The sequence below is a fragment of the Triturus cristatus genome, chromosome 7 (assembly GCF_964204655.1).
Source record: "Triturus cristatus chromosome 7, aTriCri1.1, whole genome shotgun sequence".
Lineage (NCBI taxonomy): Eukaryota > Metazoa > Chordata > Amphibia > Caudata > Salamandridae > Triturus > Triturus cristatus.
Genome location: NC_140590.1, coordinates 1258052284 through 1258196462, shown reverse-complemented (window position 1 = coordinate 1258196462; position 144179 = coordinate 1258052284). Strand labels below are relative to the sequence as shown.

Here is a 144179-nt window from a genome sequence, read left to right as displayed (position 1 = left end):
TGTCGCGGACGGGCGCAGACGGGCAGGTCTTTGGCTTGTCTTTGGCGCCCCTCTGCGCGCAACCGCTGCGCGGTAGGGCCGACGAGTGGCTAAATAGCCCCATGAGGAGTGATGCTAGAGCGCTAACCGCTCGACTGTCCCGGGGTTGCTGGGCGTGTCTTGCTCTTGTCTACCCCGCCCTCCGCTCAACGGTATTGGATACCGAGTCGGACCAGGGCGGGTAGGCTGGAACACTGAACAAAGACCGACACTGACCCCTAAAGTCCCTAACAGTTCGGGAAAATTGTCAGTGCAATTTCAATGATTGTATTACATTAGGCAGTCAATTAAAACAACACACCATGAGTTGAAGGAAAACGGGTGAGAGTTTAAAAAACGCCGCCAGTGATTTTAAAAGTATCGAGTCAGATCCTCAATGTCACAATTTGATCACCTGAGGTTCTTATGGACCACGGCTATTCGGGTTTTCAGTTCTAGCGACTCAGTTTGAGATCTTCCGATGAACCTTGAGTAGTGTGCTGACCGCGGAGCCTCGATCAACATGGCCGATGCCCGGTGGAGCTGTTTAGGCAGCTATAGAGGAGATTGGATCTGGCTCTCCCCCTCAGCCGTCACCTACCCAGCTCGGACATTGGACATGGTTTGTCTTTGTCTCTCCACTGTGTTTTTCTCTCCTCCCCCGCCTTCCGACGAGTTGCCGTGGATCTGCTGGTGGCGGAGCCATTTCAGCAGCCGATGACCGGTGGGGTATGCCTGGGTGCCTGGGGAGGGAATTGGCTGGGGATCTTCCCTACTGGCCGTCTCCCACCCTGTGGGTTTTGCTCTGTCCTCTTGCACCGCCTCCCTAGTGATGACGGAGATGCAGGATTCTTGCTTCTCCTGGCGGGGCTTCCGCGGCGGTGAGTACTGCAGTGCTGGTGACCAGTGTACCCAAGCTTGTTTTGCTTCTTGAGATTTGGGGAGGCGCGCCCTCCTGGTCTCCGCTGCTGCCTCCACCACTCCTGGGCTGTTGCCTGGTGCCCGAATCTGACTTTCCTCTGTCATTGCGGCATTCTGAATGGCGATGCTGCTGCCCTTGGAGCCCCGGGTGTTTGTACATGGATGACCCACTTTGAGATCGGCGGTGTTCTGCCCTCCTCCCTCCGTGGTCATGTGGCTACCTGCCCCATCTGACCCTGCCTGAAGCCTTCGAGTCTGCTGCCTTGTGGTTTTCGTGTTGGATTTTTGTGCATTCCACCATTTTGGGTTGATGCTGTTGGTTCCCTTGGCCTGGGTCCTCCATCTTGGTGGTTTCGACCTATCCTAATTGTTGCTGGACTGCTCCTTGTTCACCTGACTGTTTTTTCCCTCAAGTCACCCTCCCCTTTGGTCTCCTACTCCCCTCCCATTTTATACTATCAACGATTCATGGGATATTTATGTTTGTTGGTCCCCAGACGGTTTGTATGCCTTTTACTGTGAATGTTTTGTAAGTACTTTCCCTCTTGCCGGTCTGCCCGACCCTATTATGCATTCCTTACCCCTTTTTATCATTCCCCCCTACCTTCCATGCCCCATTTGACGTGTGTCTTGGCTATGCTATGAGCTAATAACCCATGTTATTGTGTATTCACTGTTTTTCTCCTATTTTATACTTGGCTCCTGTAACTGATGTAATTTTGTAACTTGTAACTCGCTGATCCTCATGTAAAGTGCTCTGATACCTCTGTGTCTAGCCAGCGCTATATAAAACTCTGCCAATAATAAACATATAGCTCCCGTTGGGGTTCAGATAGGGGAACATCGGTCAGGTCTCCTTGTCCCTTCCTCGGTATGGAAAATACAATCATGCACGTCTATTTCCTCACTTTCAGAAGGGAGGTGTAGTAGCGTGGCTGAGTTCAGAGTGGCACATCATTTGATGGTGACGTGTGGTGCAAATAGAGTCAGCTCATAGCCAGTCAGACGCACACTGGTAAGGTGCTGAGTCTTTGTTCTCTTCAAAAGTATGTCCACAGCATGCGGTACCAGGACTGTGAGATCGGTATCAAGGACGAGCCCTGCCGATTGTCAAATACAGACGGCCACGGCCACGACCGCTCTTAGACATCTCAGGAGGGCTCTTACAACGTTATCAAGAAGCTCAGAAAAATAAGCACATGGCCTCTGCTTACCGCCAAAGGCTTGTGTTAAGACAGAGAGTGCGCAACCAGCTGTCTCGTGTACATACAACACGAACGGCTTCTGATACTCGTGCGTGCCAAGCCCAGGTGCAGAGCAAAGCGCGACATTTAGTTGCTCGAAAGCTTGTTGACATTCATGCGCCCAAGGCACGGGTTCATGCACATCTTTAGTGGTTAGTTGCAACAGGGGCTTCGTTAGTAGGGACTAGTTAGGGATCCAGTGGCGACAATACGAAGTGATGCCTATAAAAGCACCCACATCCCTTTGAGTCTTAGGGATGGGCATTTTGACAATAGCACTAATGAGTTCAGGTGTTAGTCTCCTTCCCTCCATCGACTGTAGGTGACCTCAGTAGGTGACCTCCTGTCGACAATAATGGAATTTTGAAAGGGACACTTTATGTCCGTGATGAGTTAAATGTAGCAACAATTTAATCATCGCGGCTTTGCACCCGTCTTCAGTGTCAGAAGCAATCAAGAGATCGTCCACATACTGCAACAATACATTACCTGGGGGAAGTATGAGGGAATCCAATTGGCCTTTCAAAGCTTGACTATAGATACTGGGGCTCTCAGTATAGCCCTGAGGAGCACAACAGAATCTAAAGCTTCTGCCGGCGAGGGCAAATCCAAACAGATACCTACTATCTGGGATGTATTGGAATGTTAAAGAATGCACTTTTCAAATCGATGACAGAAAGGCATTTGGCAGAGGAAGGAATCATAGTCAGAAGGGCAGTGATGTCGAGGACAACTGAGAACTGAGGGACCACAATCTTATTAACCTAACGCAAATCAATCACAAACCGATAGACATCTGGATGATCATCAGAGGAAACTGAGGGTGTCCTCTTAAGAATGGGAAGAATAGGGCTATTACACACATTCGCAGTCATCTCTTCAACAACTTCTGACTTAATCAAATCCTGTATAATCTGCAGTAGTGCTCGCGCCCCTGCTTGCGGTATTTTATACTGAAGGATACGAGGGAGATCAGCGCTGTCCTTGACTCTAATAGAAACCGGGGGCATATGCAATAGCTCCACATCCGTATCACCTGTAGCCCATAACATTGTAGGCACATCCTTGAACTCAGCGGGAAGGGACTCATACTTTGACAAACATTGCTTGGAACTCACTACATTGGGTCCTATTGTCATATAGACACCATCCGAGGAACAAGAAATTGTCACGTGCAACTTCTTTAACAAGTCCAACCCCATCAAATTTTCTCCACAGTTGAATGTCAGTGGAAATTGCGAGTCTACGGTAAAAGGACCAATAGTCATGGCAACTGGCTCGGAAATGGGGATCACAACCGGTATACCAGAAAAGCCTACCAAAACATTATTTTGGCCAGATAGGGCTGTCCCAGGGACCAGTGAATGAGAAACAGAGCTATCCCTTGTGCCTGTATGCACCAAGAATATTTTTGCTGAGCCCTGCAAATCAGCAGTAACATAAGGTCTGCACTGATCCACAAGGATCCAAACTGATCCCTCACCCTGCCCCTGGCTGTCCTAACCATGAATTAACCCAGTCACTTCATCCAAATCATAGTCATCATGATAATACTGTCGCCCCGAGGGTCATCAAAATAGTTCTGATCAGAGTGACCTGGTTGTTCCTCACTTCCCTGACCTCCATCACGGCTATCTGCTCCACAACCCCGTCCACGAGAACCCCGTCCTCTAGGGACCCCAACCTTTTGCAACAACATCCAGCACTCACTACACCAGTGTCCCTCCTCCTTACAATATGCACACTGGTTCGGCCCCACAGGAGGGACATTTCTGCTAGTGAAGGGCAGCTGTCAAGCCGAACCAATGCCCCGTCCTCTACTGTTCCCCCTGGACACCTGCTGCATCCACACCTTCGTTTTCAACTCCTTATTTTTCTTCTCTACCTCATCCTTGTCTTCGTTCTCTCTATGTTCATAGTACCGTGCCATGCTTATTATCCTGATGGGAAGGAGGTAGTCCAAGTGCTCACCGAAGCCTGCAACCGAGTTGCAATCTCTGGAAGCAAATTCGTAACAAATCTGTTAACAAACAATCGGACACCTCCCTCCATCGACAAGTCCTGTCCACTGAAATCGCAAAACACACCTTCAAACCTTGTAAACAAATCAGATACACTTTTGTCTTTATTCTGGCAACATGCTGTTAACTTGTCCCAATATATTCTTCTATGTGGAATCAGGGAGTGCATGTAAGTAATAATTCAGCCCGGCAAAGCTAGTATCTCAGCCTTAGGCTTCTCATCAGGCTTCCTCTCTTTATGCCATGCCCCGATCTCAATCCAAGTGCCACCCAACTCCACTACGTGGTCCTTTATATGCACCTGCCGCCAGATATCAACTGGCACCAACAAACCGAAAAACATCTCAATGTCTGCCAAGGTCATCACCGTCGACGACGCAGCTTCTGTCAATTCTTTCTAATATGTAGTTGGGTTTTTTCTAGGGTCGGGTAACTGAGTATTAAGAGACAAAACCTCACTCCTTTTCCAAGGAGTATAAACCCACTGCTCTTGGAAACGGGCCTCTACTCTCTGTGTGATGACAGCCTCATGCTGATCACGCAGCTCTGGTATCTAAGGGTAAAAAATAGGATGTACTTCTCTCATCGGAAACTGGGACACTGTTGTCGGGCTCTTCCGGTGCAACCTGCCTCGGTATCCAACCAATGTTTTAGCATTAATAAAAATGTCATAAGGGGCCATGTCAGCAGCATACACGCGATCCCGGATATCAGAAATAATTTAGGGTGCAACACCTTTAAAGCACTGTTACCACAAACCAGTCAAAGTAGCCGACATATGTTTGAGAGTATGCAGCTGTACAAACGGCTCATACTCTTTCAGTAAGCACCACACATCCTCCACAATGTAAATCGGACTCTGGGCCCACTGGGCGGCCTGGTCAGCTGCCATCTTCTTCTCTGCATTCCCCACATCAGGCAGAATCAGCACAAACCCCATTTGTTCCTTTGCAGCCGCCCAATCCCCATCATCCAGTCCACGCACCAATGCTCAATGAGGTCGGGGAGAGGAAACGTGGGCAGGGCACACTAGTTGTGGGAGCAGGCACCAGAGTCATTAATGACTGACTGTGTTGTAGGTGTAAGCGAAGGGGAGAGAGAAGTTAGAACAATAGGAGTAGCAGAAAGACCTGCAGTCACTGCAGGCTTGACAGGTGAAGCTGAAGAAGAAACAGGAGGCGCTGCAGCCGAAGCTGCCAAGTCAATAGCAGAAGAACCAGAGGCAGGAGCAAGAGAGACAGAAGGCTGGGGCTGTGGAACAGCTGGATATATTTTCTGCGTAGCATATGGAGGTGGGGTCATGTATCTAACAGATCCTCTACAAAGGGGTCACCTTCTTCTCGGGCTTCATAGGATTTATCATATTGCAACCTAAACTTCCGGTCAGCACACTCTGTACCCTGCGCTATTTTCTCTCTATCATACGCTACTGCCTTATGTGTTATTGTCTGATCTTTCCTCTTCAAACTTCCTTTTCTGCTCTCATTCGTCTCTGTTTAGCTTCCTTTAGCCATACCTGGAGATAACCAGACATCGACTGCCTACTCCGTTTAGCAAACAATTTATCCTGCAGGAAATTTCAATTTCTGTTCATCAAAGGTACCTGTTAACGGCCACTGCAACTCGGCACTCTCCCTCATGCCATAATGTACTAAATATAATAGAGCCAAGGCGGTGCTTAACGTACATGTCATAATTTGGAGTGCCTTCCGGAGGCGCAGGTTGCCTCTCCTCCAATCGGGCATCAGCAGAACAGCAACGGCACCTCAACCAGCACAACTTACTAAAACATGGTATCTTGAAAGGGGAAACAGATTCGCTATTGTACCAGATGAATGACTTTCCAATCAACATCTTTCCGAAGGTCAGTCCTCGGACCGTATGAAGCAAAGAAAAATCGAAAGTCAGTCCTCAGAGTGCCCCAAATTACAAATCAGAACCAACAGCACAAGAGCCAAAAACTAGTCAAACCCCAGGCATTTTCAAAAGTAAACCAAATCCATTACTTTGCCTGGCAAGATGTCCGTAGACACCTTGTATCCAGAATTGGCCAGCACACCTACAAAGCACAACCCAAAAGTGGTCCTCTGACCACACCAAAAATCATTCAAAATGGTGCCATATTCACAAAGAACCAAAGCAAACTCACCTGGTGCACACAGGTCGAACAAATCTATTCTCCACTGCCGACTCTTTAGACCAAACGGTCAGATCCAAGGGTTTTGCCTTTCAGGACCCCAGCCGGGATGACCACTGGGCGAGGCACCGCTTGGTCGGATGGGTGGGGCAGCTGCGAGTACTTAGCTCTTCCGGGATCCCCCATCCGCCCCGATGTGGCCCCGTCCTCTACACCCGTCTGCAGGCAAAGATGGGTCACCTGATGGAGTCCCTATTCGGGCGCCAACTGAAGAAAGTGGCCTGATTAGGGTCACCTGTGTCACTCACGACTACCTCTCGGCCTTCCAAACAAATGAAGAGTCGGTGTCAGGAACCATGTAAATTCCCTCATCATGCTACCCAATAAACAAAGCAAAACCCCGAGGAAAAGGTTGAGGTTGGTGGTGAGACCGCAGTGGGTTGGTGTGTGGAAAGACATTTAGTTTCTCCATAGAAACACATTACAAGATGGCCGCCCTGTTTTCTCCACTTAGTCAGCTTTATTACCCTCGCGAGATTTGAGACGTTAAACAGGGTGCGCGCGCTGTTTGCTGCGCACTTCAATTTACCGAAGAATCAGAGAGCATGAATTCCTCAGGCTCTGTTTATCGGAGCGCTATTTTCAGGGAGAGTCTTCTCCATTTCCGTTTATAGAACTAGTTGTTGGTGAAGAGCGAGTGGACCAGCGATACAAGGTCCATATTCAGTTGTTCTTCATTTGGAACCACAGAAGGCTTCCTCCGGACCGTCAGTGCAGAGAAGTCAGTCAGCTTGTGTCGAGTACTCGAGAGTCAGTCAACTCGACGTTCAAGTAAGCTCTGGGTATTAGCTTCCAAGAGACTCAGTCATCTCATCGAAGAACGAACCATTTCCCTCCTGGAATCATTCACTTCCTCCCTTGCGTCTTTCCTATCTTTTCCTCCCTTACTTCTCCGCCCTTTATTCCTTTTTGCGCGCTTCAGTTTGAAAGCATAACTTCAAGTTGTGAGAGAACAGAGTCAGCGAAATCCTGCAGTAGATATTCCAGGCGTTACAAGACTCTACTGAGAAACAAACTGATTGTATATATTATTTCAATTCCAAGTAAGCTGATGTAACTTGACCAAGTCTAGTTCCTTCGTTAAAACTACGTACTATCCTAACAGGTAGGGGAAGAGACAAAGACATTAATACATATCCAAGATAGTCGCTTGATAGAAGAAAATTAGTTAATGTACTGTTCTTTCTTCCCATTGTACATAGGAATACTCTACAAGAGAGAGAGAGTGTCCAACAGATAGTACTGTAAGAAGAGAAGCTAGGCTCCAGTTTTAGCGGGTAGGAAGGCCCGGGGTAAATAGAATCTGAGGGAACAATAGGTAGAGTAGGAGGTACTTAACCCTATTTATCTACTCTGTGCATTAGGTCCTCAACAATCAGGAGCAGAACGCAATAGCAGACAAGGGCTTCCTGAGTGAAAGTGGAGAACCTGCTGAGCTGGAGTTTCTCTTCTCTGTCCAATTCCCCTTTCCCCCTTGCTGGTGCATTCGTGGGAACAATTCCCTTAGCGGAGGCACTGGTAGGAGGGCGTTGGGACCATTCAGCCATTCTGTTTCCGTGAAGACCAGGGACTTGACAGATTGAAGTGCCCACGATTCTTCTTCCCCCAAGCAGAATGGCGGAAGGGTTGACATTGAAGGATTTGGGTGAAATGTTGAAAGGCATTCAACAAGAGTTAGGGGAAATTAGGGAAGAAAATAAAAATCTAAAACGAGATATAATTGCCTCCCGTCAGGAAACCATATCACTGTCACAAAAGGTTAATGGGCTGACCACAGGGGGACCTTCAGTTTCTCAGTCCCCACAAATTGGCTCTGCCCCAGAACCTAACTCGAGTATGGTGACTCAGGTTATTCATTCTGTTTCTCCTCTGATTCCTTTAGCTCCACCGGAAAGATTTAGTGGGGACCCCCAAAAGGCTCAACTTTTTCTTACACAATGTTCCCTGCATTTCATGTGTCGCTCCACTCTATTTCCTGATGCTCAGTCTAGGGTGGCCTTTATTCTATCCTATTTGACTGGGGATGCTGCAAATTGGGCCATGCCCTTAGTATCCAGAGATGACCCTTTTCTGTATGATTTCGAGCGATTTAAAACAGAGTTTCTCAGGATATTTGATCGAAGAAAGATCTCCCAGGCCACCGATAACGAGTTACTTGAGCTCCGCCAAGGTACTAAGGACTTAGTTACGTACCTGACCCAATTCAATAAATTAATTGTGGAAACCAATTGGCCAGAAGAAAAGAGAGCGGCACTTTTCTATCGCGGACTACGTGATGAGTTAAAAGACACCCTAGCTCAGATTCCTAATAGACCCACTGAATTATCTGCTCTGGTGGATTTGGTGCTGGAAATTGATTTTCGTTGGGCAGAACGAAGAGGGCAAAAGAAGAAAGATTTTCGGATAAATATACCTCGTTTTGATCGAGTGAAGTCTGATGTGGGAAGATCGAGTGGAACCTCTTCGGAAGCAGAACCAATGCAGATTGGAACAGTGCGAGGTCCTTTGAGTAAAGAAGAGAAAGAACAGCGACGCATTCAGAAATTGTGCTTATATTGTGGAACTTCAGGGCATTTCGTGAAGGAGTGTCCCAAAAGACCCAAGTTCTCGGTTAAGGGAAACGCTCAAAACCCTCAGTAGACGGGGTCGTTCTGATGGCGCAAGAAGAAAAACCGATCCCAAGCTCTCATCAACTTATTAATACCCTTCAGACGTTAGCTCCTCACTTAATCCTACACATGACGATCAAGTTTCGTGACCAGGAAATCCTAGGAGGGGCCATCATGATAGATTCTGGAGCCACGGGCAATTTTTGCGATATACGATTTGCTCAACGCCTTGGAATAAAAGCCTTGCCTAAAGAACGAAGTGAGTCTGTTCGAGCAGTTGATGGGACAAACCTTTCCTCTGGTCCCATCACAAGTCATACTGAACCGCTGGAGTTAATTCAGACTGATGGACATCGAGAAATTCTTCAATTTAATCTTATTGATGCACCACAATTTCAACTGACTTTGGGTCTTCCGTGGTTGTCTGTGCATAATCCTACCATTAATTGGGAAGATCGGACAGTGGAGATGAAATCTGCATTCTGTGCTGCACACTGTTACCACCCTCCAGATTGGAATGCTGAACCTTCACAAGCTTCGTTGCTGTCCTTCGGAGGAGAAGCTATTGGAGTAATTGATTCCACCGACATTCCTGTTGAATATCAAGAATTTGAAGAAGTGTTTAGTGAACAAGAAGCAGAGAAATTACCTCCGCATCGCCCATACGACTGTACCATCGATTTGGAGCCAGGAGCAGTCCTTCCATGTAGTAGGATTTATGCCTTGACGGAAGCAGAAAATCATTATCTAAAAGAATATTTGGACCGATACCTTGCAAATGGATTTATCCGACCTTCCCAGTCCCCCGTCTCATCTCCGTTGTTCTTCATTCCGAAGAAAGAAGGAACCTTGAGAACATGCATAGACTATCGTGCCTTGAACCGAATCACTGTAAAGAATCACAATCCTTTACCTTTGATTTCGGTTCTTTTGGATCAGATTAAGAATGCAAAGATCTTCACAAAGTTAGATCTGCGTGGAGCCTATCACCTCATTCGTATGAAAGAAGGCCACGAATGGAAGACTGCATTCCGGACAAAATATGGATTGTTTGAGTATCAAGTAATGCCTTTTGGCCTCTGTAATGCGCCTGCCGCCTTTCAGCACTTCATAAATGATATCATGGGAGATTTGATTGACAAGGTGGCAGTGGTCTATTTGGATGATATACTGATTTTTTCTCAAGACCCACAAGAACATTCAGTGCATGTCAAGATGATCCTTGATCGGCTTCGCCATCATCGACTCTATGTTAAGTTGGAGAAATGTGTTTTCAGTACACAGACTGTAGAATTTTTAGGATTTGTGCTGTCTCCTGCTGGAATCACTATGGATCCGAAGAAGGTGCAAGCAGTAATCAATTGGCCTGCACCAAAAGATGTTAAGGAGATCCAAAGATTTCTTGGTTTTGCCAACTTCTATAGGCGATTCATCCAAGGCTTTTCTCAAAAAATTGTGCCCATTACACGCCTTCTCAAGAAAGGAGTGAAGTTCCTCTGGTCAGAGGAAGCGGAACAAGCGTTTGAATTTTTAAAGAACAGCTTCACCTCGGCTCCGATTCTGTTGCATGCGGACCCGGCAGAACCTTTCTATCTGGAAGCAGATGCTTCTGATCAGGCGATTGGTGGAGTACTGTCACAGCGTCATCCTAACACCGGTCAGTTGCAACCGGTAGCCTTTCGATCTAGAAAATTGAACCCAGCCGAGATTAATTACACTATTGCCGAGAAGGAACTACTAGCCATAAAGGATGCTTTTGAAGAGTGGAGGCACTATCTGCTGGGGGCCAGACACACGGTAACGGTGTTTTCGGACCATAAGAATTTACAGTTTCTAAAGACAGCCAAGACTTTATCTCCCCGGCAGCTCCGTTGGTCTCTTTATTTTGCTGATTTTGATTTTGTAATCACCTACCGTCCAGGTACTAAAAATGGTAAAGCTGATGCGTTATCGAGAATTCAAACTGAGACACAGGAACATATCGTAGCTCCTCAACCAATCATTCCAGAAGCCAAGATTGTTTGTACTATTTCTTTTGAAAACTTTCAAGAAGATGTTCGGAAGAGTATGACTTTTGAGGAAATGTCAAACTGGATCTCTCAAGGAGAAGAGAGGAAGATACGAGATCAGTTACCTTACTACAAAGAGATGTTGTACTTACCTACCAAGGCCCTTCAAGAAAGAGCATTGCATGAATGTCATGACCAGCCTTTAGCTGGTCATAAGGGTCATGTAAAGACTTTGGATCAGGCTCAGCGTTATTTCTGGTGGCCTGGGATGAATTCCCACATTAAGCAATACGTGGAAACTTGTGAACTCTGTGCTCGAGGGAAGGCTTCCAGACAACCTCCACAGGGGCTATTACATCCTTTGCCCACCCCTTCACACCCTTGGCATCAGGTCACCATGGATCTGATAGTGGAGCTCCCTCTAAGTCATGGGTTCAACACCATTTTAGTGTTTGTAGATACCTTTACTAAAATGGGTCATTTTGTCCCTTTAACCGGGGTTCCCTCTGCAAGGGAGTTGGCCAGACAATTTAGTGAGCACATAGTAAAGATTCATGGAGTTCCAAAGATAGTAATCTCTGACAGAGGTTCTCAATTTGTGTCCCATTTTTGGAAGGCTTTCATGCAGGGGTTGGGGGTAGAGGTCAGGCATTCCACTAGCTACCACCCGGAGACAGATGGGCAGACTGAGAGGGCGAATCAAGAATTAGAACAATATCTCAGATTGTTTCTATTGGATCGAGGAGGTGAATGGTCTGAGATGCTGTGGATGGCAGAATTTGCGTTTAATAACGCTAAGAATCTGTCCACAGGATTTTCGCCATTCTTTTTGAATTATGGACGTCACCCTAATCCTTTTCTCACACATGAAAATTTAGAGGTGCCTGCTGTAGGGAGTTTAATGAAGAAATTAACTCTTATTCATAAATCTGCAGAATCCAACTTAGTAAAGGCTAAAATCAGTTACAAAAAACCGGCTGATAAACATCGAAAACTAGCACCCGTATATCAGGTGGGAGATCGAGTTTGGTTGTCCTCTCGCCATCTACATTTACGAGGGAACAGGAAATTCCAACCCCGTTTTGTGGGTCCTTATTCCATTGAGAAGGTCTTGAGTCCCGTCACTGTTAAGTTGAAATTACCTCAAACCTCAGGGGTTCATCCCATTTTTCATGTTTCCTTGCTCAAGAAGGCTGCACCACATACACGCATCTCTAAGCCACCTGCCCCTCTGTTGGTAGAAGGTCATCCTGAATTTGTGGTAAAGGAAATTCTGGACTCTAAAAGAGTTAGAGGAAGATATTATTATCTGATTGACTGGAAGGGTTATGGCCCCGAGGATAGATCATGGGAACCAGTGGAAAATGTTCATGCCCCTCAACTATTAAAACGATTTCATGCACGTTATCCATTAAAGCCAGGACCGATGACTGGGTCTTTGAGAGGGGGTACTGTCAGGAACCATGTAAATTCCCTCATCATGCTACCCAATAAACAAAGCAAAACCCCAAGGAAAAGGTTGAGGTTGGTGGTGAGACCGCAGTGGGTTGGTGTGTGGAAAGACATTTAGTTTCTCCATAGAAACACATTACAAGATGGCCGCCCTGTTTTCTCCACTTAGTCAGCTTTATTACCCTCGCGAGATTTGAGACGTTAAACAGGGTGCGCGCGCTGTTTGCTGCGCACTTCAATTTACCGAAGAATCAGAGAGCACGAATTCCTCAGGCTCTGTTTATCGGAGCGCTATTTTCAGGGAGAGTCTTCTCCATTTCCATTTATAGAACTAGTCGTTGGTGAAGAGCGAGTGGACCAGCGATACAAGGTCCATATTCAGTTGTTCTTCATTTGGAACCACAGAAGGCTTCCTCCGGACCGTCAGTGCAGAGAAGTCAGTCAGTTTGTGTCGAGTACTCGAGAGTCAGTCAACTCGACGTTCAAGTAAGCTCTGGGTATTAGCTTCCAAGAGACTCAGTCATCTCATCGAAGAACGAACCATTTCCCTCCTGGAATCATTCACTTCCTCCCTTGCGTCTTTCCTATCTTTTCCTCCCTTACTTCTCCGCTCCTTATTCCTTTTTGCGCGCTTCAGTTTGAAAGCATAACTTCAAGTTGTGAGAGAACAGAGTCAGAGAAATCCTGCAGTAGAAATTCCAGGCGTTACAAGACTCTACTGAGAAACAAACTGATTGAATATATTATTTCAATTCCAAGTAAGCTGATGTAACTTGACCAAGTCTAGTTCCTTCGTTAAAACTACGTACTATCCTAACAGGTAGGGGAAGAGACAAAGACATTAATACATATCCAAGATAGTCGCTTGATAGAAGAAAATTAGTTAATGTACTGTTCTTTCTTCCCATTGTACATAGGAATACTCTACAAGAGAGAGAGAGTGTCCAACAGATAGTACTGTAAGAAGAGAAGCTAGGCTCCAGTTGTAGCGGGTAGGAAGGCCCGGGGTAAATAGAATCTGAGGGAACAATAGGTAGAGTAGGAGGTACTTAACCCTATTTATCTACTCTGTGCATTAGGTCCTCAACAATCAGGAGCAGAACGCAATAGCAGACAAGGGCTTCCTGAGTGAAAGTGGAGAACCTGCTGAGCTGGAGTGTCTCTTCTCTGTCCAATTCCCCTTTCCCCCTTGCTGGTGCATTCGTGGGAACAATTCCCTTAGCGGAGGCACTGGTAGGAGGGCGTTGGGACCATTCAGCCATTCTGTTTCCGTGAAGACCAGGGACTTGACAGACGGTCAGACAGTAGAGAATACAAACCAAGTTATTTATTCGTATTGCGCTGCAGCGGAGCCCAGCCTGATCAATCTCCTAAGATGACTGCCAAGGGACTGACTCGTCCCAACATGATATCAGGTATTATACATTTCCAATTCCCCAAGTACACGCCCAGATTGGAAAATTCTGGTCCGTGCAACAGCAAAACAAAGGAGGCAAACAAGGATGAGCTGTGGTCCTGGGGCCAGGTACACACTATCTCTGCCCCAAGGTTGCTCAGCCCATGCCTGCCATTTTAGAAGGTGGGAACGGGTCTAGCTAACAGCAAAGGTATGTTACAATAGAGAGTACATTCATTAGTGCAGCGAAGCTTGGCCTTGGAGAGATATCAGCTAAGGAGACATCAAGGCAGTTTTCTGCTGGGACAAGTGATGTGGGACAGAAGCTCAGCTTCGATAATGGGATAAAAATGGTGGCTAAAAATAAAAATGGCGTAATGAATGCTAACTTAATGCAGAACGAAGTTTGAGCAACAAGACAATTACATTTTCAATTCTAACACATGGCAGGACCATCTACCGTACCAAGGACAGGTGTTGGCTAGGATACAGGAGGCAAAGCAAGGCAACCAAGTGACAGATGGGGCAACACCCCGTCACCTACCTGGGACATTCACCTGTTGGATGACAAGACACAGTCTTTGATGGAGTGGGCAGTGCCTACTATTACCCAGAATGTAGTGAGGGACTTTAGCACTCAAAGGATATTACAGGCAATTTGTGTCTAGTTGCACCATTGATTCCTTTGATCTTCAAGAAGCAGCCCACAAAGTGACTTGGACTGAAGAGTGACAAAAGGCATTTGAGGAACTAAATATTGCAGTTTGCATTGCACCTGTACTGAGAGCACTTGACTACAGTCAGACTTTTATTGTACAGATGGATACGTCTAACAAAGGAGTTATACCTGTATTAGCTCAACTGGATGACAAAGGTAGAGAGCGTTTGGTGGCCTTTATTAGTTGAAGGTAACTACCCAGGGAACAGACCTGGGCAGAAACATAGGAGTGTTTTCAGATAGTGTGAGCCTTGGAAAAAATCTGCATGTACTTGTTTGCCACAAGGATTCTAGTGCAAATGGATCATAAGCAATTGAGGTGGTTTATGGCTATGAAGGAAGAACATTCCAAGCTGTTGAGATGGCCTGTTTCTCTGGAAGTGTAAGATTTTGTAGTGGAGCAAAGAGCCGGACTGAGTCACGGGAATGCAGATGGACATTTCCGCCAGTTTTGCCTATCTGATGACTCAACCTCTCCAGGTCAGTAATTGGTTCAGGGTAGTGCAATTATATCTGGACCCCTAGTGCTGAGCTTTTGTCGTGGTCAAACACAGATCATTCATATGTGCCACAACCTAGACCTGCCTCATGGTAATGCAGTCTTTTTAGATTGGGATTGGCACCCCAAGTGCTACCCTTGTAGTGGTAAAAGGTTACTGCCCTTGCCTGAAGTTAAGTAACATGACTGCAGTGGTGAAGAATACCAGTTTTGTCTTTCATAAGGTTCAGTAGTGTGAACAGCCCTTTTTAGGTCAGGCCTAGAGCCAGCACACATGCGCTGCTCTGCGAGACTTACTGTAGAGGAGTAGGTGAATAGAAGCTCCATCCACTCTCCGCCCACTCTCCGCCCATATTTGCCATTGGCTTGTGTCTGTCCTAAATGCTGGCTTCTGATTCGTCTATAGACTTTTTAGTCCCTCCTTAGTACCGCCTCCTCTCATTTGCCATCTCCCATGGCAACGGACCCATTTACTTTGGCTGTTCCATGGTACGTGATATTTTTAACTCTGAGCACTATTATCTTTAATGAGGTTATCCTACTGCAGTCATGATGGACTTTGGTGCTTTTTTCCACCCCCCTCCCTCCCTCCCGTTGTCTGTACCTTTTCCCCCTCCCTCCCATTGTCCGTGTCTTGTTTTCCACCCCCGCCCTCCCTCCCATTGTCCATGCCTTCTTCTCCCCCCTGCCCTCTTGTTGTCCTTGCCTTCTCCCTCCTCCCCGTCCTCTCCCTCCCATTGTCCGTGCCTTCTCCCCCCTCCCCCGCCCTCCCTCCCATTGTATGTGCCTTCTCCCCCCACCCGGACCTCCCTCCCTTTGTCCATGATGCCTGCCATTTGCAGTGCAATAGGTCTTGCGTAAATGCAAGACCTACTGCATTGCAAATGCTTTTGTTTTGTTACATCTGGGTGATGCCTAGAGGATCAGTTTCTGCTGGCCTCGGGTGAGTTGTGGAGTACGGGCTGCTGCCCCCCGGGGTCAGCCATGGAGAGGTGAATAGTGAAGCAGGTTGGTGCTTGTTCCGACAGGGCACGTCTCCACCCTTCAAGGAGTCCTGCCTGCTACGCCGTGAATGCCCCCTTTACCCATATGTGCCCCTTGCCCCATCCGGAGTAGCACACCTCCCACATGCAGTCCCATCTCTGCATGGGCTCACAGTCCCATTTCCTGAATATTCCAGGGCCTCCTCCCAGGGTCGTCCCGGTGCTTCCTGCTCTCTCCCCCCCAGGGCCTGGCCCTCCTGGCTGGGACAGGAGTGCACATGAGGCGTAACAATTGCCTATTGGGCCTCCTCAGGCTTGTCACACAGCGGGGTTAGATATTCCTCAATGGGAGAAAAACAGAACAATGAAACAGTGCCAAAGTAAGTGAGTCTCCCATCCCACTTAAACAGACAGTTTCCAGCTGCGAAGGATGAGAGACCCTCTGGTGTAACACTAAACTTTTGCAACATGCAGTCTCAGTTGGGTAATGCACACACTGCAGTGGTCTGTTTTTTTTTGTTCCTAGGTTGGAATCTCGGTGGGGACATCCAGTCGTTCATCCTTATGAAGTTAATAAAATGTATGTTTTGTATATATGTTGGCTCGTGCCACTAAATCCTCCGGGTAAATCTGCACTTTACAAAAGGCATGTGTGGCCACATATTCACATTTACAACCCCATGGTGCACCTCACGTCCCTGCACCCGGAAGTTGAAGGGGGCCCGAGTACCGCGGATGAAAGTCCCTTATGGCCTAGCGATCTCCCTCTTTCCCTTCCTTGTAAGTGGATCATAGCTTTCGTCTCACCCCTAAAAGCTGACTTTCATTAAGGTCTACTGGCAGTGCTCCTCCTCTCCTGCATTTATTGAAGCTTCCCTGCGTGTTTGCATTAATCCGCACAGCAGGCCCAAGCCCCTGTTAGGGTGACCAACTGTCCGTAAATTTCACGGACTGCCCGTTATTTGTGCCTCCTGTCCGTTGTCTGTACGGATTTTTTTCACGGATGCCTTTTGTCCGTAATTCTGCAAAGTGGTGTGAGCTGTCCCCCTGCAAGCAACCTGTGAGTTCTCTAACTCTCACTGCAGGGACCAGCTCGGCTCCTGCTGTGCTAAATAGCCTGCAGCAGCCCCTCCTTGACCTGGCGCTGATTGCTATCGGCCCATTATCATTCTGTATATCGGGGCTAATTATCAAGCCTGGGCGTAGTGGGCGTAGTGGGGCTACGTGGAGCAGCGCGTAGTGTGGCAAAATCTACGCACACTCGCGCGCTCCGCGTAGCCCCACTACGCGCTGCCCGCCTCCCGCCTGCCCTAATTTTAAAATAATTAAAAGAAGGTTAAAAGTAAATATAAACCTCCTTACCTTCAGCGCGGCGTCCCGGGGCTCCCTCTTCTTGCTGACGGTAACTTCTTCATGCAAATGCGCATGAGCGGACGCCCGCGCATGCGCATTTCTTGCGAGAAATGCGCATGCGCGGGCGTCCGCACATGCGCATTTGCATGAAGAAGTTACCGTCAGCAAGAAGAGGGAGCCCCCGGACACCGCGCTGAAGGTAAGGTAGTTTATTTACCTTTAACCTTCTTTAAATTATTTTAAAATTAGGGCGGGAGGGAGGCGGGTGGCGGGCAGCTCTGCTTTGCTACGGTGTGTGCATAGCGCTGCCTGCTTCGCCTACTTCGTAAACGGCGAAGCAGGCAGCGCTACGTGCACTCTGTGGGCGAAGCGGAGCACGACGCCCAGGGTTACTAATTATCATAAACAGAATGATAATGGGCCTCTCTGTGCAGTCACAGGCTGACCTCTTTTTGCTAGTAAGTTCACTCAACATGATGCCGTGTGCAGACTCCAGCATGCAGGAAGTATTTGATGCTTGATTTTCTTCCCACAACAATCAGAATATTTTAAAGGAGTCAATATCTGACTGTGAGTCAGAGAGTAACCTCTCAAAACAATGTTCAATAATCAAAGACAGTATTTGCCCTGCTTGTCTCTCATCTGTAAGATGGGACAACCCAGTGGAGTAACAAAGTAAATAAATTATGATGATGTGAAATACCACAAAAATACCTGCACGGTTGCTGAAAGCTGCATGCATACCCAATGAATGCAAAGTCAACGATTGTCGCAACCTAATTTTTACTTGTACTTATGTTGGTTGTCTATTTACATTGCGTGACCTCCTCTGATATGTCTGTAAAATGTCCCTTTTGTACTGAATTTTTGTCCTGAATTTTGACCTTCTGTCCTGAATTTTGACCCTTTGTCCTGAATTTTCACACTCATCATCCTGAATGTGCATCCATGCCAGTTGGTCACCCTAGCCCCCATGAGGGCATCCGGCTTTAGTTGGAAACATGGCGGGGGGGACGCTTAACTCCCTGAATTCCAGCTCAAGGGCTTCTCGGCGTCAAGCGGACCATAAACGTGCATGTTATTACCTCCCAGAATGTTCACTGTTTCAGTTTTAGTTGATGTAATTGTATTTTGGTGGGGGTGGGGGCCTGCAAAAATCTTTAACCTTTCGACCACATACCTACAAGCCATTTCCTCCTCCTCTTCTAGTGAAACCTTGTTGCTTCATTATTTGTGATTTGTTTTCGGTTCTGAATTTATCTCTTCATTAATCTGCCCTGCCGGGGACTGCGCTGGTATTCATTGTTTGCTTTTGTCCAGGAGTTGAATTCTTGTGGTTTTAGCAGGAATAATGTTTCCGGTGTTTGCTGAACATGAACCTTTCTGTGTCGTCATCCCCATCCCCCCAAACAAGGTGTGCCATAGCTGCTCCCCCCACCCTCTGCTGTTGCTGCAGCTCCCATACCACCCACTGCTGTGGCTAAAACCCTCCATCCCACTGTCTGTTTGGGGTATATCCCTCCCTATCCTGCCTGTTTTGGATAGATCCTCCCCCATTCCAACAATACCATGTGTGGGCTTTCTGCTTGTATGCTACTCGTTACTTCTGTGCCAGGTGCTTGCCAGTTTCCTTTTGTGCTGTGTGACTTTGAGCCATCTGGGTCCTTGCAGTGTGTGGTTGTTTGGCACTCTGTCTCTATACATTGTGCCTGTTTGCTACCCTTTGTCTCGTCCTTTGGGGATTACTGCTAGACCACTCCTGTGCATCACTCAGCGCTAACTCAGCACCAGAATCTCCTCAGCATCACTCAACACCACCACAGCACCCTCTCAGCATCACTCGGCACCACCTGAGTACCATCACAACATTACTGTGCCAGGTGCTGTGTACTTAACTCTTCCCTTGGCCTATATGATAACTTTTCGTAGTGCTGGGCAGTGCATGATGCGAAAAACTCGAAACGCCACTGCAGCACCTGGATCTCTTTTTTTCTTCTTTCCTTTTTATTGAGCTGAATTAAAAAGGCAACTGCAGCACCTGGATCTCTTTTTTTCTTTTTTTTTCTTTTTATTGAGCTGAATTAAAAAGGACATACAAGAAGTCAATTAAAGATAAAAGATCAATATACTAATACAATTCATACTATACCATCCTTTTCATTAGAGAAGTAAACATCACTAATATTTATGTGATAGCAAGAGATCATAGCATATAAACTAAAGTGCACATGCTAAAGTGCCATCGATTCAACAGATATGTTTCCTCTGGAGATCCTTTTCCATTTAATCAAAATAAAGTACATACTAAGCACTCAGTCAGTCAGTCAGTATTTCTTTATTCGATGATTAAAAAACATCATAAAAGCACACATATACAGACAGTTAAAAAAACTATTAAATCATTATCCAGAATCCTGACTACTACTACACATAAGTAAAAAAGAAACTAAACCACACATTTCATTTAAAAAGGACAATCAGGTTGGTTCTCTAGTTGCCCTTAATCGTACCGCAACTCTAATAAAATTCATAATACTACAAAGTGTCAGGGGGTCGGTCGCTTTTTGCAGAAAAATTAGTGCATCTTTAGCGTGTGCTACTTTAGTTTGCTTTAAAATTCCTACTAGGAATCTGCGCCTAGGCATTGAATAAAAAGGACACAAAAGTACAAAATGAAGGGTGTCCTGCGGAGACCTATTGTCGCAGCCGCAGGCACCCTTCTGCTCAATCAATGATATAAAACCTGGTGGATCGGCCAGTAAGTCAGGTAAAAGATTGAGCCTAAAACGCGCCATTAAAAACCTATCCTGGGCATTATGCATAAGGTACAAATACGGCTCCATCCCCTCCCTAGTTTTTTACCAGGCTATGGGCGTTCACGGTACGTTTAATCCCTTCAGCCTCTGCTCTGCTTTTAGTTCTCTGGGCCAGGAATAATCTCTTTATAACCAACTTGTCCTGTGACACAATTCTCGATGGGTTTAAGAAAAGATCCTGGCGGCCAAGGTTTTCCAGACTGGTCAATACATACTAAGCACTCCTATTAATAAAAAAAGAAATATAAACATCAGAAATATTATATAATTGAAAAAAGGTAATTGCATATTTAACTAAAGTGCAAGTGCTAAAGTACGATAGAGCCAACGGATATGTTACCCCTATAAATCCTTTTTCATTAAAACAAAATTCAAATCATGCTATACAATAGTTCTCTTTAAAAAGGAGATATAATCATCACTAATATTATGTATAAGAGAAAGAACATTTCGTACAAAATAAAGTGCAGGTGCTAAAGCTGGCATTGATCGAGCAGGCATAATATCCCTGGAAATCCTTTTTCATTATATCTAGAATATAATTCATACAAAACAGTCCTTTTACTTAAAAGGTTATTGCATATTTAACTAAAGTGCAAGTGCTAAAGTACAATGGAGCCAACGGATATGTTACCCCTATCAATTCTTTTTGGATTAGAACAAAATTCAATTCATGCTATACAATAGTTCTCTTTAAAGAGGAGATATAATCATCACTAACTAATATATAAAAGATAAAGAACATTTCGTACGAACTAAAGTGCAGGTTCTAAAGCTGGCATCGATCGAGCATGCATAATATCCCTGGAAATCCTTTTTCATTATATCTAAACTATAATTCATACAAAACAGTCCTTTTAATAAGAAAATGTAAACATCCCAAATATTATGTGATTGAAAAAAGATAATTTCCTATCAACTAAAGTGCAACTGCTAAAGTGCAATAAAACCAACGGATATATTACCCCTAGACCTCCTTTACCATTTGATCGATATTCAGATCATACTAAATAATTCATCCCAAACAATCCTTTTCTAAAAAGAGAAAAGAAAATCTTCACAAATGATATATGTGAGTAACAGATCATACCATATAGACTAATGTGCCCCTTGCCCCATCCGAAGTAGCACGCCTCCCACATGCCCCACATGCATTCCCATCCCTGCACGGGCTCACAGTCCCATTTCCTGAATATGCCTGGACCTCCTCCCAGGGTCGTCCCGGTGCTTCCTCACCCCCCCCCCCCCACCCCCCCCTCCGAGCCTGGCTCTCCTGGCTGGGACGGGAGTGCACATGAGACGTAACAATTGCCTTTTGGGCCTCCTCAGGCTTGTCACACAGCGGTGTTAGATATTCCTTAGTGGGAGGTAAACGGAACAATGAAACACTGCCAAAGTAAGTGAGTCTCCCATCCCACTTAAACAGACAGTTTCCAGCTGTGAAGGATGAGAGACCCTCTAGTGTAACGCTACATTTTTGCAACATGCAGTCTTTGTGAGGTGGGCAGGGGGTGCGCCTCACTCCAGAGCAGTCTGTCCCTGGGACTCTGCACGCCAAAGCCGCCTTTCACTCATGTGAAGCCAGGTCTGACTTCTCAGTTGGCTAATGCACACACTGCAGTGGTCTGTTTTTTTTGTTGTTCCTAGGTTGGAATCTTGGTGGGGACACCCAGTCGTTCATCCTTATGAAGTTAATAAAATGTATGTTTTGTATATATGTTGGCTCGTGCCACTAAATCCTCTGAGTAAATCTGCACTTTACAAAAGGCACGTGTGGCCACATATTCACATTTACAACCCCATGGTGCACCTCACGTCCCTGCACCCTGTAGTGAGGCGCTTGGGGGAAAATAGAGGCGGACGCGGTACGTTGGGTAAACGTTTTTATTTCAAGTATTGTTATCGCGGAGCGCCGGGAACAGCCTCGCTCGCCACCAGATATATCGCGCTTCTCGCGATATTGCCGCGCTCCCAGTGTTCACTGCCACGTCACGGCAGGAACAGAGCACTACACTACATATCTACCCCCTTTATAAACACTGCAACAACAACAAACCAAAACTCTGCAGTGTCCAAAATCGTTCCTGCACCATGTGATCTTATCTTCATGTCAAACTCTTTATACCTTTTGGGAAGCACTACTGTCCTGCCAGCACGAGTGTGTCTCTGGTATCTCCGCCACTGCTGGGTAGGGTGTGATATTTTGTGTCTTGTGATTGGTCTTCCCTTGCCCTAGCACTTTCTCCTTGGACTTCTCGTGGCGCCCTCATACTTTTGTCCTACGCAGTCCTTGGTGTACTATTGGTATTTTTTTCCTCCCCGTTGGTGCACTTCAGGTTGCTGTTGGTTGTTTCCCTTTCTGTGGTAACTTCTTCCCCCTCCAGGTTCTCCTCAATTTCTCTTTCTGGTTGCGTGTCTCCTACTCTGGTCCAATTGAACACCTTGTTGCACCGGGCCATTCTGTCCAACGACCATATTTTTCTGTAGCTTAAACGGACTGATCTTGGGTATACTTCCTGTACTTGCAACGGTGTGCTATACTTGCTGTCGCCCTTCCTTCTCAGCTGAGCCAATTTTACTCTGACCCATTCCCCCTTTTCCAGTGAGGTCTCCTGGACGTTATGTCGCTTGTTGTAGTTGTCCGTGTAGATCCTGTGCGCCCTCTCCAAATTACTCTGCACCACCGCTGGGGACCATTTGCCCTGCACCGTTCGTCGCTTCCATGCTACATTGTCTCTTGTGAAGGAATCCCGTCCTCTTAGTATTTTGAACGGGCTGTATCCTGTCTTGGTGGGGGTGATTAGGTACACCCAGACTGTACTTTTGAGTTTAGCTTCCCAGTTCTTCCCAGCATTGATCGCTGCCTGTACCGACCCCATAATAACTCGGTTATATCTTTCAGCTAGACCGTTCCCAGCCAGATGATATACCGGGGTGTGCTTGATCCGTATCCCGTTCCTCTCCATGAATGCATTCCATTTGTCTGATGTAAATTGAGGCCCATTGTCACAGGTTATGATTCTTTGTATCCCTTCTCTCAGGAACGTGGCCGTGAGGAATGCCAGTACCACTTCTGTGTCCACAGTTTCACACACCTCTACCTCCGGCCACTTTGAGTACCTGTCTACCAGTACAATAGCATATTTGGGCACACTCTGTTCATCCAGAATGGGGCCTAGTATGTCCATGGCTAACTCTTCCCAAGGATTCACCGGATTGGCAAATTTCCCCAGTGGAGGTCGCAGAGTGGTCTGCGTCTTGTCTGCATTGCTGCACCGGACACACTCCCTGACGTAGTTCTCCACTTGGTTGTCTAGAGCCGGCCACCAATACGCTTGCTTAGCTCTCTGCTTGGTTTTTAATATGCCCAGATGTCCCTCATGCAGGATTGTGAGCAATCGTTTCACCAACTGACTGGGTGGCACCACTTTGTCTCCTCTCAGTATGAATACACTGTTGTCCCCGATTGACAGTTCCTCCCGAACTTCATAGAATTTGCGGTGTTCTGTTCCCAATTTTTTCTTCTCTGGCCATCCCGCATTTATCAACCTTTTGAGGTTGGTGAGGACTGCGTCGTTGTCATATGCCTCCTTCCACTCTTGTGCGCTTATGACCACTTCCTGGTCATCTGTGAAGGCTATGGTGTAATCATCCTGGTTCGTAGGTGTCGGCGCCTCTTCCTTAGCCACAGCCCGACTAATGTAATCCGCCACCTTACTCTTGGAACCCGGGATGTATTCGACATTGTACACGTAGTCCAGAAACCTCAGCGTCATTTTCACTATGCGGGGCGTGGCATTCGCGTGTCCACTGGACGTGAGGACCTTCACTAGGGGCTTGTGATCTGTCCTAAGTAGGAACTTGGATCCCCAAAGAAATTGGCGGAAGCGTTCCATTTCCCAGATCGCCGCCAGCATCTTTTTTTCTATTACGCTAAACTTTTCTTCGTTAGGGCTTAAGGAACGAGACGCAAAGCTGACCGTCGACATTTCGCCCTCTTCCGACTGCTGCATCAATACCGGTCCTAACCCTCTGTCACTCGCGTCTGTGGTGAGGATGGACAGAGCTTGTTGATCGAAACCATGTAGAGGCATCGTGTCACAGATGTCATTCTTGATCTGTCGGAATTCTTCTTCAGATGCTTCTGACCATGCGAAAGTAGACTTTTCCTTCAGTAGTTGTCGCATGTTGTGCGTTTTTGTGGCAAAGTGAGGCACGAATTTGCTATAAAATTCTGCCATTCCAAGGAAGGAGCGGACATCATCCTTGCTCCTCGGCGTGGAAGCCTCCTTTATTGCTGTGGAATTCGCTTGTTTGGGTGTGACTCCTTTGTCGCTAATCTCATGGCCCAGGTATGTGACTGATGTCACTCCGAACCTGCACTTGTCCCATTCCGCTGTGAGCCCATTCCTAGCCAGAATGTGCAGGACCTTGTTTAGCTTGGCATCATGGTCTGATTTGGTTTTCCCCATGACCAGGATGTCATCTTGGAAATATTGTACTCCTTCCACGCCCTTGAAAAGTTTGTGCATCAACTTTTGGAATACCGCCGCCGCGGACGCCAGACCAAAGGGCATGTGTCGGAATCGGTAGCACCCAAACGGCGTGATGAACGATGTTAGTTTCTTGCACGTGGGGTGTAGTGCAATTTGGTGGTAGGCTGAGGTCAACTCTATGGTGGAAAACGATTTGACGCCTTTCGTGAGGGCCAACATTTCGTTTATCCTGGGCAGAGGGAACTTATCAATTATTATGTTCTTGTTGAGCTCCCTCAAGTCTATACATAGATGCACCTTCCCATTAGGTTTCCGGGCTACGACCAGAGGAGCCAGCCATTCCGCGCTCTCTATGAGTTCAATCACCCCATTGTCCTCCAAGCGCTGCAGTTCTTGTTGCACAGCCTCCCTACAGTTGAATGGTATATTCCGCACTTTGGGCCTTATGTAGGTGGGCTTGCATTTACCACTTCATAAATACCGAATCATACCGATTCGGTATTTATGAAGTGGTAAATGCAATGTAGGTAATGAGTCGGTAAATATTACCGATTCGGTAAAATTCGGTAATTACCGAATCGGTATTTACCGATTCGGTAATGAGGCATACCTTCCCATTGATGGGAAGGTATGCCTCATTACCGAATCGGTAAATACCGATTCGGTAATGGGGGGAACACATGCAAGGGTGGCAGGGTGTCACATTGACACCCTGTTGCACCCCTGATTCGGCCATGTGTGCACATGTGGCACACATACATGCCCTAAGGGCATGTATGTCTGCCACATTGCACACTTCTAAGTGCTATAAAATGCTTTTACACATCCATTCTTTATTTACCACCAACTATTAGTTGGTGGTAAATACCGACTCCAAACAACACCCACACACTCCCCCTACATCTCATTTCTGTATTCGGAATTTACCGAATCGGTAAAATTACCGATTCGGTAATTTTACCGATTCGGTAAATTACCGAATACAGAAATGATCCCCCTACATAGCAAAAGCCTAAATACCGGTCGGTAACGGTATAATTACCGAAAATCGGCCGTTACCGACCGGTATTAGGCTACCTACATGAGGCCCTTTGTGGCTTACTGGCTGGACACCCTCCTTGAGGCACATTCTGTGAGTGAACTTTGTCAGCTTGCCGATGGTGCCTCCAAAGACCATTGGGAAACTTGTCTTCCACTTGTCGCTTTCATTCATCCGTGGGTGGTCTGTCATCAACACTTGCGTTATGCCTCCTGGGTTGAGTTGGATCCCTAGTTCTCCTTGATCTACCCACCCTAACACTGAGGGTCCCTTCTCCGCCACGTATAGTTTTCCATCTGTTAAGCGCCCTTTGAATTCGAACTGTAGCTGGCAATACCCCACCACGGGGATAGGTTCTCCTGTGAAGGTGACGGGATGAATGTTCGGAGGAAGAAGGTGTGTGTCTATGATCTTCGCGAAGTCTCTGTCCCAAATGCTGCGTTGTATGATGTTGTATGGGGACCCCGAGTCAGCGACCATGGAGACCTGAACGCCTCCAATGGACAGCTCACAGACCGATTTGCGTGCCCTAACACAGTCTATACCTAAGACTTGGTCATTGATGCAGAGCACATTGTCTTCATCCTCTTCGCCCCCACCTTCCTCTGTCTCTGAGTCTTGTGCCACGTACTTGACAGCCGTCTTCCGGGGTTTGCGCTTACACACTTTCTCGAAGTGCCCCATTACTCCACAGTATAGACACTTGGCTCTAAAGGCTGGACACCCTTTGTTGTTAGCAACATGTGCCCAGCTTCCGCACCTGTAGCAACTTTTCTTGTCTTCTCCTTAGGTTCTTTGGTTTGTGGCCGTTCTTGTGGTGTTTTTCTAGGGCTGTTTAGATACTCCCTGCGTCGGCTGCCTACGCTCTTGGGCGCCGGTGTCTGTCACCTTGCTTACGGTAGCTCGACTGGTGCTGTCCTTTTTAGCGGCCTCCGCGCACCGCTTTGAAAGTTCTGCTTTTTTGACCATCGCTACCATCTCCTTGAGTGGTGCGTCGCCGCTGACCCACAACTTCTCCTGTATGGACGTATTCACCGTGTGCATGATGATTTGGTCTCTTATCAGGTCATCATAGAGTCCCCCAAACTTACACGTGGTCGCCAACTTCTTCAGTGCCGCTACATAATCATCTACCGATTCACCCGCGTTCTGTTTCCGCTGGTAGAAGTTGTATCGATCAATCACTGTACACACCACTGTTTGACAGTGGCTATCCAGGTCTTCTATGGCATGTTGAAATACGTCGTCGTCGTCTGCAGGTCTCGTCTTTTTTACTAGGTTCATGTACACCCTGATGCCTTCTAGGCCTAAATTGTGTAGCAGGATCTTCTTTTTCCTCTTGCTCGGAAAGACTTCGTCCCCTTCGTCTTCCAGCGCTGACAGGTAGTTCAGGAAGTATTCTTTCCAGTCTTCCCATCTCATGGCTGGTTCTCCTGGTTTCGGTAAAAAGGGAACCGGATTCGTGAGGGAGAAGGTTTGGGCGCACATGGCTGCCTGCCGTCCCTGTGGCACCTCGTCCGTACGGGGTGGCGGACTCCCGGGTGCACTCAGCTCGCTCGAGCTCGCCGCCCTCGCCGGAGACGCAAGATCCTCTTCACCCTTGGCTTGTCCTTGGTGCTCCAGGATCACTCTTCCCCTTAGGCGCGCAGCTCCTCCAGTCGCCAGCTCGTGTGGTGCTACGAGAGGTGCGTGTGGCACCCTGTGTAGGGGCTCTGGGGGAGTTCCGGATTTACTGGTGCGAAGATGCTGATCGCAGTGCTCCCTGTATCCTCTTGGAGTTGTACGCGCAGCACCCTGCCCTGCTCAGGTCCCCTCTTGGTGCTTTAGTGCAGGGTTGGCTCTGTAGGGCTCAGGAGCAGTGGGTACTGGGGCTGGGGCGCTCTGTGAGGTGGTGGAATGATGAGGACCAATCTGTGGGCTCTCCACCCCTTGCTGACCCTCCTTGTTCTTAGTGCTCCTGCCTGCCCTCTCCCTCGTGTGAACCCAGTCCTGCACTGGAGGGGGGAGGGGCGCTGCTGCACTCACTGCTCTGGCTGTCGTCCTCTCAGCTGGTGGGTGCACTGCCTCTGCTAGCCTCTTCCAGTGCTGGTGTTCTGCGCTGTCGTCGTGCCGGGTTCGGTGGGCGGGGTCCCGCGGCCGCTCCTCTGCCTCGCTCCCGCGATGTACACTAATGCGGTCCGCTAGACAACGGACGGCGAAACAGGAGTCAACACCTCCGTGATCGCCTCCCCCAGCCTCGTCGCCAATTTGTAGTGAGGCGCTTGGGGGAAAATAGAGGCGGACTCGGTACGTTGGGCAAACGTTTTTATTTCAAGTATTGTTATCGCGGAGCGCCGGGAACAGCCTCGCTCGCCACCAGGTATATCGCGCTTCTCGCAATATCGCCGCGCTCCCAGTGTTCTCTGCCACGTCACAGCAGGAACACTAGAGCGCTACACTACACACCCGGAAGTTGAAGGGGGCCCGAGTACCGTGGCTGAAAGTCCCTTAGGGCCTAGCGATCTCCCTCTTTCCCTTCCTTGTAAGTGGATCATAGCTTTCGTCTCACCCCTAAAAGCTGACTTTCATTAAGGTCTACTGGTGATGCTCCTCCTCTCCTGCATTTATTGAAGCTGCCCTGCGTGTTTGCATTAATCCGCACAGCAAGCCCAAGCCCCTGTTAGGGTGACAAACTGTCCGTAAATTTCACGGACTGCCCGTTATTTGGGCCTCATGTCCGTTGTCTGTACGTATTTCTTAGACAGACGCCTTTTGTCCTTAATTCTGCAAAGTGGTGTGAGCTGTCCCCCTGCAAGCAACCTGAGAGTTCTCTAACTCTCACTGCAGGGGCCAGCTCGGCTCTTGCTGTGCTAAATAGCCTGCAGCAGCCCCGCCTTGACCTGGCGCTGATTGCTATTGGCCCATTATCATTCCATATGTCGGGGCTAATTATCAAGCCTAGGCATAGTGGGCGTAGTGGGGCTACGTGGAGCAGCGCGTAGTGTGGCAAAATCTACGCACACTTGCGCGCTCTGCGTAGCCCCACTACGCGTTGCCCGCCTCCCGCCCGCCCTAATTTTAAAATAATTAAAAGAAGATTAAAAGTAAATATAAACCTCCTTACCTTCAGCGCGGCGTCCCGGGGCTCCCTCTTCTTGCTGACGGTAACTTCTTCACGCAAATGCGCATGCGCGGACGCCCGCGCATTTCTCTCAAGTACTGTGAGCTGTCCCCCTGCAAGCAACCTGAGAGTTCTCTAACTCTCACTGCAGGGGCCAGCTCGGCTCTTGCTGTGCTAAATAGCCTGCAGCAGCCCCTCCTTGACCTGGCGCAGATTGCTATCAGCCCATTATCATTCTGTATGTCGGGCTAATTATCATAAACAGAATGATAATGGGCCTCTCTGTGCAGTCACGGGCTGACCTCTTTTTACTAGTAAGTTCACTCAACATGATGCCGTGTGCGGACTCCAGCATGCAGGAAGTATTTGATGCTTGATTTTCTTCCCACAACAATCAGAATATTTTAAAGGAGTCAATATCTGACTGTGAGTCAGAGAGTAACCTCTCAAAACAATGTTCAATAATCAAAGACAGTATTTGCCCTGCTTGTCTCTCATCTGTAAGATGGGACAACCCAGTGGAGTAACAAAATAAATAAATTATGATGATGTGAAATATCACAAAAATACCTGCACGGTTGCTGAAAGCTGCATGCATACCCAATAAACGCAAAGTCAACGATTGTCGCAACCTAATTTAAACAAATTTTTACTTGTACTTATGTTGGTTGTCTATTTACATTGCGTGACCTCCTCTGATATGTCTGTAAAATGTCCCTTTTGTACTGAATTTTTGTCCTGAATTTTGACCTTCTGTTCTGAATTTTGACCCTTTGTCCTGAATTTTCACACTCATCATCCTGAATGTGCACCCATGCCAGTTGGTCACCCTAGCCCCCGTGAGGGCATCCGACTTTAATTGGAAACATGGCGGGGGGGACGCTTAACTCCCTGAATTCCAGCTCAAGGGCTTCTCGGCATCAAGCGGACCATAAACGTGCATGTTATTACCTCCCAGAATGTTCACTGTTTCAGTTTTAGTTGATGTAATTGTATCTTGGTGGGGGTGGGGGCCTGCAAAAATCTTTAACCTTTCGCCCACAAACCTACAAGCCATTTCCTCCTCCTCTTCTAGTGAAACCTTGTTGCTTCATTATTTGTGATTTGTTTTCGGTTCTGAATTTATCTCTTCATTAATCTGCCCTGCTGAGACTGCGCTGTTATTCATTGTTTGCTTTTGTCCAGGAGTTGAATTCTTGTGGTTTTAGCAGGAATAATGTTTCCGATGTTTGCTGAACATGAACCTTTCTGTGTCGCCATCCCCAGCCCCCCAAACAAGGTGTGCCATAGCTGCTCCCCCCACCCTCTGCTGTTGCTGCAGCTCCCATCCCACTCACTGCTGTGGCTAAAACCCTCCATCCCACTGTCTGTTTGGGGTATATCCCTCCCCCATCCTGCCTGTTTTGGATATATCCTCCCCCATTCCAACAATACCATGTGTGGGCTTTCTGCTTGTATGCCACTCGTTACTTCTGTGCCAGGTGCTTGCCAGTTTCCTTTTGTGCTGTGTGACTTTGAGCCATCTGGGTCCTTGCAGTGTGTGGTTGTTTGGCACTCTGTCTCTATACATTGTGCCTGTTTGCTACCCTTTGTCTCGTCCTATGGGGATTACTGCTAGACCACTCCTGTGCATCACTCAGCGCTAACTCAGCACCAGAATCTCCTCAGCATCACTCAACACCACCACAGCACCCTCTCAGCATCACTCGGCACCACCTGAGTACCATCACAGCATTACCAAAGCACCACCAAAGCATCACTCAGACCCACCTCAGCATCACTGAACAACACCTCAGTATCGCTCAGCACCACTGGAGCACCACCACCGCACCCTCTCAGCATCACTCGGCACCATCTGAGTACCATCACAACATTACCAAAGCACCACCAAAGTATCACTCAGACCCACCTCAGCATCACTGAATAACACCTCAGTATCGCTCAGCACCACTGGAGCACCACCTCCGCACAAGCACACCCCCGTAGCACTACGTCAGTTTAACTCAGCACTGACTCTTTGTATATATATATATTTCAGCGTCTTGAGGGCTGTTGCACGGCTGTGCATAGGTATTATCTAATGTGGCCCTTTGTAAATCTGCTGCTACGGAACTTTGGATGTTTTTTCCTGTTTCTCATGTACTGAATACATATTGCACTTTTATGGTCGCAATGGCCGAAATAAAGTTTTTGACTGACTGACTAGTAATAGTGAAATAGGACTGTGAGTTACAAGTCCTCCCCTCATTGTTTAACTATGGTTGCCATACTGTAGTGTTCCCGTGAGTGAATAAAACTTACTGTAACCAACTCAATGGTTTATAAGACTGTCTTTATGTAATCCAGTGTATTGGTTAACATATGATTCTATAAAATGCATCACAATGTTGTGTACTAATTCTTTGATTAGCCGGATTTCTTTATAGGTATCCCGTCATAGACATATAATAGTATATGTGACCTGTTTGTTATATAATTTTCATTCTGTGTCCCACCCTTGTAAGTAAATATACCCTATGGAGTGATTTCATTTTAGAGGCAGCAAAAGGTAAAACATTTGGGGCCTCATGTAGGTAGCCAAATACCGGTCGGTAACGGCCGATTTTCGGTAAATATGCCGTTACCGACCGGTATTCAGACAAGTGAGATGTAGGAGTCCAAAAACGACTTTTCGGTAAATATGAGGCGGTAAATACCGAATCATATTTACCGAATTCTAAAATACCGAATCAGATTTACCGAATACATACTTAACGAATCGGTAAATATGAAGTGGTAAATATGAAGTGGTAAAAATTAAAATGACATGTAGGAGCACTCGGTAATTAAGAAATCCAAGAAAATCGGTAAATAAGAGTCGGTAATTAACACGGATTGAAAGCAGGTGGTAACCATCAACAGTGCATATAAGCAATCCCAAAATGCAACAGCGTGGACAACATGGCCGCTATGTATGTCATTGCAAGGCGCCTACGTCTACAGGCAGCAGGACTGAGGGTTTGGCGACGGGAGGAACGCATCTACAGACAGCGCATCACACTATTCCAGCTGACTGATGCAGAGATACATGAGAGGTACAGGCTACACCCCGAAACCATCATGGACTTAATCAGGGACCTTCACCCACTCCTGGACCAGCCAATAAGAAGGGCGCACGCCATACCCCCACATGTGCAGGTGCTCTGCAGCCTACATCTGCTGGCATCCGGCAGTTATCAGGTGGTGATAGCTGCGGTGGGTGGTGTATCCCAGAGTTGCCTGTCACGTTTCTTCAGGAAGTTCCTGGATGCCATGATGCAGAGAATGCACCACTACATCAGCTTCCCCAACACACAGGCTGCACTGCAGAAAACAAAAACAGACTTTTATCACATGGCACAGTTCCCCCATGTCATCGGCTGTATTGATGGTACACACATCCCAATCTGTCCACCAGCTGACACAGAGCACATCTACAGGAACAGGAAGTCCACCCACTCCATCAATGTGCAGGTGATCTGTGATGCAGGGAACATCATCACAGATATTGTTGCAAAGTTTCCTGGGAGCACCCACGACTCGTACATCTTCCAGAATAGTGGGATCTACACACGACTGAGTGCCGGAGAATTTGGAGAGGGATACCTGCTAGGTGAGTAACAGTGACGCCCCTTGCAACCTGCAAATCATAGTGTAAAGAAGCATGTGACTGATGTTTCCCTTTAACTCATCTAGGCGACAGTGCATATGCATGCCGGTCATTCATCCTCACTCCCTACCTACACCCAGCAACCCAGAGTGAGAGACGATACAACGTGGCACACAAAACAACACGCAATGTGGTGGAGCGCACGTTTGGACTACTGAAGAGCAGGTTCCGCTGCCTCCACAAGAGCGGAGGCGCACGCCAGTACACACCCATCACCTGCTGCAAGATTATTGCCACTTGTGCAATGCTGCACAACCTTGCCACGAAAAAAGGTACAGATGTGGAACTAACATATTTTGAGGACAACGAGGATGAGTCAGGCCAGCCACAGGGCAACGCAGCTAGAGTGCCAACTGCAATCGATGGGAGAGAGAGACGGACAGAGATCACATGCAACTATTTCTGAGTAAGTAAGGGGACACAGCCAGTTGTGATTAGTCATGACGTAGTTTTAATGTGGCACCACGCCATGAACACATGAACAAGCCAATCTGGCAATATACCATCTATACAAGGAGCATGTCCAGGGTTACGTCACCCATTGGGAAGTGGCTAAGCAGGGCCACATCAATGTTTGCGCATACGCGCTGCAGTGGTGGATGGCACGGCCTGTGCATCCTCACTAGAGCCAACCCCAAGCCGCCTGCTGCTCCTGTGTCCTTCTGGGACGGGGGGTGTGATGCTGCTCCTGCTGCTGGTGTCGATGCTCTCCGCAGCATCCCCTGCAGCAGTTGTCGACGCCTGACTAGTAAATAGCACCCCTAGTGCACTTGTCACCTGCACCATCCCCCGAGACAGGTCGCTGCAGCAGTGTGTTAGGCCCTCCTGCATCGTCACAGAGCGCCGGCACAGTAGAGAAGTCGCAGTTGCCAGACGGTTGAGTGCCCTGTTGGTAGTGTCCCTTCTCTGCCGTTCCCGGCGCCGTGCCTCGATGTCAGCATCTAATTTGCTGCACAACTGCTGGATTGACTGGGACATGTCCCGAATGCCCGCAGCCATGCCGCTGATGTTATTGTCCATGTTGACTAATGTAGTTTTCATCACCCGCATGTGCCTCTGGACTGTCATGACTGCCTTTGTTTGCAGGCGCTGTTGTTTCAACATTTGGCCCTCGAGACCCAAGAAGACACCATGGCCGTCAATGGGTGCTGGTGGACTCTGGACACGCGACCTGCGGCGCCCTCTTGCTCCCGTCTGTGCTGCCTGTGAGGTGTGGGGCACAGTGGCATGGCTCCCTTCCTGGGGCCTGGTGAGTTCTTCAGGGCCCATGCTGTCGTCTGACGAGGTGTCTATGGCTCGTAGCCTGGCTGCTGGACGCCTCCTCATTCCCACACCTGCAAGCGGAGATGTGGCCGGTGATTCAAACATGAGTGGCGATGCTGGCTCTGGGCGAGGTGATGCTGGCTCTGGGTGAGGTGATGCTGGCTCTGGGTGAGGTGATGCTGGCTCTGGCTGCGGCGAGGCTGCCTGTGTTGGTGGTGCGGCTGCCAGTGGGCCTGCTCCCTGGTCTGAACTTGTGCTGGCTGGAGGTGATATTTGTGGCCGGTGTGCCGTCTCTCCTGCAGCATGCCCTGTCCTGCATGATGTCACATCTGTGGACAGAAATACAACATTGGCTCAGTGTCCCCGAAGGGCTGCATTGAAAGCGTCACAATAAATAATTTCACATTCCAAAATGTCCTCTGTCTCCTTGTGCCTCGAGTGCGTGACATGCCTTGTTGCCCTGTAACATTTACGTCATGGTTGGTGTTTCCCTGACTACATCTCCCGGAATGCATTGCCTGTCTGCACTGACACGTGTGGACTGCAGTGTGATTCTCGTTTCACAATGGGGGATGTGGGATAGGGATAGGGGGTGCTACATTGCTGTGCTTTCGTCTTACCTTGTTGTGTGGCGGCTCTGGCAGAGCTGTCGGCGTCCCCAAGACCCACGACGCTCTCTTGCTCGATTGTGGCCCCCACCAGCTCCTCCAGTTCGGTGAGGGCAGGTGCCCTGTTGGTTCCACCTCCAGTCTGGCTGGCCTCCTTCTGGATGTCGCCCATCTTCCTCTTGGTTACAATCCTCAGGTCATACCAGCGCTTCTTTAGGACCTCTATGTCCCTGTGGGTCACTCCCACAGCATTCACATGGGCCTGGATGGCCAGCCATATGTTGCGCTTTTCAGCCTCAGGCACTTGCAGGGATTGCCTTCCAAACAGCTTCTGGTGCTGCTTCACCACCTCCTCCACCAGCACCTGGAGTTCCTTGGGGCTAAATTTCAGCTTCCTCCTCCTTTCCCCTCCGTCTCTCTGTGTTCTCTGGCTGGACATGATGTTCGTTTTCCCGCTCGCACAGGCACCGGCTCCCTGCCTCTCCTCTGCACTCCAAGCCTCTCCAGGGTCGGCTAATTATGTACACCTGCCTGGGTGTGGCCACTTCCTGGTTGGGTGGGCTGTGGTTGCACAGGATTAGCTGTTTCGTCAAGTCATGTGATTTTATTTACCGATTCCGTACATACCGATTCGGTATTTTCCGATTCGGTAAATACCACCTCGGTATTTTCCGATTCGGTAAATACCACCTCGGTATTTACCGATTCGGTGAATTCCGATTCGTGATTACCGAATGTTACCGAATCGGTAACTGTTACCGAATTTTTACCTACATATAACTTACCGATTCTAATTTACCGATTCGGTACGGCTCGGTATTTAAGAAACGGTAAAATTTATTTACCTACATGAGGGCCTTGGTGTTGCACAATTGTGTTTTCAATAAAGTTATATATTTGTAGTATAAATCTCATTATGTTATCTATTGCCCCCAAGCTTGTTGTAAGAGGTGTATCAGTATGTCTTTTACGTATATCAGATGCATTTCAATACAATATGTCAGATCAACATACATTCCTCTTATTGCAGGCCCTATGCTAAATACACATTAGTTATTATTGTACTGTCCAACATCTCACAATCCCTCAAGAAGTACTACGATTTGTGGTCTGTGTTGAGCCCAGTTTCTACGCACCTAAATTGCAAAATACACATAGCTACTCTTCTCCGTAAGGTTAACTCCCTATTTCCCTCTCTAGGGTCCCTAGGTATTTGTTCAATCCCAAAGAATCCTGTCAAACAAGGGGACACAAGATACCCCAAAGCCACACACATAGCAGAAGGTACATCACAGGACAGACACAGAACATTTTTTTTCTTTGGCATTGAACAAATACAGTACAATATTAAATAATGTGCATATAGCATAGGGGCTGTAATAAGAGGAATGAATGCTGATTTTGCATATTTTATTAAAATGCATCTGATATACATGAAATATATACTGATACTTGTCAGTTAGTGGGCATTCAAAAACTACTCAATGATCCAGTACCACCCTAAAAATATGTGGAGATTTACTCACAGAAAGGGTTGGAGTGTTTTGGGATATAGGGTGGAAAGGGGGAATGGAGAAACCCAAACTAATCCCTAGAATAGCCAGTTCTATAATCTATACTGGGGCTGGGCTGCTGCCACATTTACAGGAACTGATCATATTCCTGCACATATAAATGAAGAAACTTCTGTTTGCCACTTGAGACCTCGCCATAGTTAATGGTGTTCTTGCAACATTGTGGGTCATCCCAGACAAGAAGATACGGACTGGCTACAGCAGGTAAATACTAAAAACATATGTTGTTTCCAGGACACATGGGCTTCTAGGTAAGTTTCATTGGATGACGTTTCTTTTCACCCTCCATAAACCCATGGGATCTATGGTCAATCCGCTTTTTATTTGTTTATAGGTTTACTTTTTACACTGAGTGGGAAACATTAAGAAGGTTATCTGGTCCTGAAGAATCTGCTGTAATAAGTAGGATGGCCTTTTCCTAATGAAGGGCTTGACATGTGCATAGCATTATTTAAATCATATGCAATGTGAAATGGAAATAAATTGATCTATCTACATCAGTGGAAACATATTTTTTGGTTGACTCATGAGGATACTAGCACAATTTCCCCCCAGGGGACTGATGAAAATGATATGGGATTTGCCGCCAGACTAGCAGTAAGAATCAAAAAGAGTTACTACTGGTATAGTGTTTTTGGAGTTAAGGAGCACTTAAACTGGCAATATAAACCCACTGTATGCAACACTAGACTGGTTACAAGCAGGCCAGCTTATGGACTTTCTGGGCCAGCCTGACCATCCCATGCGGAAGGATACACCAACAATGAATGGCCTGAAGACTTATAAATCACAGTAACAACAGCCCGATTTGCTAGCTCCTGTGATGTGGCTCCTCCCTATTTTAATCTTATGAGGAGAAACATCGCTTGTGATTCTATTTCGAAGCAACAGAGGAAGATACTAGCAACAATGCACTAGCCAGTCAGTACCACACATGAAACTAGATGAAGTCCGAACTATGGAAGCAATCAATTAACCTTTGAGGGTTGTTTAGGTCTCGCCTACGCAGCGCGCATGCGCTGATTAGTAAAGAGACCTTTAGTAATCGGCACAGCTTTCCCGTCAAAAACGTGCACGCGTTGCATTGCTTCCAATGGCAACACGTGCACGTCTGGCGATTCACTTGCGGGAGCGAGCAGCTGGTGCCATATGTTATCAATTATCGTGCCTTGCTGCTCGCTCCCGCAAGGGAATCGCGCAGGCCCCTTCCTCTCTCCCCTCCCCCTGCTGCCACGCGAGGCGCGCGCTTGTGCTTGTTTAATTTGGTCCTGCTCTCTCTGTCGGTCTCGATCATTCTCTCTCTTTGTCCTTATCTGGATTTCCTCATTTCTGTCCCTGATTTTATTTCTTTCTATATCTCTCTCTCTCTCTTCCAGGCACCCAGCCCTGGGTGTTCTTAATGTCCCGGACAAACTACAAATGTTCGGTGCTAAGTGTTATTTTTGTAGTGCACGTTTAGTGAAAAACTTCTGACATGAACTGGTGTGAATGACATGGGCAGAGCTTTTAGTGCTTAATTTTTGTGTTACTTCCAAACTGGAAAGCTTTGGTTGTGACAATCACTCGTTTAAAAAAAAAATCCTTTTTTGAATTTTGTGTTGCGTGCTTCTAAAGCATTCTGCTGGATCTGCAGGGATAAGATTGTTTTTCGGGTTACTTCTTTCCCCACACCCGCATGGATAGTATTAATTTTGTTGGCAAAAGTGCAGGCACAGAAGCTTGGGAACACTTCTGTAGTCAAATGGGTTTAGCAGGTGGTGATGGTTTCACATTCTGAAGAAAGGCCAACTTTGAAAGAAGGTACTTGAGTTAGTCACACCTCATCAAAGTTATGTGTTGAATGACACTTGTGTGTTCTTCCTTTCTCCGTAATTCCCTTGAGTGGCATAATTGGGGGGGGGGGGGTTTAGATATTGACTGTACACAAGTTTTGGGTCATGCTATGAAGATTAACATTACTTAATTTGCTCAACAAGGATAAACACCCAGACTCTTCTGGAAAGGCATGCAACATCAGTAAATATCCAAAATGTATATCACTCATACTGTTAGTATTCAGCTTGCTTTAACGAGATCACAGTTTAGATGGATACAGAAACAGACAGAAACATATCAAGCAGTATTCCAAGAGTCTCAGAGCTTTGTGAGTTTTCAGTGATGAACAAGGACTTCACATTGAAACCCTTCACCCCCCCACCCCAGCCGACAAGGTAAACAAATTAGTGGATGTACGACAAATACTCCGATATTGGAGCCAGTGAATACCTTTCCCCTGAGAGAAAGATGTGCAGATGCATTTACAATGACAAAAGGACACTTTGCAATTCTGCTTTCTATGAGTGATCAAAGCAGTTTGGGAGGTATATTTTTGGATGCATGACCATAAACCGACGTGTGTTTTATTATGCTACCCTAGATTGAAAGACCACGTGCTCTTGCATCCTAGTAGGCTGCACTGGGACGCAAATCACAATGGAGCAAAGCAGCTTGTTTGTAGGAGTCGCATGCTTGCAAGAGGCTACTGATGCTCTGACCAAATGCTGAGGTCTGACATTGCTTCTAGGATTCCCTATGTGCCGCATTTTTCAATGTTCATGTACAGTGTGTTCAACATAGTCCCAAGTTGCGCATTTCCTTCCCCGTGACTGCTAAATGCCAAATCCCAAAGTGACTTTCGGGGCGCACTAAAGCGCAGCAAATTATAAAACTGGCAAAAGTGTACTTCAGGTGGTATTATCAAACTCATTCCTTAGCACACAATAAGCTGTATATACTACATAAGGTACAACCTATAAATATTAACACGCCTCCAACTGTCCCACGCAAAAAAAAAAAAGGCACGGAGTAACTTTTAATGTTGTATAAATATTTATTAAAAAAAAGCAAATCTCACAAAATACATTCGCAAAGCAGTACCTTACTTTTATAACATACATCTTTAAGCCCTTTCACTGCACTCCATAATTTTAATACACTAGCTAATACATCTTTAGCTAACTACAAACTTCCATATAGCAGACACATGCCCTGCAGCACTGTTTACTGTTTGCTGTCTGCGAGAAACATTCCTTTTTCTAATCTATCACACCATCTATATCTCTGTACCCTCCTCTATACCCCCCTCTCTTCCTTAGCTCTCTGTGGCTCTCCCTCCACCACGCATTATGTTACCACCTCCTCTGTGTTTATCCGAATTTATTCCTATCTCGCTCTCTAGCCTTCTCTGCCTGTGTGCCCTGCTCTTTACACCAACACACTTTTACGCCCCATCATGCTCCCCTTTTTTACAGCCTACACCTGTCCGGTTTCCTATTGTCGCACTCCCTCCTTTGCCTGCATTCTCTCTCCTCCTTTCACACAAACCTTCTCCAGCAGTTTCACATCCATATTCTCTCATTTCCACCTCTTTTCTCGGTTTGATTTCCCTTTACATCTTCAATTAATGACCCCATATGCCTTCCCCTCACTCCCCCTGCCCACTCATGTTAACTCAGTCTTTACTTCCGGCCACAAATTCATACCTCGGCCCTGCCTTTCCTCTCTTGACCCATCTCGGCTTCCCTACAACCTCCTAAGGTCTCTCTCACCCCCACAGCCATAGATTCTTTCCTCGCCCACTTCACAACCCTTAACTTCCCCGAAACTGCTCCGCACTACCCATTTATCCCTCACCCTGAAAATGTATTCTAACCCTCTTCCATATCTTCCCTCCCACACCCCCTTTCGCTGCCCTCCCGTACTCATTTGTCTCCGACACCAACATTCTTTGAGTCCTAGCTTGCCTTCATAGCCCTCAGTGGGTCCCCATCTCACTTCCACGCCCTCATACGCTCCTGCCCTCGTGCATTCATGCCCTCCTTTTACTACACGCCCCATCCTCACCGTGATACTTTGCCTCCCTCATTCCTCCTCTCCTCCTTTACCACCTCACCACATCCTTCGTAGCCATGCCCATTCCTTCCTTCACTCACCTTCACCCCCTTTACTCTTCATTCCTTGTTCCTTCCACTGCATTCGCAGAACGAGCATGAAAATGCTCATACAAAAAAAAAACATAAGTGGACAAGGATGTATCAGTTTGCTAATGTCCACATTTATGGAATAAATGTATCCCACAATTTACAGCGTAAGCTACACTTTTTTTCTCACGACTATTGTCACACTTCGAGCGGTGTGAAGATAGTAAAATATTTAAATAGTATTTGCAGACAAAGGAGTGGAAAGTAGGTGGAAAATGAGCAAAACCTGTTCCACTTGATGTTGTTGCACCAAGGATATTGTGCTGGATAACTTCAGCACAATATCGTTTCTGCAATAACATCAACTGTTGCATGGCTAAACACTTATAAGGTACAAGGTTTAGCCAGGCAACAGCTGATGTTGTTGCACCAAAGATATTGTGCTGCAAAACTAAATACTTATAAGGTCCCAAAAGCGAGACCTATTGGCTATGCCAATGCTTGTTTTTTTTTAAGTAACTACTGGTGTGGGTGGAGGCATTCCCAACCCGTTAATGCCTCTTGACTCCTCTGAGCATGATAAAACCAAATGAAAGCCAAAGATTGATACAGAACGCTAGGCAAAGGTACTGAGGAGTTCTCATTACACACAGCTGTACGACAAGAGTGTACTTGCCTCACTTTTATTCTGTTTATTCCTGAACAATGTTGGAGTTTGCTTGACAAACTTATGTTTGGACATCCCGAAGATGAGTAGGGAGGAAGCTCACTCTCCTTCTTATGGAAGACACTGGTTTACTTTTGCATTCTGAATTATTCATGCACAATCTCCTTAAACGTTTAGAAACCACTAGTCATTAATCCCTTGATAACAGAATTTATTAAGTGGAATCGGGGAAATCCCCCTATAGGGGAACATTTCCTCCTAATGTTGTACCAATTGAAAGTTCTCTTGTTTTGGTTATGGGGGGGGGGGGAAAGGAATCACTGGAATAGATACACAAAGATGTGAAAATACCTTTTTGACATCCTTACACCAATATCATCAACAAGCTCTGGAAATGCTCCCTATACCTTAAGCCTAGTAATGTATTGGGACAAACTGCATATTAATCTCCATGCTTAAATGTCATTATTTCAACAACTCAGGTCTTTAGTATCTATCAAATGATGGTCGAAATGTGTTGAAAGCATTCTGAGTAGACTACAAGGAGTTCTGGGGTAGCCCATTACTAATACATTTTAATACACGGGGTGATCAAGGAAAATTATTTGGGTGATAAGCAACTGAAATTGTTCCAAGATACTAAATGTGTTTCACTACTTTCTCGACACCTGGTCATCCAAACACTTGAAGGTTAAAAACCCCACTTGCATTGGATGAATACAGAAATGCAATAGTACATATTTGTCATGTAATTGTAACATATGTAATAACCTATTTCAAACGGAAAAAAGAATTTAACAATAAATGTTACAAGACTTTTCACATTATATTTCAATTGAAAATAGGTTAATAAAGATATATGTCCTTTTGTCCTGACACACCTTTAGACTATGTACAAATACACATTGATCTGTACAAATTTGTACGAAAACTACAATTATTTAAAGTACATACCTTACAGAAAAAGGACACCCTTTATGCAACCATAAGCCGAGACAGAGGGCTTTGTCAATTGAAGACATTGAAACATTAAGACTGTAACATGATATGAGTGATCAGCTACAAGGCTGCACTACTGACACTACACTTGATCCTTTGACCCAGTATATCTCAGACCACTACCAGAAACATTTGGCATTGACACTGGTGTAGCCAGTGAGACTAAGTTCAGGGCAGCTTTCAAATATATACCACAGCAGCTAAAGACAACATAGATATATTCTATGAAGATGTGACCCATGACATACTAAAACTTATACATAAGGTACAAAAAAGAAAGAACATTACAAAAGATCAATGGGAAGCGATCACCGCTTTACAAAACGATGAAAATCTTATCATCAAACCATTCGACAAAGGCAGGAATATTGTCTTAATGAGCAAATACATACACGAAGCACATAGGCAGCTGAACACCACTACCTGCTATGAGAGGGTTGGCAGGACATACCTGACAGAGCTAAAAAGGAGATATGTTGATATTTTACAGGGGTGGTACGACAACCAAATTTTAAGTTGGGATGAACTACAGTTCCTCAAAAATGAGACACCCATGTCACCTTCTACCTACTTCCCAAAGTACATAAAAACATGACGGATCCATCCAGACGCCCCATTGAGTCCTCTAAAAGCATCCTATTAGAGAATACATCGATTTATGTTGATCACTTTTTATTTCCATATGCCAAAGACCTGAACTCGAGACACAAAAGATTTCTTACAGAAGACACAAAACCTACACTGGGGGCATGAACAATGAATGATGTGCGTAGATGTAGAGAGTCTTTATACCAGCATAAGACACACAGGTGGCATGAGGGTGTGTAAACATTTCCTCAAAACACGTAACATACACCTGCTCGAACATACACATATGATCCTCTAAATGATCGAGATCTGCCTCACAGGGAATGTGTTTATGTTTAGCAATGTGTGGTATAAGCAAGTACAGGGAACTTCCATGGGCACCTGCTTTACTCCCAGCTACGTCAATCTAATTGTTGGCTGGTGGGAAAAGCAGGTGCTTTGAAGTGAAGAAATGGAACAGTGGACCACAGGGTCAACTTATGGCTAATTATACATTGATGACATGCTCTTTGTATGGAAGGCAATGAACGTGATCTGAAATCGTTTTTCGCTAAACTAAACAGTAATGAAATGAACCTTAGGTTTACCATGCAATACAGTCAAGAAACCATAGACTTTCTCAACCTCAGACTCGCAGTGCACAATGGAAAGCTAACCACTGAGCTGTATAGAAAACTGACAGCAGGCAATTCAATCCTTCATGCTGCCACCTCTCACCCACTGAGTTTTGGTGGAGCATTCCCTATGGAAGAAATTGCAGCTGAGAAGAAACCTATAAGGAAACGAATAGAGAGATGATCAAAAGGCTCAAGGATAAGGGGTACCCTCAAAAAGCCCTACACCAAGCTGTTAGGAAGACAGTTAACATCAAAAGAGAGGAATCCCTCTTTCTATCCCCAAAGCCTAAACAATGGATAGAACACAAGGAAGGCCCCATAAGATTTATTACCAGATTTAACTCCCAGTCAGGATACCTGAGACTGATTCTAAGGAAAAGATGGGATATCTTAAACTAGGATCCCATTTTGAGTGAAAAACTGGGAAGGACGCCCTCCGTCACATATCACAAAATGTGTCCCTTAAGGATATGATAGTCTATAGTCACCTGGCACCCCGCAAAACTAACTGGTTAGACCAAGGCGGAGGCTTCCGCAAGTGTGGGAAGTGCAAGGCCTGCAGCCACAGTGAGCGCATCAAGGAGGTAACATTACAGAGAGTGAACAGTCAATGGAGGATCCCCAGAGTAATAAACTGCGGGACCGACTTCTGCCCATGCAGAAAATGGTATGTTAGGCCCGCTACCTTCCTTGTAAAAATCCATATCCTTGAACACTGGAGAGCTATAACCAAAAGAGATTTTAGTTACAGCACAGCCAGGCATTTGCATGAAGTACACAACAGAGACTGGACACTAGCCAAATATTTTGGTTTGGACACAGTCCCCAAACACCCGAGAGGGGGGAACCGCCTCTCGGCATTACGCAGATTGGAATCACAATTTATTCTACAAGCTGGTACCATTTTTCCCATTGGAATGAATAATGATGAAGAGTTAAATTCAAACCTATGAATAGCCAGCTGTCCTCCCTAAGCCCAACTCCACAAGTTCTTTTGAGTTTTTAGAATTTAGTGTTTAATAATTGTCTTCACATAATTTTCTTTGTCTGTTTTGTTCACTTGTTATAATATTGTTTGAAATATATTCAGTCTTAGAGAATTGTTAGAATGTTTAACTTATCAAAGATGTCATTGTTCTCATGAGGACGGAATAGAATGCATGATTCTAATTTAATACCGATTAGGATATAGAGAAGCCTGCGGTTAACCGGGAATGTTTCATTTCCTTAACAGGATGATTATGGTGACACTGACGTAATCAAAGGTTAGCCACTTCTAGAGAGTTAAGAGCACTGGAGGAATGGGGATGTTCTGTGTAGAATTACCTGCAGTGGTAGGATGCCATTTTAAGACTACTATATTTGCTAAATTTGAGCTACTTGAGCATTATTCTCCCACAATGGCACGCCCATGACCAAACTATTTGTCTCTTGCTATGTGCGTTTCCTTAATATTAGGATGTCACGAAACAAAAACAAAATACAATGTAGTCCGGGGTACTAAACCCATATGTAAGTCTCCCTGGTCAGTCTGCTCTATACACAAGAATACGTGTAACTGGAGCCATATACTTCGTAAATAATCAAAATGACAGGCACAGTATGTATCCAGCTATGAATGTATTCACTCTCTAGCAGGGAACGATGTGCCCACCGCAATTGTGTCATCAACATACATCATTGCATTGAAATCATGATGACTGTAAATTCCTGCTTCTCTGAAATCTGATCATGAAGTGCCTTTTAGCTGGGTGGCGGAGCTTGCCTTGTCTCAAGATACCCGTGTCCTAGTTGGGCTCCGCAAGCCATTGTAACTAACCGTCAGTAATCCGGCAACATCCAAGCAGCAAATTGCATGCCCGCTACCACCCTGTAGAGCACTCAAGAAGCACTGCCCATCGTTGTGACCATTGTGCCTGTCCGAGATGCTGGTGGACGGGGAAGTGGCGTGGCCTGCGTGGAGCCTTGCAAGGACGAGTGCGGCGGCCTTTTACCGGCAGTGACACCTCTTGAGACCTGTGGCCTGTACCGACCTCCGCTGGTGAGCTGAGCAAACATCTAGCCCTGCAAGCGGACTGTGGAGCTTGTGACGTCTGGCTTCTTGCTGACACGGCTGGGTGTGGATGAGCAGCCCATGCAACGCGGTGCGGCCTTGCCTGGCTCGTGAGCGGTGGCCTCGAAGCCCTGAGTTGGGAACCTTTTCGTCTGAAAGGGGCGGAGGCAAGTTCAGTGCCCAGACCGTGAACAGCGGAGAGCGCTGGGTCCCAATCAACAGTGGCTTGACGAGATCCAGGAAAACCGACCGGAGGGTGTGGTGCGGCCTGACCCTGATCGAGCGCGCTGCCGCTGGCAGCCTTGGAGCTGACATTTAGCTGCCGGCGGCAGGAGTCCAGCCGCCCCTCCCACGGCCATTGAGGAGATATCGACCGGGCCCTGTAGCATCGCTCCCATCCCAGTTTGGCAGCTGATTGCGAGGTGAGGCGGTATGTGACAGCTGGGGACTGGTGAGTGTGGACATTACTTGTTGTCCGGCAGACAAGGGCACATTTAAATGGTACAGCTGCACGGAGGGAATTGTTACTCAACAGCCTGATACCAGACTATAGACTGGGGGACTCCCATGCCCATTATTTGTTCCGCTATAAGTTGCTGTGACCTACTAGCGACCTAGGGGTTGCCAACTCCCCCTGTTGTATTTTTCTGTTGGAATTCCTGCTGTGCTAACCCTGCAGACTTCTACTAAGCAGGGGATCCCCACCTGGCCATGAGGGTTGAGCTGTGTGACGTGAGGATCGATTTGAGGCCCCTTGCTAACGTGGGCTGGGAGTTTCGCGACTGGGTCTCATGTGACAGCTACGGTGGGAACTGGACTTATAAAGACCATGAGCAAGGTAGAAAAATCACAGCCCAAGCTGCAGTTTGAGCAGCGCAAGTCGAGACAGAAAGAGATAGGTGCTGATAAGTCTCCCAAAGGGCAGAATGATACCTCTGAGGAGTCTGAAGGTGATATTCGCCAAATTTTGACAGCAATGCAGAAAAGCTTGACTACCATAGATGGCAAGATTGACTCTCTGGGCTACTGGATAGACCGCATGTCTGAGCAGCTGGATAAGCAGGCCGAGCGCCTAGACATTGCAGAGAGGCGGGTGTCCGAAGTTGAAGAAGCTCAGATGGAAACAGGTAATGCCCAGAAACAGATGGGGAAGCTTCTTAGTGCCCTGCAGGACAAGGCAGAAGATTTGGAGGCTAGATAGAGGAGATGTAATATCTGTATCACGGGCCTTCCTGAATCTACAGCTATGGGCAATATGGAAGTGTTTGTTGAGCAGCTATTGGTAACACTCCTGGGCCGTGACACATTTTCTGACATGTTTGTCGTTGATCGTGCCCAGTGCTCCCTTGTTCCCAGGCCCCTGCCTTGTGCTCCCCCGCATCCTGTAATTGCCAAATTGTTGAACTACAGGGACAGGGATGCTGCATTGACGCAAGCTAGAGAGAGACGTGATCTACAGTTTGAGGATTCCTTAATCTCACTTTTCCCTGACTTCACCATAAGGGTGCAAGAGGCGAGGCGACAGTTTGCTCCCTTGAAGGGTCGCCTACGGGAGCACAGCTTGGAGTATGCAATGTTGTACCCAGCCAGATTGAGGGTCATCATGGATAGCAAATCAAAGATCTTTACTGATCCCAAATCACTGCAGAAAGTCCTCAAGGAGTACATCAAGACTGACGAGCGGAGAAGAGAGACTGTGGAGTTGGCCAGGGCGATTGACGGCAGCCTGGAGGAGAAAGACTAACAGGGGTGCACTTTGGTTTTCTTACATTTCTTTGAACAGGTATGTTGAATAGGGACTGTTGTTTGAAGTGCACCGGAGGTGATACATGGATGCCTACTGCCCGAAGTACGCCGGGATAACCTTAATGCTTGTTTGGGGCTGAGGTCAGCACGAATTGGGACAGATATTGAGACTTTAGATCTGCCGCTGCTTGCTATTGGCCCACTCCGGCCTGGCGGCAAGGCCTCTGAGGTGGTGGTGGTGAGACTACCTCATCTTCTTTTGGGTCCAGTTAACTGTTGCTTGATGGATGTATAAACAGTGTTCAGATGGCTATGTCTTATGTCTGACATTGTGGGATTCTAAGTGGTGAGCTGGTTACATCCACCCCAGGTCATGGATATCCTACATCATCATGGCCTTCTTGTTAGAGTCATGTCCTACGGGTTTGGGGTGAGGCGTCAATATTTGTACATAGCAGGCACAACAGGCAGGAAGGCATTGTATGCACAGACAACATGTTAAAATGATGGCGACCAGGAAGATCAGAATCTTCCAACCCCAGGACGTGAATAGGCCCGAAAAACCACCCAGTGAGAGACCATGCACCATTCTCTTGGTGTATGTCGGAGGCAAGCCTGTGAAACTTCGGTATGTATACACAGCAGCTACTGCCAACGACGCGGCAGGCCCCACCCGTATCAGCAAGGATGACATCTAACACCATCCGGTTTTGAAGGGCAACGAGTCTCGTAGCCTGGAGCTCAGCTGTAATATTAGTCAGAATACCAACAGTTGTATTTATTACCCCTTCCACCACCCTGGAGAGTCTACGAATATTGAGACTATTGGAAATGGGGCCCGAAAAGGGGGAAATACCTTTCATAGCATCAGTGAACTGCTGCAATGTGGTGTCTGTCTGATCTATGTCTGTGGTGTCAATAATATGTCTAACACGAGGCAGATGAACACTCCTGCGTTTTAGTTGGTGATCCCTGGGATAATTGGATGGTGCTATGTACACTGAGGGGAAGAGAAAGGAGAGATTACATATTCCAGACCATCCCAAGAAAGCCAAACATAGGCCTGGGACCCACAAACAAAGTAAACATTATGAGGGGGGAGCAGAGATGGGCTATTGACAGTGATCAGTACATATGTGTAATTGCAATTACTCACCCCCACCCGGACCTTTCCTTTCCCTTTAACACATCAACTCGCTGTCGCATTAACCGCAGGCACTGGCATTACCACATCATGAGTAATAGTACGTATTTGAAAGGACATGAAATATTCAGTGACACTAAAACCCCTGAAATCCGACATTTCATTTAGAAGCCATGTCACATGTTGTTTTCTGTCGTACACATTCATGCAAGCTGTCGGTACAATATATACGATGTCCCTTGTTCATCTGGGGTAAACCCTTGATGTACACGGCATACTCTAAAACAGTTTCATAGTTAGCTAATGTCATATTCATAGTATCATAATGATAATGAGTGTATACCATAGTAAAGAGCTGGAATCATGCTTCACAGCTCCCAAGGTAAGAAAAAGGCATGGACAGTAACACGTCATTTTTGTGCCTTTCAGAAGGGAGTATCCCGCAAATCCATCAATTTGTGACATTAGACGTACCGTGGGCCTGATGCAACACTTGGAGGAACACGTTATCTACATTAAGCCTGGGCGAAGCACTACGCTATGCTCACGTAGTTTGCGAAGTTCACGCTACTTTGCACTACGCAAACTGCACGTAGCACAGTGCGAACACGCGTAGCGTAGTGCTGCGGTCATTTTTTGCTTCCTCGCGGTCCTCAACGTCAAGTTGGCGACTGCGAGCAAGCAAAATGACATCCCGGCGAGACTTTTTCCTTGTTCGCGATCAGCAACATCAAATTGGCGATCGCGAGCATGGAAAATAAACCTCCCGGCGAGATTCCCAACGTGAGGAGGTTAGGTTTCTCATTGCGAGGGGTCGCGTATGCTCGCGACCGCTCGCGATGAGAAACTACCAGTTTGAGTTGAGAAAGCTGCTGCTCAAGTAAAAATCTACTCGAGCAACAGAAAACTACAGCTCGCACTGTGCAAGATGCCATTTTCAATGATTGCACAGTGCCGGTTGCATGTCCGCACTGTGCAATCATTGAAAACAACATCTTGCACAGTGCGAACATGTTACTACGCAGTTCGCGAAGTGCTACGCGTAGCTCGCGTAGTGCGAACTTCACTTTGCGTAGCTTCGCGAAGTGCTACTTCGCGAACTACGCACACCCTTAATCTACATATGTCGTCAAGTGTTCACCTTTGTGAGGAGCCAGGGTGACAAACATGTGTTCAGGGGGGACAGGTGTTGTTCCAATCAAAGAGTGCACAGGGTATTTTTCTTCCAGAAACCACATTATTCCTAGTTTTGCTATTAGGGAAATCAGGGCAATCACTATAAAAACTATTTTTCCCCTTTTTGTCCAACTGGACCAACCAATCCCATCCTTCTCTGAACGTGGTGCTGCAAAAGGCTGTTCCTCCTCAACAATCAGGCGACCTAAAGGATACATTGTTATTAGAGGGGAAGTAATACAATGCAATGGGGTTGGTGGCAAGAAAACAAGAGGATGGGCAACATTTTCTCAGCGTCCGTTAAAAGCCTCGCTGGCAGACTACTAGTGCAACAAGTGAATGGGCAAATATTCCCAGCGTCCGTCAGAGACTCGCTGGCAGACTCCTATTGTTCATCCACGGTGGTGCTATTGACACTTCGGTGGGGCAGCGCGTATGCGGCCCTTTGAAAATCCCACGTTATTCAGGATAGGGCACCTTCCTTCCGGGAAGGCACCCTCAGCTTATCCTGACCAGTGTCTCGGACAATGCACCAATCTCCCTTTCCCTAAACTATCATTGGTACCACAGACAGGGTACATGCACCCTATTCTTCATTCTTGCAGTCCATCCCAACTAATATGACTTCTCCTTTGTTGCAATGCCACTGCGTTGGGGGCACAGATTGTACCTAGCCACTCCTGGCACAGAGTGATCAGTAAACAGGGGCTCAAATTCAGAGGGGCCAAGGGACTGGGGCTCAAAGACTTGTGGGTCAGTTGAAGGAGAATCCTGAATGGCCTGTATTTCCGGGGGCACTGCTTCGTTTAACACTGCGTCATTCTCATCCTCTGTTTGCGCCCACGTCAGTCGGGCATCAGAAAAAGGGATGAAGCGTGGCACCTATTCCGTCTCGTGGTCACCAATGCCATTGATCACCCACCGATCATAGGGGAGAGGCAAGGGTACCTTGCAACAGTGATTGGTGTGGATCCAGTTCTTCCGACCGGTCACCTTCACAGCACTTCTGATGGCGAGGAGTACCTGCAGTGGCCCCTTCCAGCGGGGCTTCAAACTTCCTTTCCTCTGGAAATGCCGCACAAGGATAAAATCACCAGGTCAGATATCAGGCCCGGGCCCCTCTATTTGCAGTGACAAGGTTTTCTGGATCGGTTGATGAAAGAACGCACATTTTTTGTCAACAGAGGATACTCAATGTCAGAAAAACATTTTGGTTGCAGGACGCCCCAAACATTTGCTGGGCAGCCAAACACGACCTCATACGGTGACAATCCTGTCCTAGTGTGAGCTGTAGCTCTATTTGACAAAAGAGCTAACGGTAAATCATCTGGCCATTTCAATCCTGTGCTTTCCCGAATTTTTGCCATTTTCAGTTTGAGAGTACCATTGTACTTCTCAACCAAACCTGCTGACTGGGGGTGGTGTGCAGCATGGAACTTCTGCCTGATGTGTAGGCCATCACACACCAGCTGGATGACCTTTGAATTGAAGTGACTGTCGTTGTCACTCCAGATCAAACGACGGAGTAAACCGATGTGAGGGGAAAACTCCTTTGGGAGGGCTTTCACCGTCGCTAAGGCTGTGTTCCATTTACTGAATGCGTAAACAACCACTTACACATATTTCAAATTGTTGGACCGTTCCATCTCAATGTAGTCTATCTGAAGGACTTCAGAAGGAAAGGAAGGAGGTGTAAAATTACCAGGGGGTGTAGGAGTGTCTTTTCCAGGATTATACATCATGCATACCATACAATATTTTACCAAGTGAGCAGCTGTCTTGGGAATGTTGTCGTTCTGCCACACGGGGTCTAGTATTTTGCATATGCCCTTGACGCTAATGTGAGCTGGCCCGTGCGCCATAGTGACTACAGGGAGGACATAGACTTCCGGCAGCATCCTCCTTTGCTTTCCTGACTTATACATCTAACCCCCATCCTCGTCTAAATGTGCTGTGCTTTCCTGCCATATTGTTAACTCCTCGATTGGTGCCTCACTCTGTATCTCTTTCACACTATCCAGTGTATCCTCAAAAATAGTAACTTCGGTTACCCATCTAGCAGGACTTGCCACAAACATCTTTTTCATCTTCGTTCAAGCCGTCTCATTAGCTGTTTGATCTGCAAATGCATTTCTCCTTCCCACATCATCAGTAATTGCCTTGTGGGCGCTGCACTTCACTATCGCTAACTTCTAGGGGAGTGTCAGAGATGACAAAAGCCTATCTATCAATGAACCATTCTGGATCTTCAACCCGTGTGAAGTCAGGAATCCCCTCTCTGCCCAGAGCCGCCCAAAATTGTGGCCAACTCCGCAGGCGTACTGGCTGTCAGTATAAATATTGATAGTCAGTCCCTCACTTAGCTCACAAGCTCGAAGAAGGGCAACTAACTCTGCAGCTTTGGCTGACTGATAGGGAACTCGTGATGTCTCGACTACTGTGTGTAAGGTAGTGATCGCGTATGCCGCAGTTGTTGTGCCATCTGGTAATTTGAAACAAGAGTCATCGACAAATAGCTCCCCTTGGGGATCAGATCGGGGAACATCAGTCAGGTCTACCCGTGCCTTCGTCTCTTTCTCTGTCCGAAAAATGCAACCATGTATGTCTATTTCCTCACTTTCAGAAGGAAAGGGTAGTAACGTGGCTAGGTTCAGGGTGGCACATATTTTGATTGTGAGGTGTGGTGCAAAGAGAGTCAGCTCATAACCAGTCAGACATGCACTGGTGAGGTGCTGTGTCTTCGTCTTGTTCAAAAGTTTATCCACAGCATGAGGTACCATGACTGTGAGATCGATATCAAATATGAGCCCTGCCAATTGTCGGATAGAGATGGCCATGGCCGAGACCACTCTAAAACAGCTTGGAAAGGCTCTTGCGACGTTGCCAAGCAAAGCAGAAAAATAAGCACACGGCCTCTGCTTACCTCCAAAGGCTTGTGTTAAGACAGAAAGCGCGAACAACCAGCCGTCTCGTGTACATACATCACGAAAGGCTTAGCATAGTCTGGCGTACCAAGCACAGGCGCAGAGCAAAGCACAATTTTTAATTGCTCAAAAGCTTGTTGACATTCAAGCGTCCAGGGCAAGGGTCCATGCACATCTTTAGTGGTTAGCTGCAGCAGCAGCTTTGTTAGTGAGGAAAAGTTAGGAATCCAATTCCGACAGTACGAAGTAATGCCAATGAAAGCTCGCACATCCCTCTGAGTCTTAGGGATGGGCATTTTAACAATACCACTAATACGTTCAGGTGTTAGTCTCCTTCCCTCCTTTGACAGTAGGTGGCGTAGGTAGGTGACCTCCTGTCGACAATATTGTAATTTTGAAAGGGACACTTTATGTCTGTGAAGGGTCAAATGTAGCAATAATTTAACCGTTGCATCTTTGCAACCTTCTTCAGTGTCAGAAGCAATCAAGAGATCGTCCACATACTGCAGTAATGCATTACCTGTGGGGAGTGTAAGGGAATCCAATTGGCCTTTTAAAGCTTTACTATATATGCTAGGACTTTCAGTATAGCCCTGAGGAGCCCGACATAATCTAAAACTTCTGCCGGCTAGTGCAAATCAAAATAGATGTCTGCTATCTAGATGAATCGGATTGCTAAAGAATGCATTTTTCAAATTGATAACAGAAAAGAATTTGGCAGATGAAAGAATCATTGTCAGAAATGCAGTGATGTCGGGTACCACTTGGAACTGAGGGACCACAATCTTATTAACCTTGTGCAAATCAATCACAAAACGATAGACATCAGAATGGTCATCTGAAGAACCTGGGAGTGCCCTCTTAAGAATGGGAAGGATAGAGCTATTACACATGCTCGTAGTCGTCTCTTCAACAACCCCTGACTTAATCAAGTCCTGTATAATCTGCAATAGAGCTCACTCTCCTGCTTGCGGTATTTTGTACTGAGGAATACAAGGCAAAACAGCATAGTCTTTGATCTTAATAGAAACTGAAGGTATCTGCAACAGCCCCACATCTGTATAACCTGTAGCTCACAACGTGGGTGGCACATCTTTAAATTCAGCAGGGAGGGGCGCATCCTTGGACAAACATTGCTTGGTAATAACCACATTAGGACCCATTGTCATATAGACACCTGCCGGGGGAAAATAAATTGTAGCATGCAACTTCTTCTATAAATCCAATCCCATCAAATTCTCGCAGCAATTGGACGTCAGCAAAAATGGCAAATCAACAGTAAAAGGACCAACGGTCAGGGCAAGGGGTTTGGATATGGGGCTCACAACCGGCACACCAGAAAAGCCTACTGAAACATTATTATGGCCAGACAGTGAATGAGAAACAGAGGTGTTCATTGTGCTGTATCCACCAACAATTGCTTAGCTGAACCCTGCAAATCAGCAGTAACATAAGGTCTGCGCTGATCTATAGGTATCTGAACTGGTCCCTCACCCTGTCCCTGGCTGTCCTAACCGTGAGACAACCCCATCACTTCGTCCAAATCACAGTCATCATGATAATACTGTCTCCCTCGTGGGTCATCAAAATAGTTCCGATCAGAGCGACCCTGCGATGCCTCATCTTCCTGACCCCAGTCATGTCTACCTGCTCCACAACCCCGTCCACGAGAACCCAGTCCTCTAGGGGCAGCAACTTTCGGCAACAATGCCGGGCACTCGCTGCGCCAGTGTCCCTCCTCCTTACAATATGCACACTGATTCGGCCCCACAGGCACAGCATTTCTGCTAGTGAGGGGCAGCTGTCGGGCCAGACCAGTGCTGAGTCCTCTTCCGTTCCCCCTCTAGATGCCTGCTGCATCAACACCTTTGTCCTTCTCATTGTTCTCTCTATGCTCTATGCTCTCTATGCTCATAATACTGTGCCATACTCAATATCACTGATGGGGAGTAGGTAGTCCAGGTGCTCTCCAAAGCTTTTAACCGAGTTGCGATCTCGGGAAGCAGGTCCGTAACAAATCTGTTATCGAAAAATCAGACACCTCCTTCCATTGACAAATCCTGTCCACTGAAATCCAAGAACACACCTTCAAACCGAGTAAAAACATCAGATACACTTTCATCTTTCTTCTGACGACATGCAGTTAACTTGTCCCAATATACTCTTCTAGGTGAAATATGAGAGTGCATGTAGGTAATGATTCGACCTGGCAAAACTAGTATCTCAGCCTTAGGCTTCTCAGCAGGCTTCCTCTCCTTATCCTATGCTCTGATATCATCCCAAGTGCCACCCAATTCCGCAACATGGTCCTGTGTATGCACCTGCCTCCAAGTATCAACTGGTACCAACAAACCAAAAAACATCTCAATGTCTGCCAACGTCATCACTGTCAACGATGCGGCCTCTGTCAATTCTTTATAGTATGCAGTAGGATTTTTTCTAGGATCGGGTAACTGACTCTTAAGGGACAGAACCTTGCTTCTCTTCCACAGGGTATAAATCCATTGTTCCTGAAAACGGCCTTCCACTCGCTGCCGTACAACGTCTTGCGCTTTTCTTATCTCCAGTATTTTGGGGTGATACAAAGGGTGGACATCCCTCATCAGGAACTGGAGTATCGCCTTTGGACTTTTCTGAATCAACCTACCTCGATAACCGAGTAACACTGCAACATTACCAAAAAACCTGATCAGGTGCCATATCAGCTGCATATACATGGTCCCTAATATCATAAATAACCCGAGGAGCCACTCCACCAAAACATTGCTCCCATAACCCACTCAGGGTAGCCGACATATGTTTGAGGGCATGTTGCTGCACAAACGGCTCGTAGTCCTTTAACACACTCCACACCTCCTTATAAACAAACTGAGGCTCTGGCAGCACACCATTAAGTCTATTATTGATCTATAAACAGTTGAGATCAGATTGGTGGGAACATTTGGTATAAATCTCTATTCTAAGAGTGGACAAGACACAACAATATTGATCTGAAGCAAAGATCCAGAAAGGTCATTGTTCATGCAGTTCAGCAGTCTTTATTCATGTTGTAGAAAAAGTTCTTTTTTTAATAAAACATTCCCAGTACACAACAGCCGACACATGTTTCGTCTTTTGCTAAGACTTTTTCAAGGCAATCAAGTCGAAGTCTACAAGCCAGAATTGGAAACCGCTAGTGCCTGTTCTTGCTTGACGAAATATTTAAGAGAACCCAGTCCAGATAATAGTATACCCAGCGTAGCACAAAGATGGGTCAGCGCCGTGCTCCTAAGTATTGGTAACACGTTTTCGTTAAAATCCAATTGTCGACATTATAAATGAAATGCGACTAGTCAGTGGACCTTCATTTGCGATCCTGCTATGTGCAATCAGTCACCTTATGCACAATGAATTTACTGACAGTCTCCTCTTTACACGTTCCCTTTATCGCGACCCACAAGACGCAACCGTAATACGTTGCAACCAAAAAGTTGTAGTGTGTCCGCCGATCCGTGTACCTCCACAGTCACAAGAGACAAGGGTGGACATCCCTCATCGGGAACTGGAATATCGCCTTTGGACTTTTCTGAATCAACCTACCTCGAGAACCGAGTAACACTGCAACATTACCAAAAACCTGATCAGGTGCCATATCAGCTGCATATACATGGTCCCTAATATCATAAATGACCTGAGGAGCCACTCCACCAAAACATTGCTCCCATAACCCAATCAGGGTAGCCGACATATGTTTGAGGGCATGTTGCTGCACAAATGGCTCGTAGTCCTTTAACACACTCCACACATCCTCTAAGCTATAAATGGGGTTGCGAGCCCACTGGGCGGATTGATTAGCTGCCATTTTCTTACCCTCCTCTCCTACATCCGACCGTATCAATACCCGTCCCAATCGTTCCTTAGCAGCTGCCAAGTCCTCACTTTCAAATCCATGCACTGGCGTTCCAATACTCAAGGATGTTGGGGTATGGGAGAGCGGGGAGGCAGTAGCAATGGAAGCACCCAATACTAAAGTAATCAGAGGTTGTGAAGTAGGTGCAAGAGCTGGGGAAAGAGATGCTGAAGTTGCAGGTGTAGCAGGAAGACTGGCAGTCGTAGTTGCCGCAGTGAGATAAGCTGAAAGAGAAATTGGAGAAGCAATGACCGAAGCAGCCTGGTCGCTAGCAGAAGAAGCAGGAGCCGCAGAGATAGGAGGAGCAGATGGCTGGGGCTGTAGGATAGCAGGATGTATTCTCTGCGGGGCATATGGAGGTGGAGGTCGGGTCTCCAATAGTTCCTCCATGAATGGGTCATCTTCCTCCCTAGAAACATAAGCCTTATCACATTGTAATCGAAACTTCCTATCTGCACACTCTATCCCTTTCTCTATTTTCTGCCTATCATACGCTACAGCTTTCTGAGTTACCATCTGCGTCCTTCTTTTCCAAGCCTCTTTTTCTGCCTTCATCTGCCTAGTTTTAGCCTCTTTCTGCCAGGTTTGGAGTGAATCAAATATCGACTGCCTAGTTCTTTTTGTCGATAACTTGTCCTGAAAGAAATTCAATTTTGTTAATCAAAGGAGCCGGTCAATGGCCACAGCAACTCGGCATTTTTCCTCGTATATTTGTGCCATAATGTACTGAACATACGAGGGCCAATGCCATGCTTTATATACATTTTGAAATTCGGCATGCCTTCTGGAGGCGCAGGCTGACTCTCTTCCAATCGAACATCAGTAGAACAACAACGACATCCCACACAACACAACTTGCTCAGACAAGGCATTCTTTCCCACAGACGCACGTTCACTATGTAAACCAAACAAGCAGTTACAAATAACTTCACCAAAATTGGGCCACAGACATCGTCAAATACAATTCTCAAATGGTACCATGTTCAAAAAGAGCCCAAACAAAATCATGCACTTATCCTAAAACGATCCGCAGACCGTATCCAACTCAAACCAATGTGGCACCACAATTACAAAGAACAAAAGCAAACTCACCTGGAGCACAAAGGTCAAACTAATTTATTCTCCACTGCCGACTCTTTGGACCAAATGGTCAGATCCAAGGATTTCGCCTTTCAGGACCCCAGCCGGGATGACCACTGGGCGAGGCACCGCCCAATCAGACATGTGGGGCAGCTGTGAGTACTAGGCTTTATCATGCAGGGTTCCCCGATCTGCCCATCCGACCCGACGTGGCCCCGTCCTCCTCACCCGTCCGCCGATAAAGAAGGGTCACTCACCTGATGGGGTCCCTGTTCAGGCGCCAAATGAAGGAAGTGACCCAGTTAGGGTCACCCGGGTCACTTGTGACCACCTCTCAGCCTTTCATAAAAATGAAGAGTCGGTCAGACAGTAGAGAATACAAACCAAGTTATTTATTAGTATTGTGCTCGAGCAGAGTCCAGTCTGACTAGCCTCCTAAGATGCTACCGAGGGGACCGACCGTCACCAACATTACATCAGATGTTATTTTCAATGCCCAGCATGACCTGCCCAAAACTGGAAATTTTCAGTTGGAGCAGGTTAACAAAGGAGACACAAAAGATGAGCTACACTCCTGGGAACGGGTACATGTTATCTCAGCCTCAAGGTTACTTTGTCCGTACCCGCCACTGTGAGCATGAGAACAGGCCTATCTAACAAGGAAGGTATGTGAAGGCACATACATGTATTCAATGAGACAACAAAGCTCAGCCTTGGAGAAATAAAAAAAATATGGAAGCTGCATTCTGCTGAGGCAGACAAAATGAGACATAAGTTAGTTTCGATCATCACACAAAATGGCAGCTAAATGCAAAATGGTGCTGTAAATGCTAACTTAAGCATAATGTCGATTGGAAGTATTTTTCCCGTCCAACAAGCATGTTACCCACTGTATGGCGATATGCCCGGAATGTTTGTTGATTGATGCTGTAATCCTGATTGAAGCATTCTCAAGTATAAGGGGAGGGCGAATTTTCATCTATGCCAAATTAGGGACTGGATAGCGTGGGTGGAGAGGGCACATTGTTTTTTTTTTGTGATGACAACGTGTATATGGTACTTCCATAATTCTCGAGCAATGCACCGTTATCTGAGAGAGAGGTGGAGATGCATGGATGCTATAGACAGCGCAGATCTAGTTAATTCAGCTTGGAAAGGTGCAGGGCCAGAGCAATAGAGTACGCTTCCTAACATGGAACGTCAGGGGCCTGAATGATTTTAGAAAGATGCAAAAGGTGATTGCTTACCTTACTAGGCACAAGATTGATATTGCCTTATTGTAGGAGACCCATTTGCCCACAGATAGTAAAATGCTTATGCTTAGGTATTTACATGGTCCCCTTCATGCAGTGGGGTTCACTACACATGCCAGGGGGGTGCTCACTTGGGTCAACCCTAGATCAGGGATAAAGCTGGAGGCTCGCGAGGCAGACCTAGGGGGCAGGTTTGTCATCTCTAGATACCGAGGGCAGGGAGTACACCTGCTTATAGTTAATATTTATGGACCTAACTACGATAATCCACAGTTTTACCATAACTTGTTTGGACGTCTGAGAGGGGAGTCCTCTTTACTGCAAATATGGGGTGGGGATCTTAACTGCCTATTAGACCTGGCATCGGACCACTCTTTGGGCCCTGCTCGGCACCATTCGGCTGTGGCCAGAGCCATCACTGATGTGGCAATTCAGTTGAACATGCTGGATGTCTGGCGGACGCGCTCACCGTCTGTGACAGATGGTTCACCCACTATTTAGCCCCGCATGAGCTCCATACCAGAATCGACTATTGGTTTGTCTCTAGATCTCTGTATCCTCCGATTTGTGCTTACTCGACTCACCCCCGCTCTTATTCTGATAATTCTCCAAATATGCTAGACATTGAGAGTTCACAGAAGAGGCCTGCTCCCTTTACAAGGCGGTTCCCGCCATACTCGTTACTAGACAGTGTCTTAAAGTCCGAGATGGCTGGGGCCATAGAAAGTTTCTTCGAAATGAATGTTGGTTCTGTTCACCAGTTTTCCACAGTATGAGAGGCTTTTAATGTCTATATACGGGATAGCCATGTCCAAGCACTCTGGGGTCCTCCGTACTCTTAGACGGAGATTGGCTAGCCTTGAGAAATTCTTGGTTGTCCTAGAGCGGGAGACATTGGTGGCTGGGGATGCCCTGGCAGCAGAAGAATTGAAAAATAAATTGGAGGAATACCACAAAACCGCTGACAGCGAGGTTAAACACATTGGGAAATACGCAGTTGCCAAAACATATGGGAAAGGAGAAAGGCCGGGCTCAGTCTTAGCAGCTTTGTCAGGGAGGGAGTCAGGCTTTGTGTCTGAGCTGTGCACAGCAAGTGGTGAGCTGCTGAAAGATCCAATAGCAATGACTGACGTCCTGTCGATTGTGTCTGTAAATCTTAGATTAAATGTGATGTTGTTCAATTGCATCAGAAAGTCTTTTGCAGACTCCACTGACACTTACCAGACAACAAAGAGGTTATCTATAAACCTTTTCCACATAACCACTTTCTCATTACATTCCTTCAAATGATTGATTTTGAGCAGCTGCTCCTCCCACCAGCCCATATTTAAATTAGCATAGCAGGGGGTGAAGCAGGTGCACATCGCTTCCCCACGAATCTTTTTATATGTTTCATTTCCAAATAAGAAAAAGTTATTTTCTAAGCACATTCTACCCATCTCAATCAGCATTCTAGAATGCTGATAATATGAGATGTGTCGGGTGTCCAAAAAATAACGCATGGCATTTAGTCCCGCCTCATGTTCAATACTTGTGTACAATGAGGTCACGTCAAGCGTAATCAGCAAGTAAGTGTCTTTCCATGTCAATGCTTCAATTTTGCTAAAAAAATCACGAGTGTCTTGTATATAGGCTGGGAGTTTTGTGACAAATTCCTGCAAAAAGTGGTCTAGATACGTTGAGGTTGTTTCAAATAGTCTTCCAATCACGGAAATGATCGTCTACCTGGTGGCTTTTCTTTGTTTTTGTGGACTTTGGGGATCAAGTATAGGACTGGTGTCACAGGTTTGTCTATCTTTAAATAGAAATAGTCTGCTTGTGATAATAAGCCTAGTCCTCTCCAGCACGCCAGTTCCTTGTGCAATCTGTTCTTTTTTTCCATCAGGTTGCTAAGCGGGACCTTCATATAGCAGCTTCTATCACTAAGTTGTGATTTTGCCTCCAGGTTGTACATTGATAATGGCCAAAGGACCACATTTCCCCCTTTGTCAGATTCACGAACCACTATGTCTTTGTTCTTTTATATTTCATCAATGATTTTGTTGTATCTTCTATCATGAAAATAATTTTCTTTTTCAAAGTTCTTATTTGATAATAAAGTTAGGTTTTTCAAATCTTTAACCACTGCTTCAGAAAAAGAATCAATTAAATCTCTTGGAACGTTCGGAATAAATATAGATGTTGGTTTAAAGGGTGTTTTTACACCTTTATAGATGTCTAGTCCCAAAGTATCTGCTGTATCTCTTGACGTTCCTTGCAACTATAAACCTTCACATTCCATTTCTAGTTCACAAAGTTCTTGTAATGTCAATAGGTCTCCAACTTCTAAATATGAGTTGTCTTCTGTCATGCATTGTTCAATTTCAAGTGAGTTTCTTTGGGAAAAGAATTTTCTCAATTTCAGTTTTATGACGAATTTGAAAAAGTCTCTCTCTCTCTCTATATATATATATATATATATATATATATATATATATTCACTTAAAAAACCATATGTTTCACACAGGTTATAGTTAGGTGGACATTTCACTCGTAAAAAACCAATGAAATTCCCCCGTTATAGTTAGTGGAGGCAACTATAACTCACGCGACCGCAATCCTCTGCTGATGACGTCAGATATTACATAACTGTATTTAGACACTTATTTACCCATGTCTTCTTCCATTAATCTTTAGCTATACATATATTACAAATATTTTTTTTTCAGAAAGACACATATGTAATCAGTGATGTAATATCTGACGTCATCAGCAGAGGATTGCGGTCGCGTGAGTTATAGTTGCCTGCACTAACTATAACGGGGGAATTTCATTGGTTTTTTACGAGTGAAATGTCCACCTAACTATAACCTGTGTGAAACCTATGGTTTTTTAAGTGAATTTGCAAGGTTTTTTAAATGCTAATTCCTAACTATAACGTGTGTGAAACCTATGGTTTTTTAAGTGAATTTGTACGGTTTTTTAAATGCTAAGTTATGTTTTTATTTTTTTTATTTTTTTTTCAGGTTTTACACCGTCCCCCAAGGGAAAAAAAAACAATTTTTTTTTTTTTAAATCGCGAGGTGCGCGCACCCAGCGCGCACTGCGAACCGTGCTTGACGAATCACCCCGAGACTTTCAGGGTAGGAGCTGAACGGAGCGCCCCATTAGTTTTGAAAATTTTGCGAGGATTCGTCAACGATATATATATATATTATCTACTGGCGGTCGCCAGCAGATAGTTATAGTTACAACCTAGTTTCCATAGGAAATCTCAAAATTCTATTTTGAATAACTTTGGCGCCGGTTGACGAATCCTCGTTAAATTTTCAAAACTAATGGGGCGCTCCGCTCAGCTCCTACCCTGAAAGTCTCGGGGTGATTCGTCAAGTGGGGGACGAGAAAAAAGGGGTGTCCCAAAATGCGTTTTCCCCATGCATTTTTCCATAGGACCTTTAGACACAGCTACAGCCCGAACGGCTGAACAGAATTACTAGAAATTTGGCAGAGAGGTAGCCATAAGGTCAAGGAAGTGCCTTTTGCAGGTCTGGTGTAAATCTGTTCAGTATTTCCTGAGAAAATAGCATTTAAAAGCATATCAATATCTATACGCGCAAAGGGTGCGCGCACTGTGCGCGCACCCTGCCGTGCACGAGCGCAATTCTGATTGGTTGTTAGATGTCGGTAAACATTCGAATCGGTCGAAACCAGGAAGTGTCGGCCGCCATTTTGTCTCTCGCAGTCTGAGGGGGTGAAAAACAAAGGTGGAGAACGTGAAAAGGGGGCAGAGTGGACAGTTCCTGACCCCCTAGCCTTGGTCAGGGGGTCACAGAAGGACCCCCAAGGGAGAAAAAAACAATTTTTTTTTTGTTTTTTAAATCGCGAGGTGCGCGCACCCTGCGCGCACTGCGAACCGTGGGCACTCGGTGCACGAAGCGCAACGAGTGCCCACAGAGCGCGCGCACGGTGCGCGAAGCGCTTGGTGCGCGCACGGTGCGTGCACGGTGTAAAACCTGAAAAACAAATTAAAAAATAAATACATAACTTTAAAAATCCGCACAAATTTACTGAAAAAACCATAGGTTTCACACACGTTATAGTTACGAATTAGCATGTAAAAAACCCTGCAAATTCACTTAAAAAACCATAGGTTTCACACATATTATAGTTAGCTGGACATTTCACTCGTAAAAAACCAATGAAATTCCCCCGTTATAGTTACTGCAGGCAACTATAACTCACGCGACCGCAATCCTCTGCTGATGACGTCAGATATTACATCACTGATGACATATGTGTCTTTCTGAAAAATAAATATTTGTAATATATGTATAGCTAAAGATTAATGGAAGAAGACATGGGTAAATAAGTGTCTAAATACAGTGATGTAATATCTGACGTCATCAGCAGAGGATTGCGGTCGCGTGAGTTATAGTTGCCTGCAGTAACTATAACGGGGGAATTTCATTGGTTTTCTACGAGTGAAATGTCCAGCTAACTATAACATGTGTGAAACCTATGGTTTTTTAAGTGAATATATATATATATATATATATTATCTACTGGCGGTCGCCAGTAGATAGTTATAGTTAGGACCGTGTTTCCATAGGAAATCTCAAAATTCTATTTTGAATAACTTTGGCGCCGGTTGACGAATCCTCGTTACATTTTCAAAACTAATGGGGCGCTCCGCTCAGCTCCTACCCTGAAAGTCTCGGGGTGATTAGTCAAGTGGGGGACGAGAAAAAAGGGGTGTCCCAAAATGCGTTTTCCCCATGCATTTTTCCATAGGACCTTTAGACACAGCTACAGCCCGAACGGCTGAACATAATTACTAGAAATTTGGCAGAGAGGTAGCCATAAGGTCAAGGAAGTGCCTTTTGCAGGTCTGGTGTAAATCTGTTCAGTATTTCCTGAGAAAATAGCATTTAAAAGCATATCAATATCTATACGCGCGCAGGGTGCGCGCACAGTGCGCTTACCCTGCCGTGCACGAGCGCAATTCTGATTGGTTGTTAGATGTCGGTAAACATTCGAATCGGTCGAAACCAGGAAGTGTCGGCCGCCATTTTGTCTCTCGCAGTCTGAGGGGGTGAAAAACAAAGGTGGAGAACGTGAAAAGGGGGCAGAGTGGACAGTTCCTGACCCCCTAGCCTTGGTCAGGGGGTCACAGAAGGACCCCCAAGGGAGAAAAAAACAATTTGTTTTTTTGTTTTTTAAATCACGAGGTGCGCGCACCCTGCGCGCACTGCGAACCGTGGGCACTCGGTGCACGAAGCGCAACGAGTGCCCACAGAGCGCGCGCACGGTGCGCGAAGCGCTTGGTGCGCGCACGGTGCGCGCACGGTGTGAAACCTGAAAAACAAATTAAAAAATAAATACATAACTTTAAAAAACCGCACAAATTCACTGAAAAAACCATAGGTTTCACACACGTTATAGTTACGAATTAGCATGTAAAAAACCCTGCAAATTCACTTAAAAAACCATAGGTTTCACACATGTTATAGTTAGCTGGACATTTCACTCGTAAAAAACAATGAAATTCCCCCGTTATAGTTACTGCAGGCAACTATAACTCACGCGACCGCAATTCTCTGCTGATGACGTCAGATATTACATCACTGATGACATATGTGTCTTTATGAAAAATAAATATTTGTAATATATGTATAGCTAAAGATTAATGGAAGAAGACATGGGTAAATAAGTGTCTAAATACAGTGATGTAATATCTGACGTCATCAGCAGAGGATTGCGGTCGCGTGAGTTATAGTTGCCTGCAGTAACTATAACGGGGGAATTTCATTGGTTTTTTACGAGTGAAATGTCCAGCTAACTATAACATGTGTGAAACCTATGGTTTTTTAAGTGAATATATATATATATATATATATATTATCCACTGGCGGTCGCCAGTAGATAGTTATAGTTAGGACCGTGTTTCCATAGGAAATCCGCAACATTCTATTTGGAATAACTTTGGCGCCGGTTGACGAATCCTCGCGACATTTTCAAAATAGGTGGGGCGCTCTGCTCCGCTCCTACCCTGAAAGTCTCGGGGTGATTCGTCAAGCGGGGGCCGAGAAAAAAGGGGGTCCCAAAACACGTTTTCCCCATGCATTTTCCATAGGGACCTTTAGTCCAAGGTACAGCCCGAACGGCTGAACAGAATTACTTGAAATTTGGCAGAGAGGTAGTCCTCAGGTCAGGGAAGTGTCTTTTGCAGGTCTGGTGTCAATCTGTTCAGTAGTTCCTGAGAAAATCAAAAGTAAAATCATATATATATGTGGGCGGTGCCTAACCACACATCTCATCCTGAGATCTGATTGGCTGTCAGCACTTCATCCAAGAAGTGTTGGCAGCCATCTTGGGACCAATATACATGATAGCACCTCATTAAAAAGCATTGCAGTTAATAGAAGGTTTTAAGACTTTAGTTACATTATAAATCATTTGTTGATGGTACCATAGTCATTTTAGGAATTGTGGTATGTTCTAAGGTGATTTCACCATGTGAAAAAGCCTTCTGCTGGGATATCATGATTGAGAGAAAAATATTTTCTCATGCTTTTCCCACAGAGGTTTGGAAGGTGATCTATAAGCTAAACTGAGAGCATATTTTCTGTAAATTCACATTATCTTTCTCAGTCATGTGAGAATGAAGTCTGACATTCTCAGTAAAACATGTACATCCAACAAGGGGAGAGACTGTCAGTTGATTCCTTTGTGTTCTACTGCAGCTTCCCAGAGTGTTCCAAAGAACAACTAGAGCGCTAACAGTCCTACTTGTGATAAACGTATGGCACACCTGAAGCCATCTTGCTTGGATTAAAGTGGTAACTCTTAAAACATTTAATTTAAAAAGGAACAAAATGAGGGAGTTCATTTTTCCATAAAAAGTATGATTAGTGCTGCAGAAAGAAAAATTAGGGCACATTTTGAGTGACTTCTCAAATCCTCTTCTATTTCATTAAACAATTCTGACATGCAGACTGAAACATGCACTTTCCATACAAGCAGCAGTTTTCCCTGGTGAGCAGTAGCTTTACTACAGTGATCTAATGAGCAAAAAGAGTGCTAACATTTTGAATTTATGGCAAATGTGTGACACATCTGAATGCCTTCTTGATGGAATCAAAGTAAAAAACTGAAAGTATTTCCTACAGAGGAGACTGCAGTAAATGAGGAAATTAGGAAACTTCATAACAAATAAGTCTCCCAAGATGGCCACCAGAGCCAAAAGAGCCCAAATGTAGCCCAAATATCACCCAGATGTAGCCCAAGTATAGCCCAATGACAGAATGTCCCAGAGTGTTCTTAAAAACAACTAGAGCGCTTACTGTCTTTATTATGACAAAAGTATGGCACACCTGAAGCCATCTTGATTGGAATAAACTGGTAACACTTAAAACATTTAATTTAAAAAGGAACACAATGAGGGGGTTCATTTTGCCATATAAATTATTATTAATGCTGAAGAAAGAAAATGAGGGCACATTTTGAGTGACTTCTCAAATCCTCTTCTATTTCATTAAAAAATTCTGACATGCAGACTGAAACATGCACTTTTAATAGCAGGAGCAGACTTCCATGGTGAACAGTAGTTTTACTACAGTGATCTAATGAGCAACTAGAGTGCTAACATTCAGAATTTATGGCAAATGTGTGACATATCTGAATACCTTCATGATGGAATCAAAGTAAAAAACTGAAAGCATTTCCTACTGAGGAGACTGCAGTACATGAGGAAATTAGGAAACTTCATAACAAATAAATCTCCCAAAATGGCCACCGGAGACAAAAGAGCCCAAATTGAGCCCCAAATCACCCAAATGTAGCCCAAATATAGCCCCATGACAGAAGTGTGCAAAACACTTATTATTTTGTGTTTTTGCAGTGTTATATAGTGCAGACTTGTCAGGTATTGGAGTGCTTTACATGAGCATTGGTTACATCACACAAGAACAAATTCATTTTGGTTGTAGACATGGGGAGACTAAGTGATTTGACCAGAATCACAGAATGTCGAGCTGAAGCAGAAACTCCAACCTGGTCCCCAGTTGCAAAGTCTGCAGTTCTGGAAGTAACACCACATCCTCTCCCCTAAGTGCAACATTTAATCAAGTGGTCAACTGGATAAAAAAACATAAAGATAACAAATCATTTAAAAGTGCTTTGTCGCTATTTGAAAACTCAGAAAATATGTCCTTATTTTAGTCTTTTAGAGCACTAACCATAATTTTGATGCCAATAAGACCCTCTCATATATGTAATTTCTAAAGGAAATGCTCTAGGTATTACAGTTTTGATTACATCAAGATGACGTCAGGCGTTCCACACTTTTGTAATAAATATAGAATGTTAGCAATCTAGTTGTTCATTAGGATACTGTTGAGAGGCAGAGGCCAGGGGCACGGACTCTGAAAATTGAAGGCAGGTAGGAGGGTGCAAAGGCAACAATTTAACCACACTGAGCAGGCAGGAAGGGCCGTGGCAGCACAACAGACTATGGAGGGCAGTGGAAAGGGGGGCAGGGGCAACAAACCAACAATACAGGACTTGCAAGAGAGGCTGTGGCAATGTAATAGACCATTGTGGGCAGAAGGAAGAGGCAATGGTGGTACAACCATACATGCCAACAGACCCGCTCATGGACAACAGAGAACAGAGGGGCAAGAGGCAATGGTAGCTAGCTGACCATAATGGACAGACAGGAGAGAAAGCTGCAGCATAACAGACCATAAAGGGCAGGAGGGACGGATCAGGGGCATTACAATGGAACAGACAAGCCAGGAGGGAGGGAGTAGGGGTCTGCACATGTAAACAGAGGGCTGGGGGCAAGGGGGCAGGGCAGGAGCAGCAAGATAGCCATGGAGGTCAGGCAGGATGGGCACTAGAAGCAAGACACACCATGAAGAGCAACAGTGAGACTGTGATGGCATACACACAGACCATGGAGGGAAGGTGGGAGGGGGTCAGGGGCAGCTAACTGACCACACAGGGAAGGTGGGAGGGGCCATGGCAGCACAGAAGACCATGCATGGCAAGTGGGAGGGTTAGTGGCAGCACAATGGCTATGATGGGCAAGAAGGAGGGTGCAGGGGCATGCACAAAGGACGATGGAGGATAGAAGGGAGGGTCAGGACCTGTGCACAGACAAGAAAGTTCAGGGGAAGGGGCCTCACAACAGACCGCATGGGGCAGGCAGGAGGAGCAGTTGCAGCACAACAGACCGGGGAGGGCAGAAGGGTGTGGCAGTACAATGGACTATGTGGACAGGAGGAAGAGGTTAGGGGCATGGCATGTGGACAGGCAGGGTGGAGGTGGCAGGGACAGGTTACAGTCATCTGACAATGCTAGGCAGGTGGGAGGGGAGTGGCAGCTCAACAGAAAACTCAGAGTAGATAGGAGTGGCAGGTCCATGGAACATGGTGGGCAAAAAGGATGGAGCAGGGGCATGCACAAAGACATCGGAGGGCAGGGGGAAGGAGAATAGGGGCAGCAAGCTAAGCACAGAGTTTAAGCAGGAGGTCAATGATGGGACATAGAATTGGGCAATGGAGGGCAGGAGGAGTGGACTGGTACATCATACTAAATTGAGGGCAGTGGCAGCACATCAGACCATGCATGGCAGGAGGGAGGAGGCTAGTCCATGGATTCACACAACAGACGATAGGGAGGAGGGGGATGGGGCAGCACGCTAACTGTTCAGAGAAGGCGGGTATTAGGAACTTTATTGTTTTTAAAACGTGTGTCTGTGCGAACTACTTAAAATATAAATAAGTATGCAGCATAATCTCACTTTTATTCAGGAAGAAGAGGACGTTTGTGACTGTGACTCCGGGCTCACTTGGCAGAAACACCCCCTGACCCTCCACCCCCTATCGCAAAATGTAATGCCCGTGAAAAGTGTAGGTGAACACAGTGTTATATAGAACATAGTCCTGAGAGCACGATTGAAAATGAAAACTAGATATAGTGTATGGTATAAACTATGCACCAAAAAGTGTGATATAAGATGAACCGGGCGTGAAATATAATATGCAATACATTGTGTGCAATGACAGATTCATTGGAGAGCGCGAGATAGCACAGGCACTAGCGCGTGCTATGCGATTTGCGCCTTGGAGTGTAATATGCACAGGGCAGTGTTGTGTAACCTAACTAGTCTCTAAAGTTGTAATATAAAATATGTGCTGGGGAGTGTAACGTTGCATATGAACTGTGACAAAGATATGGATCCCAGATTGTAATATGTATGGCATAGCACTGTGCGTTATAACATAGGCATCGAGGAAGGCACGTTAGATGGGGCAATATAACCCGTGCGAAGACAAGTGTGGCATGACATATTCACGGGGTGGTGTTACAGTGCACATGGGCTAGAGAGTGTCATAGCATATGCACTAGCTAGTGGAATACAACACAGAGGTGTGTGGCACTCAGCAGGCAATGGTGGGTGTAACACAGCATTGGGCTCTGCCAGGAGCGCGCTGTGACTCTCAAGTGATGTTCGCCCCTTTCCAGAGAGTAAAATAAAAAGTATTACACATCCGGCAGTGGATGTGTGTTTTATTAATCGTGAGGGGGGTTTCTTGCATAGTTTTGGTCGAATTTTTGTCGAATCCCCTTTGAATGGCTTTGTGTGCATGTGTATTAAATGTGCCCATCAATAGCTACCCATTTTTGTATAAATAAACGACAAGGGTGTCTACCGGGATTAGGCATGGTAGGGCATCAGACATGTCAGAGCTTTACTAGTGTACATACATTCCACGTGGATTCATTGTATGCATAGTCGCCTTTTAATGAATATCATGCAAATCGTCATGGTGATAGGTACGTACGGTTTGTCCAGCATGTCCTAGGTGTGTCTATAAATATATATATTTTTTAAATAATAAAAAACAGTGGCCGGCCCTGGGGATTGGGGTCAAAAAAATATAATTAGGAGACAGGCCCTGGGGGATGGGGTCATCAGGGCCAATAAATTAGAATGAGAAGGGGAACCACACAGCCCCCCTTCTTAAAAAATTAAAATAAATAAAAGACTGGCATCGTGCCGGAGGCGACGCCCCCTCCTTGCAGCACTCTGCAAACGCGCCTCCTGGCGAGTTGTAAGTTGGGGAATTAATTCCTCTTCAATACTGAGGGTCCCTGAGGGTCAACTAGCCCAACAGGCATCCCCAGTATGCGCCAGGGAGCTGGGCTGCAGACAGGTGTTCTGAGGCCAAGCCCCTTTTTACACCTCTCTGCAACGCAGCTCTGTGGCGCTTACTGGAGGTACCTAGTGGTCTAGTTTGACCCTAGGGACCCTTAGGATTCAAGGGGACTTAATCTCTCAACTTAGAACAGCCACAGGCCGCCTTTACACAGTGGTGAAGGGAGGGGACGGGGCCTGAGGTGACGTGTGCAAACACGCACTATGCCACGTTTTAAATTGGGGATATAATTTCCCTTCAATACTGAGGGCCCCTGGGGGCTAACTAGCCCACCAAGTGCTTCCAGTAAGCGCCACTGAGCTGCATTGCAGAGAGGTGGTCCAGGCCGTGCCACTTTTTACACCTTTCTGCAACGCAGCTCTGTGGCACTTACTGGAGGTACCTAGTGGGCTAGTGGGACCCTAGGGACCCTCAGGATTCAAATGAGCTTAATCTCCCAACTAAAAACGGACACAGGGCGTGTTTACACAGTGGTGAAGGGAGGGGACGGGGCCTGAGTTAACGTGTGCAAAAATGCCCTGTGGCCTGTTTTAAGAGGTAGTTTTAATCCCCCTGCCCTATTATATACTAGGGGCTTACAGAGGAGGTCATGCTAATCACAGGGGGACCCCAACGCATAATGTTCCCTAGTGTATGTAGGTGTTTTCACTGTATTCTAAGTGTCTTTTAACATAGCACTGGCTCTAGGACTGGTTAGTCAGACTCAGTTACCACCAGTATCCGTCTGAAAAAGTTGAGGGTACAGGATGATTTTGCAACAAGGCTTCTTTCTGCTCTTCTTTTTGTTCTTTCTGCACGTTATCCTTCTTCCTGCACTTTTCTTCGACTTTGAGGACTTCTGTTGCTTCTTTCTTCACTTCTTTTTTTTCTTTCTGTGCATTTTTTCTTCTTTCTTCACATGTCCTATCTCTGTAGACATAGTTAGAAATTAGCATTTAAAAAACCTTTGAAATTCACAGAAAAAACCATAGGTTTCAGGCACGTTATAGTTAGGAATTAGCATTTAAAAAACCTCAGAAATTCACTGAAAAAACCATAGGTTTCAGGGGTGTTATAGTTAGCTGGACTTTTCACTTGTACAAAACCATTGAAATTCCCCCGTTATAGTTAGTTCAGCTAACTAGAACTCGCGCGCCCGCAATGCACTGCTGATGACGTCACATATTACATCACTCATGACATGGTCAGTGACATCACTCATGACATCACTGATGACATCTCAAATGACATCACTGATGACATCATCCTTGTGATAGAGTGGCAGACCTCCTCTCACCCTAATATAACCTTTGATACACACATTCAAAAATAGAGACTACAATTTTCAAAACAATGGACATATCAATACCAGTTACAACAACCTCTTCAGTAATTCTAAGATCCACATACACATCCACTCATTCACCAACAGTCCTATACAGTCACTCATATATGTCCTCACTCATCATATGTACTCATACACCTATACATCCTGTTACACAATGCCACTCATCCATAGAGTTACTCACACACATAGTCATGCTAATAAAGAATCAAACATACATTTACTTGCATATACAGTTATACACACACCACCATACTTACTTCTACGGAAACTTACACATACTTAGTCTTTTAAACAATCACTTATAGAAACACATACTTATTCATACAGGAACTCTTTCAATCTCCCACTCTCACATATACTCACTTATATACACCAATAGTCACATATACTAGTTTAAAACATATGTAGTTACTCATAAAGACACTATTGAGACAGTCATTCACTCACTAACACACCCATACACACACTCATCCACCCATACAGTCCTGCACACATGCTGTCTTCAACACATACAAACAGTGAGTCACTCATTCATGCAACTATGCACTACGTAATACCCCCCACCGAACCATGCAGACACTCAGACTGATACTCAAAAAACCAACTAATAACCTATATAGACACCCATGTAGCTACTCACCAACCCATGCAGCCACTTATACACAAAGTGAGAGACTGATACAGATATTTACATATTTAAACATTACTCACTAAGCCATGTATTCACTATGATACACTTAATCAGTCAGTTACACAATCAATTTTTCAAAAACAAATCATCCATTTATGCACTTATATACCCATTTATTCTTCCATCGACCTTGAGATATACATATATAAAACATATTTAATTTTCAGAAAAACACACATTCACTGGATGATGTCATCAGTGATGTCATCAGTGATGTCATTTGAGATGTCATCAGTGATGTCATGAGTGATGTCACTGACCATGTCATGAGTGATGTAATATGTGACGTCATCAGCAGTGCATTGCGGGCGCGCAAGTTATAGTTAGCTGAACTAACTATAACGGGGAAATTTCAATGGTTTTGTACAAGTGAAAAGTCCAGCTAACTATAACACCCCTGAAACCTGTGGTTTTTTCAGTGAATATATATATATATATATATATATATATATAGATATATATTTCACAGACTCCGTTCTTGCAACTCCTCATCCCCGGTAACAAACGGAAGTGAACCACCAAGTAAGTGCTGTATTTTTTAGTTTATTGCTGCCACCATGACCGCCATGACGTGTTCCGGCCTGCCTCGGCCTTGTTCACATGACGCGTTTTAGGAGTCACCATAATTTATTTAAAGTGACCTGTGCCTCTCACGTGATTTAGCATGGACATAGAAAAAATAATACTGTTGTTTTTCCTAGTGTGAAAATCAACAACAATAAACCAACAAACCATTGTCAAATCGTCTGCGTACATTAATTATATAAATATATAAATATATGTAAACATGTATTGATGTAAACTCATACCTAGTCAATACTATTGTTCAAATCAGCAATCATATATATATAAAAAAATACATATACATTGATATACAATTTCAAAACAAGAATATATGGTTAAAATCCAATTTCTTATAAAACCGTATAAAACCTTCATGATTCTTAAAATACATACAATTTTTGTTCTTTTGTAGTTTGTACAATCAAAGGTTTGGTTACGCGTTTTGTGCAGATGATATTGTTGCCTTAGAGGAATTTATATGTACACTTAAATGTGTTGTGTCAAAAGATTTTTTGTTCCTATACGTTTTGCTGATAGAGGTAAAGTGCACTATAATAAACTTGATCTGCCACATTATCTTGTTGTGTATTGTACATGCTATTATTAAAAAGAATAAATATATTAATAAATACTGTCCTTAAGTGTTAAAAACAAAGTGTTAATATGGACCAAACCTTGATCCTATGTTAAAAAATTGTGAAAAGAAGGGGGGGTAGAGGGGACTTGGGTCGTGTACGTGAAAATGTAATTAAAAAAAAAAAATGTGTATGTTTTTTTCTCAAATTATTTCAAAATATAAATATTGAATTATAAATTGCAGTGTGCTGATCTAAATGTGAAAAGATATCCAAGCAAAAGGTTATTATCATAGGATAATGCACACTTGAATTGTTAACATATTATGATAAGATTATCATGGAAGGATTAAGTTGTTATATTGGTCCATCAAATTCATCATAACCGTGTGAAAGTCTTCGCTTGAATTGTGCCCATTGGGGGTCTTGGTATCTAATTCCAAGATGTATTGTGTTTCAAGCCTTCTTAATTTGGCTTCTCTATTCCCCCCACGTCTGGACACAGGTATGGAATCAATCAAAAAGTAGGAAAAATGTTTCTCGTAACTGGCATGTGCTTTTTCAAAATGTCTTGCGACTGGGTATGCTTGATCTCGATTAGTTATAGCACTCTGTGCTGCAGTATGTGCTTGTGGGCTTGCAGTTTGGTGCTTCCCACATACTGCAGTCCACACGAGCAACTTAATACATATACCACATATTCAGTGCGGCAAGTAAGAAATTTCGAGATTTTCTTAGGTGTTTCTGAAAAGGGAGTTTTATATGTGGTTCTGTTGTTCCCATATTGGCATGCTTTACATGTATTGCATTTGACAAAACCCTTTCGAGTAGCCAACCAGTTAGTAGACAGTTTAGTTTCTGGGCTGCTATTAACTATTGATTCCTTCATAGATTTTGCTTTCATAAAGGTAATGTTAGGATGTTTGGGCATTAGCTTTCCAATTATTGGATCATTTTTAACAACTGACCAATTTTTATCAATTACTCTACGTATGGCTTTTTGCTCTTTACTGTAGGTTAGGATAAGTCTACTTGTAGTGCCCGTTTCTGTTGCTTTTGGAAGTTTCTTTGCTAGCAGATCGTCTCTTTTTTTGCCATTAGCTTTATTGATGGCTATATCTAGGGTCTTTGCAGTATACCCTCTCTCCAGGAACCTTTCTTTACTTTGTTTTTGACCTTCAGCCAGATCTGTTGTGTTACTGCACACTCGACGAATCCTCAGCATCTCCCCGTAGGGGATGCTTTGAATAAGATTCTGAGGATGATGACTTGTTGCGTGCAGTAGGCTATTACCTGCCGTGGGTTTACGATATAGCTTTGTTTCCAATTTCCCATTTTTAATGTAAACCTCTACATCTAGAAAGTAAAGGTTAGATTTGCTGATGGTAGATGTAAAATGGAGATTGATATTATTGTTATTGATGTTATCAACAAATTCTAGTGCTTCAATTTCTGTACCATCCCATACCAGAAACAAGTCATCAATGTAGCGTAGCCATATTTTTGTATGGCTATCTACCTGTTGTTTAAACTCTTTGTTCAGTATCATCTCCTCCCACCGTCCCATATGCAGACAGGAGTAGATAGGGGAAAACATGTCCCCATAGCTACTCCTCTAGTTTGTTGATATACATTGTTGGCAAACAGAAAATAGTTATTTTCCATACAATATTGGATCATAGTCATTAACATTTTGCCATGGTGAGCCAGATTGTATGGCCTTTTGTCCAAGTAATACTGTGTTGCCCTCATATCATCTTTATGGTGAATACTTGTATATAGCGATGTTACATCAAGGCATACCAGCAAATATTTTGGATCCCATTTAAATGTCTGTAAGTGTCTCAAAAAATCGCCAGAGTCCTGAATAAATGAAGGCAGATTTTTTACCAGATCTTGCAGGAAAAAGTCTACCTATTTTGAGGTGTTCTCTAGTAGTCCTCCAATGGCTGAAATTATAGGCCTGCCTGGTGGTGTTGTGGCATTTTTATGCAATTTAGGAATAAAATAGATTGTTGGCATTTCAGGAAACTCATTCTTTAAAAATGTCAATTCCTCCATGCTTATCAAGCCGGCACTTCGCCATACATTCAGCTTTGAGTAATATAGGTTCCATGAAGCACGCACTTTTGGCACATTACTTTTTTTGTAACAATTTGTGTCTTCCAATTGTCCCAGTGCTTCTTTCATCTATTGGTCTCGAGGCCAGATAACAATATTACCTCCTTTGTCCGAATTTCTGATTATTATTTGATCATTTTTTTGAAGTTTTTGTATCAGCTTGTTGTATTCTTGCTGTTGATATGTATATCTTTTTTTCGATCCTTCAGCGCATGATTTTAGGTTCTTTATTCCTGTCGTGACCAGTTTGTTGAATATATCCAAAGAATCTCTGACACTTATAGGCTGAAATGAGGATCTTGGTCTGATATATATATTCAGTTATTTAGTTACATTTCTAACTATTTCACATCATTTTCATTGAACCTTATTTCCCATGGGGTTTTTATCTTAGGACCCTACTTGCATTATTTTTTATGGGATATTCTTGCAATACCAGTGGTTGGCCATTTGTAGTGCTGTACATACTACAAAAGTGTAAGTTACTACAAAAGTGCAATTTGTGAACAATGAAAGGTAGTAAACTTACTCAAAAGTGCAATTTTTGAAACAGGTCTTGGGTTTAGCATCCTGTCCTCCGTGAACTTGCCACTGAGAATGCAGCTCCCTACCTGGGCAGTTTCTTCAGGTGCAAACACCTCCCATGATTGCGGCTGTTCACCGCAAAACGTGAAAACGGATGCACACAAGAAACAGAGCATTTATTGGAACAGCTTGAAGGTCCACCGCATCTGTTACAGGCATATCCTTGGGTTTCACAGTGTTCATATCAGTACATACCCACTCCAGCAAATAACAGTGCACCTTACACAGAATCCATTCACCTGACACAACCCAGATAAGCCAGCAGCTGGTATCATGGCTCGACAGCAGTACCCACTTTCTCTCGTAAACACACTTACCAATCTGTCAACAAGGTGCAAGCCAAATAATCCAGGCAGCACTTACGGTAAGCATCTTGGCAAAACCTACAACCACACCAGGCAAGCCTTATAACCCATAAAATCATCGATAAAACACATCAGGTATAGACAATAACAGAACAACTACAATAATACCAATGCCACTAGAATTATGCAGCAGGGGAAGACCAAATTAAGTGGCAAGGTTGACTAAATTATGTGGCAAGACAAACTGCAGAGTATTGCAGCACATTTTGTGATAGCATTACTTCCTTATTTTGACATTTTTTACATAAGGTTAACACTGTCTAGGCAAAGGTATCATCTCATTACTACTAGTTTAGCACAGAAATAGAGTAACAGGCAACAGAATGGGGACCATTCAACATTTGCAAAGGGGCTGCCACTCTATGGCAACATATGTTGCTGCATTTTTAGTAGCTTTGATCAGTTTGAGATAAAAATATTTTTGGGGTTAAAATCGCCAGATTATGCAGCAGATGACGGATTATGTAGCAAATGCGGCTAATCCATAAATATGCAGAAAACACCACGGCTGCAAAATCACATCATTCTAGTGGACCTGACTAATGGTTACAACACAAACAAAACAAAACTCCAGCCTGTGATGGAAATCTTGAAACCAGAGCATGAAGGTAAAATACTTTTAAAGCTCTGAAGAGACATCATAACCTTTAAGGCTGGATTTATCTTCCAAAGGAAAGAATCTACAGTTAATAAATCTATATCAATAAAGTTTAATCACAATGATGTTCAGATTTATTAAAGGTTAAACCTGCGGACTATATTACAGGAGCTGACAACTGGAGACATTTTGGAAGAATCTTTTTATTATTGGTAATGACTACAGAACGTCCTGGTTTCTTGGGTTCTTCCTCACACCATCCACCATTCAGAGCTGTTCCTCTTCCGGTACTGTACAGCCCTGATCTTCTCCAGTCTTTCATCTTTCAAGCTTTTCCAGTTCTTCGGAGTCTGTAAGGTGAGTCGCTTTGCGGTGATGTGTTCCAGGAAGTTGTCTTGTAATCATTCAGCCTTATCTCAGGTTAGAGCCGGAGCGTCTGGATACTGTGGAGAGAAGTAGAGAACATGCTGATTGAGGGCCCGTCTAATATTTAACCTCAAAACCCACCCTCAATCTTGAAAAAAGCTCCCTTAACCCTAATTCAAGGCTATTAGCTCTGCCATGCTTTTTTTAAAAAAAAATCTTTATTGGCTTTTTATATGTGAATTTGCTGCAAAAAGACAACAAGTACCTTGGGTTCTGTTAAGTAACACATATTAAATAATAGACAGAAACTGTGGCATAGTATTTGTCCAGTGAGGTGATTATGGGGAGGAGCTAATCATAATTAGAACCTGGGGCTTTACGCGTGGGGGAATTGATGTCCCACCCACTTACTACCTATTTAGGTCGATTTGATCTTTTCTAGGTATGTGTCAAGATTGTTTCATCGAGCTTTAGATGATTTGGGAAAGAAGTATAGTTTGTGACTACTGTTGTTTGCACCTCTTTTGAAGCATACCCATGCCCACCACGTGTGGTGGGAGATATTGTTAGTATTTTTCTAGTTAGTCTGAATGGCTTAAATCCCAATTGTTAATAGCAACTCGAGGAGGTATATGTACCATTTGCTAAGTGAGAAGTGAAGGGCTAGAGTATACAGGCCTAAAGTCACTATTGAATGAGTGCCTGAGATGGTAGTATGGAAAATCGAGTTGAATGTCTGTTCAATGTCGTTCGAATAGTCCTTGGTGGGATTGCAGTGGTAAAGTAGGTGATCTAGATCTCCTATGCCATCTGCACAGTTGCAGGTGTTTATTAAAATCAGAAAGGACCCATTTGTGAAGTTTGTGTGGGGTATAGAAGCATCGATATATGGGGCAGAATTTACGTTGGCAGAGAAGTGGGGAGATCTAAAATAGGAGAACAGGTTTTCATTTGTTTCTCCATTCTGTCTCAGTTGGGGCAGGAATGTTCATGGTCTTCTAAGATATTCCCCATTTTCTTTGACTGTGGCTATTGTTAGGAGTAGAGCATTGGGACATAAATGTATGTGTCCTAAAATGTGGTCTTTGTAAGCAAGGAACAAGAAATTCAAGCAATCAGATGGGTGAGGATTCCCAATTCTCCTGAGTGTGACTTTGAGTTTAAGAAAGATGTAGGAGTCTATTGGAGGAAACTTAAATTTCTCACATATAATGCTAAAGGATAGTGGTTTGTCTGGAGCGCCGAGATCGTTAAACAGAAGTATATCTGCGAAGGCCCATATAATGAGCAAAAAAGGCTGTTAGGTATTTGTTAAAGTCTGGCAGTCCTAGTACACCTTTTCTTTTTATGATTTCTGAGTTTCTTAAGGTGCATTCTGGTCCACTTATCTTCCTGGTGTCGTTTGAAATTAGCCTATTTAGAGTTGTATGAAAGTTTGGAGAGAGGAATAGGGTGGAACATCCGTAGTATGAAGTTGTCCAGAGGTGTCACCAACATTTTAACAGTTTAAATCCGACCCCACCAAGACCTGCCTTTCTTTATCACCAAAGTACATTCCCTGCCTTAGAGCTATGACACCTGGCCGACCCTACAAAAAATAAACAGCTGCACTATTATATTACGTTTCAGATATGTGAGCTGCTGCTTATAAACAGTACTCTACATGAGGCTTATATTTTAAGATGATGCAAAGTTCTGACCAACTGATTATACACAGATCTATGTAGCAAAAACATTAATGACTGGAGCTACAGTGTCACGCCCATCAAGTTGCTGCATGTGCTGAACTCTGCAGCAGGACCCTTAACACCATATATGCCATCCCTTCTGATTTAGGCGGGAGACTACTCATTGCAAGGCTAGTCTCCCGCATCCTGATTCCTGTCTGAAAAACCCTATTCCTCTGCAGGCTTCTGCAAACATGGACTTGTCTTGTATGGCTCGGAGTGCGCACTGTATGTACTGCCAGTAATTTGCTCCTGCAGACCAGTGCACAACATTTTTGTCACATTCTCTCTGCCTGCCATAGCCTTTCCCTGTGCTCCTGACAGGTAAGGGGGGAAAAACTGGTATTTTCATTTAGTCCCAGTACATGACAATAGACCAGAATCAAGCCTCGATAGACGTCAATGGAAGAAATACATTCTCCCGATTATTTTTAAAAAAATCTCCCACTTTCCTCTTCTAAAATGTTGCCATGTATGCTTAACACCTGCTGCAGGACAACTGTTATGTAACTGGTACGATAGCTCAATGATCATTTTCCTGTGGAAGTAGCAGGAGGGTAACCGTAATGTCACAGGTAAGTGCATTCATGACACCGGGACAAAGACCTAGTGGATTTTTCAGTGCTTGTTTTTCCTCTAGATATTCTCTGTACATGTGCATGCATACATGCAGGCCATCTTGGAATGCTTTTTCTTAAAGAACAAGAAGGTTGCCATGAATGCACCAAGATGTGAGAAATGCCGCCTCCAGATTTGAGTTATCACATGTCCATACTACTAGCCTGGCATATCCCTAACTGAACATGTCCCAGTCTCTCAGAGAGCCCTGCCTGCTGTGACATTTCCCTTAGAAAGTGGTGCATCTTTGCTTGAGTGCAAGTCTTCATGGCAGTGAGCTACTTGAATTAAAAAAAGTAGGGGAGGGGAGTGCGGTATGTGCCTGTCTGCACCCATTCTCCCAATACATTCTGGTAGATGCACTTCTCATTAGTGCTCATACACACAACCATTTAAGTGTTGGCACACCAAGTGCTGGATATCGTTAGACATGCATTTTGTGCCAACTGTCATTCATCAACAAGGAGCAATCTTTTGGTTCGGGTGATCGCAAGCCACTTTCTGTATTTCGGGTTCTGTACCATTCCAAGCATGCTGCTGCATTGCTAGGGTACGCATCCCAACATCCCTTAGAAAATTTAAACTGTGAGGGAGGGGAGAACACTGTCTGCCTGTTATGCCAGTACTCTCTATGCTTTCTAGCAAGCATTGAACACTACTAAGAACTGCATCTACCAGAATGCATGGGGAGAACTGGTGCAGACGTGCAGGCAGTGTGCCCCTCGATGCCCCTCTCCCAACGGATTGCTCTTTGCCCATGAGTGATAATTACCATGAACACATGCTCAAGCATATCCAACACTGTGCTTTGCAAACACTTGATTAGTTGTGAGTATGAACACTTTTGAGGACTGCATTTTCCAGAATACATTGGAAGAACAGGTACAGTCAGGCAGTATCCTCTCCTCCCCCATTGTTATAATCTTTATTCATAATCTGCGTTCCTTTTACGTACAAATACCTCACCTGGGAGAATACGGAAGAGAACAGGTGCATGGATTGCTGGAGTCTGACCCCCCCTACAGAAGGTCTCACTTCTCTTTATGCATGCATGAATTATTTACAGACTTATGCCGGGTTTTATTTGCAATCGAAGGAGTCAATATGAGTGGCCTGTTCAAGTCAGTGATGTTTTCCTGCTTGCACAGTTAGACTGTGCAGCAGCTGCAGTGGCACTAGGACCCAGAATTTTATGGGCCCGCTGCGCCCCAGTTACAGTTGTCACCAGAGGTGGGGTTTAGGAGCCTATTTTCCATACTTCCGTTAATGCTCATTAGTAGCCTTACTACGCCACTGGACGGTAGGGATTAACTGTCACCTCTGTGTTTCTGTGCTGTGTGCTCTGAACACTGGGATTCTTCACCTTGGAGACAGAGGTATGAGGGTTATCGGTTTGCCCCCACTTTGATTATCACAAACCCTACCACTCTCTTGCCAAGAAAGGCATGCCCTTTTACCCTTGTCAGTTGAAAGGGTAAGTGAGGTCAGCAACTTTAGAATAGCCACACTGCACAAATAGTAAGGGCCTGATTTAGATCTTGGGGGACGGGTTACTCCATCACAACGGTGACGGATATCCCATCCGACGAAATATCGAACCCATTATATCCTATGGGATTTAAATTTCGGAGGACGGGATATCCGTCACAGTTGTGCCGGAGGAACTCCTTCGTCCAGATCTAAATCAGGCCCTAATCAGCACAAAAAGTAACAGTAGTTGGCAAGCGTGGGGCACACCACCAAGACAGAGAGGCAGCAGGGATTCCAGTCGGCAATTAGCAACACGAGAAACACCTCTCTGAAGCGCAGAAAAGGGTGTGCCTAGTGTACACAAAGGAATAAAAATAGACCATTGGAAAGTATGACAAATGCATCATTATATCTTCCAGTAACTTTTAGAGCATGCCATCTCTACTATTTTGGTGTAAGCTTTGATTAAGTTGACATGGAAGGACCCTGTCAGTCAGCCAAGCACCGTAACCTTAGACACCCACAAAACCCATCTATGGAGTTCCACAATGATCCTCCTTAAACCCGACTCACTTCAACGCCTTCACTTCACTTCACTTCATGATCCCTCTAACCAGCATCATCCACTCTCACAACATCAACGTCCACTCCTATGCCGATGACTTACAACTCATTCGCTCCCTCCTGGACAAGACGCCCAGTATCCAGATCAAGTTCAATGCCTGCATAAGTGAATTTGCCAACTCGACGAAGACCATCTGTCAGAAGCCGAACACTGACAAGACTGGAACTGTAATCTTCAGAAGATCACTTCACCGTGGAAATCCTCCTGGTGGCCAGCAGATCTCGGACCGACACCCACCCCCTCTACTGATGCTAAAAACATCAGGATTGTCATGGACAGCAAACTCAACATGACTGCCTAAGTGAACGCCCCCACTGCCTCAAACTTCCATACCCTGAAAATGCAGAGGAAGATTTAAAAATGGCTCCCAATCAGCACCCAGAAAACAATCACACACACCCTTGTCACAAGCAAGCAGGACTGCGGGAACACCCTCTATGATGGGATTAACAAAAACTGCATAAGAAGGCTGCAGACCATTCAGAACTCAGTGACCAGATTCACTCTCATCCTCCCACGTCGCACTCATATCACTTCACACCTGAAGAAGTTCCATTGGCTCCCCATACACAAATGAGCATAATTCAAACTCCTTGCCCACACTTTCAAGGCACTGCATAACACTGGCTCCGCATAGCTCAACAATCCCATCTGCTTCCACAAACCCTCTAGACAACTCTGCTCGTCGGGACTCCTACTTGCTTCTTAAGTGTGGAACAACCTATGGCCACTCATAAGAGGCTCCTCCTTCCTTCTTGAATTCCGAAAGAAGCTGTAGACCTGACTTTTCAAGTAGTTCCACTAGACCCTGGGTTTATCTAGACTCACTCCTGCTCAGCATCAGGATACCCTCCTGGGTGATAGTGCGCTCTACAAATCTGCCTAACATGGTCTAGTGTCATTCTCTTGCTGGACACAGAGGACCGCATGTTCCTTTACTTTTCCATAGGTATATCTTCCAGGGCGGAGTAGGAGAGAGGGCCAAAGATGAGAAGATGAGGCAGTAAGCAGACCGGTTTAGTGCGCCACCACACCTATCAGAAAGTCTCATGAAGAAGCACAACCTGTAACTGATGGGATAGGTAAGGAGATGGACGAGTTCACTTCCTCTCGGAAGAGAGTACAGACAATGAAATGAAGCTTACAAACTGAGGAGAATAAAGTTGGTGCCTATTTAGCTTCATTTGTATATTCTAAAGAATAAAATCTAGGGGTGGGCACGACTTGCATAATTCTGTGTAGCGTAATCACGTGAACTTTCATAGGAATTCCGTAAGGTTACACTTGAATTATGCAAGAAGAGTATTTCTTCGTTTAGCACTATTTCTTAGCACAAAAATGCCCCCTTGCATCCAAAATGGACACAAAGATTCATTGTGTTCTTAGAAATAGCACTAAGTACAGCAGAACACGAGTAGTAAGTGTGAGCAGCCGCATGGGCTCGCTAAATGTGCAATTGCAGTAGGATTTTCTCCAAACTTACTACCAGCATTTAGGTCTATTTTCTTACTGCAAAAGGCACATCAAAAATAGATGCAAATATGCATTTTGCACTTAGAAACAGCACTGAATGCAACAGAACATGAATAGCGAACGTGAGCGGCCTTAAGAGAGCAGGAGTAACTGTGTAATTAGCAGCAATTTAATGTCAAAGAGTAATGCAGAATTACCAAAATTACTCCAGGGAAATTGTAATTCTGCCCAGCTCTACCAAAATCATTGCACATGATTTTACATTTGAACATGATGAACTCTTGTGCAATATATTATATGAAAGTAATGTAAAACTTGGAAAATTCTGCATCTTTATGTTTCCTCTTAGCAGACTTGAGACACCGTATCAGAGGGTGTGCAATCGCTATGAACTCTCTCGAAGGCCAAACATTTGTGGGTTTTCTTAAATCAAAAGACAAAACACTACAAGTTACAAGTAGATGCTTATGACAACCATGTAGTGGTGGGAACACAGACCGCTGCATTTCATTCACTTGACATGAGACCGAAATCTTCCAATTTTCTTTCGTTAAACTGGTGGCTACGTGATGATAGGTTTTAGGCTATATCTGGCCTAGGACTGGTTCTGCTCCTTCCATACCAGAATCTTTAAGACAAGGGCCTGCCAGGATTTGACAAAGTCCCCTCCGGCGCAGTAGGCCTCTGCGTTCTGTGTCCCTCAGCACTGCAATTCTGACTGGATTCAGGGGTAGGTGGCACAGGGCACTGAAGTGTGTGGGTTTGACATTGGCAGAGTGCATTATGTAGCAACTGGACCAAGAAGGTAACTGGCAATCAGTGTTCTAACCAAATGTGACCCTTGAGGTATTCTTTTTAAGTACAATCTCCCACTCCAGACCAAGTGCCTGTGTACAGGAACACACAGACCTCAGGCCACCAAGCTGCGACAGACTGCGAACCTTCAGAGCTATTCAGGCGCCTTTTAACTCAAGGTCTCCCTCCTCCTGTTACTGACTGACCAGAAATTTACCAACATATCTGTAACGTGAAGCCAACACGTAATATGAGAAATAAAATAAGATGAATAGAGGAGTGACTAGCCAAGAGCGATTACGAAGTTCTACACTGCTGTGTATTACACAAATACATGCAACGTACCAGTGGCCGTCTACTTGTGTTTGCTGCCTTTTCATAGATACCACGCAAAAAGCATGAGTCAGCCTCGGCTTGCTCCTGGCGGGCTTTGTGACCCATCCATGAACCTGTGGCAGTCATGAAGCTCGAAAAGAGAATGACAATGTGGCGGTTGGGGGTTTGGGTATGAGGAGAGGGTCAGCGATGGATAACCTTGTATCAAGTCAAATAAAGTGAAACAAGTCTTTCTTCAGGTCAAAGTATATCCTTGCTCGAATAAGTAACAGATTTGTTCTCTCTCTTTCCATGTTTTCGTTTCTCTACAAATTTTCCAGTCTTTCGGTGTCTCACTTCCCTTCGTATTGCCTTATATCCTACCTCCTATTCTCTGCCCTTCCTTTTCCCCTGTACCTCCATTTTTCCCTTCAAACTTTTCTCTCCCTTACCCCTATTTTCTGTCTCCTACGTCCTCTTCTAACCTTTCTACTCACTTCACCAGTTACTATTCCTTTTGTTACCCATCATTTCCCTCATTCCTTCTTTCTTCTGCACTCACCCATTCTCTTAAGACTAGCTACTCCTTTCTCTCACCCCTCCTTTCTTTCATCCCTCCCTCTGTTGTTCTCTGCTAGCGCTCCTTCCCTTCTAAAGTGCATCTACTTCCTTCCTCACTTCCTCTTCTCTCTCTCTGTCCATCTCCTTTTTGTTCTTCACCTTACTACCTTCTCTCATTTCTTACCATCTGCAATCATCTCTCCACTGCCCTTTCTCTCTTTGTCATTCTCGCTTTCTGCTTTACTTTTCTCCCATTTTTAGGTCTTACCAGAGATATCCTAAGTGCAGTCGCTTGCAAGACATTTTGCTTACTTAGAGGGGGCTTAAATCCCATCCATTTCTGACCATTAGTTGGCCTCATTGTCATTCTCATTTGCTTGCTTCTCTTTGTTCAGAGTGTGCCAACATCTCTTCCTTTTGTTGTGTTAGGCCCTCCTGTGATTACTGTGTCATGGAATCCGTATGTCACAGAACGAGGGGTTGGTCGATCATTTGCGACATACGGATTCCATGACACAGCAATCACATGTGTCTAAGCCTGCCGGAAACTGTTGGGGCGGGGCTACTGTAGCTGCTAGGTCGTCCACCGCTTCTGTAGGTACCTTACCTGTAGATGTACAACGTGGTAGGTAGGTTAGTCAACCATTCACCATGGTGTGTAGATAGTTTTTCACTTTAGGTCCTGATGAATTGCCGCTAGATCCTCCTGACTATTAGGCAAGAAACATGTCAACCCTGTAGAGTAGAGCGCATTTATCCTGAACCATTACACCAGATAGTCGGCACTCTAGTTTTAATCAGGTGTGGAGCCAGCCAGAATAAAATTATCCTTTGGACTTCCCAACCTGTTTTATCCTTTCACTTTCACTCCACTAGATCTACACTCATTAGGTCCCTCACCCCCACTGCACCATACGGCAAGGAACAAAAGATCTCTGCCAAAGAGACCCTCATAGGGTGGCTGTCGGGTATTGCAGCGCCGACCCGATGAGGAGCAGGCCCTATGATGAAGCATGACTCCTAGCTGGCTGGGTGTGTGAGGGCCCTAGTTCCGATAGGAGGGATTCCCCTCTTCCATCCCATCGCTGAAGGACTGCCTTGAGTCCTGGTGACTGCACACAGATACTCTCTCTCTTTCCTTTGACCCTCTAAGGAACTGCATACCCTTTCTATTGTATCTGTCCAGGCATGTATGCTGGACCTTATAAAATGCCCTGAGTCCCCCTGTTTTGGTTTATTCTTACAGTGCATGCAAATCTCTTATATACAGGGATTGAATAAAGTGAAAAACTTTTGTCCAAATCATAGTTTCTCTTAATTGCTTGTGAAGTGATGACAAGCTGTGTGCCTTTGTTTCCCCTCCATTGTATTGGTATCTATCTGTTGGGCTCCATATAGCTCCCAAACAGAATCATACTTGAACAAAAGGAAAGCTGATGGCCCCTTAAATTCACTTTTGTGTTGGTTCCAGCTTTAATCTAAAATAAGACCCTTCCCTTGCTGCAGATGCTGTTCGGAATGGAAAGCAGACAATGTGCGTGCTCCGATGAATGTGTAGTGTACCAGTGTAGTCAAACTACATCAGAGCAAATCGAGCACATTTCACTGGTGCCCAACTTCTTTGCAAGTACAACGGTGTCAAATCTGTGAAAAAATAAGTTCACACTATCCACCCATGTGTACCCCTGACTTCTGCCCTGATAACACCAGTTTAACAATTAATATATGCTTTAACATAACACTTTAAAGTTCACATATCTAAGTGCTGAAATAATATGTTCCTGTTACACAAATACATAGGATTCATTTTATCAACCTCAGTAGGTTAAAAGGCTGAGTTAGCCCTTCAAGAATCTAACTACGTGACCCAATGATAACAATACAGTGGCTGCTTCAAACTAATGAGGTAACTTACCACTTTCTGTCAGTGGCCCTGGCATCAAGAGGAGTTGTTGTAAATCTGATTCACTGGCAGAAGGGAGAGGTGGGCAGACTATATTTACCTTAAACGAAACCGACACACCAGTGACCCATAAAACACCGTATATTAGGAACGGGGAATAGATTTAATAAACAAATCCTGAATCTGAATGTAAGCATGCAATTATCCTTTTATTATTTTGATAACTGTTGGTCATGATACTTTTAGGCAGTGGGATACCTCATTGGGTTGAGTGCCTGCAGTAGACTTCTGTGAGTAATGCAGGTCACAAGTATGAACTGCAGAGGGCAGATGGAACCTCCTTCCGTAAGAGGTGGATAAAATGAATACCATGATTTTACTAGGTAATGTTGGCAGCAATCAGTAAAGGGGGATGACACATTTCATTTTGTGTTTTTTGCTCTATAACATTTAATTTGGGATGCCTTGTTCATGTTATTTTCCTGCAACCGGCTGCCTCGAATCTGAACAGAGCTGGTAACCTAGCCCCATTCTTTCCAGCCAAAAATCCCTCCCCCATAAACTGCCCCCCCTCAAACAAAATGCACTCAATGTCTGGTCCATCGTCCAAAATTCAGCTGGTGTTGTTGCTAGCCCCTCTCCGTGATGTTGGCTGTCCCACCCTCCTTTTTGTGTTGTTGCTTGCCTTAACCCACTGTTTGTGTTGTATCTTGCCCAACCAGCCCTCCAAGTGGCTGCTTTCCCCACCCCCTTCCGTGGTGTAGACTGCCCTCGCCAACTGTCAATGTTGTCCATGTTGTTGCTCGTGTTACTGTTTGCCACCCCAAGCACCATCACGCCTGTCCCATCCTCCTTTTCGTGTTGTTGTTTGCCCTAACCCACTGTTTTTGTTGTATCTTGCCCCTCCAGCTCTCCATGTGGCCGCTTTCCCCCACCCGCCTCCGTGTTGTTGAGTGCCCTCGCCAACTGTCTATGTTGTCCATGTTCTTGCTCGTGTTGCTGTTTTCCACCCCAAGCACCGTCACGCGGCCAGCGTTATCCATGTCATAGTGCTTTAAAAAAAATAAAAAAATAAACTTTCAGTAACGGACCTCTCCTCCCGCCCATTGCTGTTGCTTGCCCCATATCCCTCCCCGTTGTTTGCCCCTCCCACCTCCTTTGTCATTCCTGGCCCCCACCCAGCTGCCATAAAAACAACAAGCGTTTACAATGCAATGGTCTCGGCATTGGTAAAGTTAGAGCTATTGGCATTGCTCATGACAATGCCGTTTCTTTAAATGTTTTAAAAACACAAACATAAACAAAAATAATGTCATGAGCAATGCCAATAGCTCTAACTTTACCAATGCCGAGACCATTGCATTGTAAATGCTTGTTTTTTTAAGGAGAAGGAATGCGCACTGACCTGAATGTGCCCCCATGGCGATTGGCGAAGGGAAGTACTTGCCCGCCTGGAAGGTTTCGGGGTGCTGCACTGCCCTCCGGGCCGCGCTCCGGTGCGCCAGGCTGCACCGGTCCGACAGCAGGTGGGGCAGGGGCGCGAAGTCCCGGCCATCCATGCCGCGTGGGGGGAGGTCCCGCGAGGGGCTCCGGGTAGACAGCAGCCCAGTACCGCGGCAGGGCGCTGGGGGAAGAGGAGCCCTAGGAGGGGAGAAATGTCCGGGCTCAGATGGATCCCTCGAGGATGTGCGGAGGGTCACACGGCGCTGCCTCGGCCTCTACCAGGCGGCCGGGCGGCTAAGGCGGGGTCCGGTCTCATCGTCTTTGAGCTGCAGTGGGGAAAGGAAGAGTAGTCAGCAGGGGGTACCACAGGGCCCAAAAGCACACACAGGGGCCCATCAACCACATCAGTCAACACACAGCTGCAAGGGGGCTAACCCGCTGTGAGCGCTCCACACACACATGACCGGTAGATTTTAGACACACGAGCATCAGCATGAGTAAATTGCAGAGTCGAGATTGTCTATAGGCTCTATCAAGCCGTAAAATGAGATTATACCCGGCTCTATTAAATATACGTCTCCGTACACACGCGCAGTGGGGCCGTACAGTGTGACACTGCACCTCAGCATTCATCCAGCACCCCGTACACGACGCTTGCGTACAGAACACTATGCACGTGCGCACACAGGCCTAAATGCACTATTCCTCGCGGTTCTTAGCACACAATGTGGCGTTCATCTAGGCCCTGGTGTCCCTGCACGTGCTGCGCTTTTGGCAGCTACGCCCATGCCACAGAAGTTGCATTTTTACTGTCTCGGCGCTATTTAACACACAACGTGGCGTTTTTCCGGACCCGGCCTCCACCTTTGAAAAGTGAGACACGTGCACCCGCTGGTGAGCAGCGAGGGGGTGCGGGGCCTGGAGCTTAGCTACGTATCTCGTTCTACCCAGCTACACCCGTTTCTACCCGTAAGGGTGCCGTTCTCGTGATTATTGTACCTATGCTTTTATATATCAACAGGCCCCCTACGGCTCTGTGTGCCTGGCTGTACATTTCAATATATCAAGCTGTAACTCTGGGAGCTGTTGATGTAGTGACGCGTCTACTGCTTATAAATGTATGCATACACCTGGTGCTTGTAGTACCAGAGGGAGAACCTATTTGCATGCATTCGTGTAATATATATGTAATATATAATATATATATAGATATGTCATATACATATATATATATTTATATGTATATAAGAACCGCTGTTTCGTCCTAGCCATTATTCCTTTTCACTGTATCTTGTTCACCAGCTGACACTCTCCCAAAAGCCCTGAAAAGTGCACAAACGCCTGGGAATCACGGGATCAAGCCCCTCTTCTCCAAGAGACCTAAAAATCACTGCTGCAGACTCCGCCGGCTGCGTCATACTGCTTCTTTTTAGGTCTCGGGACCATCCGGTCTGCCGAAGGCAGAACCGGAAGTCGAGAGATTTAATGACTTGGAGAAGAGGGGCTTGATCCCGCCCCTCCTCTCCCCTGTTCTCCATTGGCTGGCCTCTTCAATGCTGGCCAGCCACTGGAGAAGAGGTCCCGTCACTCCATCAGGCCCCGTCCTTTTCCGATCGGGGGGCGTGTTTTTTGCAGAAAGTCTCATTCTCTCCTCCAGCCAATGGCTGGAGGAGAGAAAAGACAAACACGCCCCCGAATCCGAAAAGGACGCTGCGTTTCTCCGAGGCATTTCTGCTCTGCCTCGGAGAAAGGCAGTGGTGTGCTCGTCCTCTCCCCCTGCTCTCGGGCAATCCATGTGCTGCCACATGTCGGACCCTGCGTGCAACCCTGCTCACCTCTGGTGCGGTTCTAATTTATCTAATGTACACGGCAGGATTCGCGAAATGAACATCATTGCATCACTACGGTATTCTAAAAGGAGCGCCCTCGTGAATAATGTCCGTTTGCCCAATTAGTTGAGTTGCTGCTTCGTGGCACAAAGAGGACGCACATTATTGTTGTCTTGCCAACATGTGACAACTCCAATCAGGGAAATGTCTAGGACGGTGCACACCATTTGCAGAACGAAGCATTTTTTATAAGCTCAATTTCTAAAAAGTAAAATTAGAAGCGACACTATGCCGGCAAGTGAACACGTCTGTCGTTTATAGAAATAAAAACACATTCTAGAGGACTCTTTACATGAAAGTAATCTCGAGCTGTAACACATTGCAGCAGTATCTGTACTTTTACTTTATATGTATTTGAGGATATGCTGTGTGGTTCGCACGTGAATACACAGACGTCCAGTAAAGGTCGTGCGTGTGTGTAAGAGAGATGTAAGCGTGCCTATACGAGCAAACACGCCATCAATGAGGAGTGTGTGGTTGCAGGCCGCCCCCCCCCCATCAGTGAGCGGCCTCTGAAGTGCTATGAAGCCCTTGGCCTGCTCGGGACGCCGTGCAAACAGGAGCCCCTAAAGGCAGGGCACCCAACACCCTCTGCTCCCTAGATTATTTTCGGGAGCAGACATTTTTGGCTTAAACTTCCACGTCCTGGGCTGCAGCCAGCATCCCTATGTTTCGAGGGGGTGGGGGGCAGAAAGTGCCCCACACAAGTGCTTGTGTTTGGGGCACATGGCACACAGGACTCAAGCCGTCATCTTCACAGCTCAGACATGAGGCTGGGGTGTCGTCAGTGAAACAATTAGAGGGCCAGTGTGAATGCCCCGCCTCCCGCAGCCCTGGGCTCCCCTGATGGGCAGGGACTGCAGGGGGTCTCCCAAGACCCTCTATCCTTTGCTAACAGGTCTGTTGTGGATTTGTGTGGTGTGAGGAGGCCAGCCTGGTGGTGCTCGGTCCTGAGTTGTGGCATTTTACTAACAAGCACAGAACATTCATGAATGCTCGGTCCTGAGTTGTGGCACTTTACTAACAAGCACAGAACATTCATGAATAAGCGCCATGCTGGAGGCTCCGCCCCTTCCTTATCTACCCAGAGCTCTGGCCTGGGGAGTGGAAGGGGGGGGGGGGGCTGTCCGAGGTAGGGGGAGGGGAAAGTGCATCAACTGACCAAGTTTAACACGGCCTATGGAGAGCATTCGTCGGCCTTTAGCGAGATCTTTTTTCAACAAAATATGCGCGTCTAGTTCATCGCCAGCCCTGAATAAATAATTACATAAATTAAATTTTATAGCTTAAATTTACAACCTCAGTCCTCCAAATTGTGAGTATTCTGTAAATTCAAGAAGTGTTTAGCAAATATTGACAACTGAACCACGATTTCTCTGAAAACACTGCTGTTGTTATTGTTGTCTAAACACACGGGTGTTTTTATGTTACGCTCTCACCCTGCAGAAAAAAGGTCACTTAAAAAAAAACAGCCACCAGCCTTAATTGAGGAAGTCTCTGACTAGTGTATAATTATTTCTGCAAAAAAATAAATCTCTGACATCGGTGCAGCCGTCGCTGCCCTGGTGTGTGCATGAATATTGGTAACAGTTCGACCACGTTATGTTTTATTTAGTTTCAAGGCACAAAGAGAGCGCGAGTAGAGGTGCTTATGGAAGATTTCACATTTTCACGCAATTTGAATAAGAAAATAAGCTCCTTTGAGTTCCTTTAATGAGCTCCTTTATTTTTACCAAAACAGAAGTGTGTGTATCAGTTGGACGACTGCAGTCGGTGTTTCGGCTCGAGGGTATGCACCGCGGGGTTGTGCACCCCTATACAGCGAACGGAACGATGTGTGTGTTTATGAGTAAGGGGGACTCATCGGCTAATTTAAAATAGTCACGTTACAATCGATATGGCGCAAGAAGGGATGGCTTTACCGCCACGCCCACATTGCGTGAAGGGGGAGGGCTGCACGACAGACGTGTGCACGGCGCTTCTCGGTTGCCTCTGCGGATGCAACAGCTCATCTGTGAACATTTCACACTAGAACACCACACACACGGGTGCACGGTTACAACACATAGTCTAACCAGTGTCCCTGTTATACTGTCAACTGCACGTAGTAATCCAACGTCTGGGTTAGTTCTAACATCTCTAATTGTTCATCCGCGGGTGACCCTTGTTCGCGTGACCACCAAACAGACTTAAGCGTACGGCGACCCGGCCTGGAAAACATCTCCGTGTTGTGGGCGCACGGGGGAGGCGAAGCGACTGCAACATGATCCAGAGGTGTTCCGATAAGAATGTAACAATGCAAAGAATGACACGGGCCGACTCGGAGGAGGGTGCCCTCGAGTTGCAGGGACACCGGTGAACCCTGTATCTGTGTGCATCGAGTGAGGGTGCTCCCGGGGACACAGCCGCAGCAGGACATCGAGGGTGACATGCTATATATCATACATAGAATACTTGCTCGGTACATATATAAATGAACGTATGGTCATGACCATTGGTACCTAGGTAGGTACTTAGATAGATTGACACTTCTCTATCATGTCTAATGTTACCGCTGTGTCTTTTATCGAGTTACATATTGAGTTGATGTAATGCAGGTGTCACTGACATGTACGGACTTTTATTATTCACACACTTAGTGTTGTGTTCGCCTAAATGAGATGCACACATTGTCTAAACTCAACATTGAGGTATACGTATTTTTCCCGTTTAGGCTTTGAGTTTCTATGAGGCATTACATTCCACTCAAATATTTTCAAGTGTAACTTTTACATGCGTTTGTCAAACATTCATACCAACCCCAGGCACTCTTGTATGTCACGGTACGCATGCATCTGAGGGAGACATTTTAACACATACATTGCAGATTGCCCCGCCCTCTCTTTATATGTAGAAGCTAACACATTCACATATACAGACGTAGAGGCATTCATATACAATGACGCAAACACGTGAATGTATAAATACACTCGCCAACACACACATATATACACTCTCACACATGACCCTTTGTTTATACATTCGCGCAGACATATGTGTGTAAACACGCACACAAATTTATGTATACAAACACTGACGTGTATACATATATATATAAATATAAACTCGCCCCCACACTTGTATGTATATATTGGTCATACACAAGGAGGGGCCGGTCGCAGAGGTCTCGCGCCCCCCACGTAGCGCAGAGCTCTGCTTGTACCTGCGTCTTTCTGTGTTCGCCCATTGGTCTCTGCTTTCTATGACTTTAGCTGTTTATCTGTCTCGCGCAATGACCACCCCCCCCCCCAAAAAAAAACGTCCCTATGCTGTCTGTCTTTCGCAGTGTCTCGTTTTTTTTGTCTCTGCCTATATGTGCGCCTCTCACTGTCTGTGCGCTTATCTGTTTAGCTTGTCTCGCTGCCCTTGTCTCGCTCTGTGTCAGTGTCTCTGTCTATCCCTGTCATCCCTGTCTGTCTATGCTTTGGTATCTATTTAGGACTGTCCCTGCCTCACTGCCCGTGTTTCGCTCTGTCTGTGTTCCTGTCTCTATACAGGACTTTCTATGTTGCTCATCTGTGTTTGCTTGTCCGTTCGTCTTTCCCTTGCCATGTCTTTCTGTCTGGCTGCCAGCGGTTATGCAAGTTTCTGTTAACAGAAAGAGCTAAATGAATTTCTGAAGCGGTTTATGCACGACGCTTGTATACCGTGATTCCCAGGCGTTTTTGCACTTTTCAGGGCTTTTGGGAGAGTGTCAGCTGGTGAACAAGATACAGTGGAAAGGAATAATGGCTAGGACGAAACAGCGGTTCTTATATACATATAAATATATATATATATGTATATGACATATCTATATATATATTATATACTACATATATATTACACGAATGCATGCGAATAGGTTCTCCCTCTGGTACTACAAGCACCAGGTGTATGCATACATTTATAAGCAGTAGACGCGTCACTACATCAACAGCTCCCAGAGTTGCAGCTTGATATATTGAAATGTTCAGCCAGGCACACAGAGCCGTAGGGGGCCTGTTGATATATAAAAGCATAGGTACAATAATCACGAGAACGGCACCCTTACGGGTAGAAATGGGTGTAGCTGGGTAGAACGAGATACGTAGCTAAGCTCCAGGCCCCGCACCCCCTCGCTGCTCACCAGCGGGTGCCCGTGTCTCACTTTTCAAAGGTGGGTGTCGGGTCCGGAAAAACGTCAAGTTGTGTGTTAAATAGCGCCGAGACAGTAAAAATGCAACTTCTGTGGCATGGGCGTAGCTGCCAAAAGCGCAGCACGTGCAGGGACACCAGGGCCTAGATGAACGCCACATTGTGTGCTAAGAACCGCGAGGAATAGTGCATTTAGGCCTGTGTGCGCACGTGCATAGTGTTCTGTACGCAAGCGTCATGTACGGGGTGCTGGATGAATGCTGAGGTGCAGTGTAACACTGTACGGCCCCACTGCGCGTGTGTACGGAGACGTATATTTAATAGAGGCGGGTATAATCTCATTTTACGGCTTGATAGAGCCTATAGACAATCTCGACTCTGCAATTTACTCATGCTGATGCTCGTGTGTCTAAAATCTACCGGTCATGTGTGTGTGGAGCGCTCACAGCGGGTTAGCCCCCTTGCAGCTGTGTGTTGACTGATGTGGTTGATGGGCCCCTGTGTGTGCTTTTGGGCCCTGTGGTACCCCCTGCTGACTACTCTTCCTTTCCCCACTGCAGCTCAAAGACGATGAGACCGGACCCCGCCTTAGCCGCCCGGCCGCCTGGTAGAGGCCGAGGCAGCGCCGTGTGACCCTCCGCACATCCTCGAGGGATCCATCTGAGCCCGGACATTTCTCCCCTCCTAGGGCTCCTCTTCCCCCAGCGCCCTGCCGCGGTGCCGGGCTGCTGTCTACCTGGAGCCCCTCGCGGGACCTCCCCCCACGCGGCATGGATGGCCGGGACTTCGCGCCCCCGCCGCACCTGCTGTCGGACCGGTGCAGCCTGGCGCACCGGAGCGCGGCCCGGAGGGCAGTGCAGCACCCCGGACCCTTCCAGGCAGGCAAGTACTTCCCTTCGCCAATCGCCATGGGGGCACATTCAGGTCAGTGCGCATTCCTTCTCCTTAAAAAAACAAGCATTTACAATGCAATGGTCTCGGCATTGGTAAAGTTAGAGCTATTGGCATTGCTCATGACATTATTTTTGTTTATGTTTGTGTTTTTAAAACATTTAACCCCTTTCCCGCTCATGACGGAACCGTTCCGTCATGAGCCACGGTTGCCGTGTGCTCATGACGAAACGGTTCCGTCATGACACGACCGTTGGCGGCCGCTCCGCCTACGCCGCGCTGTTTCCCCGCCTGTGCGGGGGGACAACGCAAATGGGCGGAGTCATGACGGAACCGTTCCGTCATGAGCACAGCTCAACCGTGGCTCATGACGGAGCGGCTCCGTCATGAGCACAGGCCCACCGCGCTGCCCCCCTGCCCCCCCCAGCGCTGCAGCGGAATGTCCGCAGCAGCGAAGGGGTTAAAGAAACGGCATTGTCATGAGCAATGCCAATAGCTCTAACTTTACCAATGCCGAGACCATTGCATTGTAAATGCTTGTTTCCAACACCGATCGTGTGGCAAGCACACTCTCCCTCCGTGATGCCTACAATCGCACCCTCCCGCGATAAAAAAAAAAGCGCTATGAAGCAGCCAGCGCTGCCTGCATCATTGCATATTTTTCTAAACGTTTAGGCATGCTGTACAGCAGAAGCACTCTTGTGTACAACATGGCTAAAAACTGAAACAGCCCATATCCCTAATAGGCGAGACCTATTGGCTTCGCCAATGCTCGTTCTTGAAACGTCCATTCCATTCTGTCTTCCATCTCCTCCCTTTCCACCCAAGCAGGGCCACCTTTTTTGGATCAATCTCTTTCTTTAACATACTCTTTCTATCTGAATGCCCCCTTTCTCCCCTTGAATCTTTGTCTCCCACGTTCTTACTATTCAAGGCAAATATAAATAACGCCGCTGCCTGGGAGGACTTTACTAGCAAGAGTGAAGCCCGGAGCCCATGTAGGTTGTTGGAATAATAAGCAGCCTGGAAACTGGCACATTCTGGGTGGCCCTGGGATACAGGGAAGAAAAGGGACAAAATGGAAAGGGAAAGCTAGAAATCACATATGGTCTGCGAGTAAAGGAGTCTTTTTATGTGGCATAGTGCGATAGAGCCCAGGGAAGAGTTTAGGGCAGCACTTTACTAACAATTAACTTTGTGATTATGCCCTCTGTATCAGAGGGATGCATAGTCACTGTCAGGGGACAGGTTCTGAGATATAATTTTCGGTGTTATACTTATCAGCCTGTTTAAAGTTTACCCTCGTCCGCTTTTAGAAAGTTGGCAAGTATGAGGGGCTCTCCCCTGGTTGCCCACCTCCTCTCACCCTACCTTCTGCCCATGCCTCCTGGAGCTCCTCAACGGTGTTCCTAAGACCCATATCTGTGAGGATCTTCGCGGTGAGTCGAAGCCCGTCTTGCTCGGTGTAGCGGTCGTTGATGAGGGTGGCCACATCCAAACACCTAGCACCCTCCAGCAGCCCCCACGGGATCCTCTGGCTGCTGTCCGCGGAATTTTCATCTCTCAGCCTCTGCTTAAACTCCTGGAAGTCGTCCCCACCCAGCTGCCTCAGGGCGCTCAGGATCAAGTACTTCGCCATGGTCCGTCCTTCGCAGTCTGAGGTATGGCAGGATCCGCGGAGGTGAGCCCCGCCTGCGTGAGCCCCGCCCTGGAGAGGGGTGCGCATTGGAGTCTGCCCCCTGCTCCTAAGGTTTCACACAGGCCAGAGCCCGGCTCTAGGAGACTCTGGGACGGCCATAAAGAGTGGATGGGGGGCCACGAAGATGAACGGGCAGTGGGCAAATTAAAACAACTATTCCCAAGATCTGATATTTTTCGTACTTACAGTCGAGTTTTTCATTTTAACGCTATGTCCATCAGCCAACGAGGTACATACTTCGCTTTGTGTGAAGTTCCCCTGTCTATGATGACGCAACGTTTGCAGAAGAAAGGTGGGAGCAGATTTACAACTTCTGGCGCATCTCTGCTAATCAGCAGGGATGCGCCAGAAGAGTTGCGACGCATCTGCCCACCCGTGTGCCACCACTGATGCGCCACATTTACAATGCGGCGCACTGTGGCGCACGGATAGGCAGATGCGTGTGGCATCCCCGGCGGGAAGGCGGCGCATTGCTGGAGTTGCGTCGAAAGCGCGACGCAACTCCAGCAAGGCGCAGGTGCCCCTATTCCTAACATGCTACGTCAATCCTTACGCCTGCTTCAGGCAGGCGCAGGGTTTTGACGCAGCATTGCTGTAAAAGTGACTGAGTGAAATCTTGTAGATTTCACTCAGCCACTTATCGGAGGCGTTCCTGCGCCGGAACGCCCACATGTGGTGCAGGGCTTTACAACGTGACACAGTCACGTTGTAGATACCCTGCAGCATGGCGCTGGCTTTGAGCCGCCGCTGCGTCACAAAAGTGACGCAATGGCGGCGCAAATGTGGCGTATGGGGCTTGTAAATCTGCCCCAAAGTATGTTGGGTAAATAGGTCCTGGACAAGGTAGAGTTGCCGACAGAATGTATGAGTATGAATGTATGGCGTGCATGAGAAGGATTGAAGTGGATGTGGGGAGTTTGCGTGTGTTTAACTTATGTTATTGCATATATATTATATTGTGACACCTAATAAGCGTTTTATGTAATGATATATCTTGTAATGTATTGTAATAATTTGATGCAATAGATAACGAGAAATTAAATAAAGAGGCTGAAAAAGAAAGTGAGGGCAGCTGATATTTACATGATGAATCTTTTAGGCAGAATAAATACAAGTTAGCTGGAGTGTTTTCAGCTGAGAGAGTTCACATTTCGCTTTCCCTGCTGTGCTTCCTGCTTTGTGGAACGGGTGGAACGCTGCATGCAGATGGCCTGCAGCAGGCTCCTGCTCATGTGCCGAAACGTTAATGCTGCCACGCATGGGGGTTATTTATAGGAGCCCTGCGTCACTTTTGCACCACGTAAAGTGGTGCATGCGTGATGCAAGCCTCGCAATCCGATTTATGAAGCCATGCAAAGCCACTCTGCGTGACTTAGAGTGGGCTCATAAATCATGAGTGAGGCAATGAAGCGCAAATCACTGCATCCCTTACTCTGCGCATGGGAGGCATTCCATGGGCATTGCGGTGGGTTTTACCACGCAACACCCATGTAATTTTACGCTGCCCCAGATTCACAAAAACATGTCTACTCTATGCCACCTTATGTCACTCTTCTCCACTCCATGCCACTCCATGCCACTCCCCTCCAAGACACTCCACTCTACACCACTATACTGTACTCTATGCTATTCTTCTTCACTCTACCCCACTCTACTCCACTCCATTCCTCGCAACTCCATGCCACTATACTCTGAGTCACACATTGGGCCCGATTCACAGAACTAACTTAAGACAAAATCCTAAAATTACTATCATTTACTCATTTGGGTATTCACAGAAGGCACTTACTCATTTTGGTATTCACAGAAGGCACTTACTCATTGATGAGTAAGTGCCTTCTGTGAATACCAAAATGAGTAAGTGCACTTACTCATTTTGGTATTCACAGAAGGCACTTACTCATCAATGAGTAAGTGCCTTATGTGAATACCAAAATGAGTAAGTGCCTTCTAGGAATACTAAAATGAGTAAGTGCCTTCTGTGAATGCCAAAATGAGTAAGTGCCTTCTGTGAATACCAAATGCTAGTAAGTTTAGGATTTTGTCTTAAGTTAGTTTTGTGAATCAGGCCCATTGTCACTGTACTCTACGCCACTCCACTCTACACCACTCTACGACTACACCACTCCAATCCAGTCTGCACCACAATATGCCACTAAACTCCACACCACTTCACTCGATTCCACTCTTCTCTACCAAATCTACTCTATACCACTCCACTCAGCCATTCTACTCTAAGCCACTTCATGCTACGCTACTCCACCGTATTGCTTATCTACAGTGCATTCCCGTCCTTTCACTTTGGCGTACAGCAGCGCAGCAAGGTTTCTTGCTGCGCTGCCCTACGTCAAAGTCTCATAAATAAGCTCAATGGTCCCTTTGCAGCTTTCCATGTGTTTTTTTCCTTAAAAACATTGGCAGCTTTGCAATGTGCAAAGCATTGAAGTATAAAAATGCAGTGCAGTAAACCCTGCAACTACCTTTGCACGCACCTAGTTAATACCATAATGCAGACTTTACCATTATTTATCCTCCCTTTCTACGCACATTCACTAAAAAAACACAGAATTAAAAAGTGAGTTGTGGTTTGGACAAATGCGTAAAACCAATGAAACTCCCCTGTTATGGTAACCAATGCACATAACACAGGCTATACCTGGTGTTGCCCGTCGTGCTCAAAATGCATTCTCTACAGGGCCTGGGTCTTTCTCTCTTCTGTTTGGAGGCCATCTACATTTTCTTGCCTGAGATATTGCTTTTCTTGCCATTCTAGCCTCTAGTAGCCTTACCTGTAGTGGTGACATCTCCAGCATTCGCATCTCCCCCTTAATGAAAGAAGTAACAATGTGCTCGAGTTGCTAGTATTAAGCTGCCTGGGTGTTTTATAGCGTGTATTTGGCTTACAAATGTGTGAATAGTACTTAACGTGTAGCAAGTGATAAAATAACCTTTACTCTACAACACTCCATGCCTCTCTACATCATTCTAATCTACACCACTGTACTATACTCCACTCTACTCTACTCTATGCCCCTCTATGCTACTTCACTCCACTCCACTCCACTGTACACCACTGTACTCTATGCCACTACACTGTATGCCACTCTACTCTATGCCTCACTATGCCACTCCACTCTATGCCAGTCCACTCCAATCAGTGCCAGTTCACTACACTGTACTTAATGGCACTTCACTCAACTCTACCTCACTCTATTTTACGCCACTCCACTCTACACCACTCTACTCTCTTCTATGTCCCCTTTCCTATGATACTTCACTCTACCCCACTCCAAACTATGTCACTCTACTCTATTCTATGCAACTCTACTCTATACTACTCTACTCCCTGTTCTATACAGCACTCTACTATACGCCACTCAACTCTATTGTATGCTAATTCACTCTACTCTACCCAACTCTACTCTATGCCGCTCTACTCTATGCCACTCTACTCTACCTCATGTCAAGCCACTCTATGCTGCTCCACTCTACACTACTCTACTCCACTACACCATACTGTATGCCAATCGACTCAACTCTACTCTATGCCATTCTACTGTGCGCCACTCTTTTCTGTGCCACTCCACTTCGCTCTACTCTACACCACTCTACTCTATGCCTCTCCACTTCACTTCACTTTGTTTTACACCACTCCACTCCACTCTATGCCACATCATTCTACTTTATGCCACTCTCCTCTAGTCTATGTCACTCTACTCCACATACTCCCATCTACTCTACACAACTCTACTCTTCTCTACTGCGCACCACTCCACTCTATTCTATCTACGCCAAATAACTCTACACCACTCCACTCTACATCACTCTAATCTATCCCACTCCACGCACCTCTTAGCCACTCTACTTTACTCCACTCCACTCTACGCCAATCCACCTACTCTATGTCACTCCACTATACTCTATGCCACTCTACTCCACTTCATGTCACTCTACTCCAAGACACTCCACTCCAAGACACTCCACCCCACACTATGCCACTTTACTCTACATAACTCCACTGTATGCCTCTCCTCTTCACTCTACTCTACACCACTCTACTCCACTCCACTCAATGTCACTTTACTCCATGTCATGCCACTCCCCTCTACTCTACACTACTCAACACCACTCCGCTCCACTCTACTCTCCTCCAGTCTACGCCACTCAACTCTACAACTCTCCACTCCGCTCCACATCACTCTATTCTACACCACTCCTCTCAAACCCACTCCACACTACTCTATGCCATTCTAACCTTACCCACTCTATGCCACTCCACTTTACTGAATGTCACCCCACCATAATCTATGCCACTCTACTCCACTCTATGGCACTCTACTCTACACAACTCTACTCCATGCCCCTTCACTCCATGCCTCTCCACGCCACACTACTCTATACCTCTCCACATCTTTCCATGCCACTCTACGCCACTCTACTGTACTCTATACCACTCCACTCTACACCACTCTACTCTATACCACTTTTGTGATATTTACAGTTTTGTTAACAAGACGCTGAACTCATTTGCGTAAAGTCTTATTTATTCAGCCTATACCTATTTCCCTCATTTTCATTGCTTGATTTTGCGCGCGAGAAAGTGTCACTCGTAGTCATTAAATGTCACTCATAATTAAACTAAAATTATGAAAATGTCACACATAGCAAGCTGAAACCTTGGCAGCTATGTGTCCTGAATTTGCACACATGCTAGTCTTGTCTTGGTGACGTAAAAGTTGCAATAAATAGCTCCGTCCCCGTGCCGTTAACTCAGCCAGAATGTAACCTTCACAGTCCTATTAAATGCATTCCTGAATTAGCAAACGCAAAAATAAAGTCTTTCAGAATGATGTGCTTCTAAACGATTTGTGAAGACAAAGAGTGATGATAGCATGACAGAAAAGAATGCAGAGGCTTGCACAAAAATTGTTATTCAAACACCAGATCCTGTCCTTTTAAGACAGAAGCTCAAAACATGAACGAGAGGCTGTACATTTCCCCTCTGTAAACTGACAGGCCTAACAGAAGAGGCCGAGCGCCCTTTATTCCGCGTCTTCCTCCTTCAGTTCAAGGGTTGGGTGATTCTTTTGTCTCTCATTACATTCCAGCTCTGTGCGTGTGCTGGCGTGAACTACGAAGTGCTTTTACTGGAAACCACATGATTTTTTGTCAGACTGTTAGTTTCGGTTTCCCTTAGGCCTAGGGTGACCAGATTCTCAAAACAAAAAACGGGGACAGGTCATAGACAGAGAAGTAGGACTACGGTTTGCAGTAACCATCGACATAAAAGTAGGACTATTTGACAGCTGTCATAGACATAGAAAAGGGACTACAATGACAGCTCCCTCCACAGACCGAGATGAAGCATTACAGACAACAAATCCGCGGTCTTTTATTGGCACCCCTCTCCTTTACACAGCAGCATTAGTACTTTTGATTACATTTACACTTTTAAGGACTAAAGCATATATTTGCCAAAAATCAATAAAACATCACAGGCTAGCAAATGCCAGATTTACTAGCTTTATCAATGCCCGTTTCTATAGCTGCGCGTCAGCACCACGTAAAGTACAACTCACCAATGTTGCTTAGTTGCTCATGAGAGAAAAGCATGGGAGGTAAACTGCGGAATGCTAAATTGCCAAATGGCAGCCATGGACCAATGTAAAAAAATAACACTTCTCTCCAGGTATTACTGCCTTAGGGTCTTAAGGGTGGCAAAGGCTGGCCGACCACACAGTCCTCCCACATTTGCGTGGTCACTGCTGGGATGTCATGTTACCTTACTGGGGTATGTATAGTGCACTCTAGCCATTGGTATCATCTCATAGTGCAATAGTGTGAAGACCTGAGCAAAAAGCTCGTGCAGCGCTGCTTGCCTCTTCCACAGGCGTTAACCCTGCTCCTTTAAGTCCTTTCCAGCTAAACCGTTTGCCGTGATCTGAAAGGTCAGTCAGAAGGTCAAGTCATAGCTTTGATATGGAGAACACAGAGCATGCATCAATTGGTTATGAATAAAACATGCAATGAGCAATGCATTAATCCTTGCACGGTATGCATAAGGGCTACTGAAATGTTTGTACGGCTATGAATACAAGCTACAGGACGAAGAAATATTGTTTTATCCAAAGTAGAAACTTTGGCTGGCACGATGACGTAGGTGGCGCTGCGTGTAAAATGTCTCTCTTCAAAGGATTTCCCTTCTTGCTACAGCGCTCACCTCAGTGACGACACATGCCGTAAACAGTGCAAAGAGAGCACGCGCGCGCATGCTCAGCCGGAACAATGAAAAACAGGGACATTTCTATGTTTAACCTGGACACTGTTGGAAAACAGGGACATTTGAGTCACTTGGAGAAAAGTGTCGGGACACGGGGACACTTCTCCAAAAACGGGGACCGTCCTGGGAAAACGGGGACGTCTGGTCACCCTACTTAGGCCGTCACTATTTTATAAAAGTCCCCGGGTCTGTTAAAGATCATGTGCAATTAACCTATCCCTCCTAACTCTTTCCTTTGGCTACAAGCCAAAAACAAGCATTTGCAATGCAATAGGTCTCGCAACTGCGAGATTTGGAGCTATTGGTATTGTAAATGACAATGCCTTTAATTTATTCACAAGCATCAGGCATCAGACATCCACAAGCATCAGACATCAGGCATAAGACATCCACAAGCATCAGACATCAGTCATGAGACATCAGGCATCAGACATCCACAAGCATCAGACATCAGTCATCAGGCATCAGACACCCACAAGCATCAGGCATCAGGCATCAGGAATCAGACATCCACAAGCATCAGGCATCAGTCATCAGGCATCAGACATCCACAAGCATCAAACATCAGGCATCAGACATCCACAAGCATCAGACATCAGGCATAAGACATCCACAAGCATCAGACATCAGTCATGAGACATCAGGCATCAGACATCCACAAGCATCAGACATCAGTCATCAGGCATCAGACATCCACAAGCATCAAACATCAGGCATCAGACATCCACAAGCATCAGACATCAGGAATCAGACATCAGGTATCACACATCAGACATCAGGCATAAGACATCAGGCATCAGACATCAGGCATCAGACATCCACAAGTATCAGACATCTACAAGCATCAGACATTAGACATCAGGCATCAGGCATCAGACATCAGGCATCAGACATCCACAAGCATCAGACATCCACAAGCATCAGGCATCAGGCATCATGCATCAGGCATCAGACATCATGCATGAGACATCCACAAGCATCAGACATCAGGCATCAGACATCAGGCATCAGACATCAGACATCAGACATCAGGCATCAGACATCATGCATCAGACATCATGCGTCAGACATCAGGTGTCAGACATCAGGTGTCAGACATCATGCGTCAGACATCCACAGGCATCAGACATCAGGCATCAGACAGCCACAAGCATGAGACATCCACAAGCATCAGACATCAGGAATCAAACATCCACAAGCATCAGACATCCACAAGCATTAGACATCATGCATCAGTTATAAAGGTCTGAAAGATACTTCATATCGACACACTTATGCTTACTGAAGATTCACTGTGTGTTGTGTGAGACCTGGTAGAAAATGAACTGAAGAATACACCTGTAACTGGGCCAAGGCTAATATTCAATCTATTGTGTACTGTCAGTAAGTTAAGGCAGAGTGGAACATTTAAGTCACATCTTTGGCAGTCTGCCACAACTGGCTAGGAACAATTCAAAGAGAGAGGAGGTGAAGCCGACGGGAACTCAACGCCCAGCTTCTGCAGCAGACCTAAACTTTTTTAATCCATGCCGGGAGATAGCGAGCTGCCCGCCCAGGGTCGAAGTTTGTTAAGAGGTGGAGCCAGGGGTACGCTTTGTGAGTTCTTTCGAGCCTTCAATAAGTGATGCAATTGATTAATTCAATGGTTTTCACTGCTTGACCTCAGAAGGATAAAAGTCAGAGTCATCAGAGCTGGTAACAGAGATTTGAGGAGTCACATTGGTATAACGTAGGAGTGGGAAGTAAGCACGCACCACCTCTCTTGGTGCACGCCTTCCCCAAGCGCTTTTAAAATGTTTGAGCTCGGCTGGCATGCGGTAGAGAGATTTCTTGCCAGCTTATCACGTCCGACAAGCCGTCAGGGCTGGGGCAAGCAGCCATGAGTCAGGCTTTCCTGAATGGCAGGAGTGTATCTGGGCCTTCATGCTGTGGAGAGTGGTTAATGGTGACACCAGACACTGGGCTTGAATGCACGTAGCTGAGAGAATGAGGGGGTTGCGATACAGGGGTGGGGTGTTACACACAACTCAAGAACGCCCCTGATGCCCACAAGTTTATATGACGTGTCAGGGAAAATCTGACTCTAGGCTCAACCAAAAACACTGTATGCATACTCCCTACTTGGAGCAACACTACTGCATTACATTGTAAAAGGTAAACGTTTAGCTTAAACTAGTGAGTGCCAATACATAGCGCACAGTAACGTCACACAGACTTATAATAATCACATACAACTATAACAGTACGCATAACTTCACCATCCCTAATGTGTTGTGTTACAACACGCTACTCGACTACAATATTACATCAAGAAATGTATGTCGATAGGACGCACACGCTCCCTCACTGACAGTCACACGAAGAGAACTTAATATAAGCATGGTAATTGAAATAGTATAGATGCACACCCCTCAGTAATCTACCGGCATTGGGCAGCTCCAACAGTGTTCAACGTATAAAAGTAAACTAGTCGTAGAGCCCGGGCAGCAGTCGTTCCTCACGTTAAGGGCACAGCACCATGCCCCCTTTAGCAGCTACACCGCTGACTTGAATGTTTAAAGGTGCGCATATTGTCGCGTACGGGTCAGCCATGGAAAAGGCATTGCAAACAAACTAAACGCAGATGTCTGCAGGCCATCCCATCTGCTATTAGCTGCAACCGCCTCAAAGCAAACCCCCCAAAAAGGGCTAGGCTCAAAGTCGGCTCAGCAGTTCCGATAAACAAAAGAACATAAAAAACAAGTACAATAAAAAACGTAAATCAAAACCCTTAGCGTGCGTGGTGCTGGTGAACTTTGAATCTGTTATTCATGGCTAGGGTCTTAAGGGGCTCGATGTGGAGGCTGAACAATGCGGCGCCACCACAGAACAAGAAACACTAATCAGAGCAGGGACTCTGCTCTGTACGTTCACGGCAAGACACTGAGCCTTAGGAGAAAGGAAGCCCTTGTATATTTCTTACCAGGGGTGTACTTGAGCACCATGGACTGTGTGCGGGGGGAGGCGCCCAAGGCGGCCGTTGGTAGCTAGATGCTGCTGGGCAAGGCCGGGAGAGACGCCAGCCCTGCTCCCGATGTGTGCTCAGCAGCAGTGCCCTCAGAGAGAGGGTATGGAGGGCAAAGGATACCTCTGTTGGTGAAGGGAGACATAGGAGCAGCGATAGCACCGGAGAAGCCCTAGCGCCAAGCCTCCATCTCGTCCCCATAATAACAGCAAACTCAAATCAGACGTGCACATTCCCAGCGTCTCGTGAGTGATGTGCATGTGCTGAATGTAAAAAAAACAGCGATCTGGGAGGGGTGGTGGGGCGGCAAACACGCACAGGGAGATAAGCGCAATATAAATTATATAAACAGCGTCCTGCGAGTGGTGTGCCCGCGCTGGCACAGTAATACTTTATCTCTCTGTCTATCCGCCTGCCTGCCTGTCTGTCGGTCCTGTGTGCCTGTCGTCTGGGCGGCTGCCTCTGGAAGAGTCGGCTGTAGGGTCGGTGGATGCGCCTTTCTCTTTCTTGGTTGGTTGGTCTATTTCCATACATAAGTATCTATCTATGCAGCTAGTTTGTCCATAAAATAGATGTCTGTATGTTTATAAGGCTGCATGAACATATTATATAGGTATATTTCATATACATAGTTGTTTCCGTTTAGCGCCTCCCTGGCTTGGGGCCGTTTTGTGCGGTGTGCTGCTCTGTGAGGCGCTGTCTGTGTCGACGGGAGAGTGGGGAGAGGCCACATGGGTACGAACGTGCGTGAGGCACAATGGCTGTGTGCGTATAATAAACGTGTGTATTTGTAACAGAGCGGGTCTGTCGTCTTTGCATGTTTCTTTCTTTTCACACGATGTGTGTGTCGGTGGGCAGCGCACATTACATGTTTTTCAACAACAAGTACATGGACCAGAAGCGGAGGGGCTCTGGTGAGAGTTGGGGTCAGAGGCTTGCGGATTAAGGAGGGGGGGCGGGAGATGGGGGTGGGGGCACCCCATCCACTGCTGAGCAGAGCCCAATCACAGCGAGATACAGGTTGTGCGCTGCACTTTGAGAATCTGGTGGTGTGAAAGGGGGAGGGGGTTCTGTCTGTACGTTATTCACCTGTGTACAGAAAGAGAAAAGTGTGGCTTAAACAGAACCAATGCATCACCGCTGCTATGTGTCACAAAGATTTGCATCTCCTCTGCAGTCCTCGGAACTCACTGATGCTGGGAACAAAGAGATTGCAATCTTTACTGCCGATCTTTACTGCCGTGCGGCCCGCGAAAGTGAAAGCAAACGAGTGCTTTCAGGCCTCCAAATGGTGCGCACGCCCGGCCGACGCACATGCACTGTATTTGGAGGCCTGAAAAGCCACTGTTTGCACTTCCAAAACTCGCTTACTATAAGTCTCGCCAGAGCAGCGCTAAAGCGCTGTCTCAGGCGAGACCTAACAAGCATTGACATAGCCAATAGGTCTCGCTTTTGGGACCTTATAAGTATTTAGTTATGCAGCACAATATCCTTGGTGCAACGATATTAACTGTTGCATGGTTAAACACTTATAAGGGCCCAAAGGTGAGACCTATTGGCTATGCCAATGCTTGTTTTTTTATTATTATAAGGACAAGCAGTGCTATCAGGCTCCAAGAGCATGCATGGTGGCACAAGCCGGGCACCCTGTATATTGCACAACTACCAGCTAAATGAAGGAAAAGGTTACTTTAACCCATAATATCTGTGTGTTGCAGGGTCACGTTCAGGATGTGTGGACGATAGTGCAGAGTCCTGTTTGCATGAGGATTTATTTGGGCAATGGCATGTCGGATTTGCAGAACCAGGATATTTTACAAGTGGGCTTAGTATTTCCAAGTGCTGACTTAGGGCAAGGGCGTCGTCATGATGGAGTATATCCCTTAAGTATTGTACATCCACAGAATTTGACACAGTTGATAAGGAAACGCATTTTAATTTTTCTACAGCAGTGTTTTGGGCGCGGGGTATATCTCTAAGCTTATCTTTCCCACTATTTTGTTTTGTGTGCTTAAATGAATGTTCAATGTATCGATGGCCACAAAACTAACTGTGAAAACAATCTGCAATACTTGTAAACTGATAGTCATTCGAAAAATATTTTTACAAATGAACATATGCTTTATCATTGCAGCGTACTGAAATAAAAACATTAATATGCTGCTTCCTCCGTGTCTTTGTTTAGTTTAATTGTTCCATGTACAGTTTATTTGTGCAAATCGGCTAACCTTGGGCAGCTGCTTTTGCGCGAACTATTGGTACGGACATCATCGTTTGTAGGTTGCTGAGGTGCTCATGAAGGGTGGTCTAAGCTTCAAAACCCACATAAGTGGTTTGTGGAAGTGATATGAGGAATGACCAAAAGGAACTGTGAGTGAAGTCGACATGGGAGGGAACGAAGCACAGATAGGAGGGTGGGTAAAGTTTAAGTCGATCACAAAGGGAAACATGGTGAGCACTTTCGCGGCCGCTTTGATGTTCTCAGTGGCCGCGCGGCTCACTGTGAACATCAAAGTAGCCGCGAAATGATCATGCAGGCTGCCAAATGGTGCGCGCACCCTGCGCACATGCACTGTATTTGGAGGCCTGGAAGCACTAGTTTGCACTTCCAAATCCCCCCGTTTACTAAAGCTCTCGCGAGAGCAGCGCTAAAGCGCTGGCTCAGGCGAGACCTAAAAAGCACACCATCGCGCCGAAGTCATACTTACCTGGCCACGTTTTGTATGCTTTAAGGGAGGAGGGAGATGCAAGCAGAGCATATGGTGTGCACTTTCGCGGCCACTTTGATGTTCTCAGTGGCCCCGCGGCTCACTGAGAACATCAAAGTGGCCGCGAAAGTAATCATGCAGGCTGACAAATGGTGCGCGCGCCCGGCGCACATGCACTGTAGCTGGAGGCCTGCAAGAAGCACTAGTTTGACTTCCAAATCCCGCTTACTAAAACTCTCTCCAGAGCAGCGCTAAAGCGCTGGCTCAGACGAGACCTTAAAAAATCACGCGTGTAGTGTGTTCTAACACTTGGAATTCACCTTTCATAATATCACGGTCTTCTTTTTTATTTATGAATCGATATTTTCTTGTGGGCGGATAGTTTTGTGTAACTCTTGGCGTAGCCATAATAAAACAAGAATTTGTAAAGCCAATAGCTCTTGCTAATGCGATACCTATTGTCAATGCCTTTTAGCTATGTTTTTACAGCAGAGGAGCTGCTCTGCAGCATGCTTAAAGAAAGAGAAAAAGAAAGCGCTGCGAGGCGGCAAGCGCTGGCTGTGTCAGCATGTTTTATGGTGGGAGGTTAAGGGGCAAGCAACGATGTGAGAAGGGTGAAGGGCTGAGGGGGCATCAAAAAATAATGTGGGAGGGTTAAGAAGCAACAAGGCAGGACAGAAGGTGGCAAGAAACGACTGTAAAGTGATGGAGCCCTAAACTCCCATGCACTACGAATGAACACACAGACACGAGGAGTTAGATTGTGGAACTAGCCCAGCAGGGCATGTGTGCCCAGACCCTTTTATTAGCAGGGTCACATGTCCTGTGACACCTTTGATGGATGGGTGTGTGGGGTGTTAGTGTAAGCCAGCCGTGGGAGAGTGGCTGGTACAAACCAACAATTAGGAACAGTAGAACAGTGACCAGCCAGTCACTACAGCGACAACGTGGGTGTAAGACGGATCAAGAAGCAACAATGTGGGAGGGTGGTGGGACGAGAAGGGGCTAGAAGCAACAACGAGGGAGGGGGGCGGGAGTGGACCAGAAGTATCAATGCAGTAGTGGGCAGAAGGGGACTGGGTTCAAAGCAGCAACGCATGAGGAGGCAAGAAGAAACGTGTAGGGGAGCCGGATGAGAGGGGCCATGAAACAGCAACAACAGGTGGGGCAAGAAGCATCAATGAGGTTGGGGCTTAAGAGGGCAAAAAACAACAATGCAGGCAGGGCAGGGAGAGACCAGACAGGAAGCAACACAGGAGGTGGGGCACAAAGCAAGAGTGCGGAAAGGGGGCAAGAAGCAACAGGGAAGGAGGCAGGGCAGGAAGAGGTAAGAATCAACAATGCAGGAGGGTGGCAAGAAGCAACAACGCAGGAGAGGGTGGTCGGTGAGATGGGGAAAATGCAAAAATGCTGTAGTGTGAGGGATGGGGCAAGAAGCACCAATGAGGGAGTGTTGTGGAATGGAAGAGGGCAAGAAGCAACAAACAGGAGGGGGCGAGAAGTAACAATGAGGGAGAGTTTGGCCTGGGAAAGGGCAAGAAGCAACAACACAAGAAGGTGCCCGATGGGAGAGGGCAAGAAGCAACAATGGAGGAGAGGGGTGGGATTGGAGGGGGTAAGAAGCAACAAAGCAGGTGGGGGCAAGAAGCAGCAATTTGGGAATTGGGCAGGACAGGAGAGGACATGAAATGACAACATGGGAGGGAGCATGTCACAACAACGCAGGAGAGGGGCTGGTGAGACGGGGCGAGAAACGGGATGAGACGGGAGAAGCAAAAAAAAAGGGAAGGGGTATATCCAAGCAACTATGTGGAGCATGACGGGAGTGGTGGGGGGCCTGCAAACACATGCACTCTTGCAGAGATCTGCCTACAACCAAAAGAAAAAAGCAGATACTGAAGCGCAAGTAGATGAAGAACACTAACAATGAAAACAGTACTTCGACTGTGCTCCTGGGGCGGGACATGAAGCCGCCACATGCTGAACAAAGATAAGCAAGGAAAAGAGTGACAATGAAGACAACCAGTGGTAAGCAATGGGGAGGATCGAAGTCCCCTGAAAGAAAAAAAATCTTGCAAGCGACAGCGCATGCGCTCTCTCGAGCGAGACCTAAAGACAGCCCATTGTTTATCCATTTACTTTTCACTAGAAGCAATGTAAATCTTCCTCAGCCTTTGTACTTGAAAGAAGAGGCGTTCTTGTAACCAAACCGTAGGGTGCTTATTTTTTCAACCTTAGAAGGATAATGCACTAAATGCAGCATAGTGATGTCATTAGAAGGAGGGGAGGGGGGCTTCATGAATGTAGTGTCCATAAAGACCCGTCACAGGACAGCACTCGCTCCTAGAGGGTTGTCACTCACCCACACACCCATCCTTACACAGGTGTCACATGTCAGGTGACCTTATAATAAAAAGGAGTAGTGTGCATGTGCCTGCATTCCACAACTGCAAGCCAGTGCCTGTGTGTTGCCTCTGGGCAGTGAGGCCTGGGTCGCTCAGGTCACTCCACAGTCTACAAACGAGAACCTGATGCTGCAACCTCAAATCCGCTAATGTTCCCCAAAACCTGACCCCACCTCCTCCCAGACGAGCTGAGTGTGAGAGGTGAAGGAATGAAGCATGGAAGCTGAACGAATGAAGCATGGAAGCTGTCCTGCCAGGAGGCACTTGGGGGGACCAGTCCAGGCCATTACCTGCAGCAGCGTTACTGTGTCATGGCGCTTGCATGCGGAGAGAGCCATCATGCCTTCCAGCCTGCCAGCAGCAGAGGGACGCGCATTAAAAAAATAGTGAGTCGCCTAACACCAATCCTGGCTCGTTGCCAACCTACACTTATTAGTGCAGTGTCCCAATCAGATAAGTGTGGCATAGTTGCCTGAGGGCAGACCTTAAAAACTCACTAGAAAGTCCAGAGTACCAGCTGCTGCCTGCGATTTGTGTCATCCTTGTGAGAGAAGACTTATTTCCCTGTGTGCTGATATTATCAACGCACCCAGAAGCACATACATCTCTGTAAAACTGAAAAAGGAGCCTCTGATCTGACCTATATTGCTTTTTAGTATGGCCTCCTAGGGTTCATTTGCAAAACAAACCCCCAATATCAGTGTCGTGCACCAAAGTTGATAAAAAATATATATTTGTATTATTTATAATCTTCATATTAGAATATTTTATGCTTTTTTATATATATATTTTATAATTTTACTACTATTCATTGCTTATAAAAGTTAATTGTCTACAAATACATATCACAAATAAATAGACAAACAGTTGCCAAAGTGCCAACAATACCTCTGACGTTTTAGTATGCGATGATTCTCAAGCAATTTAAACATTTAATATCAACACATGAACAGTGGTTTAGCACATGAACAGAGGATTTCATCACTGTAACCTTTACCCAAGGACTGGTAGACTCTGCCATCAACCAAAGATGTCCTACTGTTCCTGTGATCTGGTTACTGGTCTGAACACTGGCTCATTGGTCAATAGTCATAGTGCCAATATCGGCAACAGTAGTCAGTTATCATGCAGCAAAATACATCAATAAGCCACACGACACCTTGTTAGTGGAGAAAATTGCTGCAGGTTTATTTGCATAACAAATATGCCAACATGGTGGGTCAAGAGACTGCCCAGTGGGCGGGGGACAGTATATGTACCCCTGTCCCTCCTCCCACTACCGGAAGTGGCCGGCCGGAAGTCCCCCTGGTCCCACGCCCAGGGAGCCTAGAAGGCCGACTCCAGTGCCTTCCTGTGGCACTAAGGCGGCCGCCCTGCTGAGGGTCCCCTACGTGGCCCCCCGGTCAGCCTTGACAAGCTAAACAGTTTTCTTAATTACGCAAACATTTTTTTAAAGGGACACAATCCTTCACTCACACGTCATCACAGGGGCCTCGTTCCCAGCTCCATAATAGCTCAAGGCAGGCTCATTCTGAGCTCTTGTATTTTTTGGGAGGGCCTTTTTATGTACGATGTGAAAGATTAATAGGTTAATTTGGTGTTAGTGTTGGTAAAATAGAAAGCGAGTTATTATAAAACAATCATGTCCAATATAAGAGTAGACACAGATGAGGAATGGGGTAAGTTGTATTTATTAGGATAACACATCCTGCCGCACTTCTCAAACCCTGCGTGGCCAGCAGAGAAGCTACAGATTGACAGGGAAAGAGGGGGAGGTGCTAAGAATGCCTCACCAAAACTGGCCACTCACACCCTGCCTGGAAGGGTTCTTATCTCCCTCCTTCACCACCTGCCTTTACTCCAGAGCTGAGGGCAGGGGCAACAACCTGCCCTCCCACACTGCCCTTGGAGGAGACATTGGTGCACCCCCATGGAGGGCAGTGGTGGGCGTCTTGGAGAGGCCTTCTTGGCCTCTGGAGGTGAGGTAAAGCCTTGGTGGTGAGGGCGAGCGCTGTTGGGGCCGGTGTCGACTCCCACCACGCTAAATGTGTATTTGCTGTGCCCCAGGGTCTGGCTGGAGCAGTCTTGGCTGCCTGGGCACCTCCCAGTGGCTGGGACACATGGGACCTGAGCCCTAACGTGCTCTTCCTTGTCCTCCCGGCCTGCTTACCCCTCTGACACAGGGGATGAATGGAGATGGTTCACATATGCAGGGGGCTTCACTTAAAACGGTGCTCGGGAGGCCCCTCAAGCTATGGAGCATTCTTCGTCATGTTAGGGATCACCATTGACAGACTTACACCGGTGTTACGTTTGTTTTATTTTGTTTTCTCTTGTTGAACTAGGTTTCATCTAAATGGTTTTGAGAGGAATGTAGTGTCCACGAGGTCACATCTCAAGATATTCCCTTCTCCTAGAGGGCTGTCTCTCACATCCCCACACTCGTCCCTACCGTCCTACACAGGCATCCCACGTCACGTGACCTTTGCAATAAAAGGGAGATTGACGCACGTGCCCGCATCCCGTTTAGCTGCAAGGCATCTTTGATTTAATGTTAAACAGGGTCCCCCCAAAATCATCTGTCCCTGCTTCCATAACATAAACAGCAGCAGGGGAGTACTAGTTTTACATAACATATAAAAAATGTTTTAAAATAAAAAAACAGCCTCTTGCCGCCACTCCCACTCCTGCTCCATTTACCCTCTGCATTTACCTAACCCTCTCCTTCCTCAAACTGAAACAAAATCCTGGCCTCTGATCATAACCCCTCTCCTCGGCCCACTGTTCTAGGCGGGGCCTTTCAGGCGTCTCTCGCGACCAGCAGTCTTCCCAGCTGTACATGCTGCCCGGGGGCTGTGCGTAGAGTGTGGCACGCGGGCAACGCTGTTCAGCACAAAGCGGAAGAGTAACAGTGAAACACTGTAGCCGTTCTGATTGTAAAAAGCAAGGGCCACTGATGAGGCCGGGTCGCCTGCAGCCAGGAGCGTTACCAAAGCCCTCAGCCAGCCTCTTCCCATCCAGCCCTGCCAAGGATCCCAGGCCTGATGCATTGCCCCAGCCTCCAGGCCAGGCTTGTTCTATGAATTCTGGGACTTGTAGCCAATAGTGCCAATATCCGCAACATACCCCTACGCTACTCTGCTCTATGCCACTCCATTCCACAACACACCACTCCATTAATTTCTGTGCAACTCCACACCACTCTACTTCACGCTACACCACTCCACTCTATGCCATTATAATCTACTATATGCCACTCTACTCTACACCACTCTACAGTGCAACACAGAACTTTACTCCACACCACTATACTCGAAGACACTCTACATCACTCCACTCCACACCACTCTACTCTATGCCACTCCACTCTATGCCACTCTAATCCACTCTACTCAACTCTATGCCACTCCATGTTGCTCTATCGCATGCCACTCCACTCTATGCATCTGTTTTCTATGCCACGCCACTCTACTCCACTCTATGCAACTTCACTCCACTCCACGCCACTCAACTCTATGCCACTCTAATCTACACCACTTTACTCTACACCACTCCACTCTATGTCACTATTCTCCACTCTACTTTACGCCACTCCACGCCACTCTACTGCATGCCACTGTATTGAGCGCCACTTCACTCTTCACCACTCCACGTCACTTTTTACTCTACACCACTCCACTCTACTCTGTGCAACTCTACTTAGTGCCACTCTACACCACTCCACATCACTATAATCTATGCCACTCCACTCTATTCTGCACTACTCTACTCTACACCACCACACTATACTCCACCCTATTCTACACCTCCATGTGGCTGCTTTCCCCCACCTGTCTCCGTGTTGTTGATTGCCCTCGCCAACTGTCTATGCTGTCCATGTTCTTGCTCGCGTTACTGTTTTCCACCCCAAATACCGTCACACGGCCAGCGCTAGCCATGTCATAGTGCTTTAAAAAAAAAAAAAAAGTTCAGCAACACACCTCTCCTCCCACCCATTGCTGTTGCTTGCCCCATATCCCTCCCCGTTGTTTGCCCCTCCCACCTCCTTTGTCGTTCCTTGCCCCCACCCACCTGCCATAAAAACAAAAATCACTGCTGCAGACTCCGCTGGCTGCGTCATAATGCTTCTTTTTTCCAACACCGATCGTGTGGCAAGCACACTCTCCCTCCGTGATGCCTACAATTGCACCCTCCTGGGATAAAAAAAAAGCGCTATGAAGCCGCCAGCGCTGCCTGCATCATTGCATATTTTTCTAAACTTTTAGGCATGCTTTACAGCAGAAGCACTCCTGTACAACAGTATCGGATTGGGAAGGCGGGCAGTCGGCCATTGACAGATGGGCCAATGCCTAAGGGTCACCTTTGGGCTGTTTTTTTGTTAGCTCCATCAACCTGCCCCCAGAGCCTTACTGTCTTTTCCCCGCCTCTTGCAGCAACGTTGCACTGTCAGTATTCTGGCCACTGCAGACTTTAGCTTGGCCCCCGTGGGGCCGGGGCAGACGCTTAGAAGCAGTGTCTCACTTCCCTGCTGTTAAACCGAGGTACCTGGCTGGAAGCAGGTTATGCCACAGTTGAACCATTCTCACGTTAGCTCTCCTGGAGCAGCAGCATCTCTGTGCTTTACTTCTACCCTCCCCTGCCAGGCCATCGCCCTGATGCTATACTTGGCTGGGGAGGTGGAAGCGTAAGTGAAGGGGCCCGCTGGGGGCCTGGTGTTGGCACTTCAGTGCCAGAGTCTTTCAGGCCTTGGTAGGGGGGGGGTGTATGTTTGCATAGGCCTCACTGTGAGGTATCTTTCACAGAGAGAAAATTTGAGTGGATGTAATGTTAGGGTCAGAGCTGCTGAATTTGGAAATAGGTTTGAGTCGCAGCCTCAGCTCAACATCCTGTGATTCTGGGCAAATGACAATAATCTTCTGTTTGCGCATGTTTTAAGAGTCTGCAAAGTCTGGAATAATAATAAAAGAGGATTCTCTATACGATAATAAAAATTTTACTATTTCTTCTTGCCATGGCTTTTCTGCCTTTTTTTTTAGTTTTTAACTATCTGTCATGGATCATTGAAGCAGCTTTAGACCACATTTTGAACTCCAATCACCTTATGTTTATTGTTTAACGTACATATTGATCAGAGGAGAAAATACCAGCAATAGGCAATTTTCCAATTTTCCTACGACCAGGACATTAAAATACCAGTAATGCTGGTTAAAAAATGGGCAGGTGGGAAACATAGCCACATCAGGAGTTGTGGCCTTTGGGCCACTTTATTTCACTTCACTCGCCCAGCCAAAAGGTAGTGCATCTAGCTTTCACCAATGTTTCTGGCTCTATGTGCTTTAAAATATGTATTATATAAAATATTTCTCTAAAAATGAGCCCAATGAGATTAGTCAAATGCTGTTTTATGAATAGGTGAAATCCGGGAATGTGGGCCACTTTTTTAAGGGGTGCCCGGCCGAATTGTGAGCCCAATCCGACCCTGCTATACAACATGGTTAACAAGCATTGGCAAAGCCAATAGGTCTCGCTTTTGGGACCTTATAAGTATTTAGTTACGCAGCACAATATCCTGTAACTGTTGCATGGCTAAACACTTATAAGGTCCCAAAGGCGAGACCTATTGGCTTTGCCAATGCTTGTTCCTGGATGGGAATCAGCATCATCAGTAAAATGTGCGGTGTTTATTTCTGCTGTGCTGTTTCCATGGGAGAGATCAGAGCCGTTTGTAGCAGGCACCGGGAAAGGGGCTGAGCAGCCTGGCATGCCATGCAACATCTGCTAGTCGCACCGGCAGATGAGGGATTTATTCCAGAGCACGGTACGTGTTTTATCATTCAATGTGCTTAGGACCCCTTTAGAATTTTTTATTAAATGCAGCGGATTTCCGACTTGTGCGTGAGCACGCACTCCAAAGCACCGAAAGGGAGAAGCCGATGTAATCTCTTTAATAAATAATGCTGTTGTTTTTTTTTATGCAATGCAGCATCTGTAGATATTATTTCACAAATTCCCCTTGACATGCACGCACCCAAGGGACATATTTGTTTCTATTTATGATGCAGCGCCGGCTGACCAAAATTCTTAATGATGTGCTGTAATTAGTATTCCAAATGTTTTTTTCTCCATCATTCGCATCACGAAGGAGTGTGTTTTCAAGGCGCGTATTAGACAGATGACTTGCTGCTTCGTTTGCTGCTGAAATTCATAGCAACCTTCAGCGTAAGCTACAGTTTTTTCATCTTTTTTTTGCAAATGCTTTGGAGTTCAGTGCAGGCGGGGTGTAGGTCATCTGCTTGGCGGCAGTTGTTTTTTTGTATTTTTTTTTTATATGGATTGTCAACGCTGTCCCAGCCCCTCCTCCTCTGGGTGGTGCGGTCCAGTCCAGTGTTCTTAGCGGCTTGTGTGCAGGGATGTGGAAAGTTATATGATGCTCTTTGGAGACAGAAACAAGCTTGCACAGACCACAGACAATACCCGCGCTGTCTAATACCAACAGGCAAAATGATGCTGAACTAAATGCGACTGAATACATATTTCATAATATAGACAGTTACATTTGGAACCATTCGCCTAGAAGCTAAATCTGTACTTCCAAAAATAAGTATAGTTTAAAATATGAATCTTTATTAATGTTTCTCTTGTTTACGATTTGCTAACAAGCCCGGGAGTTGTGGAAGACGCGCGGCCACGAGCCGCACTCTGTGGTGGGGGAGGAACGTGGAAGTGGGATAAGGGAGGGGGTGTCAAATGGTGTGCACTTTCGCGGCCGCTTTGATGTTCTCAGTGGCCGCGCGGCTCACTGAGAAGATCAAAGCGGCCGCGAAATAATCACGCAGGCTGCCAAATGGTGCGCGTGCCTGGCGCACATGCACTGTAGTTGGCGGCCTGAAAGCAATAGTTTGCACTTCCAAATCCCCCGTTTACAAAAGCTCTTGCGAGAGCAGCGCTAAAGCGCTGGCTCAGGCGAGACCTAAAAACTGAAAAAGCCCATATCCCTAATAGGCGAGACCTATTGGCTTCGCCAATGCTCGTTCTTGAAACGTCCATTCCATTCTGTCTACCATCTCCTCCCTTTCCACCCAAGCAGAGCCACCTTTTTTGGAACAATCTCTTTCTTTAACATACTCTTTCTATCTGAATGCCCCCTTTCTCCCCTTGAATCTTTGTCTCCCACTTTCTTACTATTCAAGGCAAATCTAAATAACGCCGCTGCCTGGGAGGACTTTACTAGCAAGAGTGAAGCCCGGAGCCCATGTAGGTTGTTGGAATAATAAGCAGCCTGGAAACTGGCACATTCTGGGTGGCCCTGGGATACAGGGAAGAAAAGGGACAAAATGGAAAGGGAAAGCTAGAAATCACATATGGTCTGCGAGTAAAGGAGTCTTTTTATGTGGCATAGTGCGATAGAGCCCAGGGAAGAGTTTAGGGCAGCACTTTACTAACAAATAACTTTGTGATTATGCCCTCTGTATCAGAGGGATGCATAGTCACTGTCAGGGGGCAGGTTCTGAGATATAATTTCCTGTGTTATACTTCTCAGCCTGTTTAAACCTGGAAAACCCTACCCTCTTTTAGCTTTTAGAAAGTTGGCAAGTATGAGGGGCTCTCCCCTGGTTGCCCCCGTCCTCTCACCCTACCTTCTGCTCATGCCTCGAGGATCTGCTTAACATTCTCCTTAAGACCCATATCTGTGAGGATCTTCACGGTGAGTGAAATCCCCTCTTGCTCGGTGTAGCGGTCGTTGATGAGGGTGGCCACATCCAAACACTTCGCACACTCCAGCAGCCCCCACGGGATCCTCTGGCTGCTGTCCGCGGAATTTTCATCTCTCAGCCTCTGCTTAAACTCCTGGAAGTCGTCCCCACCCAGCTGCCTCAGGGCGCTCAGGATCACGTACTTCGCCATGGTCCGTCGTTCGCAGTCTGAGGTATGGCAGGATCCGCGGAGGTGAGCCCCGCCTGCGCGAGCCCCGCCCTGTAGAGTGCTGCGCATTGGAGTCTGCCCCCTGCTCCTAAGGTTTCACACAGGCCAGAGCCCGGCTCCAGGCGACTCTGGGACGGCCATAAAGAGTGGATGGGGGGCCACGAAGATGAAGGGGCAGGGGGCAAATAAAAACCAACTTAAGTATTTCCAAGCTCTGATATTTTTGGTACTTACATCAGTCGACTTTTGAAACTTCAACTTTTGACATTTTAACTTTTTCCATCTTAACGCTATGTCCACCAGCCAACGAGGTTCGTTCGCTCTGTGTGAAGTTACCCTGTCTATGACGCAATGTTTCCGGAAGAAAAAAAATATTTTTTTCTATGTTGGGTAAATAGGTCCTGAGGAAGGCAGAGTTGCTGACAGAATGTATGAGTCTGAATGTATGGCGTGCATGAGAAGGATTGAAGTGGCTGTGGGGGGTTTTAAGAGTTTAACTTATGTTATTGTATATATATTGTATCGTGACACCTAATGAAGGTTTTATGTAATGATGTATCTTGTAATGTATTGTAATAATTTGATGCAAAAGATAACGAGAAATTAAATTAAGAGACTGAATAAGAAAGTGAGGTCAGCTAATATTTACATGAGTAATCTTTTAGGCCGAAGAAATACAAGTTAGCTGGAGTGTTTTCAGGCGAGAGAGTTCACATTTCGCTTTCCCTGCTGTGCTTCCTGCTTTGTGGAAGGGGTGGAACGCTGCATGCAGATGGCCTGCAGCAGGCTCCTGCTTATATGCAGCAGCAGAAACGTTCATGCTGCCACGCATGGCGGGTTATTTATAGGAGCCCTGCGTCATTTTTGCACCACGTACAGTGGTGCATGCGTGATGCAAGGCTCGCAATCCAATTTATGAAGACATGCAAAGCCACTCTGCGTGACTTTGAGTGGGCTCATAAATCATGAGTGAGGCACTGAAGCGCAAATCACTGCATTGCCTTACTCTGCACCCAGGAGGCGTTCCATGGGCATTGCGGTGGGTTTTACCACGCAACACCCATGTAACTTGATGCTGCCCCAGATTCACAAAAACATGTCTATTCTATACCACCTTATGTCACTCTTCTCCACTCCATGCCACTCCACGCCACTCCCCTCCAAGACACTCCACTCTAACCACTCTACTGTACACTATGCCATTCTTCTTCACTCTACGCCACTCTACTCCACTCCAGTCCTCGCCACTCCATGCCACTATACTCTGAGTCACACTATGTCACTCTACTCAACGCCACTCCACTCTACACCACTCTACGACTACAGCACTCCAATCCAGTCTGCACCACAATATGCCACTAAACTCCACACCACTTCACTCGATTCCACTCTACTCTACACAAATCTACTCTATACCACTCCACTCAGCCATTCTACTCTAAGCCACTTCATGCTACGCTACTCCACCGTATTGCTTATATACAGTGCATTCCTGTCCTTTCACTTTGGCCTACAGCAGCGCAGCAAGGTTTCTTGCTGCGCTGCGCTGCCCTACGTCAAAGTCTCATAAATAAGCTCCATGGTCCATTTGCAGCTTTTCATGTTTTTTTCCCCTTAAAAACACGGTCAGCTTTGCAATGTGCAAAGCATTGAAGTATAAAAATGCAGTGCAGTAAACCCTGCAACTACCTTTGCATGCACCTAGTTAATACCATAATGCAGACTTTACCATTATTTATCCTCCCTTTCTACGCACATTCACTAAAAAAACACAGAGTTAATAAGTGAGTTGTGGTTTGGACAAAAGCGGAAAACTAATGAAAGTCCCCAGTTATGGTGACCAATGCACATAACACAGGCAATAACTGGTGTTGCCGTCTACTCAAAATGCACTCTCTACAGGGCCTGGGTCTTTCTCTCGTCTGTTTGGAGGCCATCTACATTTTCTTGGCTGAGATATTGCTTTTTTGCCATTCTAGCCTCTAGTAGCCTTACCCGTAGTGGTGACAACTCCAGAATTCCCATCCCCCCTTAATGAAAGAAGTAAAACAATATGCTTGAGTTGCTAGTATTAAGTTGTCTGGGTGTTTTATACATATTTGGCTTACAAATGTGTAAATAGTACTTAATGTGTAGCAAGTGATAAAATAATCTTTACTCTACGACACTCCATGCCTCTCTACATCATTGTAATCTACGCCACTGTTCTATACTTCACTCTACTCTATGCCCCTCTATGCTACTTCACCCCACTCAATGCCACTCCTCTGTACACCACTGTACTCTATGTCCCTACACTGTATGCCACTGTACTCTACGCCTCACTATGCCACTCCACACTATGCCAGTCCACTCTAATCAATGCCTGTTCACCACACTGTACTTAATGGCACTTCACTCAACTCTACCGCACTCTATTTTATGCCACTCCACTCTACACCACTATACTCTCTTCTATGTCCCCTTTCCAAAGCGACTCCACTCCCACTTCAAACTATGTCACTCTACTTTATTCTACGCAACTCTACTCTATACTACTCTACTCCCTATTCTATACAGCACTCTACTCTACGCCACTCAACTCTATTGTATGCTAATTCACTCTACTCTACCCAACTCTACTCTATGCCGCTCTACTCTATGCCACTCTACTCTACCTCATGTCAAGCCACTCTATGCTGCTCCACTCTACACTACTTCACTACACCGTACTGTATGCCAATCCACTCAACTCTGCTCTATGCCATTCTACTGTGCACCACTCTTTTCTATGCCACTCCACTTCACTCTACTCTACACCACGCCACTCTTTGCCTCTCCACTTCACTTTGCTTTACACCACTCCACTCAACTCCACTCAATGCCATGTCATTCTACTCTATGCCACTCCCCTCTAGCCTACTCTACATACTCCCATCTACTCTACACCACTCTACTCTACTGTGCACCACTCCACTCTATTCTATTCTACGCCATACAACTCTACACCCCTCCACTCTATATCACTCTAATCTATCCCACTCCATGCTACTCTTAGCCACTCTACTTTACTCCACTCCACTCTACACCAATCCACCTTACTCTACGTCACTCCACTACACTCTATGCCACTCTACTCCACTTCATGTCACTCTACTCCAAGACACTCCACTCCAAGACACTCCACCCCACACTATGCCACTTTACTCTACGCCACTCCACTGTATGCCTCTCCTCTTCACTCTACTCTACACCACTCTACTCCACTCCACTCAATGTCACTTTACTCCATGTCATGCCACTCCCCTCTACTCTACACTACTCAACACTACTCCACTCCACTCTCCTCCAGTCTACGCCACTCAACTCTACAACTCTCCACTCCGCTCCACATCACTCTATTCTACACCACTCCTCTCAAACCCACTCCACACTACTCTATGCCATTCTAACCTTACCCACTCTATGCCACTCCACTTTACTGAATGTCACCCCACTATAATCTACGTCACTCTACTCCACTCTATGGCACTCTACTCTACACAACTCATCTCCATGCCCCTTCACTCCATGCCTCTCCATGCCACCCTACTCTATACCTCTCCACATCTTTCCATGCCACTCTACGCCACTCTACTGTACTCTATACCACTCCACTCTACACCATTCTACTCTATACCACTTTACACCACTCTACTCCATTCCACTCTATACTACTCCACCATATGCCCCTGCATGCCACTGTACTCTACACCAGTCTATGCCACACCATTCTAAGCCATTCCACTTTACACAACTCCAATCTACTGTACACCACTGTGCACTACACCCCTCTATTCCACTCTATGCTACTCTGCTGTATGCCAATCCATTACACTCTACACCACTCCATTCATTTCTGTGCAATTCCACACCACTCTACTTCATGCTACACCACTCCACTCTATGCCATTATAATCTACTGTATGCCACTCTACAGTACAGCACAGAACTTCACTCCACACCACTATACTCTAAGCCACTCCACATCACTCCACTCCACACCACTCTACGGCACTCCACTCTATGCCACTCTAATCCACTCTACTCAACTTTATGCCACTCCATGTTGCTCTATCGCATACCACTCCACTCTATGCAACTGTTTTCTATGCCACGCCACTGTACTCCATTCTATGGCACTTCACTCCACTCTACTCCACTCCACTCAACTCTACGCCACTCTACTCTACACTGCTTTACCCTACACCACTCCACTCTATGCCACTATACTCCACTCTACTACACCACTCCACGTCACTCTACTACATGCCACTCCATTGAGCGCCACTTCACTCTGCACCACTCCACGTCACTTTTTACTTTACACCACTCCACTCTACTTAGTGCCACTCTACACCACTCCACATCACTTTAATCTATACCACTCCACTCTATTCTGCGCTGTTCTACTCTACACGCCACCCTATTCTACATCTCTTCACTCTAATCTACGCCATTCAATTCCACTCCAATCCATGCCATTCCCCTCTACTCTACACAACTCTACTATACCCTACACCACTCCACTCTACTTCACTCTACTCTACTCCAATCTACACCTCTCAACTCTACGCCACTCTACGTCTCTCCCTGCCACTTTACTTTACTCTACATCACTTCACATTATTCTACGCCACTCTACTCTATGCCACCTTATGTCACTCTTCTCCACTCTTCTCCACTCCACGCCACTCCACTCCAAGACACTCCACTCTACACAACTCTACTGTACTCTTCGCCATTCTACTACACTCTACACCACTCTACTCTACTCCATTCCATTCCTTGCCACTCCATGCAACTATCTCTGAATCAAACTACGTCACTCTACTCTACGCCACTTCACTCTACACCACTCCATACCACTCCAATCCAATCCAGTCTGCACCACAATATTGCACTAAACTCTGCTAGATTTCATTCGATTCCACTCTACTCTACATAAATCTACTCTATATATACTACTCCACTCTGCCCCATTCTACTCTAAGCCACTTCATGCTATCCTACTCCACTCTATGCCACTCTACCACATGCCACTCCATTCTATGCCAGTGTATTATCTGCCACTCCACTCTACTCCACCCCAATCTATGCCACTTCACTCTTCACCACTCTATGCCACTCCATTCTACACCACTTCACCCTATGCAACTCAATTTTATTCCATGCCACTCAACACTACTCTGCTCTACACTATTCCACTCTACACCACTCTTCTCGTGCCACTTCATTCTACTCTACATCACTCTACAGCACTCTATTCCACTCTACGCCGCTCCACTCTGAGCCATTCCCCTGTATGCCACTCTGCTCTACTATATGCCACTATACTCCACTCCATGCCACTCTACTTCACTCTATTCAATACCACTACACTCTTTGCCACTCCACGTCACTCCACTCCACTCCAAGACACTCCACTCTACACCACTCTATAGTACTTTATGCCCTTCTACACTTATCTACTTCACTCTGTTCCTTGGCACTCCAAACAACTGTACTCTGTGTCACTCCACACCACTCTACTCTATGCCACTCAACACCACTCAACACAACACCACACCACTCTACTCCATTCCAATCCAGTCTACACCACTATATGCCACTATTCCCTGCACCACTTCACTCTGCCCTACTCTGTGCAACTCGACTCTACGTTACTCCACTCCTAGCCACTCCTAGCCACTCCACCCCGTTCTACTCCACTCTACACCACTGTACTTTATGCCACCCCACTCTATTACACCCCGCTATATGCCACTCTACACTATGCCACTCCATTCCACTCTACCCTACTCCATGCCACTCTTCTCAACTCTACGTCACTCCACTCCATGCTGCTTCACTCTATGCCACTCTACTCTACAACACCCTACTCTACTCTATGCCACTCTACTCTCTGCACTTTACTCTCTGCCACTCTACTCTATTCCACTCTACTCTATGCCACTCCACTTTATGCCAGTCCACTCTAAACCACTCGACTCCTACGCCACTCCAATCCAGTCCACACCACTCTGTCGCTATACACTGTGCCCCTTCACTCTACCCAACTCTACTTTACGCCACTTTACTCTATGCCACTCCACTCCACTCTACACTACTCCACTCTATTCCACTCAAAGCCACTCCACTATGCCACTCCACTCTACGCCACTGTAGTCTATGCCATCCCACTTTACTCCAACCCACTCTCTGTCACACTACTCTGCGCCACTCCATTCTACACCACTCTATGCACATGATAAATGGGACGTGCATTGATGTAGGCAGGACCTGCCCACCGGGTTCCAAAATCATACATAATCCTTGTGAGAATAAGTAAGGGGGAGTAGTGGGAATAATTTTTAATGACAAATGGAAATTCACCACTCTCACTCTAGATGAGCTGGTAGGCCCCGAATTAATGAGTCTCACACTGAAAGCTGAAAAATGTGTTGCCTTCTCTGGAATCCTTTGCTACCGACCTCCCGGTCCTAGGAGCTCTTATCTACGGACATTTATAGAGATCATTTTTAATATGGCCTTTTCCCACACTAACTTTTTCTTATATTGTGCGACTTTAACCTATTGACAGAGGGGGGCTTATCTTTACCCTTTGAGGAACTACAAGGTTCCTGTAAATTTCTGGGACAACAACAGGTACTCCGTGGCTCCACCAACCAATGTGGTCACATCTTAGATAGAGTCGCGTAGAGTCCGGTGATGTAGAGTGGCATGGAGTGGCATAGAGTGGTTCAGCATAGAGTGGAGTAGAGTAGAGGGATGTAGAGTAGAGTGGTGTAGAGTAGTGTGGAATAGAGCAGAAGAGAGTGGAGTGGTATAGAGTAGATTGGCATAGAATAGAGTGGAGTGGCATACAGTAGAGTGTCATAGAGTGAACTGGTATAGAGTAGAGTGGTGTACAGTAGAGTGAAGTGGCACAGGGTAGAATGAAGGGGAGTAGCATAGAGTGACAAAGATTGAGAAGCAAGGCATGGAATCGAGCAAATTATCATAGAATGGAGCGGTATAGAGTGGAGTGGCATGGAGTGGAGTGGAGTGACATAGAGTGGCATGGAGTGGCATAGAGCAGAGTGCCATAAAGTGTGAATACTTTCTGCCCAGGGATAAGACAGCAACATACAGACTTCTCTCCACTCCCCACCTCTCTGCCGTTTCTCTCAAGGATGTAGATGCCAAGACTGTGGGTTAGGCTACAGTCAGAGAAAGGGAACATTCTTATAGAGTGTCCTCAGTAATTAAAGCAGCTTTACACTTTTATGCTACTTAAAACAGAAAACAAGCCAAGATTACCACACCACCAGCCCTGATAGACACCCAAGCCAGAACAGCAGGCACCTGTCCACCAACCAAGGAATTGATTCCCTTACCTACAGTGACCAATGTTAAAAAAAACCTGAGACCTGCTACACACACACACAAATAGGATTAAAACATGTTGGTGCTAACGTAAGGCTACACTAATATTCAGTGGTGGCCGCCGCATATCTAAAGTAGTAGGATGGCCACGGGGGAGGGCGGAGTGTTGGGAGGGGGGCAGAATCAATTTAAAAGTAAAAAAATAAAAGACTTACCTGCCGCTCCCGCTGACTGCCTCCTGGCTGCTGTTCTTGTCTGACCAAAAGGGGATGGGCCCTCAGGGCACAGGCTCCACACCCAATTCAGACACTGCTCTCATAGCATGGGAGCAGCATCAGGATTGGTCTGAGCAGCTTCGTTTGCCGCTCAGACAGTGAATTGGGGCCTGTGGCTTTTTCTCCAACCCATCTGTGTAACCCTCAGATTGGCAAGGAGTGAGTGGACCCCCACGCCTAGGACCCATACGATTCTGAAGCATCTGGGAATTGCAAAAGTGAGTGCCTAGTGGAGAGCCATTCAGCCCGGTCCTGTTTCAGGACCAATTATGCTGCTAATCTCCTGCACTATTCTGTACTTCTCATTGGGTTTCTGTAAACCTGTGATCAGAGAGTTGCATGAACTTCCAATCAGTTCCTCCAAAAGTACGTCACTCAGTTTATCTTCAATTACAGGTGTCCTCTAACTGTTATGTTAAAAATATTTATAGAGTGCACGTACACCATACCATTTCTTGGTGCTAGATATAGGGGGTAGCCTGCTTCTCTTTGTCGCTGTCGCTTGTGACGAATTGTATAATGGTGTTGCTGAATTAATGGCACCTGGTTTTAGTACTAAAATAGGACTGGTTCTGCTCTTTTTTATTAATCTGATATATTTCTCTCTGAACTCACACACTTCTGGGTTCACTATTTCTTTCAAATCAGAGGGTATTTTTTCAACTGTCATTTCTGAAACCAATCCTACAGCTGTTTCTGGTTGGGCCATTTTAAACTGTACATCATCGTCTGATATTCAACATCATCCGGTGTACGGTAAAATGTGCAGTTTAACTTGCACCACAAATGTTTTCCTAACAGGCTTAGAGTGCTTGAGTTACAAACAACAAATTGGTAATTTTCCTCAAATCAACCTATGTTTACTGCAATCATCTTTAAAACTGAATTTGTAATATCTTTAAAACTCTTACAACTTAATCCTTTTTCCTAACTAAGGTAGGTCTGGAAAATCCACAGTTTTCACACTGAATCTGGTAATATCAGAAATGTTGGTGCTAAAACTTTCACTTTCAAATACAACAGACTGTTGGAACGGGTTCTGATTTTGATTCTGAAAAGAATTCAAATTTGCTTTGGACAACTGATCTAAATTAATTTTAGGGTTTCCCATATTTCACAGGACTATCTGGGCTTGGAGAACATGTATAATTGGGACCTGTTTCGGATTTGACATTTGCATTTGCTAAACTGTCACATTTCACATCTGCATTTCTCCCTGTATTTGCATTTACTGCATCAGGTTTAAGTCTACACTTCTTCTTCCAATGCTCAGATTTGTCACAAAGATGGCAAAAGTCAGTTTTCTTCAGCATTGCAATATCCATACCCGAATTTGGACCAACCAACTCTCTTCTACCTCTGTCCTGTGAAACACCAAATCCTCCTTAGCACCTTGTACTCCTGCTTATGGAAATACACCTTGAATCTCACCTTCATTCCTTACAAACAACCTATTCTCAGTCAATAAATAACTTTTTTTTGGCCGTTGCAGCCATAAAGGTAACAAATGCAAACAATACAATGCAGACATGGTAAAACAATAAAATTACAATATCAGTCCGTAGCGACATGTGTATTTTTCCTTTGAGATTCGAAACATCCTAATACTCCGGGGGTAAAAGAAGACTACAAACGTGCATGAGCATTAAGTGTAGGAGATTGATAATCATCATATAAAAGCAAGTACCTAGGATTAGTAGAATCAGCCTAACGCCCAGTTATTGAATCAGGGCCTTAAAAGTGGCAGTGCCTAAAGTGCAAAAGAAACCGAAGTTTAATTACAAGTTCCCAGAAGCTGATTCAACTCTGACCATCTTGTGCAAATATCAAAACAGGTTAAAAAAGCAATAAAAACAGCGAAGATTACATCTAAGAACTGTAACAGCAAAAGTCTATGCCGTAAGATTTATCGGCATGACCTGTCATGCGGGTACAGTTCTAAGATTAGTTCAAAGCTATACAAATAAATAGATGATACTAAAGCTGCTGTTCGAGTGCTACTCACCAGGTGGACAACCTTTGGAGCAGAATGTAATACGTGGCCGTCCTGCCGCGGAGTGTGCACCACCCCGTAATGTTATGGGGGCCACCCAACATGGTAACTATCGTGTTGGCAATGTGGGCCAGCAGCGGCAAACAGGATTGAGGATGAGTCCACTTGCAGGGTCCATATAGGACAAGATTTGTGTGATATCCGGACCCCATTTCCCACAATGCACAGTCTCATTCGAGCCTCCCATTGGCGGGTGTGCAATATGAAAATGGCGAAGTGGGTTCAGCGTTTGCACACAACGTCTCCGATCAAGCCTCTCCAGAGAAGCATATGCAGCTTCAAAGCGTGTCAGGCAATTCCATTACGGAGCGGCTTCTACAAGCGGATCCTCGTCCCAGCCTATCATAAATAAAGCTGCTGATCGAGTGCTATTCACCAGGTGGACAACCTTTGGAGCAGAAAATAAATAGATACATGTATAAGATTATTTAAAAATATTAAAATCCAAAGGAGTTACATCAGTTACATGGTCAGTGCATACCTCCTACCGATCCACATTTTGCCTAAACATTTAGCCACAGCACAGACAATTAGCATGCTAGAATCAGATATTAAGATACATAGCGCATCACTGTTATAGCGGGTACCTAGCTGTCTACAGACAGGGGCTATCCACCTAGATCTCAAATGGTGGTACCTAGGGGATGCAAAAAGTATGTGACTCGGCTGCATGAGAGCAGCCAGGACAGAACTGGGATGTGAAAGAAGGTTGGCACCAGGTGTTAACAGGAAGGGAACCAAATCTGAATTGCATGTAGAGTTTCCTATCCTGGCCATTTGTAAGAAACTCCAAATATTGCTCAAAGGTGCCTTCCAGTTTGAACTCCATAAAATCAAGTGTCAGGCGGCCCCCAGATGGATGAGAGAAAAGGGACTGCACCACCCAGTCCCAGAAATATTTCTTAATCTGGGCTTTGGTTTGGAAGAGATTCTTGAGTGTCGGTGTCCCATATGCCTTCCATCCCTAGAGTAGACATCAATGATTTCACCCTGGTTAGCCAGCCAATTTTCTTATAGCGGTCCAGCGCATAGACTTAGTAAAAAAGAAACAGCAAATGGGTGTAGCTCAGGAGTGTTTTTTAAACATAGCCAAAACAGCAAAGGGTGTAGCTGTGCTTTATGCACAATCGCGAATCTACCCATGTAAAATCTCAGCGGTTGCAGGGGGTACTCTGTGGGAGAGAACAAAGTGATCTCAGAAATGTATTTACGGTCACTAGGAGTGCATCCAGTGTTTCAAACCCCTAGTGTTCCGCCCCATAAGGTGCTGCTCCCACTGCTTTGTGATCGTAAATGCAAAGGGGGGCAGCTATTGGCTTGCTCGACGAGATCTTCTGCTCCTTGATAAGAGCCCCTGAGATACGCCTTAGCTGGAAGTTCTGTCTCTTAACATGATGTCTCCAGGAGAGGTCGTCAGAGAGAGTGACACCCAAGTAATCAAAGGTGCTCACTCTCTCTAATGGTTTCTCCTCTAGAAACAGCTTCCCCTTAAAGGATCCGTTAGGGTTGATCATTAAGAGCTTGGTCTCTGCGGTGTTTATCGCAAGACCTCTTAGTGCGCAACAAGACTCAAAGCATTTTAGAAGGGATTGCAGGCCACTCTGCTTCTTAGAAACTATCAAAGTGATGTCTGCAAAAAGTAGGGTTGTCACCTTAACCTCCCCCCCCCTCCAGGGTCGGCGCATCAGCTGGACTCTCAGCTAGATAGTGGACAGCACCATTAATGAAGAGTGAGAAGAGAGTGGGGGCCATTACACACCCTTGTCGGACCCCTCTATCAACCCTAATCGGGTCTGACAATTGACCTTGGTTACCCCAGCGTACCCTTGCATAGTAGTTCTCATGCAGGTGAATGGTCAGTGCTAAAATTTCAGGTGGATGCCAATTTCCTTCAAGACGCACAAACGTTTGTGTCTGGGAATAAGGTTGAAAGTAGACCGTAAATCAGTAAAAGCTACATATAAGCTTCCCTGAGAGATTGTCACTGTCTTCCAAGTTAGTAATAGGAAGTGAAAAACCTGATTGACAGTGCTGACTTTCTGTCTAAACCCGACTTGAAAAGGTTGTTGTCTTCTATCCAAGTTTGGATTTTCTTTAGGAGTGCTCGGGCAAAGACTTTTTGGGCACAGTCAATCAGCCTAATGGGTCTATAATTGGAGGGCAGCGAGTGATCACCCTTCTTGACCACTGGGATTACCTCAGCCCCTTTCCATGAGGACGGAATTGTGGAACCGGCGGCTATTCCATTGACCAGGGACAGAATATACAATGATCAACTCTCAATGTTTCTGAGAAATAAGTCGCCAGGGATGGCGTCCGGCCCAGGGGCTTTGGATCAAATAATTGCATTAATACTGGATCTCATTTCTGCTAAGGTGAAGAACCCAACAATCTCAGAGCTGTCATATCCGACTGTTGGGTCTACGTTCACATGGACAGGCTCTCCAGTGTATAGAGACGAGAAGTGGGGATACCATTCCTCTACGGCAATGTTATTGTCAGGTGACTGGGTCCTATTTTCCTCTCCCCTAGTTACTAAAGGCCAGAAATGTTGTGTGTCTTTTTTTGCACAAGCATCTCTGATCAGTGACCAATGCTCCACTTCTGAATCCTTTTTGGCCTTGAGAATTGCTTTCTTGTAGGTTTGCCTGGTTTCCCTCACCTAATTTACATTATTTGATCGGATTGCAGAGGCCAGTTGGGTTCTAAGGTCCCCGCATTCTCGTGTGTACCAAGTAAACTGCAATTTTGAACTTTTTTTCCCACCCTGTGAGCGACATTGTATTTTAAAATAAGTGGCCAACAAGTTTAAAAAGTTAGTAGTATGGCAGTCAGCAATCTTGGCAACATCACCCGGGGGTTCTGCCAGACTTAGCATCAGTCTGGTACTAGCCTCCAAGTTGGTGTTGATTGGAACTAACTTCTCCTGGCCCATTGCTACACATGCCCATTTAAGACACCTATTATCATTGGTGGAATGAACCACCCTAGCGGCGAGAGTGACATCAGTGAAATGTGCGCGTCTAGCCCAAGGAGAAATTAGGATTAGCTCAAGGGGATTCTGGTCGCTATCTGTGGTAGACCCTACAACCATGTCAACAACATTGGGCCATAATCTCAGGTCTAGCAGAAAATAATCAATTCGGCTCATATTGGTGCTCCGGTTGAAAGTATTTGCTCCTAATTTATCAGAGTTGGTTCGCCCATTAGTAGCCCTCAAACTAAATTTGAGTGTTATAGGATTAAGCTGCAGTGCCATTTGGGACCATTTTTTCATAGGAGTAAGTCCAAAGGGGGAATGAGCCATAGCTCCACCTCCACCTTACTTCCACACAGGTCCTCCTGCTCTAGTGGTTCAAAAGTGACATTAAAGTCTCCTGCGACTATTAATGGTAATTAAGTATCTCAAGCGTCTAAAAGATTCTCCAACTCCTGGATGATGTATGCCCCGCTTTCGTCCCTCTGGCGTACACATTATAAAGATCTACCCCCAACCCTTTTTCTGCCCTTATCTGGACAGCTAATATATCTGGGCTGTTGGTCTTAAGTTCTCTGACAGAGCAATGGAGATTGATTTTTATTAAGATTAGCAAGCCTCCAGCTGGACGCCCAGATTTATTAGTAATCGCAGGGCGATGAAATGTGATGTACCCAGGGATAAAGATGTGCGAGGGGGACCACATTTCTACAGATTGGATCCAATGGGCAAGTGCAAGTTTTGTTCTCACCCCAGCAGCGTTCCATGACAGTAAAGAAAGTTCAGTCATGTGATCTCTATTACCTAAAGCTACAGGGTATTCACCCTCTCCCACATCTCCTCCCTGAGATCCAGTCTGGTGTCCCGCGGGACTGCCCCCTCAATGCGGCCACTGGATGCGGTCAGGCATCCATCACCAATTGTAGTGCACAAGGAATTGACTAAAGGTAAGGTTGAGACATCTAGGCAAATTCTCTCGGGAAAGTGGGACATTGAAGTGGAAGGATATAATAGAGAGCCTGATGGCAAAAATTGATGTAGTAGTCAGTCATTTGTATCAAGATTCGAGCCAGGGCTCTGCTGTTGTACCAGGCTGTGAGTGGTTGGCAACAGTGAGCGCATTAGTGGGTGATATTTTATCTGTATATCCGTGCGGTTAGAAGGATTGAACCTCGCTTCCAATGCAATTAAATCATGGGCAAGGTTCGCATCACCAAAGAACAGCTCTATGCAATGTGTCAAGGAATTGGTTCTAAAAATCCTTTTGACCCCTTAAATGTCCTCCCTGATTATTGAACAGCACCCTTTCACATGGCGTATCCAATGTATACCTTTATTGATAAGGGGGTCTTCGTTTTCATGGTTAACAACAGTCTGGGGACATTAGTCAGAAAGATACTCTTAGTGGGTCCTTGTGGTAAGACTCTCCTGCCGGTTATAGCTCGACGAAGGTGAGCATCAATGTGGGTAGGGATTGGGAGATAGCTGGTTGACAACTGGACTGGTGCACGACTGCGAACGGTATTAGCATAGGTGATAGTGTTCCTAGGCATAGGGTCAGAGGGATTTTTGCGGGTAGGATTTACAAAAAATCCTTGGGATGGAACACTTGGACTATCAAAAGTAGTAGTGTGGATCAATGATTTTACGGTAGGCTGCTTAGATGGTTGGGCTTCGATATCACCTTTGTTTAATAGCAATTTGATTTGTTGCATTAGCTCTTGGACTGCCTTTTTCAGAAAGTCTACCTTAGACCTCAGATCAACTATAGTCTTAAGTGGATCTTGACCTGGTTGGTAGTGGCAATCTCGTGTATGCACCGACCTGAAGTATCTCAGGGCCCTAGGCTGGCTTCCGATTCCTGTCAACCACCTTAGTTCAAGTCCTAAAACTTGACCACTCTGCAGTATAGCTCAATGCAATTGCAATGTAGTATACAATCAAAACATTATTTGAACTTTTACTAAATTATCTGAGTGATATACAACATGAACAGCACTAAATCATAATACATATTAGAAAAATGATGAATTTACTGTAACAATTATGTTTATTCTGTTACACAAACACATATTTAACATTCAGTTGATATTGAGCATTTCCAGTTTTTCAATTTTTCCTGCATGCAGTCAAGAGGCAGGCAGGCAGGCGTGAAAAGACAGAAACGGGCTCCCGCAGCGGGAACCCTGTGTTGAATTTATGCGCCTCCTGGCGGAAAGCAAATCCGGTGGTAGCCGCAGGGCACATTGGGGGAAGGAGTCCCCTTCAGTCAGGCAGGCAGGCGGGCATGAAAAGGCAGAAACGGGCTCCCGAGCTGCAGGAGCCCTGTGTTGAATTTATGCACCTCCTGGCGCAAAGCAAATCCGGTGGCAGCTGCGGAGCTGCAGGGCATGTTGGGGGATGGAGTCCCCTTCAGTCAGGCAGGCAGGCAGGCGGGCATGAAAAGGCAGAAACAACCTATTCTGAAATCCTCTCTGAGCAAACTTCCTCTTAAACATCATAAGTTTCTCCTTAAACTCTTTCTGCTTCCTTTCTTGTCCATCACTTCAGTACCCTTCATCCATCGCGATTCCATCTATCAACTTTCTCTGCCAACCAAGCACACTTTGTTGTATGTGCACAATGGTCTGACCAGAGATCATTAATCCAATAACACACTAAGACACAAAGAATCTCATTTCTTTGGCATCAGTACACTCTCTTCCGCTATGTTGTTGAAGCTCTTGAAACATTCTTTCACAAAATTCATGAACCAATTCATTGAGTTCTCATGAGGTTCTTTTAATCTTTACCCAATCAAGATCTTTTGGTGGCACTCGGTCATTCAGGAAAGCAATCACTGCTTCATTTTTCTCCATAACAACAGAGGGTGGTGCATTAATGCAAGAATGTCTTGTCTCCTCACTTGGCCACTGCACAACAACTTTACTTTCAGACCACAATTCAATTGGCATTTCATGTCAAAGAACATTTTGAAATTAATCCACGACCACTTTGAGATTTCAACAAACCCATTTAACTTGTGGGTAAAACAGTACAAGCTTGTCTCTCAATTTTGGAAATTTGTTCACAAATGCTGCAAGGTTACCTTTGTTCCATGGTACATAAACATGCACTTCTCCCACTATTTCTCTCAATGGATAAGCTGAAGCTTCTCCCTCATCCTGTTTTTAATTTCCCTCAACTAGGTCTGGTGGTTTCTTTTTCTTCTCATGTTTCCCTGCCCACTAGTTTCTTAATTTCTCAAAACCCTCCCATTTACAAATGTATTTCACCAATTCTGCAACATGTAATCGTATTCCTGAAGAACACATTGTCTCAATTGCTTCATCATCCATCTGTACCCTGAAACTTTTCTGAAATGGAAAACTTCCTGAAACATCAATCTCATATTTTCATCCAAATCAGTCAGTCTCTCACGTGTAGTTATTGCACATTTTGTAATTTCCTTACTCGAGTAAATTAAGTCTTTTTCCTTATATTGGTTCACATCCTCAAGATCTAAACATTCCCTGATAATTTCTTCAAGTTCAATTTTTAAATGTGAAACATTAAGTGGTCTCTCTTTTTCGGGTTCTGGGCCAATTTGTTCCATCATGCTCTCTATCTTTTTAATCCCTGCTGCTTCCTCAACCCATGGCCGAAAAATCCATTGTCCCTGGGCTGCTGGTGTTGCAAAGAGAAACCTTCCCTCGTCTTTCAATTCTTGAACTGTCTGGGGCAGTTTCCGATGTATAATCTGTGAATTTTGAGATGAATTACTCCTTCTACAGTTCTTTGAGCTTCTTGAGTTGGGACTATGTTGATTTGGACAGTCACTTTTTTTTGTATAGTTTCATATAGCGCTAACTAGACCCAGAGGTATCAGAGCGCTTTACATGAGCACCAGTTACGTTACATACGGACGTATTCATTATGTTAGGCACGGGGAGATTAACTAATTTGCCCAGAATCACAGAATGTTGAGCGTCCCTGCAGAGACTAGAACCCGGTTCCCCAGCTCCGAGGTCGACCGCCCTAGCCGTTAGGCCACATTCTCTCCTGATCTAGGCACTGTTTGTGCAGCTACAGTTTATAGTAATTGTACCGAATCAGTCGGAATTGGATCAGTAACACCTGGAGATATCACTGTTGGTATTGAGTCAACAGGTGGCGATCTGAATTGTCTGTACAGTTCTCTCAATCTGTATTTCTCCTTCTTCAACAAAAGCAGTAGCCACTGTAGTACTTGCTGTTAATCCAATGTAATTACCGCAAATGCAATTACCGCATCAAAATTACCGCAACACATTTCTCCCTATTAATACTCACACATTATTCTGCAACTACCTTCTCATATCGCCTTCTAATACCGATTTGCCAGTCTTCAAGTGCTGGGCATTGGAATCAGGAATCAGTACTTTTTGGTATTTGGGCCTTTATTCTAACTTGTGTAATTATTTTGTAGCTCCATTCAAAGTTTTAACCTAAACTCCGCTCCTTTTGTCAAGGTGTAAAACCTTACCTCTGCTACCAAGCTGATAGAGTGGATATCTCATGGTAATCGATCTTTGGAACATTTTGTAAAAGTGGCACAATTAACCTTTTATTATCATTACCCTTTTCCCACTCCATTACCTATTCTCAAGGTGAAGAATCTTTGTCACCATATTTTGACCAAAAGAGCTTCTTTATTAACACAGGCAAGCAATCAAATGCATATAAATATTTTAGTCTACAATAAGAGTTGTGAGTAGTTTTAAAATTATTTATCTTCTAATTAATACTTAAGATTATCTGACTCTTCATTCATTAGTCAGATATCAATAAGGTTACAGAATTGGTAATAGAAAAATAAAGTTAGTACAGAGCATATCATAAATTGCATACAGCGCGTTCCATAGAGAAAGAATTCCTACTCTAAGAAACAAATTCTGTCAGTCAGAAGTCATGAAGATTTAAAAAATAAAGCAAGAGTGAAATTAGCATGAAGCTAAATCAATAATTAATAATTGCAGAATCTTCGATTAAGAGAAATAATGCATAGAACAAATAAGCCTTGGCTAAGCCTGTTCGTCAATGCATGAAGCTTGGAAATTTTAATAAAAGTCAGAATGGAACAAAACCTGCATCTAGTCTGCCTTCATCTGCATCTGTTCTGCTCTCCAGCAAAGTCTGCCCTCTCCTCCTCCTCTGCAAATCACATCTGCTCTACTCCCTTTAGTTCTGCAGATATATATATATTACAAAACAAGGGGACCCCAGTATTTGAACCTGGGGTGTTAGATAGTTTTCAAAGAACAATGGTTTGTATATGGCCAGTAGGTCCTAAACAAAGGAACTGTTATCTAAAGAAAAATATTAATCAATTAACCTCTGGCATAAGGCACTTTATTAGATAAATGTAGGAAGGTACACAAGTGGACATTTGACAGGCGGTTCATTTATTGAACGATTTTATTATTTTCATAATAAGTGGATTACAGATCCTGGGCCTACAAAAAAAGTGAGAAAAAGCATGATGTGGTAAGTGAAGAAAGCATTAAAAACATACATCACTGTGAGATGGCCCCAAACAGTCCCCGATATATACCTACCCATCCGGATGAAGGTACTCGATCCGACGTCCAAAAGCAGAGCAGGACCCGGACACACAGCACAGACATTGTTCAACGCTGGGAGGTAACCCCGCCTCAATCTCATGTGTTCACACAGGGGTGAGGCAGTGGTGTGGCGTGGCGGACGGTGGCAGAGCTGACCCCGGAAGGACCTGTAAGCTGAGAGAGAAAAAGGACTGTGCAGAGAAAGACGAGGAAGCAAGTCGGAGGGTCAGAGAGAGAACGAGTGGAGCAGATCGCGTGGAAGACCCAGGAGGCCGATCCAGAGAAGAAGAAGCCGAAAACGAGGGGGAAGATGAGTGGTGGAGTGAGGAGTGGTGGTGTCCTCTGAAGGATTCAGGAGAGTGGCTGCAAAGACCCCGTGAGACTCGACGGGAGGGGTGAGCAGGGGGAAGGGACCGAGGGCAGCGGGAAGGGACCAAGAGCAGGGGAAGGGACCGAGAACAGTGGAAGGGAACGAGAGCATGAGCACAGGTACTGAGTAAGAAACGCTTTTCACCCTCAATACTTCCCCCCCGAGACCTTGGGATACTCTACCTTGAGATTCACAATAAGGGGGCAGTCATAAATCCCTCTAGCGTAACAAGGAATCTGCTGAATTAGGAAGCAGGCTTCCCGCATGCTGTATCAGACGAACCTGAGAAGAAGCATTCCAGGATTTGTCTTTCTCTCATAGTTTCTTTTATGTTTCCTTTCTCTTCTGTGGAAAACCCCCACTTTCTTCTTTCTTTTTGTATTTCTTGTGACACCGGATGGGTGAGGTGAAGGGTGCATGAATCTTTAACTTCCATCAAAGCTCAGTGACTGACTGCTTCTTCCTCTCTTCATTTCTGATCCTCCGGGGCAGACCTCTGGAAAAGAAGAGAAAGCAAGACGGAGGACGCAAGACCATTCAGAAAAGAGGAGGAAAACTGGAAGGACGGAGAAGACTATATACAGCCTATGACTGAAAACCTGAACGACCCTAATAAACCCTTCAAAATTAAGAAATACATACAGCCTCCGCGTCTGTTTATCCGGCCTGTGCTCCCACAATCACATTGACAACATAAACAGAACTCCTTGGTACAATTTTAAGAATAAAGGAGTTCAGTTGTAACAAGAGGTCGATGGCGTTTCGATCTCGTGTACAAACCATTGTTCTTTGAAAACTATCTAACACCCCAGGTTCAAATATTGGGGTCCCCTTGGTTTGTAATATATAGCAAGGGTTACCACATTAAGTGGTTTTGCCTCTATGTAATTGACACAGTTGTACTTTGTTTTTCCATTATTCCTAATTTGTGTTCCACAGTATTGTTTACGGGCTCACTCCTTGTCTCGTGCCCATACAATGTCCATTCCAGACATCCCTACTTATACCGAAGAATATATTGCTAAAATGATCAGTGGCCCATCCTTATTCCATACACCTAATCCAGTAGTGGCCCCTACAGACACTGTAACAGCAAAACAATCTTTACCCTTGAGAGACTCAAGAAAAAACACATACGCACAGAACTACATGCGCGTATGCTCACTAAATACTTAAGAGCAGATATAATCTCCATAGGCCTACAAGTCCGCTACATTCCTGCCATATTCATCCAGGATAAAAATTCAAAAACGGTTTTGCTCATATCGGCACTACATGCTCCAGGCATTGGATGGTCCTAGGGATGGACACTGCCCTGGAGCACAGCAAAAAAGAATTGGAAGAAATGCTAGAACTAGAAAAGCAATACTTGAACTAGATAAAGTAGCAGATGCCAAAGTAGTCCTAAAGAAACTATAAAGAATGATACTAGATTTTCAGAAATTTGTACACCACAAAAAATCCACAAAAGTCTCTAAGGATATAAAGAATTATAATAAAGAAAGAACATATCCCTATCTACAGGATGACTTTTCATTTCAACTCCACAAGGCACGCAAAACAACATCTCTGGTGCATGGGGTAGATTTAAGAACAGACAACCTGTGACTTTCTCAGACTCCTCAGCTGACTCAGATACCTCTGAACCCGGAGCTGGTCCTAGAACTTCATCTCATGCACAGAACTTTTTAGGGAGAAGTCAACAGTTCCTTGGGGATCGGGGCAGAGGCAGAGCAAAGTACAGGTACAATTTCCCACCAGGAGAACCACAAACAAGACACAAGTTTTACCAATGGGGGTACCAGTACTAGATCTACCTTCCGTGGATCCTGTGCCCACAATAAAAATCAAATCAAATCAAAATACGATTTATTCGATTTAAAAACAATTGAATCATAAAAGCACATCATAAAAACAAAGACTTAAAAACGTGATGTATCACTTCATGTAAGAACATTAAAAATACAATACAGATTTCTTTAAACATCCCACAATCAATTAAATCAATTAAATCCCTATCTTTAATTTGACTAAACACATGTTATCCTCAGCTGAGATTGCTCTACTGAGTAGAGGTCTTTTCTTTGTCATCACCGAGAAACCTATCTGGTTTTCGCTTCAGACAGAAATATTTCAGTTTTTCAGGAAAGTCAGACTAAAATCCTTTTTTCAGCTCAAGGTTATGCCTCCTAAAAAAGATGTCTCAGGACTATGCCCAATATCCACTTTCAATCCCCCTACCAGCACTATGCCTCCTGAAGTCCTTACTTTTGAACGTCAGGTGTTGCAAGACAGAAAACAGGAAAAACAAATACAGCTTAACTCCATACAACATCAGCCTAGATGAAAAGAATAGTCTTCTTGGCCTAAAATCTCTGGAGGACATAGTTGTAAACCCTGTGACAAAGGTGGTGGGATTTTGATCCAAGACAAAACTGCCTATGACAATGAAATCCTTCGCCAACTTAGCAATGCGCTACATTATGAACCCCATGCCCACAATCCTCTCCTGGAAATTAGGACATTGATCCAGACAGTCACTAAGGAGGCAGAAGAAATAGGATTCATCAGCCATAGTGAATATCTATTTCTCAACAACAAAACACCACGCACCCCTGTGTTATACATGCTGCCCAAAATACACAAGAAATTAGAGACCCTCCGGCAAGACCTATTCTTCAAAGTTGTAGGTCCATTCTGGAACCACTTGATATGTACTTTGATTTTTTTGTTTGTGATCTGGTCCAGAATGCTGCATACTATGTCAAAGATACCACTGACTTTATAAATCTGGTTGAGCAGGAATTCTTTGATCCAAATCATGAACTCCTTGTCACGTTGGATATAGAATCCTTCTATACCAACATACCACAAGATAAGGGGATTGAAGTTATAAAAAGATACCTAAATACACGCCCTTCTCCCCACCAATTTCCTACCGATTTCATTATCTCCCTCCTATAATTGGCCTTGACTAAAAAATATTTTCTATTTAATGATAAATTCTACAGGCAATGCAAAGGCAGTTCCATGGGGGCTGTCTTTGCTCCAAATGTTGCCATTTTATTTTCGATAATATTGAACAAGCCCTTCTTCTCCAAGACCAAAATCCTCACTTGTCCAAAATCCGCATCTGGCGGCGGTACATTGATGATGTTTTTATGATTTGGACAGGAAACAACATGGAAGTTCGCAATTTCTGTGACTGGCTGAATAAATTGCCAACCAGATCTCAGTTTCATGTACCAATTCAATAACGAACAAATAAACTAACTGGATGTAGCAATTAAAAGTCTGTAAGGAGAATGTTATACCACATTGTTCCGTAAACCCACAGAATGTAACACTCTGCTCCAATGCACCGGTTCCCACTCCAGAACCCTAAGGGATGGCCTCCCTTATGGCCAATTCCTAAGGATCAGCCGTAAGTGTAGATTCAAGGAAGATTTCTTTAAAGAAGCGGAAGTACTGTGCAAACAACTTGCTGACAGGGGGTACCGAAGCGCCTTATAAAACGCTTGCTCAAGCGCGCATGGTAGTGCCATAGAGAATTTTTGCTACAATCGAAAAAAAGAACACCTAAGTCTAGAATCAAATGCGTCACCACTTTCTGTCCTGTCAGTAACAAACGGACCAAAATCATCAAAAAACATTGGCCAGTGGAACCAACATCACTTGTGAAGCCCCACTCTTCTCCTTTTCAAGAGGGCGTAACATTAAAGACCATCTAGTAAGAGCGCATAAACCCAAATGCCAAGAGACCACTATTCACCCCTACCTTGGTCTTCCCCAAGTCCAGGGCCATTTTAAATCCAGTAATTGCCTGGCCTGTGTCTCTACCACAAGTACCAAAGTGTTTGAGTATGGCAATATAAAAAAACACGCTCAATTTTTTTTCCAATTGTAATTCAAGTAATGTGATTTATTGTTAGAAGGAACAGAGCTAGCGGTAACCCTCTGGGACAGCACCGGATTATCAATTACCCTTTGTATTGATAGGTGATAAGTTCAAATTCACCCTATGTGTGCGCTCTCGACTGGTACCCGCTAACACAATACCTCCCCAAACACTGGGGCAAGAGAGGAATATAAACAGCAAAAGGCGCACCACAACCTCAAATTTAAATCAAAATTAGTCCATGTACATCAAATTTTTCTTTTCCAAAGTGATCTTCTTTATTTTTCATATGTTAAAATGACATTTAAGAACAGCCAGAGCAGCCGACGCGTTTCGTCCTCTTGGGACTTCTTCAGGGCTGCAAGGTATATATATAAAACAATGTATAAATACAACGAATACCCACATACAATATATACAAAACCAACAACATAATCATAGATCTTAAACAAATACACAGAAGTGCTGATGACAAGGAAGACAAAAGACAATATTAACTATACATTAGAAGACATAAACAAGTTAAAAACAAGATTGTAAGTCAGTTAATCCTTGCTATTAATTTATGTTCAATAACTTTTGATATAAACGAGTAATCAACTCATTGGCATGTTTCTAGGTGAATAGTAATTTCAGACTGCACAAACGTGTGGTGCAACTGGTTTCTTTGAACCAAATCACATTCCTCAACTAAGTTTGCATAGACCATAGTAAATTCACTATCAACAGGCTCAATGCGGTTTCACAGGAAGCAGCAAGGGAAAGAAGGAGGTTCAAAGATGTACCCACCGTAAAAAATAATGCATCTGTTTGTGTAATTCCTACTTGAAAATTCTGGAATGTCATTCAGGATCACTGAAAGAGGTCAAAAAGGGGAGGGCATTACTCAGCGTAATGTCCTAGTGTTTGTAAAATACCGAGTGTCAAAGGTACATCTTATGTTAATGATAACCTGAGAATTTAAACAGGAAGTGGAGTATAAAGCAAAGCAAAGGGGTCATTTACAAAATTTGATAGTGCAAATGAATATGCGTGTAAATTCTTATTCCCATGTCACAAATGAGCCCCTAAAAGACGTATTCAAATGTACATAGGGGCTAGGAAAGAACAACGAAAAACCCATAGGGGTATGTGTACTTACATAAATGGAATAAAGAATATGTAGAATAGAATAACGGTCTGATGTCGATAAGTTGCGAGTGATCGTCCCGTCTTATTATTAAAGATGAAGTATCCAATCAAGTTTAAATCCAATGATAAGGTTAGGGTTCCGAATCTTTAGAATGCCTAAAGTGAGAACACAGTAAACTAATAATCCAAAACAATGATCGCGTTTTCAATGAATTCGACCAACCCACTCATAGCATTTTGTATAGGTAAACCCAAAATTAAAACACAGAAAGAATCAGGAAGAAAGGGATTTAAGGGTGACCTAATAAGCCAAAACGGATATTGCGAGCAAGCTATTTGACAATGTGTAAGCTTTACAAAAAACGATCAAAAAAGTATTTTACTACCAACCGTTATATTATTTGAAAATCATAGTTAAAGGTAAATCCCAGTACTAAGTATAAAGGATCTAATTCATATCATAGAGCTATGGGGAAATGCTACTAAGTTGCCATCAGTCCCTAGAAACAAGCTCAATAAAAGTTTGTTTGAGTTTGCCAAAAATAATACTAGGTTTGGATATCTCAGCGTTCTCAAAAACAGACAGTGTCAAAAATTCCCAAAGCACCTACCCGATTCCGCATCCTTCAAATCCTGGACGGTGAACTAATCCTCAGGTTTTCCGTAACACACGGGACTATTGCTCGTGTGTTTAAATAGTGATTGACCCCATGTAAACTCAGAGCACCTGGGTCCCAGCCTCGTTCCCGGGATTTGCGTCACAGTATAGTCACTAAGAATAACATGTAAACCTAGTGGCCATCTTGGAAGGGTAAACGCTAATGAGCCTACCGATGTAGAGAACATGTAATATAATAATAGGTATTGCGATTGCTGACATAATGTAAAAGCGTACGACGCACATATCCATTGCCGTACATCTAGTTGAGTAATAATCCATAAAAATCATGTGTATACAGAGTAGTCTATACTCCGTATAAGTTAGACGCGAGCAAATCAGCCGCCATGTTGGAACAGGCAAATTGTAAAAATCTAAACTATCTATGTAAGCTAATCTTCAAACCAAAATCTCGCCTCAAACGTATACGAGAAATCGGGGAAGAGAAATCAATTAACTGACTAAAGAATTGCGTCAGTAAAAGCGAATCTTGGTTTTCCCCGTAGCACAAACTAAATGTTTGATAAACAGCCTGAGCTGGCTACCGAACCGATATCGGTGATAATTTAGAGCAGGAGAAAAGGTCAACAATACCAACGAAAGATAATGTGCCCCAGAGGCTATAGGTCTTAATAATTTATGGTATATACACAGCCCGCATCTCGCATAAACAACAAGGGACTAACAGTGGGGTGAAAAATACTAAGAAAAAATACTAAGAAAAAATAGACCATGTCTTCTTCAAAAGGATTAACCGGCATTACCTGTACTGTGAAGCAAATACAGAAGCCGGAGGTTAAGCAGTTGTCAGTAGACGGCATGAACTAGGTTGTAATAAAAAAACATGATAACCATAATAACAGTGAGTGAAGATACTTATCGTGGCAGTTGTTCGAATGCCACAGTTAAAATTCATATATAGTGATCGATAAATCCAACACGGATGTACGTAATCACATAATCACATAAACATTATCATTTCCAAAACAGCACTCAAGAGATAAGGTTTAGTAAGGCAGCAAGGTTGAGCATATGTAAATCGGCAGCATGAGCTAGGCTATACCCAGAACACATAATAGTAGTAATAGCAGCGAATGAAAGCACGTAACGTGGCAGTTGTCAGAATGCCGCGTTATAGATTCATGCATAGTTACCAATAATTCCCACACAAAAGTACATAATAACATCAACATTAGCATTTCCAGAACAGCAGTAAGGTTGGGTTAGTCGGAAAACGATGGGAAGATGATACAAAAGATTCATATGCTAAATACATGGTCATCTGTGGTTAAACCAAGTTGTTCTTTCATGTAATGATTTCTACAAGAAATAATGCATTTCAGACTCGGTGTTGTGCCCCATTTCCACACATCGTAGCCTACATATCCAACCCGCCTCATTTCGTCTTAATTCCAGCTCCCTATTCCCTCCTCTAGGGGATGATGGTGTATGGTCTATCCCAAAGAACCA

General features: G+C 45.5%; 1 protein-coding gene across 2 annotated transcripts; it reads right to left on the bottom strand.

Moving 5' to 3' along the window:
• Positions 1-76312: 76312 nt before the first annotated feature.
• Positions 76313-118380, bottom strand: LOC146811758 (apoptosis-associated speck-like protein containing a CARD). Of its 2 annotated transcripts, none has more exons than XR_014965833.1 (2): positions 118094-118380; positions 76313-76572 (listed from the first exon to the last, which is right to left on the bottom strand). XR_014965833.1 is itself a non-coding variant. In XM_085614532.1 (2 exons), exons 1-2 carry the CDS (start codon positions 95997-95999, stop codon positions 76541-76543), a joined length of 300 nt encoding a protein of 99 aa, XP_085470658.1. In that variant the 5' UTR covers positions 96000-96022; the 3' UTR covers positions 76313-76540. The 2 variants fall into 2 exon arrangements, 1 of the variants encoding a protein (XP_085470658.1); XM_085614532.1 differs by lacking the exon at positions 118094-118380 and adding an exon at positions 95732-96022.
• Between the last annotated feature and the right edge of the window lie 25799 nt (positions 118381-144179).

Bases quoted from the DNA above. Each gene is read 5' to 3' on its own strand.
- LOC146811758 (XM_085614532.1), bottom strand. From the start codon at position 95,999: ATGGCGAAGTACTTGATCCTGAGCGCCCTGAGGCAGCTGGGTGGGGAC. The intron at 76,573-95,731 runs GTAGGGTGAGAG...TTCTCTCCACAG, and splicing joins CCAGGAGGCATGGGCAGAAG to TATCCAGACGCTCCGGCTCT.